The sequence below is a fragment of the Phyllobates terribilis genome, unplaced genomic scaffold (genome assembly GCF_046119375.1).
Source record: "Phyllobates terribilis strain yellow unplaced genomic scaffold, ASM4611937v1 Scaffold_2__4_contigs__length_985480577, whole genome shotgun sequence".
Classification (NCBI taxonomy): Eukaryota; Metazoa; Chordata; class Amphibia; order Anura; family Dendrobatidae; genus Phyllobates; species Phyllobates terribilis.
The window spans coordinates 653,507,858-653,652,036 of record NW_027362762.1 but is presented as its reverse complement, the minus strand read 5'-3'; the positions used below and the strand labels follow the sequence as shown (position 1 = coordinate 653,652,036).

At 45.9% G+C, this 144,179-nt stretch overlaps 1 long non-coding RNA gene across 2 annotated transcripts; it reads left to right on the top strand.

Moving 5' to 3' along the window:
* Positions 1-23,448: 23,448 nt before the first annotated feature.
* Positions 23,449-109,080, top strand: LOC141252919 (uncharacterized). Of its 2 annotated transcripts, XR_012314152.1 has the most exons (5): positions 23,478-23,572; positions 42,627-42,720; positions 84,830-84,940; positions 85,255-85,439; positions 108,597-109,080. It is a non-coding gene; the product is annotated as an uncharacterized lncRNA (long non-coding RNA). The 2 variants fall into 2 exon arrangements; XR_012314151.1 differs by lacking the exon at positions 42,627-42,720 and having other exon boundaries at positions 23,449-23,572.
* The last annotated feature ends 35,099 nt before the right edge of the window (positions 109,081-144,179 follow it).

Genomic DNA, 144,179 nt, shown 5'->3' with positions numbered 1-144,179 from the left:
AGGTCAGGGGAGCATGGGGGTCACACCATAAGTTTGTCCCCTTTTATGCCCATATCAGCCAGAGATGCAGATGTTTTATGTGCAGCATGAGATGGTGCATTATCATGCAGAAAAATGATCTTGCTGTGAAATACACGGTTTTTCTTCTTGAACCATGGCAGGAAGTGCTGTTTGAGAAAATCCACATACATTATGGAGTTCATCTTTAGCGCCTTCAGGGATCCTAAAGGGGCCGACAATCTCTCTCCCCATGATTCCAGCCCAAAACATTACTCCACCTCCTCCTTGTTGGCGCTGTAGCCGTGTTTGCGTGGGGTGTCCATCAACCAGCCATCCTCCACTCCATCCATCTGGACCATCGAGCGCTGCACGGCACTCATCCGTGAACAAAACAGTTTTGAAATCAGTCTTCATGTAATGTTTGGCCCACTGGAGCCGTTTCTGCTTGTGTGAAGTGGATAGAGGAGGTCGACAGGATGGCGCATGCACAGCTGCAAACCTCTGAAGGACCCTGCATCTTGTTGTTCGGGGGACGTTGGAGGCACAAGCAGCTTCAAAAACTTGTCTGCTGCTATGACAAGGCTTTTTTGCCGCTGCTCTTTCAACCTGACGTAATTGCCTGTAGGAAAGAGTCCTCAATTTGCCCTTATCAGCACGCACACGTGTGTACTGTGAATCAGCTAGATACTTCTTGATTGCCAGGACACTTCATCCTGATCATCGCACAATGTTGATTGTAGTCATGCCTTGACCTAAACACTCCACAATTTGTTGCTTCTCAGCAGCCGACACATCCTTTTTCTTTCCCATTTTGGCAGAAAATGTAGGCTGCTTAATAATGTGAGAGAGCCTTCTTAAGTAGTCTTGCCTTTCATTGGACACACCTGCCAAACTAATTAGCACAGGTGTCTGCAATTGCTTACAGTGATATAAAGAGCCCTGACACACATCACCATCAATGAGTTTAACTGACAAACAAACAAATTCTTCCCTTATCACTCCTAAACACTTTTTGTATAATAATTTGGAACGCAGTGTACATGTGCTTTTCCACAAAACACCAGTGGTTCACGTAGTGAATCTTACAGTTCTAACTTGCCAACCGTGGTCTGTATGGAGTTGTTCAATAAAGGGCCCAAAATTAAGATAACATAGATGGGAGAGGTCTCTATGAATAGGAATTCCTAAGTATTTGATACCCTGTGAGGGCCAGGCAAAGGGAAAGTTGGACTGGATGGAATCCTATATGGATTTGGGGAGGGAGACATCGAGGGCCTCAGACTTCGCTGCATTGATTTTAAAATTTTACCATGTAACAAAGTGATCTATTTCAGCCATAACAGCATGGATGGATATATGTGATTGAGTGATATATACTAGGACATCATCAGCAAATAGAGAGCACTTGTACTCGGTGCCTCCCACCTCAATCCACCTAATATTGGGGTTATGGCGAATTGATGAGAGCAGGTGCTCCGTCACTAGGATGTATAAGAGAGGGGACAGAGGACATCACTGCCTTGTCCCATTGGTGATTGTGAAAGGTGATGAAAATGTTCTGACGCACCCCCTGGGCCTTGGGACACCCGGAGCCGGACCCTTTTTGGTGGATGCTGGTGGTTGTAGTCTTCGTGGCGGCGACCCAGTTCCGTGGCTCAGGGCGGTCAAACCAGTGGCGGAACTATTTATGTGGTTTTCATGTTTAAATGTCCGACTACGCCACCCGTGGATTGCGGTCAGAGTGAACCGCCGCTACAGGGCAGACCACTGAGGCTGGTGTTGTGGGTGCAGCAGAGCGTAGTATAACTCCCCACGGGAGGAGTATAGCCTCAGGGCAGTGTATGCGGAGGATGGGGGTGATGGTGCAGGGCAGCAGCAGTAACGACACGGAGTCAGTGATGCAGTTCAGGGCCTCTACTCACAGTTCTTATTATCCAGACCACGTCTGCAGGTAACGGCTGCCCACGTCGTACTGTGCTCACCAGGTGAGGGGCTCAGACAACTCCCAGATAACTTTGGAGCACTTCACAGGACCCCCTTTGTGTGTCCTTTGTCTGGCCTTTCTTACCAACACTTCTGTCCGGCTGCCTCGGGCCTCCTCTTGGTAAACTTGGCGCCAGTTTCCCTGACCCTATGTGGTGCCTTCCTAGCGGGTGTAGCGAGGGGCTGCGCCACATAAAATGTCAGAGCCTCCGGTTTCTAGCTGAGGGTCGTTTCCTGCCTCCACTAGTTCGGGGACCGGTCTCCCCCTTTGGCCTGACCCCTCCACGCAGGTGGATTCGGGCGTGCGTGGCGACTCGCCCGTCCGCACCCCTGGGATCCCTTCATTCCTCGTTCCTGGAGCCTTCTCCGCTCCTCTTCCTTCCTTCTCCCTCTTCCAGGCCTGGGCCTCTGTTACTAGGCCCGCCTCCGGAGCAGAGCTCATGCAGAGCCCCTGCTCCCTGCCACTTCTGCTCAGACTTCTCTGCACTGAACTAAGATGGTGCCCACCTTTTATACTCCCTTCTCAATGCACCCAGGAACTGCTTCCTCCCTGCTCCTGCACTACAGGGTTCCCCTTCCTCAGTGTTCCCTCCCCCCACTCCAGCCAGGGACAGGGACTGTCGTGCCCATCTCAGGGGCATATTGGTCGCCCTGCCCCACGGCAATGTGGTGTAATGCATGCAGGTGTCGGGTCCTGATCCACACTCCATCCTTACCTGAGAGTGAGATATCACACCTCTGGGTGAGGTGCAATACGTCTTTAGCAACCGAGCCCTCAGGGTGCTACAGTTCCATTTATCTTCAGCCTAGGTGACGTATTGCGATACAGGGCCGTGATTTTGGCTATAAAAGGGTCCCCTAGACCCCTACCCCAAGCTTTTTAAGAGAATCATATATGGCGTGCCAGGAGACTCTATGGAATGCTTTCTCAGCATCCAACGAGAGTATCTAATTACAAATTTTTAACTGCATCTAGCCCAGGAAATACTTTGTGCCTAGTAGCAGTGTCTGCTAGTAAGCGGATTATCCCGGCTGTTAAGCAAGCTGCACCACCTGTAGTTTAGACACTTAATTTTTTCAAAGGAAATGCTTCGGGACCATGGGATACTTAGTGAAGAGCATCAGGAGGCACCCCAAGGCATAGGGGCTGGGACTGGCAGTAGGATGCCTTGCGGTGGACAGCCGAGCTCGATCCTTATAAAAGCTTTTTAACTGCAGCAGCTTTAGTGGATGCTACTGGAGCTGGAATTACCGCGGCTGCTGGCATGAGACTTGCCCTCCAATAGATCCTTGTAAATGGATTTAAAGTGTATTCATTCAAATTAGAGAGACAATTTAAATTAAAAAGCTTAGAGCTGCCTCCACCACAGGGGGGCTCGCTCGACCCACCAGCGGACAGGCACCAGTATTGGGAGAGGGGGGCTGGCCGTCAGGGTTCACCGCGGCTCTGGCACAAACCCGGCGACACGGAGGTGGCACGGGCAGGAGCGGACTGGCCGTGTCGGCTTCTCACTTTTTGGATTTTAGAAGGGCATGACATGCCTATATCTGTGTCTCCCCCTCCTTTTACTCCTCCACCTCTTTTATTTTCGCATGACTATATGTACTTGTCACTTTTCCATGTGTTAGTTATGTCTTCTGAGCAGTTTGTCAGCTTTTGGACACCTTTGAAGGTGTTTTCTATGTGTTTCTATGTGTTTTTGTTTGCCTGCCATTGGTTTTAATGGTGTTCGAAGGTGTTCGACGAACAGTTCGACGAACAGTTCGGCGAACACACGGGTGTTCGACGAACCGAACCGAACTCGAACACTACTTGGGTGGCTCAACACTATTCACCACCTCCATTAGTATACTGCAAAAAAACTGCAAAAAGCACCTCCGAACAGAATAAAGCAAGTGTGAACAGGTGCAAGCTGCTATGTCTACATAATACACAAACAAAAGAATACAGTATCTCTCTATAAGATCTATCTATCTATCTATGTATCTACAGCGGGGAAAATAAGTACAAGTGCTTCTCATAAAATTAGAATATCATCAAAAAGTTAATTTATTTTAGTTCTTCAATACAAAAAGTGAAATTCGTATATTATATGGAGTCATACAGAGTGATCTATTTCAAGTATTTTATTTCTGTTAATGTTGATGATTATGGCTTACAGCCAATGAAAACACAAAAGCCATTATCTCAGTAAATTAGAATACTTTATAACAACAGCTTGAAAAATGTTTTTAAAATCCGAAATGTTGGCCTACTGAAATGTATGTTCAGTAAATGCACTCAATACTTGGTCGGGGCACCTTTTGCATCAATTACTGCATCAATGCGGCGTGGCTTGGAGGCGATAAGCCTGTGGCACTGCTTAGGTGTTATGGAAGCCCAGGTTGCTTTGATAGCAGCCTTCAACTCGTCTGCATTGTTGGGTCTGGTGTCTCACATCTTCCTCTTGACAATACCCCATAGATCTCTATGGGGTTAAGGCCAGGCGAGTTTGCTGGCCAATCAAGCTCAGTAATACTGTTGGTTTTCAACCAGGTATTGGTACTTTTGGCAGTGTGGACATGTGCCAAGTCCTGCTGGAGAATGAAATTTCCATCTCCAAAAGGCTTGTCGGCAGAGGGAAGCATGAAGTGCTCTAAAATTTCCTGGTAGACGGCTGCGCTGACTTTTGTCTTGAAAAAAATTCAGTGGACCTATATCAGCAGATGACATGACTCCTGAAACCATCACTGATTGTGGAAACTTCACACTAGACCTCAAGCAGCTTGGATTCTGTGCCTCTCCACTCTTCCTCCAGACTCTGGGACCTTGATTTCCAAATGAAATGCAAAATTTACTTTCATCTGAAAACACCACCTTGGACCACTAAGCAACAGTCCAGGTCTTTTTCTCTTTGGCCCAGTTAAGACGCTTCTGGCATTGTCCATTGGTTATGAGTGGCTTAACACAAGGAATGCGACACTTATAACCCATGTCCTGGATACGTCTGTGTGTGGTAGCTCTTGAAGCAATGACTCCAGCAGCAGTCCACTCCTTGTGATTCTCCCCCAAATTTTTGAATGGCCTTTTTTTAACAATCCTTCCAAGGCTGCGGTTATCCCGGTTGCTTGTGCATTTTTTTCTACCACACTTTTTCCTTCCACTCAACTATCCATTAATATGCTTGGATACCACACTCTGTGAACAGCCAGGTTTTTTAGCAATGACCTTTTGTGGCTTGTGGAGTGTGTCAATGACTGCCTTCTGGACATCTGTCAAGTCAGCAGTCTTCCCCCATGATTGTGGAGCCTGTTGAAACAGATTAAGGGACCTTTTTAAATGCATCGGAAGCCTTTGCAGGTGTTTTTTGTTAATTATTGTAATGTACTGAGATAATGACTTATGTTTTCATTGGCTGTAAACCATAATCATCAACATTAACAAAAATAAACACTTGAAATAGATCACTGTTTGTAATGACTCTATATAATATGAGTTTCACTTTTTGTATTGAAGAACTGAAATAAATGAACTTTTTGATGATATTCTAAATTAGTGAGAAGCACTTGTATTTGTTAGAACCCTCCTGTTAGTTTTTTTCTATTTTGTGGTCACGTGACCTGCTGCCTATTTATTCCAGCTCCGCCCTTCAGGCTTTGCTGGACTTCAGTGTTACTTTGACTCTTAATCTAGCCAGGTGCTTTGTACCTATCTCTATAGTTTGCTTGGTCCTTGGACCTCTAAGTAATTTTGTCTTTGTCTTTTTGCTCCGCTACAACTTCTGCTAGGAGGTGTCCAATTTTTGTCCCAGTCCTTAGTACTTTTAGGGACCTCTCCCTTATATCTATAGGTCTGCGTTCAGACTAGCTGAGGACGAAGGCGGGTCTGTTCACAAGGAACAGGTTGCCCGCTGCATCGTAGGGAATCAGCTTAGTCCTATTGTAGGGACAGATTTCCTATCTTTCCTTAGTTCTTGTAGCAGATCATAACAGTAAGTCCAGCCCAAAATCAAAAAAAAAAATCTGGAGATCAGCATGGTGTCTGTTCAGGAATTGGCTCAACGCCTACAGGGATTGTCTCTTGAGGTGGCCGAGCTCCAGCAACACGTGAGTAGCTGTCCTGGAGCGCATTTTGTTGAACCGAAGGTAGGACTGCCTGATTTTTTTATGGTAAACAACAAGATTTTTTTTCCTTTAAAAATGCTTGTTTATTATATTTTTGTTTGAGACCCAGGTCCTCTGGGAATGAATCACAGAGCACTGGGTTTATCATGTCACTTTTGCGCAAGGAACCACAGGGATGGGCCTTTTCTCTCCAACCTAATGATCCGTGTTTTAGATCAGTGGAAGATTTTTTTTCTGCTATGGGGTTGTTGTATGACAATCCTGATCGAGTCTCTTCTGCTGAGACACAACTGAGACGTTTAAAGCAGGGGTCAGGTGATGTTGAAAATTATTGTACACACTTTAGAAGGTGGTCTTCTGAAGTGAGATGGAATGATTTGGCGTTAAAATGTTTGTTTCTTGCTGGTCTAAGTGAAAGGGTTAAGGATCTGCTGATTGCTTTCTCTGCACCTGGAAACTTGCAAGAAGCCATGCAATTAGCTATACGGGTGGACAGGAGACTGCGTGCCACGGTTAATGAGGAGAAAATTCCTGCTATGGCAGCTCCTAGTCATCAGAGGGTCTGCTCGGACGATGGAGAACCGATGGAGATTGGGGCGATGTCACTCCGCTCTCAGTAAAAAGACCGCAGGTTTTCCAAGGGATTGTGTTTTTATTGTGTTAAATCTGACCATTTTGTTAAGAACTGTGAGCTTCTGTTAAACAAAGAGAAAAAAAAAAGGTCAGTTACGCCCGTATTGCTTGTTTAAACTCTAAGGGAGTATTTCTTTTCAGGGAGTACCTCATTGCAGGAGGAGTTGAATTTTCAGGTTTTTGTGGATTGTGGTTCTACACTGAATGTGATTGATAAGGTATTTTTGGAAAAACTTAAATTGGAACCTAAACCTTTGTCATCTCCTATTTCTGTGGCTGCTGTTGATAACCCTCCTTTGAAATGTGTTACTCACAAGGTTTTTGAATTTCCCCTCACTATTAATGGTATTCACCAAGAGAATTTGGATTTAGTGGTATTAAATAATTTACCTTCTCCAGTAGTGTTAGGTTTGCCTTGGTTAAAACTGCACAATCCTTTACTGGACTGGTCTACTAATGAGATTAAATCTTGGACTCCTAAGTGTTATGATAAATGTTGTAACGGTCGCATTGCTGCTGTGGAAAGAGGGCAATTACCTGTACCTATTCAGGATTTTTGGAAGTTTTTTTCAGAGGAGGAGTCGCAAAATCTACCTCCTCATAGGGACTATGATTGCACCATTGAGTTTGTTCCTGGAGCTACTCTTCCCAAGAGTCGCTTATTTAATCTTACTATCCCTGAAAGGAAAGCCTTGGAGGAATACATACAGACGAGCTTGGCTGCTGGTCACATTAGACCTTCTAAGTCACCTGTGGCTGTTGGATTTTTTTTTTTTTTTTAAAAAAGGCGGCGGTTTACGTCCATGTCTGGACTTTCGTGAAATTAATAAAATTACCGTACGCAATTCCTACCCACTGCCGTTAATTCCTGACTTGTTTAACCAGTTAGTGGGGGCCAGTGGTTCTCTAAAATTGATCTCCAGGGGGCATACAATTTGTTGCGAATGAAGGAGGGTGATGAATGGAAGACTGCTTTTAACACTCCGGTGGGTCATTTTGAGAATCTGGTTATGCCTTTTTGGTCTTACCAATGCACCAGCGTTTTTTCAGAACCTTATTAATGACATCCTGAGACCTTTGATTGGTAAGAATGTGGTGGTGTATTTGGATGACATTTTGATTTATTCACCAGATCTGGAGTGTCATTGGCAGAGCGTACGTGAGGTATTGCAGTTATTAAGTGACAATTCACTTTTTGCTAAGCTGGAGAAATGCGAGTTCGCTGTGCAGAGAATTAGTTTTTTGGGCTACATTATCTCCAGCGAGGGCTTTAAGATGGACCCGGTGAAGGTTCAGGCTGTGCAGGAATGGCCTAGGCCTATTGGTTTAAAATCAATACAGAGATTTTTGGGTTTCGCCAATTATTACAGATAATTCATTAAGAATTTTTCTATAATTGTTAAGCCGCTGACCGATCTCACCAGGAAAGGTGCGAATACGGTCCAGTGGACTACTGAGGCCATTGAAGCTTTTGTGTATCTCAAGGAGAGGTTCAGTTCTGCCCCCATCCTTATGCAGCCTGATGAGACCAAGCCTTTTTTGGTCGAGGTTGATGCTTCTTCGGTGGGGGTCGGTGCGGTTTTGTCTCAGGAGAACAAGGATGGGGTTCATCCCTGTGCTTTTTTTTCGAAAAAAAATTCTGAAACCGAACTTAATTACGATGTTGGTAATCGGGAATTGCTGGCTATCAAACTCGCATTTGAACATTGGCGTCATTTCTTGGAAGGTGCTAAATTTCCCATTCAGGTTTTCACTGATCATAAGAATCTGATCTATCTTGATGCTGCCAAGCGCTTGAATGCCTGTCAGGCTAGGTGGGCACTTTTTTTTCGCGGTTTAATTTTTCTGTTACTTACATCCCGGGTACTAAGAATGTTAAAGCTGATGCTTTATCTTGCTGGTTTTCTCCCATGGTTGGTATCGAGGAGGAGGAGAGCATTTTACAGGAAGGAGTTATGATAGCAGCATTGGACTCCGTTTTGGAAAATGGGATTCTGAAAGCCCTGGAGGATGCCCCATCTAACACTCCCCATTGGAGGTTGTTTGTACCTAGAACCTTTAGGAGAGAGTTGTTTGTGGAGTATCATGAGTCTCGGTTGGCAGGTCATCCAGGAATTTCTGAGACTAAGAGACTGATAGGTCGCAGTTTTTGGTGACCTGGGTGGCAGAAGGAAATCATTAAATGGGTGCGTCAATGTACGGTGTGTGCTATATCAAAGGCTTCACATGCTCCTGCTGCGGGGTTGCTTTGCCCTCTGGAGGTTCCTAGTGCACCTTGGACGCATCTTGCAATGGATTTTATTACTGACCTTCCTGTGTCCGAGGGTTTCACTGTCATCTGGGTGGTCGTGGACCGTTTTAGCAAGATGTGTCACTTGGTTCCTTTCATTAAACTACCCTGCGCTAAGACACTCGCTAAGGCTTTTGTCAAGGAAATTGTCAGACTCCATGGTGTTCCTACCGACATTGTTTCTGATAGGGGACCTCAGTTTGTGGCTCGTTTTTGGCGTGCCTTTTGTGACAGGTTGGGAGTCCATTTGTCATTTTCATCTGGGTATCATCCTGAGTCTAATGGACAGACAGAAAGAAAGAACCAGGATGTTGAGCAGTTTTTGCTTTTTGTGGCAGACAATCAAGAGGGGTGGTCTGAGTTTCTGCCACTTGCTGAATTTGCTCTTAACAACCATACATCCTCTTCTGCTGGATGTTCTCCGTTTTTTTGTTGTACTGGGAGACATCCATTGTTTGGTTCGCTCTCCAAATTGGTGTCGGCTGTGCCGGAGGAGGAGAATTTTTCTGGTGATTTGGAGAGAGTTTGGACGGATGTACGTTGTAACCTGCAAGAGGCTAACAAAAAGTCTAAGAAGTATTTTAACAGGAAATGTCAAGAGGTTTTGTTTACGGTTGGTGACATGGTTTGGTTGTCCTCAAAGAATCTCCGGTTGAGGATTCCTTCTAAGAAATTGGGTCCGAAGTTTGTGGGACCATTTAAGGTGCTTCAGGTGGTTAACCAGTCTGCTGTTAGGTTGGAGGTTCCCTCCTCCTGGAAGATTAATCCGGTGTTTCATGTTTCCTTGTTGAAAAAAGCTGATGTATCGGATAGTGATGCCACTGTCACAGTTCCTCCGGTGGTGGAAGACGGTCAATATGAAATTTCTCATATCCTGAATTTCAGAAGGCATAGAGGGAGATTGCAGTATCTCGTCGCTTGGAAAGGTTTCGGTCCTGAAGGTAACTCCTGGGTAAGGGCAGATAATGTCTCTGCTCCTAGACTTATCAGAGCGTTTCACAGGAGGTTTCCTGATAGGCCTGGGCCTGGAGGATCCGGAGGATCCTCATAGAAGAGGGTGTACTGTTAGAAAAAAACTAACAGGAGGGTTCTATTTTGTGGTCACGTGACCTGCTGCCTATTTATTCCAGCTCCGCCCTTCTGGCTTTGCTGGACTTCAGTGTTACTTTGACTCTTAATCTAGCCAGGTGCTTTGTACCTATCTCTATAGTTTGCTTGGTCCTTGGACCTCTAAGTAATTTTGTCTGTTTGTCTTTTTGCTCCGCTACAACTTCTGCTAGGAGGTGTCCAATTTTTGTCCCAGTCCTTAGTACTTTTAGGGACCCCTCCCTTGTATCTATAGGTCTGCGTTCAGACTAGCTGAGGACGAAGGCGGGTCTGTTCACAAGGAACAGGTTGCTACTGCATCGTAGGGAATCAGCTTAGTCCTATTGTAGGGACAGATTTACTATCTTTCCTTAGTTCTTGTAGCAGATCATAACAGTATTTGATACACTGCCGATTTTGCAAGTTTTCCCACCTACAAAGAATGTAGAGGTCTGTAATTTTTAGCATAGCTACACTTCAACTGTGAGAGACAGAATCTTCAAAAAAAATCCAGAAAATCACCTTGTATGATTTCTACATAATTAATTTGCATTTTATTGCGTGAAATACGTATTTGATACAATAGAAAAACAGAACTTAATGCTTGGTACAGAAACCATGTTTTTTTTGCAATTACAGAGGTCAGGCTTTTCCTGTAGTTTTTGACCAAGTTTGCATACACTGCAGCAGGGATTTTGGCTCTATCCTCCATATAGATCTTCTCCAGATCTTTCAGGTTTCGTGGCTGTCGCTGGGCATTATTAAGTTTCAGCCCTCTCCAAAGATTTTCTATTGGGTTTAGGTCTGGAGACTGGCTGGGCCACCCCAGAACATTAAAATGCTTTTTATGGAGCCACTCCTTTGTTGCCCTGACTGTGTGTTTTGGGTCATTGTCATGCTGAAAGACTCAGCCACGACCCATCTTCAATGCTTTTTCTAAGGGAAGGAGGTTGTTGGCCAAAATCTTGCAATACATGACCCCATCCAACCTCCTTTCAATATGGTGCAGTCATCCTATTCCCTTTGCAGAAAATAGCATGTTTCCCCCACCATGCTTCACGGTTGGGACGGAGTTCTTAGGGTTGTACTCATCCTTTTTCCTCCAAATACCCCTATGGAGTTCATACCAAAAAGTTATATTTTGGCCCCATCTGACCACATGACCTTCTCCCATACCTCCTCTGGAACATCCAGATCGTCACTGGCAAACTTCAAACAGGCCTGGACATGTGCTGGCGTGAGCTGGGGGACCTTGCATGCCCTGCAGGATTTTAGTCCATGACGGTGTAATGTGTTCCTAATGGTAAAGTTTGAGATTGTGGTCTCAGTTCTCTTCAGGTCATTTATCAGGTCCTCCCGTGTAGTTCTGGGCTGATTCCTGACCTTTCTAAGAATCATCCTTACCCCACAAAGGGAGATCTTGCATGCAACCCCAGACTGAGGAAGACTGACAACCGTCTTGTGTTTCTTCCATTTGCTAATAATTGTGCCAACAGTTGTTGCCTTCTCACTAAGCTGCTTGCCTAATTCTCTATACAATGTAACCCATGTTTACCTCCCACTCTGTGATACCAATGTTTTATCTATTCATGAATTGCAATATGATAAGTACTTTTTCCTGCACAAGCACTTTTGTTTTTGGATTTGAATTTAGGTAGTCAGCCAGTACATCTATACTATGTGAACCCTTGGAAAAAGCACTTGCGAAACGGCGTCGTTGGGGTCTTCATTCCACATGCAGATCAGCCTTTAATCGTAACCTCTTTTAAGCTAATACTATCTAGACTAATACCTTTGCTCTTTGCACTATGCATGTTATAATAGGTTTTCCTCAGGTTGTATTATTTGTGCTTGAATAATATAGATAGGCTTACACAACTGGACCTCATCTATCAAAGTTATAACAGATTGTGTGTATTCATATTAGCACTATGCACTTTATGCTTTGAGGATATGTGTTACTTTACCCCTGTAAATTTACTTTAGCACTATGCACTTTGTATCTTGATGGTATAATTTACCTTATTTTGGCAATGATCATGCTGAAACTAAAAATATGATTCAGCTTATTTCGAGATCTGAACTGATTTAGCTATTCTGCTGGTGGAGTGTTTTTGATGGCATCTTCCCTGCTATATTATGGTTGTCTGATATTTTTTTTAAAACATTTTTTTTCTAAATAAAGATGTGATGTTTTATTAAGCATAGTTCTCTTCACTGTCTCTAGCTGTATCCTGAGCTAGAGTTGTGAGTGTATATGTATACTATGTGGTAGTTGAATAGGTTATTTTTTGATTACTTAAAGGGGTATTCCCATCTCCAAGATTCTATCCCAATATTTAGTAGGTGTAGTAATAATAATAATATTAGCAAATACCTCCCATTAGAAATGTAGTATAGTATTTTTGATTCGCTATGCCACTTACCTCATGTGCAGGCAATACAGGACCTTAGGTATCCACGGTTACGACCACTAGCAGCTAGCTAACTGTCACTTTGTCAGTGGACGTAACCATGGTCCTGCAATGCCTGCACATGAGGAAAGAGACATAACAAATCAAAATACTATACTACATTTCTAATTGTAGGTATTTGCTAATATTATTATTATTACACCTACTACATATTGGGATAGGATCTTGGAGATGGGAATACCCCTTTAATTATACTCTTAATTTGATATTTCGCATGACCACTTGTCCCCTTTATTGTACTTTATTGATGTGACATTTTGGTAATCATTTTTGGGTTATGCTGTAGAACTGTCTCTCATTACTTGATACCTATTTTGATACTGGCTACTACTTTTAGGATTGTCCTTTCTGAATATGATAAATTCATAAAAAAAGTAAATAGATAATTATTAGTGTTGAGCGAGCATGCTCGACACTGCTCGGTACTCGCCCGAGCATCACCCTACACCGGATGTTTGGCGAGCACCCAGCATTTCTGGGTTACTCGGGCGGGAGGTCGGGTCTCCGCCCTGCATGTTTGGCGCTCTTTACAGAGCCAATGAACATGCAGGGATTGCCAGCCAGTCACTGTAATGCCGCAGCCATGTTGTTTGTGGGCATTACAGTGATTGGCTGGCCGCACAGCGTCACCTCGAGTATTTAAAACCGGCCGCCGCCATCTTGGACACAGTCACTCCGGATTAGACAGTGTAGGGACAGCGCTGCTGATTTAGGGAGAGATATATCCTGCAAAATAGTTAGTGTAGGGTCTGTAAAGGCTGCCAGATCAAACAAACAGTCCTTCTCAGGACTAATATCCATCCCAGATATCAGGCAGGCAGGCAGGCTGTATAGGAGACGCATATATATCTGTTGAAAATAGTCTGGTGTAGGCCAGAGAAATAGAAGTGTGGTTTTACAGTTCCATGGGCCATTTGTATTTAAAAAAAACAGTTTGTGTGTCACTCACTGTTCAGCCGCAAATATATATATATTTAAAAAAGTCTGGTATACACCAGTAAATTTTAACTGTGGTTTTGCTGTTCCACGGTAAAAAATCTCTATTATCCTGCTTTTGGCATTTTTTGCCATAAAAAATACAGTAAATAGTGTCTCCTGATTTTTCAGACACAAATATATCTGTTGAAAATAGTCTGGTGTAGGCCCTAGAAATACAAGTGTGGTTTTGCAGTTCCACGGGTCAAATCTCTGTATTATCCTGCTTTAAGCAATTTTTGGCCATAAAAAATAAATAATAGTGTCTCCTGATTGTTCAGACACAAATATATCTGTTGAAAATAGTCTGGTGTAGTTCCAAGAGATACAAGTGTGGTTTTGCAGTTCCACAGTTCAAACCTCTGTATTATCCACTTTTGGGCCATTTGTATCTAAAAAAAACAGTTTGAGTGTGTCGCTAACTGTTCAGCCGCAAATATATATATATTTAAAAAATTCTGGTATACATACACCAGTAAATTATAACTGTGGTTTTGCTGTTCCACGGTAAGAAATCTCTATTATTCAGCTTTTGTTATTTTTTCCATAAAGAAAAACAGTAATATTTTCTCCCTGATTGTTCAGATTATTTAAAAGAGTCGGGTGTAGGCCAGACAAATAGAACTGTGGTTTTCCTCTTCCACGGTTCTAATCTACTTTTTATTATCCTTTTTCCATTGATAGTGTGAGTGTAAGCTGTTTTACTTACTTTACAATGGGCAAGGTGCGTGGCAAGGGACGTGGAAGTGGATGTTCTGGTGATGGTGCGTGCAGAGGACGGGGCCGTAGCCAAGGTCAAAATGTGCCACAACCAACAGCCACATCTTCTCGCTCCCACTTCTTGACCGAATTACTAGGAAAGCACAGAACAACACCAGTATTGCGAACTGATCAGTGTGAACAGGTTATTAATTGGATAGCAGATAATACTTCCAGTTACCTGGGCACCACCACCTCCGGCCTGTCTTCCACACGGTCGACTCTTAGTAGCCGTGAGTCTCGACCGCATACTCCTCCTCACCCTGATGCTCCTTCCTCCCACCATGCCGAGTGTCGTCAGACAGCAAGTGATCCCACACTTGGACACTCTGAAGAGCTGTTCACTGGTCCATTTCGAGATTTGTGCCCCTCGCCTGCTCCGTTTGAAGTGGTGGAAGAGGAGATTACATGTAGCGATGCCCCAATATTTGAACAGCCACGGCCACAGGAAGTCGACGCTGGCAATTTGTCACAAGAGGTGGACGATGACGAGACACAATTGCCAGGAAGTGAGGAGGAGGATCGTGGTGCGCAAGTGGAAGAGGAGGAGGTGGTGGATGATCTAGTAACTGACCCAACGTGGCAGGAGAACATGCATAGTGAGGCCAGCAGCACACAGGGGGAGGGAGGCAAAGTATCCCAACAGGCAGGAAGAAGAAGTGTGGTGGCCGCACACAGAAGGCGGGCAACCGTTTCCTGTAACCCCAACACGAGGGACGTTGCCAGTACAACCGGTAGGTCTTCCAGAGTCTGGAATTTTTTTAAAGACTCTGCTGATAACCCCAAAAAGGCCATTTGTACCACCTGCCATGCCAGCATCAGCAGGTGTGCCAAAACTACCAGCCTGACCACCACCAGCATGATCAGGCACATGGCAGCAAAGCACCCGACTTTGTGGGGCGAACCCCAGGATCCACGATAAGTGTCAGCGGGTGTCACCACTGCTTCTTCCACTGTTGTGCATGCAATAGAACCCCCTGTTGTGTGTGCAAGGCAATCCCCTGTCCATACTGCATGCAAAGATGCCCCCTCCTCTCAGTCTTCACTTGTTATGGCAGTTTCTCAAGAAACAGCATCAACGTCCACGTCCACGTCCCACCGCAGCGTTCAATTGTCCATATCCCAGACCTTTGAACGAAAGCGGAAATTCGCAGCTAATGCCCCACAGGCCACAGTCCTAAATTCGCACATTTCACGACTGCTTGCGTTGGAAATGCTGCCTTTTAGGCTGGTGAAGACGGAATCCTTCCACAACCTTATGCCGGTGGCCGTCCCTCGGTACTCAGTCCCCAGCCGACACTATTTTGCCCGGTGTGCCATCCCCGCACTACACAAGCACGTGTCCCAAATCATCTGCCATGCCCTCAACAACGCAGTTACTGGGAGAGTCCACCTGACAACGGACAAGTGGACAAGTGCTTGTGGCCAGGGACGGTACATCTCCCTGACGGCACTCTGGGTAAACATAGTGGAAGCCAGGACCCAGTCAGACCTTGGGACGGAACACATCCTCCCCACACCGAGGATTGCGGGCCCTATGTCAGTCAGAGTTGCCCCCACAGTGTACAGCTCCTGCACATCATCCTCCTCCTCCTCCTCATGTTCAGCCTCCATCTCAGATATCACCACATCAGTTACAAGCAGGAAGCACTGCAGTACTGCCTCTGCCAAGCGGCAACAGGCTGTGCTGAAACTCCTAAGCTTAGATGAGAAACCTCACACTGCTTGTGAGTTGTGGACAGCTGTGAAAGAGCAGGCAGATCTGTGGCTGAGACCGCTGAACCTACATCCAGGCATGGTCGTGTGTGACAGTGGCCATAACCTGGTGGCGGCTCTGAGGCGAGGCGAGATCACACACGTACAATGCCTGGCTCATGTGCTTAACCTCGTGGTTCAGCGGTTTCTTAAATCGTACCCTGAGTTGCCAGATCTGCTCGTCAAAGTACGCCGCCTGTCAGCTCATTTTCGCAAGTCGGCTACAGCTTCGGCCGCCCTTGCTGTGTTACAGCAGCGTTTGCAGCTTCCGTCACACCAGTTATTGTGTGATGTCCCCACATGATGCAACTCTACCCTCCACATTTTGCAAAGGATTTGTGAGCAGAAGAGAGCAGTTGTGGAGTACCAGCTGCAACAAGGCTATTGATATTCATTTCAGACTCCACACATAAGACCTCAGGAGTGGACCTGGATGTCTGACATCTGTACCATCTTGACAAACTTTGAGGAGTACACCCAGATGGTGAGTGGCGATGACGCCATCATTAGAGTTAGCATTCCACTTGTCTGTATTTTGCAACGCTCTCTGCAGAGAATTAAAGAGGAGGCATTGCAGGCAGAGTATGATGAGATGGATCAAGAAGCCGTAGCGGTCGATTACACACAGCCCAGCCTCATCTCATCCCAATGTGCATTGGAGGACAATGAGGGAGAGGAGGAGGAAGAACAGGAGCTTGTATCATGCGCTGTAGACGGTAGTACCTGTACAACTGTCATACCGTCGGTTCAGCGTGGGTGGCCAGAGGACAGGGGGAAGGAGTAGGAGGAGGAGGAGGAGGAGAGCATGGTCAGTTGTCATCTTGGTGAGGACACGGAAGTCTTGCCCGTTACCAGTCTGGCACGCATGGCTGACTTTATGTTACGCTGCCTTAACCGTGACCCTCGCGTTGTCAAAATGTTGGGTGACAGTCATTACTGGTTGGTGACACTTTTAGACCCCCGCTACAAGGAGAACTTTCACTCTCTTATTCCTGAGGTGGATAGGTCTACAAAAATGGGGCAGTACCAGAAGGCCCTTGCTGCAGAACTGTTAAAAAAGTTCCCATCTGAACATTCTAGTGGCAGAGGTCACAGTTCGTTGACCAACCAAGGCATACAAGTGAGAGAGAGGCACCTCCAATCCACCAGAGGCAGGGGAACACTGTCAACGTTCTGGGACAGTTTTCTGAGACCCGCCCAGCTTACAGGCCCTGAGGCGCGGGGTACTCTCACAAGGAGTGGAAAGTTTCAAAAGATGGTGAGGGAGTACCTTGCCGACCGTACCAGCATCCTCCGTGATTCCTCTGTGCCTTTTAATTATTGGGTATCCGAGCTGGACACTTGGAATGAACTTACTCTGTACGCCTTGGAGGTCCTGGCCTGCCCTGCTGCTAGCGTGTTATCGGAGCGTGTTTTTAGTGCCGCTGGGGGAATTATAACTGATAAGCGCACTCTCCTGTCAACTGACAATGTTGACAAGCTGACCCTTATCAAAATGAACAAGGGCTGGATTGGGCCAGACTTCTCATCACCACCAAATGACAGCAGAGTAACATAAAGTCAAATGCACTGTGTTTTTTCGTGAGGTGTATTCACATGCACCGCTTCACACCCACACATGGGTATACGCTTCCTCATTTCGGCTGTTTTTTGTTCTTCTCCTTATCCTCAGCCTCCACCACCACTATACCACCAGGGTGACCATGGTCCGTGTTGCCATTTTTGAAAGTTCCTCCGTCCTTATTTTTGTCAACTTTTGCTTGGAAGGCATAAGCAAAGACTATGGGAGACCCACTCCCCAATCATGGGAATAATGTTTGTAACATGATGTACTGCATGGCTCTTGTAAGGGGCATTGCAAGTTCCTCCGTCCTAATTTTTGGCAGCTTTTGCTTTGAAGGCATAAGCAAATACTATGAGAGACACACTCCCCAATAATGGGAATAATGTTTTTAAGATGCTGTACTGTATGGCTCTTGTAAGGGGCATTAAAAGTGTCTTGTTAAGCTACTGGGACCTCTACGTCTCTTCTGAGGGGCATTAAAAGCGTCTTGTTAAGCTACTGTGACCTCCACCACTTTTCCGAGGGGCATTAAAAGCGTCTTGTTAAGCTACTTGGACCTCCACGTCTCTTCTGAGGGGCATTAAAAGCATCTTGTTAAGCTACTGGGACCTCTATCACTTTTCCGAGGGACATAAAAGCTGTCTTGTTAAGCTACTGGGACCTCCACGTCTCTTCCTAGGGGCATTAAAAGCATCTTGTTAAGCTACTGGGACCTCCACCACTTTTCCGAGGGGCATTAAAACCGTCTTGTTAAGCTACTGGGACCTCCACGTCTCTTCTGAGGGGCATTAAAAGCATTTTGTTAAGCTACTGGGACCTCCACGTCTCTTCTGAGGGGCATTAAAAGCGTCTTGTTAAGCTACTGTGACCTCCACCACTTTTCCGAGGGGCATTAAAAGCATCTTGTTAAGCTACTGGGACCTCCACATCTCTTCTGAGGGGCATTAAAAGCATCTTGTTAAGCTACTGGGACCTCCACCACTTTTTCGAGGGACATTAAAACCGTCTTGTTAAGCTACTGGGACCTCCACCACTTTTCCGGGGGGGCATTAAAAGCATCTTGTTAAGCTACTGGGACCTCCACCACTTTTCCGAGGGGCATTAAAAGTGTCTTGTTAAGCTACTAGGACCTCCACGTCTCTTCTGAGGGGCATTAAATGCATCTTGTTAAGCTACTGGGACCTCCACCACTTTTCCAAGGGGCATTAAAAGCGTCTTGTTAAGCTACTGGGACCTCCACGTCTCTTCCAAGGGGCATTCAGACCGTCTTGTTAAGCTAATGGGACCTCCACATCTCTTCTGAGGGGCATTAAAAGCGTCTTGTTAAGTTACTGCGACCTCCACTACTTTTCTGAGGGGCATTAAAAGCGTCTTGTTAAGCTACTGTGACCTCCACCACTTTTCCGAGGGGCATTAAAAGCATCTTGTTAAGCTACTGGGACCTCCACGTCTCTTCTGAGGGGCATTAAAAGCGTCTTGTTAAGCTACCGGGACCTCCACCACTTTTCCGAGGGGCATTAAAAGCGTCTTGTTAAGCTACTGGGACCTCCACGGCTCTTCTGAGGGGCATTAAAAGCGTCTTCTTAAGCCACTCTGAACTCCACAGCTCTTCTAAGGGGCATTGAAATGTTGTTTTTAATTATCTCTAACCTCCACGACTCTTCCAACGAGCATTGCATTTCCTCCTAATTTTAATCAGCTTTTGCTTTTCAATGAAAAGGCGAAAACTAAGGGAGACCCACTCCCCAATAATGGGTAGAAGGTTTTTAGTACGCTGTAATCCACGTTTGTTTCAAGGGGCATTGCAGTTCCTCAAAATTTTTGGTAGGCATTGCACTCACTGTATGCCCTATAACTGTGTAGCCGAACCGCTCATTTTGTTACAGAAACATATCCTACGAGACATATGTGGTTTAATGGCCTGATATTGATGTGAATGGTCCCTGTTCCTCCTGCTCTTTCTCCTTTGCCACTACCTCATCCATCATTTATCACCTGAAGCTTTGTTTTAACGGGAGTCATAGAACTGGGATAGTAGCAGGAAAACATCCAGCAATCCTAGGAGGAGGTAGGATATGCGCCAAAACGCTGACTACCTCAGGCCTAGCCGCTACTACATACATGCGCTTGCATTCCAAGAAAACAAAGCAGATGCTAACTTCTATCATCATCATCATGCTCCTCACCTTAGCACTCTCAACTCCCCTGATGGAGAAGCCAGAGCCCACTGGAGGAGTCTGGTTCTCTGGTGGGCTCGTCCAATGCTGCCCTAAAGCAGGCTGGGCTAAGAAAAGTGTTTAGGGGGATGTTCCAAGGAGAAATAGGGGCGGCAGGGGACTGTTTATGGACACCCGGCTGCCCCCAGGCTGCTGGGGACCGTGTGTGGACACCCGGCCGCGGGCGACTGGGGACTTAATATGGATTCTAGGCCACCAACGAAGCCATGGCATGGTGACCAGATTCCGCCTCCACATGCCTAAAAGGCCCAATTTCAAGTGCAAGCAAGCAGTATGGTATTGCAGCCTGGGGGTGGGTGGGTGGTTGGCTGCATATTTGCGCTTGCATTGCAAGGAATGGGGGAGGTACAATTGAACACTGCCCTGGGACAAGAACTTGCATGGGGATAGTTGCAAGTCTGCATCTTCTGATGCGGCAAGTATGACTTCTGATGGGCACACTTTTAGGCAGTGACCTGGGTGTCAGAGATGCTTCCAGAGGTCTTCCCCATGCTGTTCCCATGTCTTTTCAGCATTGTATGCTTGTGTCACACAGCACATGGCCAGATAAGGTTGTAAAATGTTAAAATGACATTTCCCGGTGAATGCATTTGTCACGGTTGAAAGCAATACAAAAGTGCATAAAAAATGCTACTTGTGAACATAGCCCAAGGTGTGGAAGAGTATTTTTTTTTTTGGTTATTTATTTTACCTTATACACAAGTCTTTACCCTGGAAAGGAAGTTCCTTAACATATTTCACAGGAAAGCAGGTTCAGTTTTGTTTTTGAACGTTTTATTGTGAGCCCGTAAAAGTGGATTAATACCTCTGACCACGTTGTTGACAGCAGTGACCTGGGGGTCAGAAATGCTTCCTGGGGCGATCCCCATGCTGTCCCCATGTCATTTGAGCACTGTCACTATCGTTTTGGGCACTTGTTAGGCTTTTAAAAGACTGCCGTGGGTGCCACCTCAAAAATGCTCGGGTCTCCCATAGACTAACATTGGGCTTGTTGCTCGGGTCGAGCACCCGAGTATCACGGCGAGCTCGGCTCGAGCTTCGACCACCCGAGCATTTTATTGCTTGCTCAACACTAATAATTATCATTTTGGAGTGTTATATTAAACCATTCTCCCCTTGTCATAGTCTGTAGTACTACTAGTGAGTGTAGTTATCTCTGCATGTTTTCCCTCTCTTTTTAAAAATTTGTTGATGTCATTTTTGTGTACTAATAAAGGTATAAAATTGTTGATTTGATATGGCTCTAACTTCCCGTTCTTGTTAGGTTACATTGCCTATTTTCCTGTAGCCCGTCACAGCCTTGTGCAGGTCTACAATTTTGTCTTTAGACAGCTCTTTGGTTTTGGTCCTGGTGGAAAGGTTGAAGTGTGAATGACTATGTGGACAGGTGTCTTTTATACAGTTAATGAGTTCAAACAGGTGCAATTAATATAGGTAATGAGTACAGAGTAGGAGGGCTTCTTAAAAAAACTAACAGGTCTGTGAGAGCCAGAATTCTTGCTGGTTGGTAGAGGATCAAATACTTATTTCATGCAATAAAATGCTATTTAATTATTTAAAAATCATACAATGTGATTTTCTGTTTTTTATTTTTAGATTCTGTCTCTCAGAGTTGAAGTGTACCTATGATAAAAAATACAGACCTCCATTTTTTGTAGGTGGGAAAACTTGCAAAATCGGCAGTGTATCAAATACTTATTTTCCCCACTGTATCTATCTATTTTATCTATATTTAATCTATCTTTCATCGATTGCTTAACTATCTATTTATATATCCCATATCTACCTGTTCATCTGTTTATGTACAGTTGCAATCAGTTATTCAACCACACTGTAAACTACATTTATTAGCAGAATTTACAAACTTTCTACAGTTTCAAACAAACTAATCAAATTAAAAAAGCTCCACATAGCTAATTGACCGATTTTTTTTTTTTCCAAATTCAAATCAAAATGCCACTTTTAATAATTACTACAGTTTCAGAAATGTTCAACCCTATTAGAGAATACCTCTGTGATTTGCTTCTATAAGGAATATGCAATGATTTTCCTTTACTGATAGGTACTGTATGAGTTTAAAGACTTTGGTCTCCTTAAGAGATGATTTAATCTTTCGAAATTTGAATTAATCAGGTTTAACAAAGTTTTTTATATAGAAAAAAAATAATTTTCAGTGAATCGATTCACACAAATTACAATATTGCATAGCCTTTAGTTGTCTGAATAAGACACGTTGTGCAACACTCTGAAGTCTCCTATGCCGGAATTCAGCGGCTGTTAGAGACTGATGCCGGTTATCGGTTATTTAGTATAGCTGTCATCAGCCGCATGTAAAGGAAGCTCAGTCCATGTGCTCCTTCCACATATGATCACACCAACGCAGACGTACACATATGCCCATGTGTGTCAAGGAGTTAATGACACAGCCTTGAACATATGGTCACGGTGACCTCAACATATTTGGCTATAGGTAAATGGATGGTAACTGGTGGTAACTAACATCACACTCCACTGACAGATTTTTTAGGCTTCTTAAATTGTAAAAATTTACCAAAAATTATCCCTTTTTGGAGGCAGATGCCTGTCTTACTGTTGCTTATACACAGGTGGGGTGCAAATTGAAGAATCCGTGTCTTTTACACAAGAGGTGGTACAAAGCTAAGAAAAATAGATTGCTATCAGTACAAAATAATAATCTTGCAGATATGATACCTTTTTATGGATAACAAAAGTTAAATAATTGTTGTTTGAAAGCAACCTTTTGAGGCTACTTAAGTCAAAAAAGACACACACAAATATATATATATTGAATGGATTGCATGTTGAATTTTATATAGCAGGCATCACCTGAGGAGTATGTTCAGACTTGACAGTATATGAAATTTGGAGTATTATGTATACCTATTGTATTTTAATATATTTATATATGGATTTTTTTTGGTTTCTTGCAGATTGATCACTCTCACATTGGTGGTTTGTGGAGGCGACTCGATCTGCAGCAAAATGCGTATAAAGAGAGAGAGACTTCCTCTGAAAATGTACTTTTTCTTAAAAAATCGCTTTTCTATATATATATAAGAATTGAGAGTATTCAAGCCTCTATCTAATGAAGCTATATAATAAAAAAATATATATATATTTGTACACTATAAAATAATATTCCTATTTGTGGAGGGAATTGGATTGTAATGTACTCCCAATTAAACACCTGAGATTGGGGAGGAGGTGGGGACCTGTTGAAGGTTTCTCTGACCCAGTAATCTCATTCCATGGATGAACCTAGGAATAGGGAATTCCATGGAAGGGTGTTTGGGTTATGTAATATATTATCCCTCAGTTCATTTATGGACACAGGAATTACTATTGAATATTTGTTATCGCAATACAAATTGTTAACAAGATATTATCCCTGATAGTGAGAAATTGTGTGTTCTATTATAAATGGGGAATAATAATAGTGATTAGAGCATATATGGTGTTCAAATTTGAGGAAAAACGTTTGATGGGGCTTGCCAACTTACAAGATGGCGATTGTAACATTAGAGATGCACTGAGCATGTCCGAACGCGTCATGAAGTGGGCGGACCAGGCTTGTCCTGATCATGTGATGAGATAATGGGGATTTCCTGGGAGACATGCTCAGTTGAGATTTTGAGACGCTGAGGGCAGCGTGGAGGAAATAGGAAACGTGGTTATGCATGATTGCTGCAGGGTGAGTCGCTACCTCAAACATATTATGATTTATAATGTACACCTGGCACTGATAGATATCAATTAAAGCACTTATCACTTTATGAGAGTCATGGATACTGTAATTGATGATAATAATATATTTGTAAAAGACTTTTTATCACTATGTATATAACTGGATGATATTTTGAGATATGCACTATTGCACTTTTTTATATAATCATGTTTTTGTATGAATTGATTATAATTATGGCATCACTGTTTGCAACCATATATATATTGCACTATATGCACTTGAACTCTGCTTGAGAAAGGTTCTGTGAACCGAAACGTCGCCTTTGGGCTCATTAAAGTCCATTTTTTTCAAAAATTTCTTGGAGTGCTGCCTCTTTATATTTTTCTATATATATATGTATATATGTACATAAAACAAAATACCAAAACAAAACGGAATGAGCTTTGACTAAAATAATTTACAGGCATTTATATGTATTTCATCAGATATCGTACTTTGTTATACGATGAACAGACCTAAGTAATCGGAACGCTTTCTTTGTAACATTATTTATTTTATTTTTGTTAGATATTAAAAGGTACCTCATCTAGAATATTTTATTTTGTTTCTTTTACTGAGAGTAATCTTTTTTCATTTGGCTAACAAAGTACCAAAACTTTCTTCTCGTTTGACAAAATGAAAAAGGAATAATTTACCAACAAGTCTTGAAAAAAACATGCTGTGCACCCCGAAGAGGGTATGCTTCCAAGCAGCTCTACAGTATAGATGGACAAGCGCAGGAGATGTGTGTGGGTATCTATTATTAATATTATTTACTTATATAGCACCATTGATTCCATGTTGCTGTACATGAGAAGGGGTTACATACCAAATATAGATATTACTTACAGTAAATGAACTAACAATGATAGACTAGAGGGAAGAGGTCCCTGCCCTTGCGGGCTTACATTCTACAGAATGATAGGGAATGAGACAGTAGGTTGGGAGGTAGCAGTAGCAGCAACCGCAAAGTATAGCATTTGATAGGTCAGGCAAGGTTATGTCTGGCTGTTTAGGACCAGCAATGGCAGATTTGGTAGCAGGAGAAAGCACTATAGAATACACTCAGTGCAACCAGGTGAGATTTGTGGCTGGGCAGCTAGGAGATGTGTGGCTGTGCAAAGGCAGTCGCAGACGCCCCAGGGTAGGTCTAGTAATAGCAACCATGGCAGCATCAGTACAGTATAGACATGGTAGACAAGGAGTAGATGCCCAACTGAGCATACGTCATCAGCACTGGCGGCAGCAGAATTGTGTAAAAGTCAGCATTCAGACAAACAGATGCTACAGCTGATCTAGTAATTAGCTTCAGATGTAAGTGAATGAAAGTCAGCGCTAATCCATGCCTGATTCATTTTGACAAATATAAGATTTTTAACTCTTATGGAAGATAACCTGATATACTAAGGTGTAACCCACACCCCTGTTTCTCTGTTGCATAATAAAGTCCTTCACTGGGCTGCTTGTCCAGATGCTCCAGCATATGCAACGTAGAATCTAGGGGGGGTGAAATATTGTAAGGCTGTGTGCCCACGTTGCATTTATGAAGCAGAAAATTTCTGCTTCATTTCTGCAAGTCCTCTCCCGGAAAAACGCATGCGGAATTCCGCACGCGTTTATCGCGCATTTTTCGTGCGTTTATCACGCGTTTTCCACATGCGGAATTGCCTTGCGTTTTTTATGCATTGGACAAAGGCAATTCTGCATGCGGAAACGCAAAATTAAATGACATGCTGCGGATTTTTGAACGCAGCATAAACGCTGCGGAAAAATCCGCAGCATGTGCATAGAACTTGCGGAATCCCATTGGGGACCATGGGGTGCGGGTTACCAAGCGTTTTACAAGCGTTTCTGCTGCGGAAATTCCGCATCAAAAACGCTTGAAAAACGCTACGTGGGCACACAGCCTTAATCTGCACACTGGTAAACCATTTTGTTTTTCCAAAGCCTGAAAAGTGTGCTGTGCTAAATAAAAATGCATAAAATGAGCAGACACTTTCCTAGCATTTGCCCCAACTTCCTCTAGCAGATATATTTCTTAAAGCAATGTTTCACAGTTAAAATCAGTACATGTGCCATGCCAAGAGTGTACTTTGCCCAAACGTGAAGCAGACAGAATGTTCTGGGTGTTGTTGTTCACTGCAATTCCTACCTGAATGAGATTTGCTGTGTGATGCTCAGGAGCAACTCGTCCGCTGTATGTCTTTTGTTCTTAATGCTTTCAAGCTGTTTAACCACTTGGTAATGCTTTACCTTACATGAATGAAAAGAATAAGTGTGTGGAATCAATGCTGTGCCCTGTTGCCGTTGGGGATGTGATAATGTCAATTGGAAAGGTGGAGGAGTTGTAGCAGGAAACAGAAAGTTGCCACCACCCGTCTGCGGAAATAAATGTAGCTACCAGTTGTGGAGGTTTCACAATCAGAGACGATTGAATCAATTTCCGGAAATTCACTTATCACCAGAAATTCGGACAGTTTGTGATTCTATTTACAGTGGGGGAAATAAGTGTTTGATCCCTTGCTGTTTTTGTAAGCTTGCCCACTAACAAAGACAAGAACAGTCTATAATTTCAGATGGGCCTGCATATGCCTTCTTGAGCAGGGGGACCTTATTGGCACTGCAGGATTTTAAACCTTTAAGGTGTAATGTGTTACCAATGGTTTTCTTGGTGACTGTGGTCCCAGCTGCCTTGAGATCATTAGCAAGTTCCCCCCGTGCAATTTTAGGCTGATCTCTCACCTTCCTCATGATCAATGATACCCCACGAGGTGAGATTTTGCATGGTGTCTCAGATCGATGTCAATTGAAAGTCATTTTGTATTTCTTCCATTTTCTTACTATTGCACCAACAGTTGTCTCCTTCTCACTCAGCGTCTTACTTATGGTTTTGTAGCCCATTCCAGCTTTGTGCAGGTCTATGATCTTGTCCCTGACATCCTTAGAAAGCTCTTTGGTCTTGCCCATGTTGTAGAGGTTAGAGTCTGACTGATTAATTGAGTCTGTGGTCAGGAGTCTTTTATACAGGTGACTATGTAAAACAGCTGTGTTCAATGCAGGTAACAAGTTGATTAGGAGCGTCTAACTGGTCTGTAGGAGCCAGAACTCATAATGGTTTGTAGAGGATCGAATACTTATTTCTCACTGCAAAATGCAAATCAATTTATCTAATTTATACAATGTGATTTTCTTGATTTTTTTGGGGGATATTCTATCTCTCAATGTTAAAATTAACTAGACTGTTCATGTCTTTGTCAGTTTGCAAACTTACAAAAACAGCAAGGGATCAAATACTTATTTCCCCCACTGTTCATGGATTGGCCAAAAAAAAGAGTAATTTTCTGAAGACACAGAGAGTAGGCTAATAGTATCGGGCATGGTCAGGCAGGCTTCCCCATAATGCCTTTCAGCAAGATCACATACATGATCTGGGCTCAGCCAAGTCATTATTTCATTGTTTTGAAACATACAGTTGTTAACCCCTTACCGCCGAAACCTGTTTTCACCTTCGAGACCAGGCCAAATTTTTCAATTCTGACCAGTGTCACTTTATGAATTGGTGACTCAGGAATGCTTCAACATTTCCCAGTAATTGAGTTTGTTTTTTCGTGACACATTGTACTTCATATTTGTGGTAAATCTAGGTTGATATGATTTGCGTTTATTTATAAAAAAAATTGGAAATTTTATACATTTTGAAAAATTCACTATTTTTGAACTTTGAATTTTTATGCCCTTACAACAGATAGCCATACTGTTATGATCTGCAACATAAACTAAGGAAAGAATGGGAAAAGCTGTCCCTACAGTAAGATTAAGCTGAATCCCTACGATGTAGCGGGCAGCCTGTTCCTTGTGAACAGACCTGCCTTTGTCCTCGGCTAGTCTGAACGGAGACCTATAGAATAAAGGGAGGGGTCCCTAAACGAACTAAGGACTGGGACAAAAATTGGACACCTCCTAACAGAAGTTGTTGCAGAGCAAAAAGACAAACTGACAAAAAGTACTAGAGGTCCCAGAGGACCAAGCAAACTAGACAGAGATAGGCACTGAAGCACCTGGCTGGAGAGACAGGCAAAAAACACTGAAGTCCAGCAAAGCCAGAAGGGCGGAGCTGGAATATATAGGCAGCTGGTCACGTGACCGCAAAACACAAGATAGCAAAAACTAACAGGAGGGTTCTAACAGTACCCCCTCTTCTATGAGGATCCTCCGTATCCTCCAGGCCCAGGCCTATCAGGAAACCTCCTGTGGAAAGCTTTAACAAGCCTAGGAGCAGAGACATCATCCGTCCTTACCCAGGAGTTGTCTTTGGGACCGAAACCCTTTCAGGAGACAAGATACTGTAATCTCCCTCTATGCCATCTTGAATTCAAAATACGAGAAATTTCATATTCACCGTCTTCCACCACAGGAGGAACTGTGACCGTAGCATCCCTATTAGAAACGTCAGCCTTTTTCAACAAGGAAACATGAAACACAGAATTAATCTTCCAGGAAGTAGGGACATCCAACCTAACAGCAGACTGGTTAACAACCTGAAGCACTTTAAATGGACCCACAAACTTAGGACCCAGTTTTTTAGAGGGAATCCTCAACCGCAAGTTCTTCGAGGACAGCCAAACCATGTCACCCACAGTAAACAAAACCTCTTTACGTTTCCTGTCTAAATACTTCTTGGACTTCTTGTTAGCCTCTTGCAGGTTACAACGTACATTAGTCCAAACTCTCTCCAAATCACCAGAAAAATTCTCCCGCTCCGGCACCGCCGACCCCAATTTGGAGAACGAACCAAAAGACGGATGTCTCCCAGTGCAACAAAAAAAAGGAGAACACCCAGCAGAGGAGGATGTATGATTGTTAAGAGCAAATTCTGCGAGAGGAAGAAACTCAGACCACACCTCTTGATTGTCCGCCACAAAACAACGCAAAAACTGTTCAACATCCTGGTTCTTTCTTTCAGTTTGTCCATTAGACTCAGGATGATAACCAGACGAAAATGACAAATGAACTCCCTACCTGTCACAAAAAGCACGCCAAAAGTGAGCCACAAACTGAGGTCCTCTATCAGAAACAATATCCGTGGGAACACCATGGAGCTTGACAATCTCCTTAACAAATGACTTAGCGAGTGTCTTGGCGCAGGGCAACTTAATGAATGGAACCAAATGACACATCTTACTAAAACGGTCTACGACCACCCAGATGACAGTAAAACCCTCAGACACAGGAAGATCAGTAATAAAATCCAAAAAGAGATGCGTCCAAGGCACATTAGGAACCTCCAGAGGGCAAAGCAACCCCGCAGCAGGAGTATGTGAAGCCTTTGACCTAGCACACACAGTACACTGACGCACCCACTTGATGACTTCCTTCTGCCATCCAGGCCACCAAATACTGTGACTGATAAGTCTCTTAGTTTCCGAAACTCCTGGATGACCTGCCAACCGAAACTCATGACACTCCACAAAAAAATCTCTCCTAAAGGCTCTAGGCACGAACAATCTCCCATGGGGAGTGTTAGATGGAGCATCATCTTGAGCATTCAGAATCCCATTCTCCAAATCGGAGTCCAATGCCGCCACCACAACTCCTCTCTGCAAAATGATCTCCTCCTCCTCGGCACCGACCGTAGGAGAAAAGCTGCGAGATAAAGCATCGGCTTTAACATTCTTAGTACCAGGGATATAGGTAACAGAAAAATGAAACCGAGAAAAAAAGTGCCCACCTAGCTTGACAGGCATTCAAGCGATTGGCAGCATCCAGATAGATCAAATTCTTATGATCTGTGAAAACCTGAATAGGAAATCTAGCGCCTTCCAAAAAATGACGCCAATGTTCAAACGCAAGTTTAATAGCCAGCAACTCCTGATTTCCAACATCATAATTCAGTTCGGTTTCCGAAATTTTTTTCGAAAAGAAGGCACAAGGATGTACTCCACCCTTGTTCTCCTGAGACAAAACTGCTCCGACCCCCACCGATGAAGCATCAACCTCGACCAAAAAAGGTTTGGTCTCATCAGGCTGCATAAGGATAGGGGCAGAACTGAACCTCTCTTTGAGATACTCAAACGCTTCAATGGCTTCAGTAGTCCACTGGGTCGTATTCGCACCTTTCCTGGTGAGATCGGTTAGAGGTTTAACAATTACAGAAAAATTCTTCATGAATTTCCTGTAATAATTGGCAAAACCCAAAAACCTCTGTATAGATTTCAAACCAATAGGCCTAGGCCATTCCTGCACAGCCTGAACCTTCACAGAGTCCATCTCAAAGCCCTTGCTGGAGACAATGTAGCCCAAAAAACTAATTTTATGCACAGCAAACTCACATTTCTCCAGCTTAGCAAAGAGTGAATTATCACTCAATAACTGCAAAACTTCACGTATACTCTGCCAATGGGACTCTAAATCTGGTGGATAAATCAAAATGCCATCCAAATACACAACCACATTCTTACCAATCAAAGGTCTCAGGATGTCATTAATAAGGTTCTGAAAAAATGCAGGTGCATTGGTAAGACCGAAGGGCATCACCAGATTCTCAAAATGACCTAACGGAGTGTTAAAAGCAGTTTTCCATTCATCACCCTCCTTCACACGTAACAAATTGTATGCCCCTCGGAGATCAATTTTTGAGAACCACTTGGCTCCCACTAACTGGTTAAACAAGTCAGGAATTAACGGCAATGGGTAGGAATTGTGTATGGTAATCTTATTAATTTCACGAAAATCCAGACATGGACGTAAACCGTCGTCCTTTTTTTTAACAAAGAAGAATCCGACTGCCACAGGCGACTTAGAAGGTCTAATGTGACCAGCTGCCAGGCTAGTCTCTATGTACTCCTCCAAGGCCTTTCTTTCGGGGATAGTAAGATTAAACAAGCAACTTTTGGGAAGAGTAGCACCTGGAACAAACTCAATGGCGCAATCATAATCTCTATGAGGAGGTAAAACTTGCGACTCCTCCTCCGAAAACACCCTCCAAAAATCTTGAATAGGTACTGGTAATTCCCCTTTTTCCACAGCCGCAATGCGACCATTACAACATTTATCATAGCACTTCGGACTCCAAGACTTAATCACATTAGTAGACCAGTCCAACAAAGGATTGTGCAGTTTTAACCAAGGCAATACTAGAACAACTGGAGAGGGCAAATTATCCAAAACAACCAAGTCCAAAATTTCTTGGTGAACACCATTGATAGTGAGAGGAAATGCAGCAGTCTTGTGAGTAATACATTTCAAAGGAGTGTTATCAATTGCAACCACAGAAATAGGAGATGACAAAGATTTGGATTTCAATTTAAGTTTTTCCAAAAACCCTTTATCAATCACATTAAGTGTTGAACCACAATTCACAAATACCTGAAATTCAATCAAATCTCCCTGCGGAGTAGGACACCCAGAAAGGAACACTCCTGCAGAGCGTAAACAAGCTATACGGGCGTAACTGATCTTTTTTTTTTCTTTACTTAAACGACGCTCACAATACTTAATCAAATGATCATCTTTACCACAATAAAGACACAAACCTTCAGCGAATCTCCAATCTCTTTCTTGAGAGCGGAGTGACATCGCCCCAACCTCCATTGGTTCTCCGCTGTCAGAGCAGATTTTCTGGAAACTAGGACCTGAAGTTACAGGAGTTTTTACATGATTGACCCTGGACCTTATTCTCCTGTCCACATGAAAAGCTAACTGCATAGCTTCCTGCAGAGTCTCAGGTGCAGGGAATGCAATTAGCAAATCCTTAACCCTTTCACTCAGACCAGCAAGAAATAAACTTTTCAGCGCCGAATCATTCCGCTTAACTTCTGAAGCTCCTGAATGTGTGCAATAAATTTCAACATCATCTGACCCCTGATTCAAACGTCTAAGTTCTGATTCAGCAGATGAGATTCGATCAGGATCATCCTATAATAGCCCCATAGCAGAAAAAAATTCCTCAACAGAACTTAAACACGGATCATTAGGTTGGAGAGAAAAGGCCCACCCCTGTGGTTCTTTGCGCAAAAGTGACATAATAAAACCAATGCGCTGTGATTCATTCCCAGAGGACCTCGGTCTCAAATGAAAATATAACAAACAAGCATTTTTAAAGGAAAAAATTCTTGCTGTTTGCCATAAAAAATATCAGGCAGTCCTACCTTCGGTTCCGCAAAATGTGCTCCAGGACAGCTACTCAAGTGTTGCTGAAGCTCGGCCACCTCCAGAGACAATCCCTGCAGGCGTTGAGCCAACTCCTGGATGGAAACCATATTGATTCCCAAATTTCTTTCCTTTTAGTTTTTTTTGGGCTGGACTTACTGTTATGATCTGCAACATAAACTAAGGAAAGAATGGGAAAAGCTGTCCCTACAGTAAGACTAAGCTGAATCCCTACGATGTAGCGGGCAGCCTGTTCCTTGTGAACAGACCCGCCTTCATCCTCGGCTAGTCTGAACGGAGACCTATAGAATAAAGGGAGGGGTCCCTAAAAGAACTAAGGACTGGGACAAAAATTGGACACCTCCTAACAGAAGTTGTTGCAGGGCAAAAAGACAAACTGACAAAAAGTACTAGAGGTCCCAGAGGACCAAGCAAACTAGACAGAGATAGGCACCGAAGCACCTGGCTGGAGAGACAGGCAAAAAACACTGAAGTCCAGCAGAGCCAGAAGGGCGGAGCTGGAATATATAGGCAGCTGGTCACGTGACCGCAAAACACAAGATAGCAAAAACTAACAGGAGGGTTCTAACACATACAACTAAAATGGTTAATAACTAATATTTGCCACACGTCTACTTTACATTGGCATAATTTTTTAAATATATATTTTTTTGTAATATTGAAATATAGAAGAGTTAAAAGTTTAGCAGCAATTTTTCATTTTTCCTATATGACAAAATAAGCTTAAACGTGATCCCATTTAAAAAACTGAAACTTTCAAGGTATTCAAAATCACATTAAGGAAGTTTGTTAACACTTCAGGTGCTTCACAGAAATTAAAGTGAAAACAAAAAATAAACAAATTAGTCATTTTCCACAAAAATGTTGATTTAGCCCCAAAATTTTCATTTTCCGGTTTCACGTGTCTGTATATTTCCGGTACCAGAAAAACCGGCACCAGAGATATCCGTGTTCTGTGTGTCCGTGTGTAGCAACCGTGTGCTGTATCAGGAGCACCCATACAGGTGCCTGGGAAGCGCCGGTTGCTGAATGCTGCCCTCATCATGGTTCCCTGCTGGCACTGCAATCAGCACCAGCAGGGACAATGATCAGGGTAGTAGTTTCTGCTCCACCTGTAAAAATAAGAATAAAATAAAAAATCCTTATACTCACCTGTCCTAAGTGTCCCTGCTGTAAACCATGCGACTGATCATGCCAAGGAGCCAGGGAGAATGAGCCTCTACAGCGAACGGGCCCCGGAGCTGTTGTCATGACAGGTGTGGGGAAGACTTAGTGCAACATAGAGGGAAAAGGGAAAGGGAGCCCAAACACTAGGGAAAGGAGGGAAGTGGAGACCTCCTAGTCTGGTCTTGCGTCACCCTGTCTCAACTTTCGTCCCTATATTACCTCCTCAGCAATCGCCGCACGCGTACCTTGCCCTACTCTCCCTGGCGTATGGCTACGGCTAGGGATGGAATGAGATGAGCCCTAGTCAACCTGCACTAAACTCAAAGGACAACAAGAGTGGACAAAACAGGGGAAATGGCTTAGCTTTAGATGAACTCCAAATAAGCACACGGCCTCAAGCTCCAGAGAGGACGAAGTACTGCTCCTGCTAAGCTTCACAAGTAGAAATGGATATAGCCGGCGACTCCCTCTCAGACACACCAGGTATATATACACCCAGGCCAGAGAGCTAATTAGCTAATTAGCCGCTCGGTCCTAAAGACAGCCTCTTATCTAAGAAACTGTCTGCAATGTCAAATGTACAGATCTCCTGCAACCCACTGCAGGGTGACTGTCTGTCACCTCTGACACACCCGTGACAGTACCCCCCCTCTACGAGTGGCCTCCGGACACTCAGGACCTGGTTTCTCAGGAAAAGAGGTGTGGAATGAGCGAAACAATCTGGGAGTGTTCACCTCTGACTCTGAAACCCACGTCCTCTCCTCTGGACCATAGCCTTTCCAGTGCACCAAGTATTGTAGAGAATGATGTTGGAGATGAGAATCTACAATCCTTGAAAACTGGAACTCCAGGTTACCATCAACCATTACTGGGGGCGGTGGTAGAGGTGAGGGCTCAAGAAGTTCCACATACCTTTTGAGTAAGGACCTGGGGAACACATTGTGGACCTTATGGGCTTGAGGAAGTTCAAGACGAAACGCTGCTGGGTTAATGGCAGCCGTTATTTTATAGGGTCTAATAAACCTAGGTCCCAGCTTCCAAGAAGGAACTTTCAATCTTATATTCCTGGTAGACAACCACACAAAGTCATTCACATTCAGGTCCTGACCTGGCAAGCGTTTTCTGTCAGCCATACGTTTATACCGGTCTCCCATGATTTTAAAATTACTCAGCACACCCTGCCATACTGAGGAGCATGAAGAAGCAAATCGTTCCTCCTCAGGAACTCCTGAAGCTCCTCCCCCACTAAAGGAACCAAACTGTGGATGATAACCGTATGCACCAAAGAACGGTGACCTGCCAGTGTATTCCTGACGATGATTATTGATGGCAAATTCTGCCAGCGGTGAGTAGGATGCCCAATCCTTCTGATTTTCGGAGACGAAACACCGGAGGTATGTCTCCAAATTCTGATTGACAGGCTCGGTATGACCATTCGACTGAGGGTGGAAGGCAGAGGAAAAGGACAGCTGCAGCCCCAGTAGAGAATAGAGTGCCTTTCAGAACTTGGAAACAAACTGGGTCCCTCGATCAGACACCACATCGGAGGGAACCCCGTGAAGTTTCACAATCTCATTTATGAACACCTGAGCAAGTTATTTGGCACTGGGAAGTGTAGGTAATGCGGCGAAGTTAACCATTTTACTGAACCTATCTACAACCACAAAACCACCGTTTTGCCTGCAGAAACCAGTAGGTCAGTATTAAATTCCATGGACAAGTGTGTCCATGGCCTACTAGGGATAGGCAGCGGAAGAAGTGAACCAGATGGATGGGTATGCGAAACCTTAGAATGCGCGCAAATACTACAAGCAGCTACATGTTCAATTACATCCTGATGCAACCCCGGCCACCTGGATGCCCAGCAAGCACAGAGTTATGATGTTCCTTGATTACTTTGCAGCGCAGATTAGATGGTACAAATAACTTTACTGAAGTGCAGGAGGCAGGGGCATCCCCTGGAGCCTCCAACACCTCACCCTCCAGTTCAGGATAAAGAGCCAAAATGACTACCCCTTTCTGTAATATCGAGGAAGGGTTCTCATTATCAACACCACCAGGGAAGCTCCAAGACAAAGCATCAGCCTTGACATTTTTGACCCCTGGACGAAAAGTGACAACAAAATTGAACCTAGTAAAAAATGGGGACCATCTGGCTTGCCTAGGGTTGAGACGTTTAGCTGACTGGAGATAAGACAAGTTCTTATGGTCAGTAATAACAGTAATAGGATGGACAGCCCCCTCCAACCAATGTCACCATTCCTCGAACACCAATTTGATCGCCAAAAGTTCCCTATTACCTCCGTCATAATTTCTCTCAGCCGAAGACAATTTTTTTAGAAAAGAAGGCACATGTACGCCATTTACCAGGGGACGAACCGTGAGACAACACAGCCCCAACCCCAACATCCGAAGCATCGACCTCCACAATAAAGGGTTTGGAAATATCAGGTTGACTGAGTATAGGTGCAGTGGCAAAATGATTTTTTAAGGAAGAAAAAGCCTGGAGGGAAGCATCCGACCATTTGGAAAAATGAAACCCCTTCTTAGTCATGTCAGTAAGGGGTTTCACTATAACAGAGTAATTTTTGATGAATTTCCTGTAAAAATTAGTAAAGCCTATAATACGTTGTAGAGCCTTTTAGGTTCTCGGGACATTCCCAGTCAAGGACTGCACGGATCTTCTCCAGATCGATCCGACAACCTGAAGATGACAACAAGTACCCCAAAAACTGTACCTCCTGAACAGCGAAAATAAATTTTCTAGTTTGGCATAAAGTTTGTTATCCCTTAATATCTGGAGCACCTGCTTAACATGCCCCTGATGAGTCTCAAAATCAGGTGAATAAACCAAAGTATCATCCAGATAGACCACCACAAGCCTCCGCACCAAATGATGGAAAATATAATTTATGAAATGCTGGAATACCGTAGGTGCATTGGTCAAATCAAAAGGCATAACCAGACTCTTGAAATGTCCTTCTGGGGTATTGAACGCTGTCTTCCATTCGTCCCCTTTTCTGATTCTAACCAGATTGTAGGCTCCCCTTAAATCCAACTTTGAGAATACCTTAGCTACCAGAACCTTGCTGAACAAATCAGTAATCAGAGGAAGAGGATATGGATCATAGATGGTAATTTGATTTAATTCCCTGAAATCTAAACAGGGACGTAGACCACCATCTTTTTTCTTCACAAAAAAGAACCCTGTCGCCATGGGCGAAGATGAGGGTCTGATATGTCCCTTCTCCAGACTTTCCGCAATGAAATCCTTCATGGTTTGTCTATCAGGGCCAGAAAGTTCAGACAGTCTGGACTTCGGTAGTTTAGCTACGGGGGTCAGGTTAATAGGACATTCATAAGCATGATGAGGAGGCAAATCCTGACACCCCTTTTCAGAAAAAAACGTCCTCACATCCAGACAGAAAAGCAGGTAATATTTCAGAGACAGTAGCAATGGAAATATCTAGACAGTTTTCATGGCAGTATTCTCCCCATTCATTAATCTCCCCGTTTTGCCAATCCACCAACGGATTATGTTTAACAAGCCAAGGTATACCCAAGACAATCGGAGTAATAAGATTGTCAAGAACATAGCAAGGGAAGATTTCACAATGAACTGACCCCACCCTCAGTTTTACATTATATACAATCTGAGTAAATGCTGTATGTGCAAGTGGCTCCTAGTCAATGGCAAAGATGGGAATAGGTTCAGCTAAAGCATAGCAAGCAAGACCGTGAGTTTTCACAAACTCAGCATCAACCATGCTCACTCCAGCTCCACTGTCAACAAACACAATTTTTTTTTCGCTTTTGCTCTCTAGCACCACCTCTGCTGTCAGGACAAAGCGGGAACTGCAGTTTGGCCACAAATGCACCCCTTGTTTGTCCAACTCCAGACTACTGACAGTTAATCGAATCTCCTTTTGTTTAGGAATTGAAGGACAGTTCCCAACAAAGTGTCCCCTTTTTCCACAAAAATAAGAAACACATTTTTTCTTACGAATCTCCGGGGAGATGTATGATGTAGAGACAAAAGGAAAAAAAACAGCTCACCCTCCACAGTTTCTGATGACTCCAGGGGCTCGTAATCAGCACTCTGCTGGTGCTCAGTAAAAATGTTGAACCAGGAATTGATCCAGCTCACCGGACATGAGAGATAAGTAAAATGCAAAGGTTTATTGTATCCAAACGTTAAAACCAAGTCATGTCAGTGCATACATTAGTCATTCCGACAATGCAGACTACATAATGAGTGGGTACAGGGGGTAATTTAGTAGTTTACCAGATGCGTTTCGAACAGAGGTTCTTAAACTTGGTATAGACCTGATAGCATTTTCAGTTGACAGGCGGATGCACCTATTAGTAATAATTCGCCCGGCGGCGCTAAAACCCTGCTCTGATTAAACGTTAGCGGCAGCGCTGGCCAGGACCTCCAAGGTGTAGAGAGCCAGTTCATGCCACGTGTCCAGCTTGGATACCCAATAATTATAAGGCACAGAGGAATCACAGAGGACGTTGGTACGGTCAGCAACGTACTCCTTCAGCATTTTCACAAAATTATCCCTCCTTGTAAAAGTATCCCGCACATCAGGGCCTGTGTAGTGGGAGGGTCTGAGAAAACTCTCCCAGACCTTTAACAGTGTTCCCTTCCCTGCCTCTGCTGGATCGTATTTGTATCTCTCTCACTCGTAGTCCTTGGTTGTCCAACGAACCTCTGCATCCATCGTTTTCAGACAGGAATTTTTTTAATAATTTCGCAACAAGGGCCTTCTGGTACTGCAACATTTTAGTAGACCTGTCCGCCACGGGAATGAGAGATAGAAAGTTCTCTTGTAGCCTGGATCTAGAAGTGTCACCAACCAGTAATGACTGTCACCCAAAATTTGGACAATGCGAGGGTCACGGGAAAGGCAGCGTAATGTAAACTCAGCCATGTGTGCCGGACTTCCAACAGGCAAGACTTCCATGTCCTTACCAAGACCTCATCCTCCTCCTTTCTCTCCTCAGGCCATCCATGCTGAACATACGATATGACAGTTGTGTTGGTAGAAACTAGCTCCTGGTCCTCCTCCTCCTCTTCGTCATTGTCACCCAATCCACGTTGGGATGAGATGAGGCTGGGCTGTGTGGAATCACCCTGTATAGTTCCTTGCTCCATCTCATCGTGCTCTGCCTGCAATGCCTCTTCTTTAATTGTGAGCAGCGATCATTTCAGAGGACAGAGAAGCGGGATGGTGACTCTAATTATGGCATCATTGCCACTAACCATCTTGGTGGAGGCTTCAAAGTATTGGAGGACGGCACAGATGTCTTACATTCATGCTCACTCCTGAGCTCTTATATGCAGAGGTTGACCTGAATACCGATGGGCACTTTGAAGCTGCTACTCAACAACTACCCTGTGCTGCTCACAAATCCTTCCCAACATATGCAACATTGAGTTCCAATGCATGGGGACATTGCACACCAGTCAGTGAGCTGGAAACTGCAAATGCTGCTGAAGCACAGCAAGCAGTAGCTTACTTTATAAAATGGGCACACATGAGGCATACTTTGAAAAGCAGATGTGGCAGATCTGAGTAGGTTTCAAGAGACCACTGAACCACGAGGTTGAGCACATGGGCTAGGCATGGTACGTGTGTGAGCTCGCCTTGCTTCAGAGCCGCCACCAGGTTCTGGCCATTGTCACACATGACCATGCCTGGCTGTAGGTTCAGCAGTAACCGCCACAGATTTGCCTGCTATTTCAGAGCTGTCCACAACTAATTAGCGGTGTGTGGTTTGTCACCTAAGCATATTAGCTTCAGCACAGCCCCTTGTCTCTTGGCTGAGGCAGTGCTGCAGTGTTTCCAGTTTCTGACTGATGTGGTCATTTCGGAGATGGATGCTGAAGAGGAGGAGGAGGTGCAGGAGCTGTACAATGTGGGGTCAACCCTGATTGACCCAGTGCCTTTAATCCTCAGCGTTGGAAGGACGTGTTCTGTCTCAAGGTCCGACTGGGTCCCGGCTTCCACTATATTAACCCAGTGTGACGTCAATGAGATGTTCCGTCCCTGCCCAAAAGCCCTTGTCTGCGTGTCTGTGGCTAGTTGGACCTTCCCTGTAACTGCGTTGTTGAGAGCACGGCTAATGTTCTGGGATACGTGCCTGTGTAATGCGGGGACAGCACACTGGGAGAAATAGTGGCGGCTGGGGACCGAGTACCGAGGGACGGCCACTGCCCTCAGGTTGCGGAAAGCTTCCGTCTCTACGATCCTAAAAGGCAACATTACGAGCACAAGAATTCGCAAAATGTGTGAGTCTAGTAGTGTAGCCTGTGGAGAGTTGGCTGTGTATTTGTGCTTGCGTTCCAAGGAATGAGGTAAGAACAACTGAACGCTGCGCTGGGACACAGAATTAGTCCTTACGTGGACGTGGTTGCTGATGGGAGTAGTTGCGAGTGTGCCATGACCGGTGTAGGGCGGGAGGCATCTTCGCATGTGCCATGGACAGGGGATTGGCATGCACGCACAACAGAGGAACAAGCAGTGGTGTCACCCACAGACACTGTTTCTGGACCCTGGGGTTCGGCCCACCTAGTCGGGTGCTTTGCTGTCATGTCCTTGAGCATTCTTGTGGTGGTCAGCCTGCTAGTTTTGCTACCCCTGCTGATGCTGGCCTGGTAGATGGTGCGAATGGCCTCTTTGGGGTTATCTGCAGAGTCTTTAAAAAACAACCAGACTGGGTAAGACCTAACAGTTGTACTGGCTACTTTTGTCGTGTTGGTGTTCCGGGGAACGATTGCCTGCCTTTTCTCTGTGACCACCACACTGCTTGCTCCTGCCTGTTGTGGTGCTACACCTCCTTCCTCCTGTGTGCTGCTGTCCTCGCTCTGCATGTCACCTTGCCAGGTTGGGTCAGTGAATTCATCGTCCACCACCTCATCTTCCACTTCTGCAACCTGGTCTTCCTCCTGACTTTCTGGCAATTGTGTCTCATGATCATATTCTACCTCTTTTGACAGTAATTGCACTTTCCCAATGTTACCTTCATGTGATTGTGGCTGCTCAAATATTTGGGCATCGCTACACGCATTCTCCTCTTGCTCCACTTGAAGCTGGCCGGGTGAGATGCCTGAATCTATAAATGGAAAAGTGAACAGCTCTTCAGAGTGTCCAAGTGTGGGATCAGTTGTCTCTGGGCACTCGGCAAGGAGGATCAGGGTGAGTAATATGCGGTCCAGACTCATGGCTACTGAGACTTGACCGTGTGGAAGACAGGGTGGTGGTGCTGGTGGCAAAGTGACTGGAAGCATTATCTGCTATCCAACGAACAACCTTTTGACACTGGCCTGGGTTCAATAGTGGTGTGCTGTGGTCCCCTAGTAATTGGGACAAGTAGGTCAGGCGACAAGATGTGGGTGTTTGTTGTGGTACAATTTCAGCTTGCCCACGGCCTCGACCTCTGACTGCACCATCACCATCATGTCCACTTCCCCATCCCTTGCCACGAGCCTTGCCCAATTTAAATGGAAGATAATATTTTGCACGGTCCTACAAACGGCTGGATTTGTACCGCAGTTATATGGGATACTTCTGAAGGAAGCCCACAGTTTTATATAGCGGGCTTGTAGTTTCCTATTATTGCCAGGGACCACGTGTGAATAGCTTCACTGACACACTGCTTCCAAACTGTAAATGGAGGACAATATTTTGCACGGTCTCTGCAAATGGCTGGATTTATACCGCAGTTATATGTGATACGTCTGACGGACGCCCACAGTTTTATATAGCGGGCTTGTAGTTTCCTATTATTGCTGCCAGAAACCTTGTGTGAATAGCTTCACTTACACACTGCTACCAAACTGTAAATGGAGGACAATGATTTGCATGGTCACTACAAATGGCTGGATTTATACCGCAGTTATATGGGATACAGTTAACGGACGTTCACGGTTTTAAATAGCGGGCTTGTAGTTTCCTATTATTGCAGTGACCACGTGTGGATAGCTTCACTTACACACTGCTGCCAAACTGTAAATGGAGAACAATATTTTGCACGGTCGCTACAAATGGCTGGATTTCTACTGCAATTATATGGGATATGTCTGACGGATGCCCACGGTTTTAAATAGCGGACTTGTAGTTTCCTATTATTGCCAGTGACCACGTGTGGATAGCTTCACTGACACACTGATGCCAAACTGTAAATGAAGGACAATATTTTGCACAGTCCCCCATCTCACTCAGCCCCCCATCTGACCTATCCATCGAAATCAATGGCTGTCCACTTTCCCCAGTCACACAAGCTCGCTGCCTTGGGTTAACCCTGGACTCTAATCTCTCCTTCAAACCACATATCGAAGCCCTTTCCACTTACTGCCGACTACAACTCAAAAACATCGCCCGGATCAGCACATTCTTCAACCACAAATCTGAAAAAACACTAGTGCACGTCCTCATCATCTCCCGCCTCAACTACTGCAACCTCCTGCTCTGTGGCCTCCCCTTTAACACTCTTGCACCCCTCCAATCTATCCCAAACTCTGCTGCCCGACTAATCCACCTGCCCCCCTGCTATTCCCCGGCCTATCCTCTCTGGGCAATGAGGAGCCAGTGAAGCATTTGACAGAGACTCCAGTTCAAAACCCTAACCTTGGCATACAAAGCCATCCACAACCTGTCTCCTCCATACATCTGTGACCTAGTCTCCCGGTACATACCTGCACGCAACCTATTATCCTCACAAGATCTCCTTCTCTACTCCCTTCTTATCTCCTCTTCCCACAATCGCAAACAAGATTTCTCCCGTGCATCCCCCCTACTCTGGAACTCTCTACCTCAAATCATCAGGCTCTCGCCTACCATGGAAACCTTCAAAAGGAGCCTGAAGACCCACCTCTTCAGACAAGCCTACAACCTGCAGTAACCATCGCTCCACCACACCGCTGCACCACACCGCTGCACGATCAGCTCTACCCTTACCTACTGTATCCTCACTCATCCCTTCTGGATGTGAGCCCTCGCGGGCTGGGTCCTTTCTCCTCCTGTACTCGTTTGCCGCCACGTTTTTGTTCAAGATTTTTGTAATTGTTTCTGCTATGTATACCCCCTTTTTCACATGTAAAGCGCCATGGAATAAATGGCACTATAATAATAAATAATTAATAAGTAGTTTCTTTTAAGCCTAATGATTGTGTATCAATGTACTATACATATAAAAATTATGATCATTATCATCTGTTTGGTTTAATTGGTTACTCATAGACCTAACTATAGTACTACAAAATCCCTGACTTTGTGAAAGTGTACCTAAAAAACTTGATGCTGCATTGAAGGCATGTTCATAACACCAAATATTGATTTGATTTAGATTTCACTTTTGTTAATTTACTTAGCATTTTGTTAATTGATAAAAATAAACTATTAACACATCTATTTTTTACAACATTCTTACTTTGTAGCATGTTTTTCATATCTGCTTAACACTTTTGCACAGTACTATGATCTGCTGAGACTTGTCTCACTTTACAACACTGGCAATCCCTTACACCCTTTGCTTTCCAACATCACCGCATCAAGAGAGGAGGAAAGCTGCACTGTGTGGTATATTGTGAGCAACATTTGTCCCATACAAAGCTGATGAGACTTTTATAATTTTATCATTCTGACTACTCTTTATTCCCATCACTTTCTGTCATTAGAGTGCTGGCAGAGAAGGAGGGCTGCAGCATGCAAGCATCTTGTGAGCAGCATTTGTCATATACAGTACTCTGAAACTACTATAGGCTTCATCTTGTGAGTAGTTTTTATCACATATAGTACTCTAAAAACTATTATAGCCATCATCTTGTGAGTAGCGTTCGTTGCATGCAATGCTTTTCAAAAACAAAACAATCTGCCAGAGCACCGCCTGGTTTGTGATGCTGCATCCCGTTGGAATTCAATGCTCTATATGTTGTTCTACATGTACAAGAAGCATAAAGCGATAACGGACTACATCATGTAGCAGGCAAGCTGAAGCATGAGTTACTTTGATATCTGATATTGGCATCTGATGAGGGACTCATGAGTTGCCTAGTGAAGCTCTTCAAAGAGGCAACAAAATTTGTCTGTATGGACATGAGTGGAATCAACAATGGTATCCCCTTCACATTTATCCTGGAAAAAACACTCACCAGAATTCCAGAGGAGATGACTGAAGAACAGCAACCTGTTAATTGCTGCATGGTGTCTTTTGGGGACCCTTAATGTCTATGTTGCATGTTGCAGGATTTGGAGGTGGAGGAGCAGCAGCTGCAGCAGTTGTATGTGGATGGGAACATAGACTTGGCACACTCAATGGAAGAGTCAAACACAGTGAAAATGTTAATAATGGCAATGGCGAAGCCATGACAACCAACTGTCACAGCGGGGTGATGAAAAATAACCAATGTGACCCTCGATCATGTTAACAAACATGACAAGCTGTATGCTGGAATATTGATGGGATGATAGGTTAACATTAAGCAAAAGAATGACAAGTCACACTTTTAGACCCTTACTATAAAAGCAAAATGAGGGGATTTTTTTTGACTCTCAAAAGGGAGTCTAAATTTGCTTATTATAAAGATAAGCTGTGTTACCTGCTCTGTGAGTGGGTGTATGCCTTTCACTAGCTATGCTGAACAGCAGACGCCTCTGCGATACACACAGAAAAAATGATCTCTCGCCAGTGCCAGAATTAGAGCTACAATAAGTAGCCAGACAGCAGCAAGAGCTACAGTATATTTGACATGATGGACCAGATGTTTGATCTGCCACTGCAACAATCAGATGCACTTCAGCAAACAGAGATGCCCAGGCTGAGCAGCTTGGTTCAGTCTTACCTAGACTGTGTCCTTTCTCAGGCAGTTACTCTGTACCCTGAACCCCTGGACATATGAGTGAAATGATTAACGCAGTAGCAAGAACTGGTCCAGTTTGCTATGGGCATATTGCCCTGTCCAGCCTCAAGTGTAATGTCAGAGAGGAATTTCAGCATGCTGGAGGCTTGTCACACCTATGCAGACCAGAGTATCCAACACAAGTGTGGAAAACCTAATATTTGTCAAAAAGAATCAGGACTTTCATTCACCTATGTCTCATGCCAATGTTTAAACAGGCCATACAATCTGCCTGCCTGTCTATTGTGTGTCTCCTAAACCATTCTGCCAGTGCCTATATTTCAAGGTCAGCCTTGCATCTACTCCTTGTTCATCATGTCATCTATACTGTATTACTGATGCTGCCCGGGCTGCTGATGCTGGCTCTAAACTGCCACACATCTCCTTGCCTACCCCATTTAGCAAGCAGCTCCTGCCTCTGCCATTGCCACAGCACAGCTACGCCAGTCACACATCTCCTGACTGCTTGTCCACTGTGTTTTATAGGGATAGAGAGCTTTGCTGTTGTAAAACATACTTTTTTGAGAGTACACAAACGTCAAACAGCTCTCAAAATAGGGATAATTTTTTGAAAGGCTTGGAGACAGGGCACTGCTTTTTCATTTTGCCCTCTAAAAAAAGGGATCATTTTTGCATGACTTTATAAAAAGCTTTTATAATGGCTTACTAATTTTGTAAATTGAAAACCTGTTGTGGTTCCCAAAAAAGGATAATTGTTTTTACTCATAAATAAAAAGTCATTTTTTTCTTCATATTCAAATAATACACCTGTTTTGTCTGCCTATATATAGGGATAATTTTGGGACAGCTTGTCAAAAAGCTATTTCTACTGAATTTAGCAAAGAGTAAAGCTCTTGATATGCTCCAACAGATAATTTTTGCACTCCCTATGTGAAAAAACAAGGCTTCTGCCGTTTGCATCACCTGTGTATACACACCAGCAAGGCAGGCACCTGCCTCTAAAAGGGAATTATTTTTGGACATTTGTACAATTTAACTAGACTACAATGTCTGAAAACACACTGTGGAGGTAAATAGGCTGCTGGTTACCATTACTTGTTATATGTTTTCCCCTAGCTAGATAGGTTAAAGTCACTTGGATGTAAGTAAAGCTGGGTTTGTATTAGAGTTCAAAACAAGTCCTAAGAACGCTAATAGTGCTATACATGTATTTTCCAATCAATTAGTGGTTTTTCAAAATTGCAATTTGTGGCAAATTTATTTGCCTCAAATCTAATATTTTTGAAAAACTCAGTGAAAGTCTGCAAATTCTAATTTTAAATTACCCACTCATCTTTACACTGTGTGCAAAAATATTAAGCAATTTGTATTTTTGAATAATTTTATTATTGAGTTCCTACAGTGCTTTCAGTTAATCCAAAAGGTTACTGAAATATTTAAAAGGTATCTGTCAGTAGGATCAACCCTCTTAAGCCATCTACATGGGCATGCAGGTCATAGAAAGTTGAGTAAAATGATACCTTGATATCTGCGATCCAATGTCTCAATCCAGAGAAATCCATGTTTTTCTTATATGCAAATGAGCTTTTAAGAACTATGGGCTGGACATTGATCTGGATAAAAATCTGACTCCAATGCTTATTTTAAATAAAAGAAGGCATTACAAATGTGAGACATGTAATTAACAGTCATAAGCCTTAAAGTTGGTCAGTTTCTTAGTCTTTTGACAATCAACTTTTTGGGCAGCACTAACCACAGACTGCCAGACACAATTTTCAGAGAGGTGTACTGTTTTCCTTCACCGTTAATCTCTCATTTAAGAAGGGCACACAAGTTCTCAATGGGGTTTACGTCAGGTTAGGAAGGGGGCCATATCATTATTTTTTCACCTTTAAGGCGTTTACTGGCTAGCCAATCAGTACAGGACTTTGATACATGTGATGAAGCATTGTCCTGCATAAAAATCATGGTTTTCTTGAAAAATGCAGACCTTTCCCTGTACCACTGCTTGAAGAAAGTTTCTTCTAAAAACTGGCAGTAGTTTTGGGAGTTGATTTTGAGTTCATCTATAACCCGAAAGGTCCAACTAGCACACCTTTAATCATTCCTGCCCATAGCAGTACCCCACTTAAATCTTACTTGTGTCTGAGTCAAAGTGTAGGTCTGTGCTTGCTGCTGATCCAGTCATGGACCCATCCATCTGTTCCATCAAGAATCACTCTCATCTCATCAGTTCATAACACCTCTGAAAATTCTGTCTTCAGATATTTCTTGGCCTAAGTCTTGACATTTTAACTTGTGTCTTGTTGAGTGGTGGTCAGGTTTCAGCCTTCCTTACCTGGGCCATGTCTCTGAGCATTGAACATCTTGCACTTCTGGACTCTCCAGGGAGGTTACAGTTCTGAAATATGACAGCACTGGAGACTAATGGGTTCCTGATTGCTTCATGTTTGATTCTAGTCTGAGGCATCTCCAAACAGGCTGGTTATACTAACAGACAATAATACTGGTGAATGTTATTCAGCACTCTGCTGAAGTCACATAGCGTTACTTGTAGACCTTTGTCCCAAGCCTTTAAGTGTATCATTTTTCTACTATAACATGTCTGTGTTCTGTGTTCAAGAAATGGTTCTTGTAAACTAATGACCATTTATATTTTGGTTTGGGTATGCGCAAAAGTCTCATAGCAGTGTGCCAGAATATAGACTTAAATATTGCATCCTTTGGGGAGCAAGCCAATTTTCTATTACTATGGTGCTTTGGCTACATATTTCTTGTATCTCTTATCCTTATCTATCTCTTTTTAATTGTAACTATTATTCTAAATACATTTCTTTATTATTCAAATCTCCAATGAAGAGCACATCTTTGCTGGGATTGCAAATTTCCATATCACAGCGATCATTCTGCCTTTATCATTTATGTCAGCCAGTGTAAAGATACTGGTAAACAAGTGTCAAACAACTTGAATATAGTTGATTGGCGCTCAGTTAATGATCTGAAATCGGCTCATGTAAATACATCATAAATGTCTGTGTGATGGTGCAATATGTTAGCATTTGGTACCCTACTTATAATTTTACCGAGGGTCAAACTTTGTCTAAAACCGGCCCTATCTATGGAGATTGTATGGCTGTGTACTTGTTTGCAATAGGTCTGGATAAAGTGCTTAAACTTAATAATTAGTAAGAGCATCCAGATACTTTTGGCAATACATATTCTAATTTCAACACTACTATAGTTAAAATAAACACCTAATTGAAGAATTTGATGTTAAACTGCACATTGTGTATGTATGCCATACAATACATATGATAAAAGGAATAAAATTAATTGCCAACAATCAATGTGGCAGCATTTATCATTTAAAAGTATTGCTGTTCAAGAATTGCATATTGGATAGTGGATCCCAATTTATGCTGGACCTTGTAGACCAGAATTACACTAGTGTATTTCCTGGTTCGTATACGGACCGCAATGCCTAGACTGAGTACGGGTTTCCCGACCCGAACTTACATCCTTATAAACACTTATGAGACTGTAAGTTCAGGTGAGAAGGACCGGCTGTCAGACCATGCCTTCCAATCTGTATATGCACCGTGAAATATGCTTGTGTAATCCTGGTCTGAGAAAGACATAAATTTGACATTTTATATATTTATTCTCAATTTGTCTTAAAGGCGTTTATTTTGCTAATTATATGTTTAACGTTTTTCATCCTTTATATATTTATATAATTATACATTTATATTATATATTTAAAGTCTATTTAATTACTTTTGCATCTTCATGTACAATACTTTCATCTTCATATTACATAAAAACCTTGGCCCCTTAACTCTATTTTGCTTCTGTTTTAATAAAAACCTAAAGAAACACCTAAATATTTTTTATGCTATTAATTGTAAATTTCCTTTTAAATGACTGTCCTCAGCTTTCTAACAAACACACTTTTACAGCCATCATTTAAATGTGATTTAGAAAAGATTTTAATTCATTGGATGGGATGTCATCTTTTTATTTTGTGGAGCCCACAAAGGAAAGGTCGTTTTCATGTCAAGTGGGGTGTGGAGACCAGCTGAGAAACTGCATAGATGAATTGTGCCAATTTTTCCATCCAATACCCGTTAAAATTCTTATATGGGTAGGAAAGAGACGACATATGGTGCCTCACTCAAGAGGCTTCCATTCAGAGAAAAAGGCATGATGACCCCATTGTCACCTTCTGCTTTCCACTCTGAAAGACATCCTCTGCACTTAGGGATGAAGCTATGGAGATGCTCTGTGGTTCGCACCTTCATTGAAACATAGATCATCTCAATGTTTCTTGTAAACTACACATCCACTGCTGACTAATTGTCTCATTGAACTATGACACTGACTATGCATAGATCAATGTACTGCTCTTCTGACAAATCATAATGTTGTAAAAAGTAAAATATGCTAAATTAATCCCCACATGCCACAGAAAACTGAACAAACAAAGGCATATAGTGAAATATGCTAACTAACATGGCTACATTATATCTGTATTAGTCCATATTCTCACTAAAATGTACATTTTTTCATACATATATTAATTGTGCAATGCGATCCCACAAATTGTGAAGCTTTGATTGAAATTAATCTATTTGGAGTCAGTGATTTATATTGTATGTAATCCAAGGATTAAAGCCTATGTATTTTTGACGAGTAATAATACTGAGACAAAATTCACATAGATCACTGTTCTACATGTTTTTTTCTTTGCTTTTTTTGATGTAAAAATACAGTGAAATGTAAAACAAATCCTTGCGTAAAATCTATCTTTTCCCATTAATTAAAAGTGCATTTTTGAACATTTTTAGGACATTTTAGGACATTTTTAATTACAGTATGCAGGGACACAAATATAGGAGATATAGTGGTATGTTGCTGCTGGCTTAGGTCGAGGAAAGCATAAACTAAATTAACCCATCATACCTTGCTTGCAACTGATACTTGAGTCCCAAATTCAACAATATAGTTGTGGGAGATTGTATAGTAAAAGATAAAATGCTGAATGTATAGATTTACTTTTAGTACTTTACTTTTAATTTTACTAACATAAAAACCATCATGGCTGTACTAAGTGGACAATGTAGATGTTATCCTCTGAAGATGCCAAAAACCAACGGAATGCATAGGGCAAGCTCATAGTTGAAACCCACCATTTCAAAGTCAAAAAACAATCTTATCCTCAAAAGTGAAATGAAGACAATGATAGAACGATGTAATGCAAACAATTCAACTTTACTGAACACAATGCTTAAAGGGGTTGTCCACTACTCCAACAATCACTTCTTAATCACTATATTTCACTGATGTAAAATAATAAGAACTATATTAACCTCCTTTCCAGCAATGTTAACGCCTGCTCTCCTGGGGCTTGCATGACATCGGCTACATGGTTTCTGTGACATAACAATCAGTGGCCACTTCCCTTGGACAAAAGTGACACCTGAAAAAAGTTAGCGCATGCTGCTCCTCTCTGACTTCCTCCGTATGTCAGTTATGTCCAAAGGAGGCGAAAGTGAAAAGGCTGCTGATTGGCTACAGGACTCTTGTGACATAACAATGTCACGTGAACCCCAGGAGAACAGATGTAGACATTGCTGGGACAGTGCTCACACCAGAGGTGAGTATAGCTATTATTATTTTACATGAGGGAAACATAGTAATTGAGAAGGGGTTAACTGAGTAGTGGGCAACCTCTTTAATGGATTCAGATTACATAATAATTATATTGCTGAATTAAAGGTGTTGTCTAGGTTTGTCTCTCTTTTTTTCCTGTTTTTTTTTCTCCTTTTGTATCTTTCACTATTCAATCCCTATCTCTTTCTTGCTCTTCTTTTGCTGAACTATGGTGTTTGGCTTTATGATCTCTATTATACTGACAGATGATGACCTATCTGGATAAATGCCTACTATATACGGTATTTATGTTGATGTGTTTAAAGTGTTGATATCAATAAAAGTTGGTTATGTGAAAAATTTGAAAATTGTGATGTATTAAAAAATTGGACATTAAAGTAACTGAAAAAAAAATAAACAAAAATATTTTTTCCAACATGCACAGTTTGTGAGGTAGACAGTTGTGTTTAAATTTCCTGATTATAGAGATTTTTCTTTAGGCTCTAAAGGGAACATAACAGCTGATAAATGCAGCTCCATCCACTAGAAACGTGTATCGGGCAGCGGTTGCATGCGGTGGCATTTCAGGGAAAAACATACTTTAGGAGCCAGCTGGGAACCAATCCTCACGGGACATTAGTTGGACAGCCAGATCCTTGGTGGCTTCTCCACACCCGCTGTCAGTGACTGACAGGTTTCAACATATCCACACATGCAGCGAGAGACATGTCAATCAATGAAACTAGGCAGAGAGAAGCCACCAGGAACTGACCTGTCTGAAAAAGCTCTGGTGCGGCTTGGTCTCTAAACAGATTTTACAGTATGTTTTTCTTTGAAATGCCAGAGCTTTTCTGAGTCAAACATACATGGCTCAAATCGTGCAATTTCTGATACATGCAGTACATTAATCAGAAAGCATATATCCACTGGCAGGTTTCATGTAAAGGAAAAAAATGATGTCTTGCCAGTCTCACACTGCAAGAAGCACACTTTTTATGGCACACAAGCCTTGGATTAAGAATTTTTGTTTAGCAAAAAAAAAAATTTGCACTTAGGGGTTTACTGCCCTCTCTGTTTGCAGTGTGGGAAGAATAAAAAAGGCTGCTATTAGGGTGCTGTTACTGCAGTATATCTCAGATTAATCAATTCACAGTCACACTGAATGACTATACATCTGTCCTTCTGTCCCTATGCTGAAAAAGCCTAAAATGCTGCTGCTTGCCCGGCCCCCATCTTTTATTATGTGGTAGCGGTGGGACAGTATGGGCAATCCTTTATGAGCATGCCTGATGTCATCAGCTTGTTTTCAGAATCTTTAGCATTGTGTGAAATGCCAACGGGAATTTTTTTTTCTATGAATCTTGCAATTGGAATCATAAAGTGATTGAATTTGCTGGGACCTGTGATTTCAGGAAATTTGACTCAAAGACAGTCCTCTGGGGATAAAACCATGCATCTGACGCGCCCCCTGGGACATATTCCTTTTTGAGGGGAATACCCGGCACCGGATCAGATGGGGGGTTGTAGTCTCCGAGCGGCTGTGACCCGGTCCCGTGCCCAGGGCGTCAAGCTCAGGGTTATGTGGCAGTCTTTACTGATGTTATTAAAGTTCGTTGTGTCGACTACGCCACCCGTTGTGATGCGGTCACTGTGGCCGCCGCTGCAGCAGGGTCCGCTGAGGCTGATGGTGGATGCGCAGCTTGGTGGGATAACCCCCAACGGGAGGGGTATAGCCTCAGAGGGGACAGGCGCAGAGGATGGGGGTTGTGGTGGTGCGGTGCAGCCGGTAATGATGACAGACTCGGGTAGTGCAGTTAAGGGTCTTTACTTACTGCAGATGTTCCTGGTCACTCTAGCTCCAAGTGACCTCCCGAGCCGTGCTGCGTCCACCAGGTCCTGGATCCGGCCAACCCCCAAACAAGTCCGGAGCGTGGCCCTGAGCTCTCCCTCTGTCCTTACTTCAGCCGTCCCCACCAGTGATTCACCTAAGTCCAGCTCCCTCGGGCCTTCTGTTGGGCAACCTTTGGCCTTAGGTTCCCTGACCCTTCCTGTGGTGTGCCTTCAGGGTGAATGTAGTGGGTGACCGTGACAGACACTGCCCACGGTCTCCGGTCTCTGGCTGGGGAATGTCTTTGCCCCCACCAGCTTGGGTTCCGGTACCCTCTTGCTGACTCCTCACCCGGTGTTCTTATTTGGGTTCTTGGGTCCCTTCTTTGTCCCCCTCTGGGTCTTTCTTCACTCCACTCTCTCTCTCTCCAGGGCTGCTGTTTCCTGCTCTCTGCATCTGACTTGTCCTCTGCAGCTGACTGACTGACCCTGATTCTAAGTTGGTGCCCTCCTTATATATCCCTCTATGTGTGAGCTCAGGTGACCAGCACCCAATGAGCTCCTACCACTACCCAGACTGCTCCCCCTATCTGCCCCTACACTACATGGGATGTTCCTCCCCCCTCCCACTCCAGCCAGGAACAGGCTCGGTCGCACCTGCACATTTCTAAGTGGGAGTGCCGTCGGCCTGCTCCTCTGGAATGGGATGTATGTAGTGCATGCAGTCTATCTGAGCTCAGTTCCACACTCCATCCTTACCCGGGAGTGGAATATCACACCTCTGGGTTGAGGTGCAATACTCCTGTAGCAGCCGAATCCTCAGGGTGCTACATTCCCCCCTGGTAAACCACAGCACGTCCTCGGGCTGCAAAGACAAAAACACCAAAACATACAAATTTTTATAAACATATAAAACATATAAAATATTATATATATATAACTTTTTCATATAGACATCATTATAACATTCTCGTCGTCTCTTTCTTTCTTCCTCCTCTGGTCACCGTGCAACTCGTGACCAGGTAAAGTGCGACAGTCTTTTGATAAGCAGTTTCTCATAAAACCAGTAGGGGGCGCCTTAGGAAGCGCAACTATGTACAGGGAAGTTTTGGCCGTTCTCAGTCCCCGGCCAAGTAAAGGGAATGGGATGGCTGCTCACAGTCCTCAGCCTGGTTTGGGTAGGGGACACACGGGTTAAACTGTTCACTGGTCCCAACGGGGACTAAACTTTAAAGCAGCCACGGTTACTTGGGTACCCCGACAGGTAACTATTTACATCTCCTTTGTACTATTTCAGTCATAGTACCTTCTAGCCTTGAACCCGTCCGGGTCTTCTGGCTCCTCCTCCCTACACCACAACTCCTCCTCTGTCAGGCGATGCACGTGGAGGGCGTAAGGTCCCTTGGCACACTTGTGCCGGGTGAACGTTACCTCGTCACCGACGTAGAGGTCACGGCCTTTGTGACCCTCTGGCAGGTGAGACTCGACATCCCGTCGGGTAACGAAGACGTCACCCATGGTGTTCCGGTCCTTTATGAAGCCCCACCCATGCTGCGCATTAAACTTTATTACCGTCCCGATGGTACGGGGACGATCTGCTGCACGGGGGTCCCTTCTGGTCCGACTCTTTTGCTCCGCGCTGCGGGTCCGGGCCCATTGCTCTCTGGCCCGCCTCTCCTCCCGCTCTCTCTTGAACTCTGCCAGCTGTTGACGGCAACACTCGGTACGCTCTGCTGCAGCTGCCCGAGTCTCTCCGGTGAACCCCATCAAATCTTCTCCCGTGGGGTCCCACACGAACTGGGCTTCCTCGAGTGGAGGCGAGACCCGAGTCACGGGCTTTGGAGCCGGGATCAGGGGCTCACACAGGGGACCTAACTTCTTTTGTCGCTCCAGTTCCAAGAATTCTTTGGGCCAGATGAAGGGCCGCCCGTCCGGCCACGTTAGCTGGCTGAAGGGGTCCTCTCCCAGATTTGGCACCCTTGATGTTACGGGTGCGGGCGCGATGGTGGGGGCGCCCAGGTTGCCCAGGCCTTGCGGCCAGGCCGGGGGCATCTGGAAGGTAAATGGAACTGTTAACACGGCGGCACCCTGGGCCACCTGGCCTTGCGACCAGGCCGGAGGCTCCGCGGAGGTAGATGGCTCTGCTGGGGATGCGGCGCCCGGAAACGCTAGGCCTTGCGACCAGGCCGGAGGCTTCCCTTCCTTCGCCACGCTCCGGGTCACGACGCGTGACGTCACTGGGGTCGCGACGGCGGCTTCCGGTCGGGGCCTAGTCGGTGGCGGTGTCATGGCGGTCTCGGGTACGGCAGGGGGACTTTCGGGCTCTGCGACGGGGAGCTGGGGCAGGTAAGTGGTCTTCCGGTATGGGGTATAGGCGTCCCCCTTACCTGCTGCCATACGTCTCGCTCCCTCTTCTGCGCCGTCTCCGGCCTTGGGTCCTCCCGCGTCATCCGCAGAGGTAGTCGATGTCTTCTTCCAAGGGAGCGGGTTCCGTGGACGGATTCCAGCTTGCTGGGCCATCTCCCGGCCCCACTCCGCCAGGATCTCCCTCTGCACTCGGGCCATCCTTCCCGCGAGGCCCTCCAGGGCACTCCGCGCGCACTCCCGATCTCGGGGAAGCTGCGCCAGGATCTCCGCTAAGCCTAGCGGGGTTGTTGACTCCAGCAGGCTCCTGACCATCGGGTCGGTGCTGCTCTGCTCTGCTTCCGGCAGGCTCCTGGCCAGCGGGCCGGTGCTGCTCTGCTCTCCTCCTTCTTCCTTTTGCAGGCTCCTGGCCAGCGGGCCGGTGCTGCTCTGCTGCCGCTCCATTCCCGGGTCTACTCTTTCTCTCCTCGACTCCGGGTGCTCTTGCTCTGGACACCTCGCCTCCGGGTGCGCTCGTTCTAGACTGCTCCAAGCGACACCCATCTTTGCTCTTTTCTTTCGTCTCCTCCCACTTCGAGGGCGGTCCCGGGGCAACTCGGTGACTGTCAGCTCCAGGGGTAGTTCTTTCACGCTGACAGACACCTCCAGCATCACAGTCTCTGTTGGTGGGGGCGGTTTCCACTTTTGGCGCCATTTTCTGTCCTGGCCCACGATGGGAGGTGGCCTCTTGCCCTCCTTTGGTACGCCCATAATGGCGTCCACTGCTCTTCCAAGGCGGGAAATCTACGGTTTTGGCGGGAAGCGTCGCCCAGTGGCGGGAAACTCTGCAGATGGCGGGAACAAGTTGGAAATGGCGGACAATCGGCGGGAAACGACTGGTGATGGAGTCCGATGGCGTGGACCCTCCGGAACCGGCGGGAGACTTCTTTCTGAGGTAAACTTGCACTTTTCTTCAGGCACGCAGTACCCGGGTGTTGCGGGCACGTAATCCTGCCGACTACGCCAAAGTTGACGCGCCCCCTGGGACATATTCCTTTTTGAGGGGAATACCCGGCACCGGATCAGATGGGGGGTTGTAGTCTCCGAGCGGCTGTGACCCGGTCCCGTGCCCAGGGCGTCAAGCTCAGGGTTATGTGGCAGTCTTTACTGATGTTATTAAAGTTCGTTGTGTCGACTACGCCACCCGTTGTGATGCGGTCACTGTGGCCGCCGCTGCAGCAGGGTCCGCTGAGGCTGATGGTGGATGCGCAGCTTGGTGGGATAACCCCCAACGGGAGGGGTATAGCCTCAGAGGGGACAGGCGCAGAGGATGGGGGTTGTGGTGGTGCGGTGCAGCCGGTAATGATGACAGACTCGGGTAGTGCAGTTAAGGGTCTTTACTTACTGCAGATGTTCCTGGTCACTCTAGCTCCAAGTGACCTCCCGAGCCGTGCTGCGTCCACCAGGTCCTGGATCCGGCCAACCCCCAAACAAGTCCGGAGCGTGGCCCTGAGCTCTCCCTCTGTCCTTACTTCAGCCGTCCCCACCAGTGATTCACCTAAGTCCAGCTCCCTCGGGCCTTCTGTTGGGCAACCTTTGGCCTTAGGTTCCCTGACCCTTCCTGTGGTGTGCCTTCAGGGTGAATGTAGTGGGTGACCGTGACAGACACTGCCCACGGTCTCCGGTCTCTGGCTGGGGAATGTCTTTGCCCCCACCAGCTTGGGTTCCGGTACCCTCTTGCTGACTCCTCACCCGGTGTTCTTATTTGGGTTCTTGGGTCCCTTCTTTGTCCCCCTCTGGGTCTTTCTTCACTCCACTCTCTCTCTCTCCAGGGCTGCTGTTTCCTGCTCTCTGCATCTGACTTGTCCTCTGCAGCTGACTGACTGACCCTGATTCTAAGTTGGTGCCCTCCTTATATATCCCTCTATGTGTGAGCTCAGGTGACCAGCACCCAATGAGCTCCTACCACTACCCAGACTGCTCCCCCTATCTGCCCCTACACTACATGGGATGTTCCTCCCCCCTCCCACTCCAGCCAGGAACAGGCTCGGTCGCACCTGCACATTTCTAAGTGGGAGTGCCGTCGGCCTGCTCCTCTGGAATGGGATGTATGTAGTGCATGCAGTCTATCTGAGCTCAGTTCCACACTCCATCCTTACCCGGGAGTGGAATATCACACCTCTGGGTTGAGGTGCAATACTCCTGTAGCAGCCGAATCCTCAGGGTGCTACACATCCTTATTAGGGCCATTAAGATTTTTCTTCTTATAAACTCTGTAAATTGCAGACTAAGTTTGCACATTTGGCAAGAATATTCTTTTCATTTTGTCCCTTGTCAATAAATCAGGCATCAGGTTATGACTTAAAAAATAACTAAACCTTTGATAAAATGTTTTATATATATTTTTTTATCCTCTTAAAGGTGTTTTTACCTTTCAGATAATTTTACCATGGTAACTGTTTGCTAAAAAATACTAAACTGTGCTATTACCTTCCCCAGGTCCTCTGTTGAGTCTCCGCCTCTGATTCCGATCTTTGGCATTAGCTGTAGCACTGACATCATGATGACAGAACAGCAGCCAATCAGTAAACTTAGTGACTCTAAAGGGGCGTTTTGTCTACATTGGCAGTGCTTATAAGGGCCCTTATTTGCTGACATGCTCTTAATGTTATGTCAGTGTTGGAGCTTTATCAACAAAAGGAGACATAATTATGGTGTAAATTGCATGAAAAAAACTGCTCTCTCATTTGATGGCCACTTGTACAGTTGTGTGCTTGTAGGGTTAATTCTCTGAACACTGCATTTAATAGAGTGATCAAAATTAATATAGTTCAAGTGCACAGTCCATAAACTTTGATAGTGTCTCTTTAAGAGTACTACTTTAACTTGGAAAATTTGCAGCAACTTTACAAGTTAGAGTTTTTATTTTTAGTGTCTCCAGCACTGTATTTCACTTGCAGGAGGGATATAGCTAAAGATAACAATACAGAGAAAAACAAGAGAGCACTCACCGGTGTAAAAAATCCTCCTTTACTTCATCCGTTAAAAATCCATAGCAGGGGGGTCGGTGGTACACATTAAAGTCTTTTAATGTGTACCACTGACCCCCCTGCTATGGATTTTTAATGGATGAAATAACGGAGGATTTTTTAGACCGGTGAGTGCTCTCTTGTTTTTCTCTGTATTGTTACTTGTTGCACTCACTTCTTGCATTTGGAGTAGCACCTGGTCTCCACAGGGCGAGGTGCCTCAGCTTACCTTAAATAAATAGGAACTCATTACAGACCATAACAGTACTTGGTGCTGGCTTTCTCTTCTTCCCAATTTGGATATAGCTAAAGATGCTGATCACTTAACAGTTAGTAATTGTATCTAGGGGTAATATTTCTTCTTGCAGAGAGTGACGTGTTGAGCACGTCAGATGAGGAGACTTTTAAAGCCGCAATAATCCTCTGGGAAATATGCAAATTGTCTCTTCAGGGAGGAAGAAGACTAGAACTCTAGTGCCACCTACAGGAAGTAGCAATCCTAAAAGTCAATAGTGACCCTTTAACAAGCCTTATCACATGACTTAGTATAAAAGCCAAGACCAGAAACTCAATTTGCAGACACTGTGTTTCAGGGTACTGCCCCTCATCAGTGCAAAGTGTGAGTTCTGGCTTGGCTGGATGAAAGGCGTCAGACCGGTATCTAGGGGTAATATTGTTGTCAGAGGTATTACTCCACTTTTACGGACTCACAATAAAACATACAAAAACAAAACCAAAATGGATTTTCCTGGGCAATATGTTAAGGAACATCCTTTCCAGGGTAATGACTTGTACATAAGGCAAAATAAATAACCAAAAACAAAAATGCTCCTTGGGCTATGTTCACACGTTTTTGATGTGTTTTTGTACTTTATACTTTTGCAATACTTTCAACCGTGACAAATGCATTCACTGGGAAATGTCATTTTAACATTTTACAACCTTATCTGGCTATGTGGTGTGTGAAACTTTATCAGACACATCCTGGTTCATTTATGAAGGAGGGATTGTGAAAGTCACAAACACTATTTTTACAGCCTTACTATTCTTAAAGGGCCATCAGTCGGCTATACTTTGTTGTTGCCATGATTAAAGAATGGTTCTCCTATACTGTTATTGCGTATGCAGTGACTGCAAGGGCTGCCAAAAACTTGGACAGACCCCAATACCCCTTCGAAGAGACATAGAGGAGGGTCTCAGAAATTTTTTTTCCCATTATAAAGGAGTGGGTCTCCTATAGTGGTAATGCAGTGACTATAAGGGCTGCCAAAATTTGGGAAAAAGCCCACTAACAATTTAAAGTCACATAGAGCTGGGTCACAGTAATGACATGTTCCCATTAGAAAGGAGAGGGTCTGCTATACAGTTATAGGATATTCAGTGAGTCCAACGGCTGCCAAAATTTAAGAAAAAACGCCGCTAACAATTTAAAGACACATAGAGCTGGGCCACAGTAACGACATGTTCCTATTAGAAAGGAGAAGGTCTGATATCCAGTTACAGGGTATGCAATGAGTCCAACGGCTGCCAAAAATTTGGAAAAACCCCACTAACAATTTAAAGATGCATAGAGCTGGGCCACAGTAAAACATGTTCCCATTGGAAAGGAGAGGGTCTGCTATACAGTTATAGGGTACGCAGTGAGTTCAACGGCTGCCAAAATTTAGGAAAAACCCTACTAACAATTTAATGACACATGGAGCAGGGCTACAGTAACGAGTACGACATGTTCCCATTAAAAAGCAGTGGGCCTTCCATTCTGTTTGCCTAAGGCTGCCAAAAATGTGGAGGAATGCAAGTGTCCATTGCAAGAGACGTAGAGGTCGGAGGGCCTCCTGAAAACAATGTTCCCATTATTAGGAAGTGGGTCTCCCATACTGTTTGCCTATGCAGTGAATGCAACGGCTGTCAAAAATTTGGAGACACTCCAATGCCCCTTGACACACTGATAGCAACACCGCAGAAGAAATGCTAGCACAGGCTTCCAGCATCCATTGTTTCAGATGCTGCATATCTCGTATCTTCACAGCATAGACAATTGCATTCAGATGACCCCACTATCTTTGTACCCCATATACCACACCATACCATCAAGATACAAGATGTGCAGCATCTAACACAATGGATACTGGAAGCCTGTGCTAGCATTTCTTCTGCGGTGTTGATATCAGTGTGTCAAGAGGTTTGCATTGACAATCCAACACAATGGGCAGCACTTTGAACACATTTTATAAGTGGTCATAAACTTGTAAAAAACTCATAAAAGAATAAAGTTACGTTAAAACCAAGCACACCATTGTTTTTCTTATGAAATTCTCAATAAGTTTGATGTGTCACATGACCCTCTTCCCATTGAAAAAAATAAAGTTGGATCCAAAATGGCCAGCTTCAAAATGGCCACCATGTTCACCACCCATCTGGAAAACTTTTCCCCCTCCCATATACTAATGTGCCACAAACAGGAAGTTGATATCACCAACTATTCCCATTTAATTTAGGTGTATCCATATAAATGGCCCACCTTGTACATGGGGGTGTGTGAATAGATGTTACGAGGGTCCTGATTTGGAAGGAAATTTTGTATGTGGAGGGAAAAAAAAAGAAAAAAGGGGTAGTTAGATAAGTGAGGTGAGGCAATAGACCAGTCTAAAGAAATATGTTTTTGGGCACGCTTAAAACTGTGGGTATTGGGGATTTCCATCAACCAACTGCGAAGATTCGTTTTCATTGCATTATTATCCTTATTTTCACTCTGTCAGCCTTTTCCCAGCTTATACCAACACTATGTCCCCCTCCGCCTGCTGCTGCTCATTCATCTCCAAGTCCTCATGCATGTAATATAGACCTTGCTGGTCCTCAACAGACACAGGCTATGAACACGTGCAAGTTACTGTTCTTCTATCATCTTGTCTTGTATGCTGGTAAGTGCAGGTTAAATATGAGGGGCTTACATAATTAATTCAATACTATTCCCTACAGACAAACTTGATTGCCGCTTCAAAGTGATTGAGTAGGCGATACATATCCCTCATCAACTGCCAATAGCAGATCTCTAAGTCACCCATGTTCCAGTTCGACTGTTGCATGATATAGTCATTGATTTACAATGCACATATGGGTGCTCAAAAATGCACCGTCGAATTTTAGAGAAGTCTTGGAAATGAGAATAAAGAAAAGGACGTCTTGTAGGGTAATGTATAGAGAGGTACATAAGGATGTATAATAGGGCCAGGATGTAAACGACTTTGTATGTCATTATGAGAAGCTTAGAACATATTCATATGACTGGGCCATGAAGTTTGCTTGAGAGTAAGTTATGGAGAAGGTTTTTGCTGTAGGATAAGTCATTTAGGAGAGGGAGTTACAAGTATAGGTTGACTTTTTACATGTGAAAGCAGCTGATTAGAGGTAGCAGAATGTGCTATAGGATGCACATGCCAGTCTTAATAAAGGGCTTGCTGGAGTATGATGCGCCTCACCAGTAATACTATTCCAGTCAAGGACTGGAGTATCATTTTTGGTATAAGAAACAACAACATTTTTTATTAAATGGAGTGAACAGCCTGAAAGTGGGCAAATTTTAGAATTAAAAAACGCTATCAAATATTTGTTAAAGAAAAGAATGAGAATATAGTGGAATAAAGCCTTATTAGAAAGTTATCTAGCCAAGGATTTAATCCCTAGAGGTCTACATGTCAAAATTATTGCATAATTTCCGGTAGAAGATATTACTTTTAGGTCCAGGTGGGAAGAAGCATGCAATGTATGCTCCAACTCATTCATTGAATTGCTTATTGTTAACAATAAGAAGAGTTTAGAAATCTTGGAAGAAGAGATTGAAACAACCCGAAGAAAATTGCTCTCATCTACCATTATGGAACAGTTTAAAATGGATGTGGTCAAGTTGTTACTCATGAGGGAGAAAGAGGTGCAAGAAGGCAAGGCAAAAAAGTTCCAGTGGGACTTACATGACTTTCAAAGCTATACTGTCTATAGATGGCAACGAGGACAGACCAGAGAACATTCCATACATAGGCCCTCCTCCATGTCCTCCCTATTTAGGGAAGATGGATCTGAGCCACAGAATGACAGATGGACTTATATCCTAAGAAAGGGTAAGAGCAAGGGTGATAACTAGTGATGAGCGAGCTTGCTCACCACTGCTCGGTACTCGTCCGAGCATCTCAGTACTTGAGATGCTCGGAGCTCGCCGAGTACTTTCGAGATGCTCGGGCGGGAGCTCGGGTCCCCGTCCTGCATATTTGGCGCTATTTAAAGCACCAATCATGCAGGGATTGTCTGCCACTCACTGTAATGTCACAGCCATGGTGGTTGTGGCATTACAGTGGTTGCCCAAATCGATGGGAACAGTGCTCACAGTGAAACATGAAAAGCCGGCAATTCAGCAGCGGCATACACCAGTACCCGACAATTTAGAACAGAAAGAATAGAGCATCACACATAGATTAGATAGATAGAAACATGTCAGTCACATATATAAGAAGTACAGTGACAGTGTTGGTTACTGTGCTTGTCATTTAGTGTTAAAGGATTTATTTAAAAAAATAATAGTGTTTTCATGCATCATCACTTTAAAAAAGCCGGCCGGCAATTCAGCAACGGTACCCGACAATTTAGAACAGAAGGAATAGAGCATCACACATAGATTAGATAGATAGATAGAACATGTCAGTCACATATATAATAAGTACAGTGACAGTGTTGTCATTTTTTTTTTGGCTCCCCCATTTTAATAGCTAGTAAAGGCTAGGTATTCAGCTGGGGGCTGATATTAGTAGCCTGGGAAGCTCCGTGGGTATTACCCCCATCCCAGGCTTCAAACATCTGCCCCAGCCGTCTGCTTAACCTCCGCTAGAGACTAAAATTATGGGGAACCCCACGCCAATTTTTTTTTAAATAAATTCTTTATTTTAACACTAAATGACAAGTACAGTAATCAACACTATCACTGTACTTATTATATATGTAAAAAGAGAGAACCACCGAATGACAGATCCAATTAGACAAAGGAATTAAATAAATAGCCTTTATTGGTGTTATGGTAAAAAGTGGCACTACATGCAGAAGGAGGGCCGCACTGTAGTAACCAGACTAGTGTTGAGCCACCCCCTTAGTATTCGAGCTCGGTTTGGTTCGTCAAACACCCGTATGTTCACCGAACTGTTCGTCGAACTGTTCGTCAAACACCTTTGAACACCGTTAAAACCAATGGCAGGCAAACAAAAACACATAGAAACACATAGAAAACACCTTCAAAGGTGTCCAAAAGCTGACAAACTGCTCAGAAGACACAACTAACACATGGAAAAGTGGCAAGTACATATAGTCATGCAAAAAGAAAAGAGGAGGAGGAGTAAAAGGAGGGGGAGACACAGATATAGGCATGTCATGCCCTTCTAAAACCAAAAAAGTGCGAAGCCGACACGGCCAGTCCGTTCCTGCCCGTGCGACCTCCATGTCGCCGGGTTTGTGCCAGAGCTGCGGTGGACCCTGACGGCCAGCCCCCCTCTCCCAATACTGGTTCCTGTCCGCTGGTGGGTCGAGCGAGCCCCCCTGCGGTGGAGGCAGGTCTAAGCTTTTTAATTTAAATTATCTCTCTAATTTGAATGAATACACTTTAAATCCTTTACAAGGATCTATTGGAGGGCAAGTCTCATGCCAGCAGCCGCGTAATTCCAGCTCCAGTAGCGTCCACTAAAGCTGCCGCAGTTAAAAAGCTTTTATAAGGATCGAGCTCGGCGGTCCACCGCAAGGCGTCCTACCGCCAGTCCCAGCCCCTATGCCTTGGGGTGCCTCCCCGATGCTCTTCACTGAGTGTCTCGGGGGCCCGAACCATTTCCTTTGAAAAAATTAAGTGTCCAAACTACAGGTGGTGTAGCTTGCTTAACAGCTGGGATAATCCGCTGACTAGCAGACACTGCTACTAGGCACAAAGTATTTCCTGGGCTAGATGTAGTTAAAAATTTGTAATTAGATACTCTTGTTGGATGCTGAGAAAGCACTCCATAGAGTCTCCTGGCACGCCATATATTATTCCCGTTAAAAAGCTTGGGGAAGGGGTCTAGGGGACCCTTTTATAGGCAAAATTATGGCCCTGTATCGCAATACGTCACCTAGGCTGAAGATAAATGGAACATTTTCATCACCTTTCATAATCACCAATGGGACAAGGCAGGGATGTCCTCTGTCCCCTCTCTTATACATCCTAGTGACGGAGCACCTGCTCTCATCAATTCGCCATAACCCCAATATTAGGTGGATTGAGGTGGGAGGCACCGAGTACAAGTGATCTGCATTTGCTGATGATGTCCTAGTATATATCACTCAATCACATATATCCATCTCTGCTGTTATGGCTGAAATAGATCACTTTGTTACATGGTCAAATTTTAAAATCAATGCAGCGAAGTCTGAGGCCCTCGATGTCTCCCTCCCCAAATCCATACAGGATTCCATCCAGCCCAACTTTCCCTTTGCCTGGCCCTCACAGGGTATCAAATACTTAGGAATTCCTATTCATAGAGACCTCTCCCGTCTATGTTATCTTAATTTTGGGCCCTTTATTGAATAACTCCATACAGACCACGGTTGGCAAGTTAGAACTGTAAGATTCACTACGTGAACCACTGGTGTTTTGTGGAAAAGCACATGTACACTGTGTTCCAAATTATCATGCAAAAAGTGTTTAGGAGTGATAAGGGAAGAATTTTTTTGTATGTCAGTTAAAGTCATTGATGGTGATGTGTGTCAGGGCTCTTTATATCACTGTAAGCAATTGCAGACACCTGTGCTAATTAGTTTGGCAGGTGTGTCCAATGAAAGGCAAGACTACTGAAGAAGGCTGTCCCACATTATTAAGCAGCCTACATTTTCTGCCAAAATGGGAAAGAAAAAGGATGTGTCGGCTGCTGAGAAGCAACAAATTGTGGAGTGTTTAGGTCAAGGCATGACTACAATCAACATTGCCAAGACACTTCATCCTGATCATCGCACAATCAAGAAGTATGTAGCTGATTCACAGTACACATGTGTGCGTGCTGATAAGGGCAAATTGAGGACTCTTTCCTACAGGCAATTACGTCAGGTTAAAAGAGCAGCGGCAAAAAAGCCTTGTCATAGCAGCAGACAAGTTTTTGAAGCTGCTGGTGCCTCCAACGTCCCCCGAACAACAAGATGCAAAGTCCTTCAGAGGTTTGCAGCTGTGCGCAAGCCATCCTGTCGACCTCCTCTATCCACTGCACACAAGCAGAAACGGCTCCAGTGGGCCAAACAATACATGAAGACTGACTTCAAAACTGTTTTGTTCACCGATGAGTGCCGTGCAACGCTCGATGGTCCAGATGGATGGAGTGGAGGATGGCTGGTTGATGGACACCCCACGCAAACACGTCTACGGCGCCAACAAGGAGGAGGTGGAGTAATGTTTTGGGCTGGAATCATGGGGAGAGAGATTGTCGGCCCTTTTAGGATCCCTGAAGGGGTAAAGATGAACTCCACAATGTATGTGGAGTTTCTCAAACAGCACTTCCTGCCATGGTTCAAGAAGAAGAACCGTGTATTTCACAGCAAGATCATTTTTCTGCATGATAATGCACCATCTCATGCTGCACATAAAACATCTGCATCTCTGGCTGATATGGGCATAAAAGGGGACAAGCTTATGGTGTGACCCCCATGCTCCCCTGACCTCTACCCCATTCAGAACCTCTGGAGCATCATCAAAAGGAGTGTCTATGATGGCGGGAGGCAGTTCACATCTAAGCAACAGCTCTTGGAGGGTATTCTGTCCTCATGCAAAACAATTGAAGCAGAAACCATCCAAAACCTGACAAATTCAATGGACGAGGGAGTTGAGAAGCTCCTTTCGAACAAGGGGTCCTATGTGCAAATGTAACATCACCTAGAATAAAGTTTTGAGCTGAAAACTGTTTGATTTCAGTTTCTAATAACCTGCTAATGCTTATAATTTCAAAAATGACCATTTTTTTGTTCTTTATTAAAATGAAAAGGTTGATCGAAGAGTGTGGGGGATCTAAGAGTGTGGCAACCCAGTAGTCAGGATTACTTCGAATTCTGACAATGTGAGGGTCATGTTGCAGGTAGTGCAGCAAGAAGGCACTCATGTGTCTTGCGCATCTAGGAGCCCCAAAATTATTTTCTAGGCTAGATGCAGCTAAAAATTATTATTAATTTGAAAGCTGGTGGAGCTTAGTATAGATGGCCTAATAGAATCAGTACTGCAAACTGCTACAAAGCCCAAATTATTTTCCAGCCAAGATACAGATAAACATGATTAGTAGTTTTAAATCTGGTGGATTTTAGTATAGATGGCCTAATAGAATCAGTACTGCACACTGCTACAAGGCCCAAATTATTTTCCAGCCAAGATACAGATAAACATGATTAGTAATTTTAAAGCTTAAAACGGTTGGTGAGGTGATTTTAACAAATCATCAAGCTTTAACTCTCCCCAGGATGACACAGGGGTAGAAAAGTCGTTTCGGATCCATGATTTGTTCATCTTTATGAACGTGAGTCTGTCTACATTATCAGTGGAGAGCCGCGTGCGCTTACCTGTCAGCACACCACCAGAAGCGCTGAACACACGTTCAGACAGAATGCTGGCTGCGGGGCATGACAAGATCTCCAAGGCGTAAGTGGCGAGCTCCGGCCATTTATCCAGATTGGAAGCCCTAAAAGAGCAAGGGTCCAGTGACACAGTCATGGCTTCAATGTTTACTTGGAGATACTCCTGTACCATCGTCTCTAGGCGTTGACTATGTGTCAGACTTCTTGTTTCCTGTGGCCTTGCAAAGGATGGGCTAAAAAAGTGGTGAAATGATTCCGCAAAATTGATGTTACCAGCAGATACTGTGTTTCTGTTACATTTTGAGAGCTTAACACTCGACGGTCCCACGGTTGGCAAGTTGGAACTGTGAGATTCACTACGTGCACCACTAGTGTTTTGGGAAAAGCACATGTAAGATTCTGCAACAGTCTCTGCTGATACTCCTGCATGCGTGCATCCCTTTCTATGGCAGGAATAATTTCTGCAAATTTACTTTTGTACCTTTGTTCTAACAGTGTGGCAACTCAGTAGTCAGGATTATTTCTAATTCTCACAATTCGAGGGTCATGTTGCAGGTAGTGCAGCAAGAAGGCACTCATGTGTCTTGCGCATCCAGGATCACCAAGTCCCTGTTGTGTTGGTGGCGAGGTAACAATCATGCTTCCTTTCTCTGCCCTCTCCCCCCAACCTCGCACAACAGAAATGTGATCAAGGTCTCCCTCATCTGATGAGTCTTCCATCAGTTCGTCCTCCACTTCTTCCTGGGCTCCTGCACCTTCCTCGCTAGTGGGCTGCTACCATGCGCCCTGGTAAAACCATCTCCCCCACCCTCACATGCCTGCCGCCTTGGTGCTGCCGACCGTCTGGACCTTGCAGATGTTAGCCCTTCCGCATACAACTCCTCCTCCTCTACTTCCTCCACCTCCTCTTGTGCCACCACCTGACTCTGAATTCTGTTTAACATGTGCTCCAGCATGTAAATCACCGGAATAGTCATGCTGATTATGGCATCGTCAGCACTGAACATCTTCGTCGCCATTTCAAAACTGTGCAGAAGGGTGCATAGGTCCCTGATCTGAGACCACTCCTCCAGCGTGATTTGCCCCACCTCTGGTTCTCGTTGGCCCAGGCTATACGTCACAACGTATTGCACCAGGGCTTGTCGGTGCTGCCACAGTCGCTGCAACATGTGCAGAGTTGAATTCCACCAGGTAGGTACATCACATTTTAGCCGGTGAAGTGGCAGGCCCAACGACTTCTGTAGAGATGTAAGTCGCTGAGCTGCGGGATGCGAACGGCGGAAGTGAGCACACAGCGACCGTGCCCTCTGCAGAAGGCCATCTAGTCTGGGATAGTGTGCTAAAAATTGCTGGACAACCAGGTTCAACACGTGAGCCATACAAGGCACGTGTGTGACATTGCCCCGACGAAGGGCCGCACCCATGTTTGCAGCATTGTCGCACACGGCCTTCCCTGGTTTCAGGTCCAGTGGAGACAACGATTCATGAAACTGGTTCTCCAGAGCTGACCACAACTCCTCAGCTGTGTGACTCACATTTCCCAGACATTTCAAAGTAAAAATCGCCTTATGACGTTGAGCCCTGCTGCCAGCATAGTAAGGAGGTGTGCAACATCCCTTCTGCGCAGTTATAAAGCTTGTGGCATGACCAGACAGACTTTGGGTGCAGGTGGAGGAGCGATAGGAGGTTGAGGAGGCAGAAGCAGTGGAGGAATTTTGAGATAAAGAGGGTTGACGCACAACTCGTGGGGACGGCAAGACTTGGACAGCAGCCCCTTGACTTGCTGTCACCATAGTTACCCAGTGCCCAGTCAGTAACATGTAACGTCCCTGTCCATGCCTACTCGTCCAAGTGTCTGTGGTGAAATGCACCTTGTCACACACAGAGTTTCTCAAAGAAGCGGTGATGTTGTGTGCGACCTGCTGGTGGAGCGCAGGCACACCTTTCTTTGAGAAGTAGTGCCAACTGGGCATCTGGTACTGGGGCACTGTGACGGACATAAGGTCTCGAAAATCCTCTGTGTCCACCAGGCGGAAAGGAAGCATTTCTGTAGCCAAGAGCTTGCAGATGGTGAAATTCAACCTCTTAGCTTTCTCATGGCTAGGAGGAAATGGTCTTTTACTTGTCCACATCTGAGGGACCGAGGGCTGGCTGTTGTGCTTAGACAGGGTTGAGAAGGGTGTCCCCGGCAAACTGCCGGTCTGTGAGGAAGATGCAGGCGGACATGTTAGGTTGCCTTGATCCAAAGGTGGTGCTATCGATGTCGGACAGCTCTGAACACCAGCTGGTGTTTCCACCTCCAAAGAAAATGATGACCTGCCAATCACGCTGGCTGTTGCGGGTAAAGAGGTGGCAGGTCTGCGTTCCAAAACAGGTGTGACTGCTGTCCCCCCAGTCACGGAGGATGAAGAGGCCGCGGATGCACTAGATGTGGTAGACGGTGGTTGGCCCGGCCGGCTAGGCTGCATTGTAGCACAGTGAGCTTCCCACTGCAACTTATGCTTCATATCCATGTGCCGGTTCATGCATGAAGTACTCAAACTATGTATTTTTTGGCCTCTACTTAGCTTTTGCTGACAAATGTTACAGATAACACGAGTTGGGTCATCTTTATTGATCTGAAAAAAGGCCCAGGCTATGCAAGGCTTAGCACCCATGCTACCTGAAGAGCCACCACGACTTGTGATCAGAGCCAGAGTTGTGTATGAGGATGCAGTTGTTGACGTGCTTCCAGTACTACGTCTCTGTTCAGGAAGGCGCAACCTGACCTCGTCGTCACTAGCATCCTCCTCCACCTCCTCTGCTGACCTCATCTCTTGGCTGACTGTGTGTTGACAGTAAGTGGGATCTCCAACCTCGTCATCATCACCCTGTGTGTTATCACACCCGTCGTCCTCAGAGCCAACCTCTTCCTGCCCTGACAAAAAACTAAAGTTGTCGCTCCAATCAGGTATTTGAGTCTCATCATCGTCTTCCTCATTGTCTCCACCAGCAGGAGTTACAGTTTGGGAACGAGGGTCTACATTATGGTCAGAAACTTCTGCGTCTGGTCCTGGATCTGACTCATAAAGATTCTGGGCATCAGTGCAGAACATTTCCTCGTCTGGATTCACAGAAGCTCTGGAGCCGACCTCTCATTCCCAGGCTATAATGTGAGTAAACAGCTCTGCAGACTCAACCATCTGTTCTACCCCATACTCAGACGGGCAGCTGGAGATTTGGGAGCTGTGAGGAAGCAAGTGCGATTGGGGTGACACCTCTGAGGACTGGAGTATTTGTGATGTTGGAGTTGATGTGGAGGAGAGCCCACTTAAAGGAGCACTTGATATCCGTTGAAGCACCTGCTGTTTTTGTGCCTCATCTGGAATTTGTAGCGACTGGCGTGGCCGTAAGAAATGGATCTTATCACATTGTCCGCTAAAAGAAGTAGACATCTTAGTTTGGCTGAAGGATGGTCTTTCTTCTGCAGATGTTACTGTTGCTTTAACACCTACCCCACGGACACAACCTTTTTTTCCCTTCCCAACACGCCTATTCCCCTTTCACCAGCAGCAGGCCTTTTTCCACTCATTTTGGTGGTTAACTAATTCACTCTGCAGTTGTTTTCACAAAAAACAATGGATGGGAACCGAGCAGAGCTGAGTGGCCAAACTGTGGTATTATTCCAAAAGTATTGGCTGGGTTAGATGCAGATAAAAATTATTTTGAATTTGCAATCTGCTGGAGGTTAGTATAGATGGACTAATAGAGCAAGTCCCACACACTGCTAGAAGCCGAAATATTTTTTCAGAGCTAGATGCAGAAAAAAATTATATTGAATTTGCAACCTGATGGAGGTTAGTATAGATGGCCTAATAGAACAAGTCCCACACACTGCTACAAGCCAAAATATTTTTTTCAGAGCTAGATGCAGAAAAAAAATAGATTGAATTTGCAACCTGATGTAGGTTAGTATAGATGGACTAATAGAACAAGTGCCACACACTGCTAGAAGCCAAAATATTTTTTCAGAGCTAAATGCAGAAAAAAATTATATTGAATTTGCAACCTGATGGAGCTTAGTATAGATGGACTAATAGAACAAGTCCCACACACTGCTCAAAGCCGAAATATTTTTTCAGAGCTTGATGCAGAAAAAAATTATATTGAATTTGCAACCTGCTGGAGGTTAGTATAGATGGACTAATAGAACAAGTCCCAAACACTGCTAGAAGCCGAAATATTTTTTCAGAGCTAGATGCAGAAAAAAATTATATTGAAATTGCAACCTGACGGAGGTCAATATAGATGGACTAATAGAACAAATCCCACACACTGCTAGTAGCCGAAATATTTTTTCAGAGCTAGATGCAGAAAAAAATTATATTGAATTTGCAACCTGATGGAGGTTAGTATAGATGGACTAATAGAACAAGTCTGACGCACTGCTAGAAGCCAAAATAGTTTTTCAGAGCTAGATGCAGAAAAAAAATTATATTGAATTTGCAACCTGATGGAGGTTAGTATACATGTACTAATAGAATGATGCTATGCCCCAAAGGTTTTACTTCACTAGGTGCAGTAAAAAAAATTGTATTCTATACACAGGTGGTGTAGCTTGCAACACAGATAGGCTTCTCCACTGACTAACACACACTGCAAGAGGACACAAAGGATTTGCTTTGCTAGATTTAGCCAAATGCTGTGAAAAAAACTTGCACAGCACTGGCACAGACCTGCCTTGCAAAAAGTGATAGGAACTGATGTAACCTAGCCCTGAAAAGGACTGCAATTACAATTAGTCTTTACTCCCAACCTATCTATTTAAGAGCACAGACCTGCCTGATAAAAGTGATAGGAACTGATGTAACCTAGCCCTGAAAAGGACTGCAATTTCAATTAGTCTTTACTCCCAACCTATTTAAGAGCACAGACCTGCCTGATAAAAGTCGTAAGAAATGATGTAACCTAGTCCTTAAAAGGACTGCAATCACAACTATTCCCTACTCCCAAGCTATCTGTAGATTTGTGCGAAAATTGGCTTGAAATTAACAAAGTATAGCGCACACAGCAACAGCGGTGCCGTCTAACACGCAGCTCCAGCAGTGAGAAATTGGTGGCGACGGGGAAAATGGTTGGGTCTTATAGGGCAAGGACATGTGACATACACTGCCAATGACACATGCCCTTGCTTGTGTGAAAAAAGCAGTTCGCTCCGTGTGTGCACTGCTGATAGGCTGACAGATTGCACCTCCCCACTGTAAATGCGGGAAAGAGAAAAAAAATGGAGATCTTCATTATTTCTGCAGAGATCCATCCCCTGCCCCTCCCCCCGCCCCGCTGTGCACTCAAACTGCGTATTAACATTAATTTTCATCATTACTGAGAAAAAATCCAGTTATGATTTTGGTGCACGAACAGTTATCGAACATAACCTTGAACAGCCGAATTTTTTTCAAATCGTGCGTGTTCGCCGAACGGCTCGAACACTGCTCAAAACAGCTCGAATTTGAGATTGGCGAACAGTTCGAGTCGAACACCTCTCATCTCTAAACCAGATACAATAATATACAACATCATAGTAGTTACATTTTATGCTGCACTGTGAAATGTGTTAGAAAATAAAAAGACAGGCATATACACCTAACAGCATTACTGAATATATATCTTATTGTGAGGGTCACCTGAAGGTCCAGTATAGATGGCGGGTGAATGGCCAGCTAATATAAATAAGTATAAAGAGGAAAATACCATGTACACAATGATTATGACCATTCATATGCCAAGTATATCTGGACTACTGGTGCTACATGCCAAGATTGACAACAAACAATCAATCGATAGACAGATTGCATACCTGTACACTAAGCAGCATAAGTGAGTGGCATCACGCGGCCTACCCCGACGCGCGTTACGGACACACGTCCTTCGTCAGGGTATACCGTCCATATGAACCACCTCGTATATAAATGCTGATGTGACCAATCAGTTTGACCGGGGCGTGCATAATGACCATGTCCCCCAACCACAATACAGCCGGGACAAGTACGCACAGTTATATATCAGCCGATGTATCCAGGCATCGTTTGGTGCGCGCGCATGCACCGTCAGGAGGAACCGGAAGCTGCGGGCGCTGCGTCATGCATTAGCCGACATCGGGTCCACATGACCCGAGTCACCTGACACATAGAGACGCGTGCGCCGCAGCCCCCGGAACACAGACAGGGCATGCGCGCAACGCCAGCCAGGTAACCATGGGCAACCGATGTGCCCTGTGTGGGAAACGCTAGTTGTCGGCAGCTAAATGCCTGGAGGCAAAGGGAAGAGGTTGCGTAAAGGAGATATGGAAAAAATTGATTGAACCTGGGGATCTGCAGGTACGTAATGTGGGATGTCACAAAATGTGAAATATAGTGCATAGTGAGACATGTGTATGTGAATAATGTAATATAGATGTATGTAAAGTGAGGTAAAAGAGAGCAAAATATGAAATATAATAATGTGTGTGAAAAAAAATAAATGAGACAACATAGTGATGATAGGATGTGCTGGGCATGTGAAAAAAGTGATAATTAAACCTTATGTGAATAAAATATGAGTAACTGACAGTGTGTGTATAGGTGTAAAACCATAATATAAGATGCAAGTGCTTGTGATAGTTATAGAAAAGAGAAAATAAGGTCTGATGAGTAGAATAATAAATAATGAAACAATAAACAAAAATTTGCATAAAACTAATAATCATGGTAATACTAATGACCATCAATCTAAAAGTGAAACTAATAATAGTATACAAAAAGGAGAAGAAAAGAGAGAGAGAAAAAGAAAAAAGAGAGAAGAGAGAAAAAAAGGGGGAGAGGGGAGGGGGGGGTAGAATGTTGGAATGCAATGGTATACCTTACTCATGTGACACCCCAGGGGTCTGGTTGCCACAGTAATAGAGATATTATGTCTGAGAGCAAGTGGGAGGTTTCTCTGGTCAGGAGCCCTAAGCATGTAACACTGCCCACCCAGACCTGGGAGGGGAGGAATCTGCCCTTATAAACTGGGTCTGGGGCGGGATTAGAGAGTGAAGCTGCAGACACAGGAAAAGATACATCAGGAGCTCTGTAGGAGCAGCAGCAGAAGGCCAGGGGCTGTGAGCAGAGATATAGCTCGCCCTGGCTGAGGACACTAAAACCGGACACAGGAGTCCGAGGCTGTGGGGACTGATCTATACCCAGCAGCAGAAACCAGCCGGCAGGGGATTCCAGGTCCTCTGGCCATAGAAGCCCGGAGGCTCAGTCACAAAGAAGGGACCAGCGCCGCCATCCAGGAGCGGAGGCTAACAGAAGGCCCCAAGTCACCAGCCATACGGGTGAGCACCACACGGTATACTCAGGGACGTGGGCTACTTGTAACCGCTGACAGCAAGGTAGCCAGGAAGAGTGCAGATAAACGGGGAGGCCTACAAATCCACCTGGCCAGGGGAACTCCTGCTTGCTCGCAGACTGACCAGGCCCCTTATACTAGCCAGTACTCCCGGGAGGGTCTGCCTTGTACCATCAGTAAAGACCCTGAACTGCACCTCACGTCTCTGTGATTCCTTGCCGCACCAGCACCATTAGCACTGGGACCCTCACACCATCACTCCCATCATCTCTCACATTAGCTGCCCTGAGGCAATACTTCTCCCGTGGGGAGTTATCCCATACTCGGCTGCGCAAACAACATCAGCCTCAGCGGTCGGCAGCGCAGCGGCGGTCCCCACTGACCGCAATCCACGGGTGGCGTAGTCGGACATTTGCTATACATTAAGACTGCCACTGGTTTGACCACCCTGGGCACGGACCGGGTCACCGCCACACGGAGACTACAACCCCCAGCATTCTACAACAGGCCCGGTTCCGGGTTCCCCTGCACAACACAGGCCCAGGGGGTGCGTCAACTTTGGCGTAGTCGGCAGGATTTTGTGCCCGCAACCACCGGGTACTGCGTGCCTGAAAAAGAGACTTTTATACTTACCTGTGGTGAAGTTTCCCGCCGTCCGGAGTCGTTTCCCGCCATCCGGATCCGATTCCCGCCATCAGACGCCATCTTGGACCGTTTCCCGTCGTCTTCTGCCTTCTTCCCGCCATCCGCAGCAGCTTCCCGCCTTCGGACGCCATCTTCGGGACGCCGCACGGGAAGAAGAGGGGCGTGGACGCCGAAAGCGCGCGAGATCCGAAGCTCCGCCCCACGCTCTGACGCTGCGCAAGGTCCTGGAAGGGAGGAAGAGCGACGCTGACGTCATCGGAGCGCGACGCCAGGTCCTCAACCCCGACGATCGACTGCGGAGCCGCGGCCTACGGAAGAAGAGCATCGCAAGGTAGGCCACGGTCCACTAGGGGGGAGGAGGATGCCGGATACCGAGGGGAGCTCCACTGCCACAGCCACCGCCAGCGCAACCGCTGCAGCAGTCATGCCATTCACCATGCCCTATATCCCGGGGGCAACCTGGCTACCCCAGTACTCAGGGGAGTCACATACTCTAAATGACTTTAGAGAAAGACTGGATAGCCTCTTCCAGGTGTACCCTCTCACAGAAGAGCAAAAAGTGAGCATCCTGGTGGCCCAATTAATCGGGGCAGCCCAAAGGGAGGTAAAGTCCTGGCCACCTGGGAGGAAGAGGACTGTCAGAGAAATACTAGCCCGGCTGAAAGACACATTTGATACCCGCACCTCAGCCGAAATAAAGCTCAGATTTTACGGGTGTAAACAGTGGGCACATGAGAGTATAAGAGACTATGCTCTAAACCTACAAGAGGCCCTGAGAGCCATTAAGCAGGCAGACCCTGACAGCGTGGGAAATGAAGATAAGCTGTTGACTGAACAATTTATTGAGGGTCTACTGTGCAATGCCCACCGAACCCAGTTGCGGGCAATGGCCTTACAGGACCCTGACCTGGACTTTGCACAGTTCAAGGACAGAGCCATCCGGGTGCTCCGAGAACCGGCACCAGGTGGCGCTGCGACCCACAGGCGCCCTGCTATCACTTACCACCAGGAGACGGCGCCCTTGTCTGCAGGGCCTGTGGGAGCTGATGCGCAGGCTTTAAACAGTGACCCGGCTACAGACCTGCACCATCAGGTCCAAGAGCTGACTAAGAGCGTTGCCGCGCTAACCAGAACTGTGCAGTCTTTACAGGTCTCTTCTCCAGAAAAGATCCAGCTGGCATCCGGACCGGAGGACGTCCCGTGGCGCCGACTGAGGAGGACCCCACCGGCCAGAGGAAGACCCAGCGACAGATACAACGAGGACGGACGACCCATCTGCCGCCGCTGCAATCAACCCGGACATGTGCAAGGTACTGTCATTTAAACGGGCACAACCTGGGGTAGAGGGCCAACCCCCAGGCATAAGACCATCAGGCCCATCAAACTGGCGTGATAAATACGTAGGGGGACGTCCAATCTTGCCTGTGGTACTGGATGGCATTCCTATGAGTGCCCTACTAGACACTGGGTCACAGGTGACCACCGTCCCGTACGTGCTCTTTAAACAGTACTGGAATGACTCGGACATAACCCGCTACCCAGATGACGACCTGAGTATCATCGCCAGCAATGGTCAGCCCGTGCCGCAGGTGGGATTCAAAGAGGTGACCATTAAGATCGGTAAAGTCGAACTGGCGGCACAAGGACTGATTATAGTGGACATAGACCGTTATGAGAGTCACCCTAGAATAACCTTGGGAACTAATGTGATTGAAAATTGTCTTGCAGAGGTGATTCTCATTTTACAGCAGGTTGCCAAGAACGCCAGTTCCGGCCAGCAGCGTGTGCTCCAAAAAGAGATCCGGGCACTGATGAAGCGGCAACAGGTGGAACTATCTGGTGGTGAGATAGGTAGCGTGAGAATGTGTGACCCATTCCCTATTGCCATGCCCCCAAAAAGTGAGATGATGATTTGGTGCCGGGCAGCTATTGGTCTAAGAGGTAGAGACTACCAAGCAATGGTAGAACCCGTCTACTCAGACAGTAGGCCCACCATTTTGACAGCACGGGGGGTGGTCGATGTACGCCATGGGAGGGTGCCCGTTCGCATCATAAATATCGGGGAGAGAGAAGTACACCTGCCCCGGTATGCCACGCTAGCCAAATTGTTCACCATCAACCAGAACTCTGTACAGGCCGTGGAACCCTTGCCTCCATCTCAACCAGAGGAAGGTAACGGCTCTAAGAAACCAATGGAGGACTGGTGTCAGCAACTGCATTTGGGTACTGACTCCACTCCCTCACACCAGAAACAGGGAGTCTATCGGGTGGTTCGAGAGTACGAGAGAGTGTTTAGTAAACACCCGCTAGACTTCGGGCGAGTAAAGGGGGTAGAACACCACATCCCCACGGGAGACCATCCTCCCATAAAGGAGAGATACCGACCTGTACCCCCGGCACACTACCAACACGCCAAGGGGATGCTTAGAGACATGAAGGAGGCTGGGGTAATCAGGGACAGCTGTAGCCCCTGGGCAGCTCCACTAGTCTTAGTGAAAAAGAAAGACAACACCATGAGAATGTGTGTAGACTACAGGAAGGTCAACCGTATCACACACAAAGATGCGTACCCATTACCAAGGATAGAAGAGTCCTTAGCTGCATTAAAATCTGCTAACTTCTTCTCTACTTTGGATCTCACTAGCGGGTACTGGCAGGTTCCTGTAGCAGAGGCGGACCGGGAGAAGACCGCATTCACCACCCCGATGGGTCTCAGCGAATTTAACTGTATGCCGTTCGAGCTCTGCAACGCACCAGGAACCTTCCAACGGTTGATGGAATGCTGTCTGGGACACCAGAACTTCGAGACGGTCCTGTTATACCTGGACGATGTCATCGTCTATTCCAAGACCAACGAGGACCACCTGAAACACCTGGCAGAAGTGTTTGAAGCTCTGGCAAACTACGGCCTAAAGGTGAAACCCTCCAAGTGTCACCTCCTGAAACCAAAGGTGCAATACCTGGGACACGTGGTGAGTGCTGACGGAGTGGCTCCTGACCCTGATAAGATCACCGTGATTAAGGACTGGCCAAGACCCTCCAGCATAAAGGAAGTGCGGCAGTTCCTCGGGTTGGTAGGCTACTACCGAAGATTCATTCCTGGTTTCACCAAAATGGCAGCCCCTATGCAGGACCTCCTGATAGGTCAATCTCGGAAAGCCAAAAACCAGAAGCCTCCCTTTAGGTGGGAAAAGCTGGAAGAGGAGTCCTTCTGCCAGCTGAAGATGGCCCTCACGGGGGATGGAATCCTGGCATATCCAGACTACAGCCAGCCCTTTATCCTCCACACGGACGCAAGCAACATCGGGCTAGGAGCCGTACTGTCCCAGATCCAGCAAGGGAAAGAACGGGTAATCGCTTACGCCAGCCGAAAGCTACGGCCCACGGAGAGGAACCCTGAGAATTATAGCTCATTCAAGCTGGAGTTCCTGGCAGTAGTGTGGGCAGTGACCGAACGTTTCAAGCATTACCTTGCCTCCTCCAAATTCACCGTGTACACGGATAACAACCCGTTGACACACCTGGACACTGCAAGGCTCAGTGCCCTGGAACAGAGATGGATGGCCCGCCTGTCCAACTTTGAATTCACCATCAAATACCGGGCAGGACGCTCAAATGCCAACGCGGATGCCCTGTCTAGAATGCCGAACTTACCGGACGTAGGGGAAGATCCAGAAGATCTGGAAGAAGTTGAGCTCCCTGCGTTCCACCGTCATGGGATTACCCTGTATTCCCACCGTGTGAAGGACAGGCGCTCTGTCACGTTCAATCCCTTGCCCCACTACAACTGGGCGGAGACGCAAGACAGTGATCCCGCAGTCCATTTGGTGAAGAAATGCTGACCCAGGCCGATGCCCGTCTTGACCCAGATGCTCCGGAGGAGACCAAGCAACTGTGGAAGGAGAAAAGTAAGCTGTTCCTCTACAGGGAGAAGCTGTGCCGGAGAATGGTTAACTCTCGAACACATGAGTTGACCTGGCAGGTAGTGGTCCCAAGACGAGACGCGGCTATGGTTCTGGAGGCATACCACAACGGAGCAGGGCATTTCGGATGGAAGAAGCTGGAGTTCTTGTTGCGTGAACGGTTCTACTGGGTAGGCATGAGAGGAGCCATCGAGAGGTGGTGCAGAGACTGTGGCCCGTGCCACCTGAGAAGAAAAGACCGAGCCAGCCAGAAGACTCCCCTGCAGCCCATCATCACCAGACAGCCACTGGAACTGGTAGCCCTGGACCATGTGAAACTGGCTCCAAGCAGATCTGGGTATGTCTACGCCCTCACAATCGTAGATCATTACTCCCGGTTCCTGGTGGTGCTCCCGGTCAAGGACTTAACGGCTCAAACAGCAGCTAGAGCCTTCCAGCAGCACTTCTGCCGTCCACACGGGTACCCGGACCAAGTGTTGACAGACCAAGGACCAGCCTTCGAAGCGGAGGTCTTCCAGGAGTTCTGCAACCTGTATGGCTGCAAGAAGATAAGAACAACGCCCTATCACCCTAAAACCAATGGACTCTGCGAGAAGATGAACCAGGTGGTGATAGATCTGCTAAAAACATTGCCCCTGGAAGAACGCAGTCTGTGGCCTGAGAAACTGCCCGATCTGGTGGACCTGTATAACCACATCCCTGTAGGTTCCACCAACTGTACCCCGGCTTACCTAATGAGAGCAAGACCTGGTAAGCTGCCTATTGACCTGGATATGGGAGTCCTGACACCTGAGGACACCTCGCCAGAGGCAGACTGGGATACAGAACGGCAGCAGCAGTATCGGAAAGTACAGGAGAGCGTCGAGCGAAGTCTGTCTCAAGCTAGAGAAAGGCAAGAGAAGGCTTATAACCAGTATGCTCCCGCTGTTCCCCTGGTACCTGGAGAGCAGGTCTTGAAGAGGAAGAGGCGGCTCCACAAGTTGGACGACCAGTGGGAGAAGGACCTACACCGTACTGCCATCAAGCCATGAGAACCCAAAAATCTGCGTAATCAGTAAGGATGGAGGAGAAACCACAGCCATTGTCTCCAGAGACCACCTGAAGAAGTGTCCCGAGCAGCTGCAAAGCCCTGAAGAAGATCAAGGAAACCCTCAACCCGCAGAGGAAAGGGAAGAAATGATCAGTACCGTACTCGGAGACTTCCCCCGGTCTTGGACACAAGTAAACGGCGCTGTCGTGGTACCCGTCCTCACCTTTCTCCAGCCAGCCCCGCAAGTGCCTACAGAGGAACCAGTAGAGCTGGAAGAGCAGCCGGCCCAAGAGGCAGAAGAGTCCACACCAGCAGTACAGGAGGATCAACCCTCTGCTAGTAGTGAGCCTGCCGTGCTCCTAGTAAGCCAAAGAGTACGCAGACAGCTGCCCAGCTTATCCATAACACCTCCTACACCCTGTAGTGCAGAACCAGTTAGTGAGCTCCGTAGGTCCACTAGAGTCACTAGAGGTCAGATGCCCGCTCGCTGGAGAATCTAAACTAATGCACTGTGAATTTAACTGTTAACTGTTTATGGTTTATGTTTGTTGCCTGTTATTAATTATGTTTCTGAGTTACCCTGCAGATTTTTATGGACTAACAGGTTATGGACGCTGGATAACCGGAACAGTTTTGTAGATAGTTGCACCTTGGTGCCTCTTGCGAAGACGGCCGCAGAAGAGAAAACCTGTCTGGCGTGGCCTCCTTGCGGCCCAAAGTAGTTAGTCTACCCCTGCAGCCACGCCCAAGGCCAACGCGAGGGGTTTGCTTTGGACAGGTCCCCTACTTTGCTTAAAGTTTCACCTTGGGTGACATGGACACCCTCTTGTTTCAAAAACTTCACCTTGGGTGATATGGACACCCGGTTGCGGACACGCCGTGACCTTTAAAGAACTAAAGCTTCTTGTAAATATGTTATTGTGTTATTGTTATACCCTGTTATTATGTTTTAAAAATGTGTTTAGTCCCGGAGTACTAAAATTCACTAGGGGGGAATGTGACACCCCAGGGATCTGGTTGCCACAGTAATAGAGATATTATGTCTGAGAGCAAGTGGGAGGTTTCTCTGGTCAGGAGCCCTAAGCATGCAACACTGCCCACCCAGACCTGGGAGGGGAGGAATCTGCCCTTATAAACTGGGTCTGGGGCGGGATTAGAGAGTGAAGCTGCAGACACAGGAAAAGATACATCAGGAGCTCTGTAGGAGCAGCAGCAGAAGGCCAGGGGCTGTGAGCAGAGATATAGCTCGCCCTGGCTGAGGACACTAAAACGGGACAAAGGAGTCCGAGGCTGTGGGGACTGATCTATACCCAGCAGCAGAAACCAGCCGGCAGGGGATTCCAGGTCCTCTGGCCATAGAAGCCCGGAGGCTCAGTCACAAAGAAGGGACCAGCGCCGCCATCCAGGAGCGGAGGCTAACAGAAGGCCCCAAGTCACCAGCCATACGGGTGAGCACCACACGGTATACTCAGGGACGTGGGCTACTTGTAACCGCTGACAGCAAGGTAGCCAGGAAGAGTGCAGATAAACGGGGAGGCCTACAACTCCACCTGGCCAGGGGAACTCCTGCTTGCTCGCAGACTGACCAGGCCCCTTATACTAGCCAGTACTCCCGGGAGGGTCTGCCTTGTACCATCAGTAAAGACCCTGAACTGCACCTCACGTCTCTGTGATTCCTTGCCGCACCAGCACCATTAGCACTGGGACCCTCACACCATCACTCCCATCATCTCTCACATTAGCTGCCCTGAGGCAATACTTCTCCCGTGGGGAGTTATCCCATACTCGGCTGCGCAAACAACATCAGCCTCAGCGGTCGGCAGCGCAGCGGCGGTCCCCACTGACCGCAATCCACGGGTGGCGTAGTCGGACATTTGCTATACATTAAGACTGCCACTGGTTTGACCACCCTGGGCACGGACCGGGTCACCGCCACACGGAGACTACAACCCCCAGCATTCTACAACAGGTCCGGTTCCGGGTTCCCCTGCACAACACAGGCCCAGGGGGTGCGTCACTCACACCACCCTACACTGTCATGTTATTCCTGTACATGTTATGTACCTTGTAGATATGGGTAATAGCAGTAGGGAGGGACGAGTGAGCAATATTTTATTCTTTTGCCTTTATTCTTCTAACAGTCATTTTGCTGACATGTGTACTTATCTATATTTTTATCATATTTTATCAGTATGTCATCATTTATTATCATGTTGATTTATATATTTATCATATTTCATCAATATGTCATAATATATTATCATGTCACATGTATATAATATTTATTTATATATTGATCATATTTTATTAATATGTCATATTTTATTATTATGTCACATCTATATTACATTGTTCCTCTTTGAACGTGTGTTCATTTTTTGTAGTACACATGTTTACTATTTTATTGATACGTATATCCTTGACTGTACAGTGGTGGCCAAAAGTATTGGCACCCCTGCAATTCTGTCAGATAATACTCAGTTTCTTCCTGAAAATGATTGCAATCACAAATTCTTTGGTCTTATTATCTTCATTTAATTTGTCTTCAATGAAAAAACACAAAAAGAATTGTCCTAAAGCCAAATTGGATATAATTCCACACCAAACCTAAAAAAGGGGGTGGACAAAAGTATTGGCACTGTTTGAAAAATCATGTGATGCTTCTCTAATTCGTGTAATTAACAGCACCTGTAACTTACCTGTGGCACCTAACAGGTGTTGGCAATAACTAAATCACACTTGCAGACAGTTAACATGGATTAAAGTTGACTCAACCTCTGTCCTGTGTCCTTGTGTGTACCATGGAGAAAAGAAAGAAGACCAAAGAACTGTCTGAGGACTTGAGAAACCAAATTGTGAGGAAGCATGAGCAATCTCAAGGCTACAAGTCCATCTCCAAAGACCTGAATGTTCCTGTGTCTTCCGTGCGCAGTGTCATCAAGAAGTTTAAAGCCCATGGCACTGTGGCTAACCTCCCTAGATGTGGACGGAAAAGAAAAATTGACGAGAGATTTCAATGCAAGATTGTGCGGATGGTGGATAAAGAACCTCGACTAACATCCAAACAAGTTCAAGCTGCCCTGCAGTCCGAGGGTACAACAGTGTCAACCCGTACTATCCGTCGGTGTCTGAATGAAAAGGGACTGTATGGTAGGATACCCAGGAAGACCCCACTTCTTACCCCGAGACATATAAAAGCCACGCTGGAGTTTGCCAAAACTTACCTGAGAGAGCCTAAAACGTTTTGGAAGAATGTCCTCTGGTCAGATGAGACAAAAGTAGAGCTTTTTGGGAAAAAGCATCAACATAGAGTGTACAGGAAAAAAAAAGAGGCATTCAAAGAAAAGAACACGGTCCCTACAGTCAAACATGGCGGAGGTTCCCTGATGTTTTGGGGTTGCTTTGCTGCCTCTGGCACTGGACTGCTTGACCGTGTGCATGGCATTATGAAGTCTGAAGACTACCAACAAATTTTGCAGCATAATGTAGGGCCCAGTGTGAGAAAGCTGGGTCTCACTCAGAGGTCATGGGTCTTCCAGCAGGACAATGACCCAAAACACACTTCCAAAAGCACTATAAAATGGTTTGAGAGAAAGCACTGGAGACTTCTAAGGTGGCCAGCATTGAGTCCAGACCTGAATCCCATAGAACACCTGTGGAGAGATCTCAAAATGGCAGTTTGTAGAAGGCACCCTTCAAATATCAGGGACCTGGAGCAGTTTGCCAAAGAAGAATGGTCTACAATTCCAGCAGAGCATTGTAAGAAACTCATTGATGGTTACCGGAAGCGGTTGTTCGCAGTTATTTTGGCTAAAGGTTGTGCAACCAAGTATTAGGCTGAGGGTGCCAATACTTTTGTCTGGCCCATTTTTGGAGTTTTGTGTGAAATGATCAATGATTTGATTTTTGCTTCATTCTCTTTTGTGTTTTTCCTTGCAAGCAAATTAAATGAAGATAATAAGACCAAAGAATTTGTGATTGCAATCATTTTCAGGAGGAAACTGAGTATTATCTGACAGAATTGCAGGGGTGCCAATACTTTTGGCTCCACTGTATGTATTGCTCTGCTGTATTTGTATACATAGATTTAAGTTCACTTGTCACATCCTGTTTTATTGTTACCTTTCTTCCTTACATGAACAGGTCATGACAGTGTAGGGTGGTGTGAGTAAGGTATACCATTGCATTCCAACATCCCCCCCTCCCCTCTCCCCCTTTCTTTCTCTCTTCTCTCTTTTTTCTTTTTCTCTCTCTCTCTTCTTCTCCTTTTTGTATACTATTATTAGTTTCACCTTTAGATTGATGGTCATTAGTATTACCATGATTATTAGTTTTATGCATATTTTTGTTTATTGTTTCATTATTTATTATTCTACTCATCAGTCCTTATTTTCTCTTCACTATAACTATCACAAGCACTTGCATCTTATATTATGGTTTTACACCTATACACACACTGTCCCTCTTATTTTATTCACATAAGGTTTAATTATCACTTTTTTCACATGCCCAGCACATCCTATCATCACTATGTTGTCTCATTTGTTTTTTTTCACACACATTATTATATTTCATATTTTGCTCTCTTTTACCTCACTTTACATACATCTATATTACATTATTCACATACACATGTCTCACTATGCACTATATTTCACATTTTGTGACATCCCACATTACGTACCTGCAGATCCCCAGGTTCAATCAATTTTTTCCATGTCTCCTTTATGCAACCTCTTCCCTTTGCCTCCAGGCATTTAGCTGCCGACAACTAGCGTTTCCCACACAGGGCACATCGGTTGCCCATGGTTACCTGGCTGGCGTTGCGCGCATGCCCTGTCTGTGTTCCGGGGGCTGCGGCACACGCGTCTCTATGTGTCAGGTGACTCGGGTCATGTGGACCCGATGTCGGCTGATGCATGACGCAGCGCCCCCAGCTTCCGGTTCCTTCTGACGATGCATGTGCGCGCACCAAACGCTGCCTGGATACATCGGCTGATATACAGCTGTGCGTACTTGTCCCAGCTGTATTGTGGTTGGGGGACATGTTGATTATGCACGCCCCGGTCAAACTGATTGGTCACATCAGCATTTATATACGAGGTGGTTCATATGGACGGTACCCCCTGACGAAGGACGTGTGTCCGAAACGTGCGTCGGGGTAGGCCACGTGGTGCCACTCACTTATGCTGCTTAGTGTACAGGTATGCAATCCGTCTGTCGATTGATTGTTTGTTGTCAGTCTTGGCATGTAGCACCAGTAGTCCAGATATACTTGGCATATGAATGGTCATAATCATTGTGTACATGGTATTTTCTTCTTTATACATATTTATATTAGCTGGCCATTCACCCGCCATCTATACTGGACCTTCAGGTGACCTCACCATATGATATATATTCAGTAATGCTGTTAGGTGTATGTACCTGTCTTTTTATTTTCTAACACATTTCACAGTGCAGCATAAAATGTAACTACTATGATGTTGTATATTATTGTGTCTGGTTACTACAGTGCGGCCCTCCTTCTGCATGTAGTGCCACTTTTTACCATAACACCAATAAAGGCTATTTATTCAATTCCTTTGTCTAATTGGACCAATCATTCGGTGGTTCTCTTTTTTTTCGTGTGTTTTACCGAATGGTCTGCCATTCATTGGTTCATACAGTAAGCACTCGGTATTGTGAAGACCTGGCAATTTTGCGGGGTTAACTATGGTCTGTGACCTGTGCTACTATGTTCAGTGTTTTTTGTATCTTATATATGTGACTGACATGTTTCTATCTATCTAATCTATGCGTGATGCTCTATTCTTTCTGTTCTAAATTGTCTGGTACCGGTGTATGCTGCTGATGAATTGACGGCCGGCTTTTTTATAGAGACACAAACACTATTATTTTTTTTAATAAATCCTTTATTTTAACACTAAATAACAAGTACAGTAACCAACACTGTCACTGTTCTTATTATATATGTGACTGACATGTTTCTATCTATCTAATCTATGTGTGATGCTCTATTCTTTCTGTTCTAAATTGTCGGGTACCGGTGTATGCCGCTGATGAATTGCCGGCCGGCTTTTTTAAAGAGACGGGTGCATGAAAATCGGAGGACACTAGTGTGTTCCAAGTGCCTTGCTATGTTTTTCATGCACCCTTCTATACACCCTGCCTGCCTGTCTGCCTATATATTCTGCCTGCCTGACGTTTAATTGAGCACCGTTACCATCGATTTGGGCAATTTTTGACCCTCTGCAGACCGCCGAGGGGGACCACCAGAAAAATGCTCGAGTTTCCCATAGACTTACATTGGGCTTGTTGCTCGGGTCGAGCACCCGAGTGTTCCAATGTGCTCGACCCGAGCATCGAGCACCCGAGCATTTTAGTGCTCGCTCATCACTAGAGATAACTAATTCAGAAACATCGGAAGGAATAAAAAGCCTCTCCTATCTACTCCCGAACCATCGAGATTACAGGTTATTAACTTATCTGAATCTGTTTTGACTAAGGCACAAATTGATGTTCTGAGTCTGAGCCTGACTTTTTCTCCAACCTCTCATTTCAATGTATTCACAGCTGTAAAAAAATTTCACCTTTTTGCCCTCAAACTAGTTTTGAAGAAGTTACATAAGAAACAGCCTGAAGAACAGGAGTGGACCGAACGTCGAGCTATTAGAATCTTAGAGGAGTTAGGAAAAGAACAAGAGACCTCCTACAGCAAAGGTATGACTTTCCTCTCTAAACTGAAAAAGTTTTTCTCTTTGAACATCTATCCCAATATCGAACTGTTTGCTAGACTTGTGACCAATGAGTTCCGTAAAATACCTGGTGGTATATCCAATGACAATCTGTCATTTGAACAGAGAAAGGCTCTCCAAGAACTCAAAAAGATGAAGAATATGGTCATAAAATTGGCCAACAAAGACGACAATATTGTAGTATGGCCAACTAAACTTAATAAGAAGGAGGCCTTCCGCCAACTTTGATATGCTGATTGCTACGAAAGACTAACTTTCAACCCTACTTCAACTTTTCAGGACCTATTAAGAGATATTTTAGGAGAGGTCTTCCAAGGTGGAATTATGTCTAAGGATGTTAGAGACAATCTTCTTCCAGAATTACCTCATATTCCATGCCTATACCTATTACCAAAAGTACACAAGAATATGTCATCACCACCATCCCATTGTATCCGGAAACAGAAGTCTATGTGAATCCATAAGTAAGTATCTTGATCATTTCCTCAAACCTGTTGTAAAAACATTACCCTCTTATTTGAGGGATACGGGTGATGTCCTCAATAAGGTTGAGAATATTTTCATGGATATGACATGTTGTTCGTCACTCTGGATGTTGAGTCCTTATATGCTTCTATTAGGCACCAAGATGGTATAGAAGCAGTCAGGATTTTTCTATCCATCACCAATTTGGACAACATTTCTCCTTTTCTGGATTTCGCTCTCAAACACAATGTTTTCCTTTTCAAGGATACTCCTTACCTGCAGCTCCAAGGGACAGCTATTGGGGCTTCTTTCGCACCCTCATATGCCAACATCTTCCTGGAGTGGTGGGAAAGGATAATCTTTTTTACTGATCCTGTGCCATGAATTGACAGAGTTTTGTTCTGGGCAAGATATATTGATGGCACCCTACTAATTTGGCAGGGTATGGAAGATGAGTTGTTGATATTTACACAAATCCTTAACCATAAAAATTTGAATATCAAAATAATATGGAACAACACGTCCATTCTGAACTGTCCTCCCACTTCTCCTCCTGCTCCCTCTTCGACCGCCTACAATCTGGTTTCCGACCACACCATTCTACTGAAACTGCACTGACTAAAGTCACCAACGACCTATTTAACCGCAAAATCCAAGCGACACTACTCTGTCCTCCTCCTCCTGGACCCGTCATCTGCCTTCGACACAGTGGACCATTCCCTCTTACTCCAGACTCTCTCATCTCTCGGCATCACAGACTTGGCCCTATCCTGGATCTCCTCATACCTAACAGACCGGACATTCAGTGTCTCCCACTAACACACCACCTTCTCATCTCACCCCCTATCTGTCGGTGCCCCCCAAGGTTCAGTTCTAGGACCCCTACTCTTCTCCATCAACACCATAGGCCTGGGCCTGCTCATAGAGTCTCATGGTTTTCATTATCACCTCTATGCTGACGACACACAGATCTACCTCTCTGGACCCGATATCTCCTATTTCATCCTTCTTCTCTGCTAGATTTCTAAAACTTAACATAGACAAAAAGAATTCATCATCTTTCCGCCATCTCATTCAACCCCTCCAACTGACCTAACTATCAACGTCAATGGCTGTCCACTCTCCCCAGTCCCTCAAGCTCGCTGCCTTGGGGTAACCCTGGACTCTGAACTCTCCTTCAAACAACATATCCAAGTCCTTTCCACTTCCTGCTGACTCCAACTTAAATATATCTCCTGGATCCGCACATTCCTCAACCATGAATCTGCAAAAACACTAGTGCATGCCCTCATCATCTCCCTCCTCAACTACTGCAACCTCCTGCTCTGTGGCCTCCCTTCCAAAACTCTTGCACCCTTCCAATCTATCCTAAACTCTGCTGCCCGACTAATCCACCTGTCCCCCCGCTATTCCCCGGCCTCTCCTCTCTGTCAATCTCTTCACTGGCTCCCCATTGCCCAGAGACTCCAGTTCAAAACCCTAACCATGGCATACAAAGCCATTCACAACCTGTCTCCTCCATATATCTCTGACATAGTCTCCCGGTACATTCAAGGAAAGAGGATATTCCCAGAGGAGCATCAAGAAAAGTTTGAAGAGAGCATCCAACACTAGGAGAGTCGATCTACTCAAACTGAAGAAATCTCTTTCTGGACAACAGATAAGATTGATCTCTCCTATAACGGGAAATGGCGTCAAATGAGAAATGCCCTCCAAAGAAATTCACTCATCCTTAGAAATGACTAGTGTTGAGCCACCCCCGTAGTGTTCGAGTTCGGTTTGGTTCGTCGAGCACCCGCATGTTCGCCGAACTGTTCGTCGAACTGTTCGTCGAACAATTTCGAACAGCGTTAAAACCAATGGCAGGCAAACAAAAACACATAGAAACACATAGAAAACACATAGAAAACACTTCAAAGGTGTCCAAAAGCTGAAAAACTGCTCAGAAGACACAACTAACACATGGAAAAGTGACAAGTACATATAGTCACGCGAAAAGAAGAGGTGGAGGAGTAAAAGGAGGGGGAGACACAGATATAGGCATGTCATGTCCTTCTAAAATCAAGAAAGGCTGGAGTAAAAATCTAAAATCAGCCTACCAACACCCAGAAGTCGTGACAAGAAAATTAAAAAAAGAAATATCTTTAGGTAGAATGGCGGTTCCATTCAGAACACTTTCCTTACAAGACGTAGTGGTATCCCCTTTGTGAGTTGTGCCAAAAACGGAACCCAATACATTCGGACTAATCCACCATTTATCATATCCAAGGGGCAGGTCCGTAAACGACAACATCGACGCGGAACCAAGTACAGTAGTATATACTGTACATCCTTTGACAAGGCAATCAGGCGGATCAAGAAATTGGGAAGGGTCACCCTAATGGCCAAAACAGACATTGATGCGGCATTCCGGTTACTTACTACCATTGCCTCCGAATAGTGTCCACCTATTGGGCTGCTTCTGGGAAGGAGCATACTATATAGATCGCTGTTTGCCCATGGGGTGCTCCAGATTCTGCTCACTATTTGAGGCGTTTAGTTGCTTCTTCGAATGGGTTGTAATGGACGTTTCTAAGGGGGCACATATTATCCATTCCCTCGACAACTTCTTATGCCTGGGCCCAAAAGATTCGCCACAGTGTGAATACACGCGGTAGTCCACCTGTGAGAAGGAGAGAGCTGGAGGGAGAGCAGACACCACAGAGCCGAGGGGTTAGATGGAGAACAGAAGAAGGAAAGAGGGCGAGGGAGGTAACGGAGAACAGTGGAAGGCCAACCTGAGCTCCCCCACGTTCCTTCTGGGCGGGGAACAGCCCTGGGAGAGAAAAGCCGCTTGTGCATCCCTTTGAAGTCACGGGCGCGAGCGGGCAGAGGGACTATGCTGGAGTGCGAAGCCGACACGGCCAGTCCGTTCCTGCCCGTGCGACCTCCGTGTCGCTGGGTTTGTGCCAGAGCTGCGGTGGACCCTGACGGCCATTCCCCCTCTCCCAATACTGGTGCCTGTCCGCTGGTGGATCGAGCCCCCCCCCCGCGGTGGGGGGGAGTAACATCTGCAGAAGAAAGACCATCTTCCAGCCAAACTAAGATGTCTACTTCTTTTCGTGGACAATGTGATACAATCCCTTTCTTATGGACACGCCCATCGCTACAAATTCCAGATGAGGCACAAAAACAGCAGGTTCTTCAATGGATATCAAGTGCTCCTTCAAGTGGGCTCTCCTCCACCTCAACTTCAACATCACAAATACTCCAGTCCTCAGAGGAGTCACCCCAATCGCACTTGCTTCCTCACATCTCCCAAGTCTCCAGCTGCCCGTCTGAGTATGGGGTAACACAGATGGTTGAGTCTGCACAGCTGTTTACTCATACTATAGCCTGGGAAATGGAGGTCTGCTCCAGAGCTTCTGTTAATCCAGACGAGGAAATGATCTGCACTGATGCCCAGAATCTTTATGAGTCGGATCCAGGACCAGATGAAGAAGGTTCTGAGCATAATGTAGACCCTCTTTCCCAAACTGTATCTCCTGTTGGTGGAGACAATGATGAAGACGATGATGAGACTCAAATACCTGATTGGAGCGACAACTTGACTTTTCGGTCAGGGTAGGAAGAGGTTGGCTCTGAGGACGACGGGTGTGAGAACACACAGGGTGATGATGACGAGGTTGGAGATCCCACTTACTGTCAACCCACAGTCAGCCAGTCGATGAGGTCAGCAGAGGAGGTGGAGGAGGATGTGACTAGCCCAGGGGATGGGGATGACTCGGTACCTGGGCCTTTGCCTGGTCTTGGGGATGTCACGGTGGTCGGCTCCCGGGCCCGTACCCTGGGGTCACTCTTTAAAAGGGTGGATAATTGTTAATTTTATAAGAGTTCATGACGCCACCTGTGGTATCTGGCAAGAAGCACCAGCGCTGCAGCAGTCCACTGAGGCTGGTGATAAGGCAGCTCGATGGTATAGCTCCCGACAGGTGGAGCTAGGCCTCAGGGCAGCGTATGCAGGGGGAATGCAGGACAGGCGAGACCCAGCTGGGTCAGAGCAAGAACGGGAATGGACACGGTAATCACTTCAGTACCTTTTACTGGTGGAAATTCAGGCACATCTCGGAGCACTGTAGGGTGAAGGGTGCATATCAGGATCCTCCCCAATGAGTGGGTGTAGGGTCTCCTGTTTCTTGCCTCTGCGTAGTAAGTTTCTGACCTGCCTGGAGCTAGGCCTAACTTTGTCTCTGTCCTGTGCTGGCTGACCTTGGGATAGGGCCTTGTCTTGGAGTTCACGCTCCCAGTATGCGAGGCCTATGCGTCTCCTGGCTCTGTTAAGTATCAGCACCTTAGCTTTCATGGGACTTGTAGTTATCCAGGGATTCCGGTTATGCCTTACTGGGTCATAGAGATCCCGGTAAGCTCGGATCCGGTGTCCGGTAAATGCTTTCGGGTGAGCTGGTTAAGCTCCTCTGCCTCCTATGTACTAACTCTCCACTCGCCTTCGGCCTACTTGGGCCCTCACTAGGCTATACACACTAACGGCATCTTGCCGTGCTTCACCGATCTTATGGCGCCGGCACACCTTAAGCTCTTACTGGGCTCCCTGAATCTAGCTAGCAGGAGCCTCATGCTCCACTGCTGAACTATTAACTGAGTTCTCTAGACTAGACTGAGCTCCACTGCAGACTGACCTCTCTTAGGCTTCTCTACTGCAGGATCTCTTCAGAGGAACTGAACTGCCTAGCTCCACCTTCCCTATTTATATCCCTAACGGGCTCCCTCTGCTGGTCTGAGGTGGAAGGTGGAGATGTGTGAATGTTTATGGGTGCCTCTTGTGGAGGATTCCATCAATGCACTCTTCTAGGATCTGTGATACCAAGCACAGCTGGGCGTCACAGATGCTATTAAGACAAGGTTAGTTTGCGCCTTCCTGGACAGAGACGGAGTACTGGAAGCACGTCAACAACTGCATCCTCAAACACAACTCTGCCTCTGACCACAAGTCGCAGTGGCTCTTCAGGTCGCATGGGCTCTAAGCCTTGCATAGCCTGGGCATTTTTTCAGATCGATAAGGATGACCCAACTCGTGTTATCTGTAATATTTGTCACCAAAAGCTAAGTAGAGGCCAAAAAATCCATAATTTGAGTACTTCATGCATGAACCGTCACATGGATATGAAGCATAAGTTGCAGTGGGAAGCTCACTGTGCTACAATGTGGCCTAGCGGGCCGGGCCATCCACCGTCTGCCCCATCTTGTGCATCCGCGGCCTCTTCATCCTCTGTGACTAGGGGGACAGCAATCACACATGTTTTTGGACGCAGACCTGCCACCTTTTTACCCGCAACAGCCAGTGTGATTGGCAGGTCATCATTTCATTTGGAAGTGGAAACACCAGCTGGTGTTGAGCGCTCTCCAACATCGAGAGCACCACCTTTGGATCAAGGCAACCTAACTTTTCCGCCTGCATCTTCCTCACAGACCGGCAGTTTGCCGGGGACACCCTACTCGACCCCATCTAAGCACAACAGCTAGCCCTCGGTCCCTCAGATGTGGACAAGTAAAAGACCATTTCCTCCTAGCCAAGACAAAGCTAAGAGATTGAATTTCACCATCTGCAAGCTGTTGGCTACAGAAATGCTGCCTTTCCGCCTGGTGGACACAGAGGATTTTTGAGACCTTATGTCCGTCGCAGTGCCCCAGTACCAGATGCCCAGTTGGCACTACTTCTCAAAGAAAGGTGTGCCTGTGCTACACCAGCATGTCGTACACAACATCACCGCTTCTTTGAGAAACTCTGTGTGTGACAGGGTGCATTTCACCACAGACACTTGAACGAGTAGGCATGGACAGGGGCGTTACATGTCGCTGACTGGGCACTGGGTAACTATGGTGACAGCAGGACAAGGGGCTGCTGTCCAAGTCTTGCCATCCCCACGAGTTGTACATCAATCCTCTTTATCTATAAGTTCCTCCACTGCTTCTGCCTCCTCAACCTCCTCTCGGTCCTCCACCTGCACCCAAAGCAGGTCTGGTAATGCCACCCGCTTTCTAACTGCGCAGAAGGAATCCTGCACACCTCCTTACTATGCTGGCAGCAGGGCTCAATGGCATCAGGCGGTGTTTACTTTGAAATGTCTGGGAAATGTGAGTCACACAGCTGAGGAGTTGTGGTCAGCTCTGGAGACCCAGTTTCATGAATGGCTGTCTGCACTGGACATGCAACCAGGGAAGGCCGTGTGCGACAATGCTGCAAACCTGGGTGCAGCCCTTTGCCGGGGCAATGTCACACATGTGTGTTGTATGGCTCACATGTTGAACCTGGTAGTCCAGCAATTTTTAGCCCACTATCCCGGACTAGATGGCCTTCTGCAGAGGGCACTGTCGCTGTGTGCTCACTTCCGTTGTTCGCATCCCGCAGCTCAACGACTTACATCTGTACAGAAGTCGTTGGGTCTGCCAGTTCACCGGCTGAAATGCGATGTGCCGACACGGTGGAATTCAAATCTGCACATGTTGCAGCGATTGTGGCAGCACCGACAAGCCCTGGTGCAATACGTTGTGACGTATAGCCTGGGCCAACGGGATCCAGAGGTGGGGCAAATCACGCTGCAGGAGTGGTCTCAGATCAGGGACCTATGAAGTTGATGTGCCCCCTTGGCCGTGGGGTACCCGGAGCCGGGTCGGTAGACGCTGGGGGTTGTAGTCACTGTGGCGGTGACCCGGTCCGTGACCCAAGGCGGTCAATCCAAGGGTAATTTGTATATATGGGTTTTATAATGTCCGACTACGCCACCTGTGGAGTGTGGCCAAAGGGGCCGCCGCTGCGTAACAGTCCTCTGAAGCTGGTGGTTTTGCAGCAATGGTATTATTACTCCCCACAGGAAGAGTGTAGCTTCAGGGCAGTGTGGGTGGATGATGGTGGTTGTAGTGCAGGGAGTGAGTAATGATCACAGAGTCCGTGTGATGCAGTCCCAAGATCTTTACTCACAGTTGTTGCAGTCCAGATTACAGGTACCAGAGCAATCTCCCCCGTCTTGCTGTGCATACTCAGTGAGGGGCTCAGTCCACCACCAGATAGCTCCGGAGTACTTAGCAGGACCCCCTTCTGTGTGTCCTTTCTCTGGCCTTCTCCCTGCACCTCACACCCAGTGACACTTCTATCCGGTATCCTCGGGCCTTGGCGGGCGACGTGTGTTCTTTTCCCTGGGTCCTATGTGGCTACATTCTTAGTGAGACTGGTGTGGACTTTGGCCTGCAGTACATGAAATGTTGCAGCCTCCGGTTTCTAGTTGAGCCTTGCTATTTCTCCGCTAGTTGAGGGATCAGTTCCCCTTATCTGGCCTGACCCCTCTACCTCCTGGTAGCAGCGGGCGTACGGGTGGCCTTCTGCACGGCCTGTACTCCTAGGATCCCTTCGGTTCCTGGAGCCTTACTGCTCCCACTCCTCTCTTCTCTCCTTCAGTCCTGGGCCTCACAGGCTAGGCCCGCCTCCGGAGCAGAGCTCATGCAGAGCCTCTGCTCCTTTCACTTCTTCTCCTCAGACTGGCTTGCTCTTTCTAAAATGGCTTCCTATTTATACTCTCCCTGTCATGTGCTCCCCTAAGCTGCTTTCTCCACCCACACCCACTACATAGGACCCTCCCGCCAGCTAGGGACCTGGGACTGTGCTCTCCCTTAGGAGCAATCTCGCCCTACCCCCACTGCGGGTATGTGTTGGATGCAGGTGTTAGGGTCCCGAGCCATACTCCTTCCTTACCTGAGGGTGAGATACCACACCTCTGGGTGAGATGCAGTACCTCTGTGGCGACTTAACCCTCAGTGGCACCACATACCCTTCTGCACAGTTTTGAAATAGCGACGAAGATGTTTAGTGCTTACGATGCCATTATCACATGACTATTCCGGTGATTTACATGCTGGAGCACACGTTAAACAGAATTCAGAGTCAGGTGGTGGGACAAGAGGAGGTGGAGGAAGTAGAGGAGGAGTTGTATGCGGAAGGGATAACATCTCCAAGGTCCAGACGGTCGGCAGCACCAAGGCGGCAGGCATGGGAGGGTGGGGGAGAGGGATTAACCAGGGCGCATGGTAGCAGCCAAACTGTTGAGGAAGGTGCATTAGCCGAGGAAGAAGTGGAGGACGAACTGGCGATGGGCATGTAAGACTCATCAGATGAGGGAGACCTTGATCACATTTCTGTTGTGTGAGGTTGGGGGGAGAGGGCAGAGGAAGGAAGCATGATTCTTACCTCGCTACCAACACAACAAGGACTTGGTCCTCCTGGATGCACAAGACACATGAGTGCCTTCTTGCTGCACTACCTGCAACATGACCCTTGGATTGTCAGAATTCGAAGTAATCCTGACTACTGGATTGCCACACTCTTAGATTCCCGGTACAAGCGTAAATTTGCCGAAATAATTCCTGCCATAGAAAGGGATTCACGCATGCAGGAGTATCAGCAGAGGCTGTTGCAAAATCTTACATGTGCTTTTCCACAAAACACCAGTGGTGCACGTAGTGAATCTCACAGTTCTAACTTGCAAACCGTGGGACTGTCGAGTCTTCATCACTCAAACCGTAACAGTAACACAGTATCTGCTGGTAACAGCAATTTTGTGGAATCTTTTCACCACTTTTTTAGACCATCCTTTGCAAGGCCACAGGGGACAAGAAGTCTGACACATAGTCAACGCCTAGAGAGGATGGTACAGGAGTATCTCCAAGTGAACATCGAAGCCATGACTGTGTCACTGGACCCTTGCTCATTTTTGGATTCCAATGTGGAAAAATGTCCAGAGCTCGCCACTCACGCCTTGGAAATCGTGTCATGCCCTGCAGCCAGCGTTCTCTCTGAATGTGTGTTCAGCGCTGCTGGTGATGTGCTGACAGATAAGCGCATGCGGCTGTCCACTGATAATGTAGACAGACTCACATTCATAAAGATGAACAAATCATGGATCCGCAAGGACTTTTCTACCCCTGTGTCATCCTGGGGAGACTAAAAGTTTGAGGATTTGGTAAAATCACCTCACCAACCATTTTAAGCAACTCTGGGGCAATTGATGCCACTTAAGTGGTGTCTGTGCCACAATTTTTGGAAAAAATGGAGACTCTTTTTGGAGTCCCCTTGCTGTGTTTTACGTGACGTTGGCATCGTCAATTCCAGGTGGGTTGGGTCGCTCCACACCCCCTTTTAACTGTAAGAAACTACATACACTATGGCTTGGGGTAACACAGATGGTTGAGTCTGAAGAGCTGTTTACTCAGAGGTCTGCTCCAAAGCTTCAGTGTCTGCTAGTCAGCGTAGAATTTTTAACTGCATCTAGCCTAGGCAATACTTTGGGCGTAGTAGCCCAGCTGCGAAGCAAGCTGCACCGCCTGTGTATCTAATAAGAATTTTTAAATGCATCTAGCCTAGGCAGACTGTGGGGACCCCCAACCAAACCCAGACGCTCAGCCCCCCTACCGCCCCCCTTTCCTTGACAATACAATAATGTAACTCTTACAACTGGATGGGTGAGGATCGGTCACAGCTTTATTATCTCTTTATACTCATTCCATTAGAAAGGCATTTTATTTCTAAAATAATTCAGCTTGTTGCAGCATGCCCTGGGTCTCCACACCGGCAAGTTGGCCAACAAGTGTAACTCTCCAACATGTCCTTTCTATTTCCAGGCCACGGAGGATCCTGCATACTCGTATGCAGGACTCTGACCCCCATCCATCACTCTTAACGCTTGTTCCACTCCGTCCTGGAGTCCTGACAGGAATATGTCCAGTCCAATATCCATTAAGTGAACACCGTCGGGCCGTATGAGGCCTGCTTTATCTCCTTCCAGTTGTCGATGTTGTATCACTACACCGCCTCTGTTTCTTCTAAATTTTGCCATCCGAATATTTATTACCCGCCTTGTCCATTCGATGGCCGTGATGTTTCGCGCACCTTGCCATACCGCTATCGGCACAATCTCTGACCTTACTATAGTTAGTTTTGTGAAAAATTCTCTGAAGCGCTCAGTGTCTTGTTTCATTATTGCCATTAGTTATGCGCTCTTGTGATGACCTAGGTCGTTTCCCTCGGCCTGTAAAACTAAGATGACCGGACCTCTTGCCTCTCTCCCTACCTTGATTACCTCCAATAGTACCTGTGGCCATAGCAGGCCTCTAATACCTCTCCAGTTGAAATATGTGTTATGAAACTCCAATTTCCTCCCGCCTGGGTGGACTTTCGCCCTTTTTTCTGCCCAATATATATACGAGTGGCCTATCACCCACACTGTTGGCTTAGCGTCACCTGTAAAAGAAACAAACCATGTTAGGATAACAAGTCCGGTCTTATGTATCTCGCCAAACACGTGGATCGTCATCTCACTATCCTCTGAACATCCGTTTCTGACAGTCCTGCTCTTGCTGCTTCCGTGGCCGCGCCTATGCGGAATGAGTGTGTCCCATAATCTTTGGGGTGGTTTCCTGCCGATGTTATGCATTTATTAAATAGAGCTTGTAACTGGTATCTTGATAATGGCATTCCATCAATGTGTGATAGGAAGAAATTACTTTGTGATCTGATGGTTATATATCTTTTTACTATTGTTACCCGACTCAGTGTACCGTTTGTGGGTTGTAGAAGTACCCAAGTGCCCCTGCCCGCTGGAACCGTTTTAGATTGGCGTATGCGTAGACGTAATGCATTATTGGCTATGACTACGTCCTGGTGTAATAAGCCTCCACTGGTGGTAATTTTGGATTGAGGGACTAATTCGCTTATGCATAGCGCGCCGAAGAAGGCGATCGCAAATGCAGTAGACAGTAGTGTTGCTTCAAATTGTGTCATGTTAATGGTGTTAGGGATATGATGGGAGAAATCAGTTTTAGTGACACGGGACCGGACGTCTACACTCCTGACTTGGCTGACCCCTTTTCCACCCTTTTATGGATTGTCTGATGATGAATCTCTTTGTCACATCTCCCCAATTCAGTAGTTGGAAGTGAAATGCTACTCCGGTCAGACACCGCTGCGCTGATGCCCCTGATATGCCCCTCATCATTAGCTGGTGGAGAAATTCTATGGTGACTTGTAATCTGGCTTGTTCACATTGGTCAACCCGTCTGCCTGCTACTGGTCATGTACACTCTTCCCATGCCTTACCGTATGCTTGCAACGTTGACGGGGCAACTGACGCTCTGATTAATGGCATCAACTATTCGCCACTAGATCCCATAGGGAGGGTGGGCAACTGTTGCCCGATGGGTAGGCGTTGGGGAGGAGCTCTGTGAAAATCTGCCAATTGAATTGTGATAAAGCGTTAGCAGCAGCTTTAGACCCCTCAGCATCATGGCTAGTGCGGACCCATACATTGTGTTTTAGGCACAGGAATGCTAGCCAGCATAGTAGGCCTAGCACTGGGAGAGACGATGATGCCATCTTATTAATGCAGTGCGCTAGGCTGGTGTTTTTAGTTATGAAGCATATATTTTTGTTAGCCAGTCGCGCGCCCCATATTTCTATTGCTACCACTATTGGGAAGAAAAATTATTTTCCGGGCTAGATGCAGCTAAAAATTATTATTAATTTCAAAGCTGGTGGAGCTTGGTATAGATGGCCTAATACAATGAGTACCACACACTACTACTATGCCCAAAATTATTTTACAGGCAAGATGCAGCTGAAAATTATTATTAATTTCAAAGCTGGTAGAGCTTGGTATAGCTGGCCTAATACAATGAGTACCACACACTGCTACTATGCCCAAAATTATTTTCCAGGCAAGATGCAGCTAAAAATGATTAGTAATTTGAAAGATGGTGGAGCTTAGTATAGATGGCCTAATAGAATGAGTACCACACACTGCTAATATGCCCAAAATTATTTTACAGGCAAGATGCAGCTAAAAATTATTATTAATTTCAAAACTGGTGGAGCTTGGTATAGATGGCCTAATAGATTGAGTACCACACACTGCTACAGGCCCAAAAGGTTTTACTTGGCTAGCTGCTGTAAAAAATTTGCATTACCTACATAGGTGGTGTAGCTTGCAACACATATAGGCTACTCCACTTACTAACACACACTGCAAGAGGCCCAAAAGGATTTGCTTAGCTAGATTTAGCCAAATGCTGTGAAAAAGACTTGCACAGCACTAAAACAGACCTGCCTGGCAAAAAGTGATAGGAACTGATGTAACCTAGCCCTCAAAAGGGCTGGAATTACAACTAGTCACTACTCCCAACCTATCTGTTGATTTAAGAGCACAGACCTGCCTGCTAACAGTGCTAGGAATTGCTGTAACCTAGCCCTCAAAAGGGCTGCAATTACAAACGAGTCCCTACTCCCTAAACCTTTCTGTCTATTTAAGAGAAAATTCGCTTGCAATTCAGTTACACAATATAGCGCTAACAGCAGCAGCAGTGCCGTCTAACACTCAGCTGCAGCAGTGAGAAAATGGTGGCGACGGGGAAAATGGCTGGGTCTTATAGGGCAAGGACATGTGACATACACAGCCAATGACACAAGCCCTTGCTTGTGTGAAAAAAAGCAGCACTTCGCTCCGTGTGTGCGCTGCTGATAGGCTGACAGACTGCACCTCCCCACTGTAAATGCGGGAAAGAGAAAAAAAAATGGAGATCTTCATTATTTCTGCAGAGATCCATCCCATGCCCCTCCCCCCGCCTCGCTGTACACTCAAACTGGGTATTAACATTGATTATCAGCATTACTGTGAAAAAATCCAGTTACGATTTGGGTACACGAACAGTTATCGAACATAACCTCGAACAGCCGGATTTTTTTCAAATCGTTCGGGTTCGTCGAACGGCTCGAACACCGCCCAAAACAGCTCGAATTTGAGATTGGCGAACAGTTCAATTCGAACACCGCTCATCTCTAGAAATAACTGTACTTTGGCCAGCTGTATTCTGGAACATCTTTCTACTACTTGCAGAAGATCATATAACCTCAAGGATCGTTTTGTCGATAGTAACTATGAAGGACCTAAATTGGAAAGGGCTTTTGGTCCCAAAGGGCCTAAATGAGCGCGTGCTCTAGTGTTTTAGTAGATTTGTAGTTGAGGAATGTGCGGATTCGGGAGATTTTTTTTTACTTGGAGTCGGCATCTTCCTCACCTGATCCTTCTTTCTCACACCATTCCAAGTGCCCTGAGACAACTGATCCCACACTTGGACACTTCGAAGAGCTGTTTTGTTCATCTTTCCATTTATAGATTCTGGCCTCTCGATCGGTCCAATTGGAAGTGAAAAGAGCTTGAATATGTGGTTTAAAGGAGAGATTAGAGTCCAGGGTTACCCCAAGAGCTGTTCACTTTTCCATTGATAAATTTGGGCATCTTGACTGGCCAGCTTCGAGCACGGCAACAGAAAATCACATGTAGCGATTTGAGGAGCCATGGTCACCCGAAGGTGATGGTGGGAAAGTGCAAATACTGTTGCAAGAGGTGGATAATGATGAGATACAATGAACAGAAAGCCAGGAGGAAGACAAGAGTGTGGAAGTGGAAAACAAAGCGGTGGATGATGAAGTCATTAACCCAACCTGGCAAAGGCACATGTAGAGAGAGGACAGCAGCACACAGGGGGAGGGAGGCGTAGCACCACAACAGGCAGAACAAGCAGTGTGGTGGCCACAGACACAAGGTGGTCAACCGCTCCCCGGGACACCAACACGATGGAAGTTGCCAGTACAACTGTTAGGTCTTCCCAAGTCTGGTTCTTTTTTAATGAATGTTTAGATAACCCCAGAAAGGCCATTCGCAAGATCTGCCAGGCCAGCATCAGCAAGAGCACGAAAACTACAAGCCTGACCAACACCAGCATGCTCAGGCACATGACAGCAAAGCACCTGACAATCTGGGCCAAACACCAAGGTCCAGAAACAGTGTCTGCGAGTGACACCACTGCCTCTACCGCTGTTTTGCATGCACGCCTATACCCTATCCATGGCGCATGCGAAGATGCCTCCCACCTTGCACCTGTCATTGCAGACTTGCAACCATCACCGTCCACATCCTTGTCCCTTTGTAGCATTCAGTTGTCCCTACCACAGTTCTTGGAATGCAAGCGCAAGTATGCAGCCAGCCACCCCCTCATCCACAGGCCGCAATACTAAACTGCCACATTTCTGGACTGCTTGCACTTGAAATGTTGCTGTTTAAGCTTGTGGAGGCAGAATCTTTCCACAACCTCATGGCGGCGGTGGCGGCCGGGTGTCCATACTTGGTCCCCAGCCGCCACTATTTCTCCCGGTATCGTCTCCACCTTCCATAAGCACGAGTCCCAGAACATTACCCGTGCCCACCCCAGTGCACTTAAGTGGGAAGGACCGCCTAACCACAAACATGTGGACAAGTGAATGTGGCCAAGGGTGGTTTATCTCACTGACGCATTCCACTGGGTTAATATTGTGGAAGCCGTTACCCAGTGGGACACAGTGGGACCCTGGGACGGAACACATCCTCCTGACACAGAGGATTGTGGGCCCTGGGTCAATAAGGGTTACCCATACATTCTACAGCTCCTCAACCACCTCCTCCTCTTCAGCCTCCATCTCCATCACTTGATTCATTTTTTCAGGACATATTCCAGATTATTTACTTAAACTTTGTGTGTGGCAATAACAATGAGCAGGACTATATGCTTAGGCGACAAACCCACACCATTGCAGAGTTGTTGAAAGCTGTATCAGAGAACCTGGTGTCAGCTCTGAAGCTAGGCAATCTCGCACATGTACCATGCGTGGCCCATGTGCTCAACTTAGTGGTTCTGTAGTTTCTCAAAATCTGTCAGATCTGCTTGTGAAAGTACGCCGCGTGTGTGCCCATTTCAGAAAGTCAGCTACAGCTTCCGCCGCCCTGGCAGGGCTTCAGCAGCATTTGCAGCTTCCAGCTCACTGACTGGTGTGCGATGTGACTAAGCGTTGGAAATCAACGTTGCAGATGTTCGGAATGATTTTGAGCAACAGAGAGTAGTTGTTGAGTACCAGCTTCAACGCGTCCGTCGGCATTCAGGTCAGCCTCCGCACATAAGAGCTGATGAGTTGGCATGGATGTCTGACATCTGTGCCCTCCTCCAAAACTTTGAGGACTCCACCAAGATGGTGAGCGGCGATGATGCCATAATTAGCTTCACCATTGCGCTTCTCTGTCTACTAAAACGCTCGCTGCTCACAATTAAAGAGGAGGCATTTCTGGTGGAGCAAGGAACTGTACAAGGTGATGCTACCCAGCCCAGCCTCATCTCAGCGCGGATTGAATGATAATGAGGAGGAGGAGGAAGAGAACATAGACAGTAATACTCTTGGTGAGAACAGGGAAGTCTTGGCTCTTGGCAGTCTGGAACACAAGGCTGATTTTATGTTCCCCTGCCTTTACTGTGGCCATCGCATTGTACGCATTTTGGGCACTACAGAAAACTGGCACCGCACGAGAGAATTCTTGGAGATGGAGGTGTGAGGTTCTGTTTTAGGAGGATGTCTGTCTTAGATCAGTTGCAGAACGGAGGGCACAGGAGGGGTGATACTCAGAAATGAGGGAAGAGATATAGGCCAGTGCAGAACTGTGGACAGCTTGGTGAGTGAGAGAGATGAGTTTGTATTGTATTCTGTCGTGATTGTTTAACCTAACCCGTGCAATGACTGGCACAGGGTATAAGCGTCAGTGAAGCGGCTTGATAGAAATATGACCCTGGCTGTTGCATTCAGAAGGGATTGGAGAGGAGACAGTTTGCTTAGAGGGAGACCAATTAGAAGAGAGTTGCACTATTGAATAAGAGTGACAGTAAGAGTTTTTGCAGTATCAAAGGTGAGAAAAGGTCGACTTCTAGAGAAGTTTTTAAGGTGCAGGTGATATGAGTGAGTGAGTGATTTTCCACGTTGAATAAAGGAAAGTTGCATGTCAAATATGACTCCAAGATAGCAAGCTTGCTGAGTGGGAGTTATGGTGGCAGCACCTAAAGGAAATTGCAAAGTCAGGTATAGGAAGGTTAGTAGAGGGAGGAAACCGAAGGAGTTCATTTTGGGAGATATTAAGATCAGGCTTTTGTTGAAGAATTATAACAAAAAAAAAATTCCCATCTGACAACACTGTCGGCAGAGATCACAGTCAGACAGTTCATTGGACAACCAAGGAGTACAAGCGAGGAAGACAAACCAGATACGGCAAAGGCAGGAGAACGCTGTCAAAGGTCTGGGACAGTTTTCTCAGACCCTCCCAGCACCCAGGCCCTGATACACGGGGTACTCTGTCAAGGAGGGATAAGTTTTGGAAGATGCAAGCTGGACACATGGCATGAACTGTCTTTCTACGCCTTGGAGGTCCTGGCCACTAGCGTTTTGTCAGAGATAGTTTTTAGTGACGCCGGAGGTGAGACGCCCTCCCTGAGCAAATGGGGGATACTCGGAGCCGGGCCTTGCGGATGTTGGGGGGGATGCAGTCGTGGCCTAGACCTGTTCCGTGCCCAGGGCTGTCACATAAAAAATGGACTTCTGGATGAGTGGTTGTTCGACTACGCCACCTGTGGTTTCTGGTGAAGGCCACCAGCGCTGCGGCAGTCCTCTGAGGCTGATGTTCTGGCAGCTTGGTTGGTACTACTCCCCACAGGCGGAGTAGGCCTCAGGGCAGTGGTTGATGAACTGTATTTAGGAATGGTGGGTGCAGTGCCGCGCTGGAATAAGCAAGCGGAAGTGGTGAATGAAGTCATCCGGGTCTTTACTCACTTTAGATGAACTTTCAGCCGCAAAGCTTCTCTCTGCTATTCACGGCGTACTGCGGCCACCAGGAAGGGGTTCAGCGCTCCCCAGGTAGATCAGGAGCACCTGTCAAGACCCCATTGGTGTGTTCCTCTCCTTTGTAAGAACTCCCACTGAGTCTTCTCCTGACTGTGTGTGTTATGAACCTCGTGTAAGGCCGGGTGCCGCTGGATAAACCCAGGTTTGAGAGATACAGGTGGCGACTCCGCTCCGTCCGCATCCCCCTGGGATACACTAAGCCTCCGGGATTTTCTGACTGAGACATGAAGTGACAAAGTCAGATATCGGGGCCGGTTACCCCTCTTGCAGCAGGAATCCCTCTGGCTAGGCCAGAGTGAAGAATACAGGTGGCGACTCCGCTCCGTCCGTATTCCCCTGGGATCCTTTTGCCTGTGGAGCCTATCTCCTCTGCTCCCCTCCAAGGCCTTCTTAGAATAGGACCCTGACCGGGCAGAGACACTGGTTAACTCTGTCCCGCTCCTCGTCTCAAGGCCATAGAACGAGGACCGTGTATCTTCAGCCAGCTGCAGACTCTTGCTGGACCCTGACAGAAGACCACAATCAAAAGACCTTGAACTTAAGATGGCCATATATATTATATATGATACTGTATGTGCTTCCTGTAAGTGTTTCCTCCACCCTCACCCACTACTTGGTTCCCCCTATCTTTGGTTCCCCCCATCTCCTCTATCCCGGGCCCGGGCAGCACCCTGGTGCATTTAGGCCCCCTACAGGACAGGAGTGGTTTCACACATGCGGTCCATACATATAACAAAAAAATATAGTAATACTCCCAATATCAATTTACACACAGAACTTTTACACAGTGCACGATAGTCACCACGCAAGAAAATGGAAGTAACAAAAATGTGTTAAAATAAATATTTTATTTTAAACATGATAAAAATAATTAAAATAGGAAAAGGTACCAACGTAAAGGAAGACAAAATGGAGCCTTTTTATCGTGCACTGTGTAAAAGGACAGGAGTGGTGTGGTGTTGAGTGTGAAGTGGGGTCCTGTGAGATGCTCCATCCTTACCTGGAAGAGGAGATACCACACCTCTATCTGAGGTGCAGTACCCCTGTGGCGACTGAACCCTCAGGGGCGCCACAGAGGCATTATAACTGATAAAACTGATAGGTGCATCCGCATGTCAACTGAAAATGCTGGCAGGCTGACTCTTATAATAAAAATGAACAAGGGCTGAATTGAGCCAGACTTCTCAACACCACCAGATGATAGCATCAAACATAAACTCAAATCCAGTGGTTATTTTTTGCGGGGTCTATTCCCTTTGCACCCCTTCACACCCAGACATGGGTATACCCTTCAGAAATTGTTCTATTTTATGTCGCTCTCCTTCTTCTACTAATCCTCCACCACCATACTGTATCACCAGGGAGACCATGATGCAACACCCACATAATTTTTTAAGGGTATTTCTGATTAGAGACGAGCAAATATTTCAATATTCGTTTCGGATTATAATTGCCGTTTTTGCAATATTCGCCAATGTAATTGTCGAATATTCGCCGAACATTGCCAAACGCCATTGGTTTCAATGGGTGCCAAAACCAAACCTATACATAACACCTTCAAATGGGACCAAAAGCTGCAAAAACACATCAATTTAGGGGCAGTCACCAGGAAAGTGCCATCAATTGACCCAGAGTACAAGTAGTATAATTATTATTATTCATTATTATAGCACCACTTATTCCATTGCGCTTAATATGTGAAAAGAAGTCACTGACTGGTATAAGAGCAGAGATGACCCTGCCCATGAGGGCGCACAAACAGTTTATAAGGAATGGGTGAGGATACAGTAAGTGAGGGTACTGCCAGTTGTGCAGCGGTATGGTGGAGCAAGGATTACTGTAGGTTGTAGGCTTGTTGGAAGAGGTGGGTCTTCAGCTTCCTTTTAAAGGTTTCAACAGTAGACGAGAGTCTGATATGTTGGGGTACACAATTCAAGAGTAGAAGGGATGCACAGGAAAAATCTTGTATGCGATTGTGGGAAGAGGAGAGAAGACGGGAGTAGTGAAGGAGATCTTGTGAGGATCAGAAGTTGCGTGCTGGTATGTACTGGAAGACTAGGTCACAGATATATGGAGCAGACAGATTGTGGATGGCTTTGTATGTCATGGTTACGGTTTTGAACTGAAGTCTCAGGCCAGTGGGGAGCCAGTAAAGGGATCATAGATTGCCAGTCTACAGTAAAGAAGCAGCCATAGAGTGTCCAGGAACCTTCCCACACACTTTTCTTAGCCAGGCCTGCTGCTCAGCAGGGTTTTAGGGGCCCACCGGAGAATCCTCGGGTGGGCCTTGGCTTCTCCATCAGGAGAGTTCATGATAGTGCAAACTTTGCAGCTACTATGGGGCTCTTGAGCGGGGGAGAAAGGTGGGCTCTCAAAATCAAATCCTCTGGTGGGCCCAATGTTTTTTACTGACACTGCTTCGGTGAGAGTTGTATTTCACCACAGCCATATTCTTTAGCTCAGTGAAAGGACTGTCATAGAGGTAAACCGTATCTACTCCAGCTGTCATTTCTCTGCCACCAGGTTCCGCCCATTGTCACACACGACCATGCCTGGCTGTATGTTTAGCGGTGAGAGCCACAGATCAGGCTGCTGTATTACAGCTTTCAACAACTTTGCAGCGGTGGGCTGTTTGTCGCCTAAGCATTAAGCATATTATCTTCAGCAGAGCCTGTTGCCGCTTGGCCAAGGCAGTGCTGCAGTGCTTCCAGCTTGTGACTGATGTGGTCATTTTGGAGATGTAGGCCGAACCGGAGGAGGAGGTGCAGGAGCTGAACAATGTGATTACATTGAGGTTTCATTGGCGAGTCTGGTTTTTATACAAAAGAAAGATCCTACTGTGGTTTTATTTATTTTTTTATGTCTCTTCAAATGTGTATTGGAGTGTGTCCTAATTTTTGGCAGCCCTTGAAATTGTTGCATATGCAATAACAGTATAGGAGACACACTCCTTAATAATGGGAAGAACAATTCAAATAGATTCTATGTTCTAGAATATTAACTGTCTTATCTGAAATTCTTTTTCGGGTGAGGTATCGCAGTATGGATAATGAATTACACCTATCCAGCCAGGTATTATTGCCTTATACTTCTGCTGGTACTGCCCAAATAAATGTAAAATCTATTCTATTGCCTGGTACCATGAGTGTTCATTCTGGTCGCATAAATGTCTTCCACAGTCCATAACTTTATTTTTTTTATTTCTTTGGCCTTATATACATGTTATTACCCTGGAAAGAATGTTTCTTAACATTTTTTCCATTTTAGCTTGTTTTTTTATATTTATTTTTGTCAGTCTACAAAAGTGGCGTAATACTCTGACAACATTGTTCACAGATATGCTGTTTGTCAGCGGCCAACTGAGAATAGGTTTGAACCCTCAACTGCATTACTTTAAATGGCGTGTACTATTTGACACGCTCACAATAATTGCTGGATTATTAGGGCAGTCATATAGGATAATGTCTGATGGCCATGATTTCAGGCAGTTGCCTAATAGTATGGTATTTGTCAGTGACCAGGTGTCAATTGGTTCAACAAAACACAGGTGGCTGACTTTAAAAGGAGTGGAATATTTGGCACGCTCCACAAAATTTCTGCATTATTATGGCAGTCATATGGATCACGTGGGTCTGATCATTAAAAAAAGTTCCTCTGCTTCCACAATACAGTAATATGAATAAAATGAAAAAAATCTGGCTGTATTCTGCGAACAAGCAAATGGAGCTGTAAAAAGGTGTACACTGACACACTGCTACATCTATAAATGGAGGACAATATTTTCCACGTTCACTACAAATGGCTGGATTTGAACTGCCGTTATATGTGATACATCTGACAGAGAACCACAGTTTTAAAAAGCAGGCCTGTAATTTGCTAATGATATCCTTCACAGACACCTAGTGTGAATAGCTTGACAGACGCACTGCAACGGAATGAAAATGGAAAAAATGTCTGAATTTGGGACACTCTTATAGGTGATAGATGTCTGACAGAGAAACATGGTTTTAAATAGCAAGCCTGTTATTTTCTAATACTATCCTTCACAGACACCTAGTGTGAATAGCTTGACCAACACACTGCAACGGAATGAAAATAGAAGAAATGTCTGATTTTGGAACACTCTTATAGGTGTTATGTTTGACAGAGAACCTTGGTTTTAAATAGAAGGCCTGTTATTTGCTAATACTATCCTTCACTAGTGTGAATTGCTTGACCGACACACTGCAACAGAATGGAAAAGGAGGCCAATATTTTCCACGTTCAGTTTAATTTTCTGGATTTTTATCACTGAAATATGGAACAGATCTGGCTTTATTCTGCAGTGAGAACAAGCAAATGGAGGAGAAAAATGGTGTACTCTGGATTGCTTTTTAAGCAAATAACCAGTACTAAGATAAAAAAAAATTTCCCTGGCCCCTGATATCTGGGGATATGTCTACAAATATCTGTAAGAACAGCAGCAGCAGGAACGTTCAATGGACCCTCTTGCATTATATGCACTGCTGTCTGCCACATACACTGTCTACCTGACTAATTCCTGCTATTACCACTGAATATATGCAGCTGGATTAGTCCTCAGAAGGACTGTTAGTTCAGATGGATATATATATATATATACAGTACAGACCAAAAGTTTGGACACACCTTCTCATTTAAAGATTTTTCTGTATTTTCATGACTATCAGAATTGTACATTCACACTGAAGGCATCAAAACTATGAATTAACACATGTGGAATTATATACTTAACAAAAAGGTGTGAAACAACTGAAAATATGATTTATATTCTAGGTTCTTCAAAGTAGCCATCTTTTGCTTTGATGACTGCTTTGCAGAATCTTGGCATTCTCTTGATGAGCTTCAAGAGGTAGTCACCAGAAATGATTTTCACCTCACAGGTATACCCTGCCAGGTTTCATGAGTGGGATTTCTTGCCTTATAAATGGGGTTGGGACCATCAGTTGTGTTGTGCAGAAGTCTGGAGGATACACAGCTGATAGTCCTACTGAATAGACTTTAAGAATTTGTATTATGGCAAGAAAAAAGCAGCTAAGTAAAGAAAAACGAGTGGCCATCATTACTTTAAGAAATGAAGGTCAGTCAGTGCGAAATTGGGAAAACTTTGAAAGCGTCCCCAAGTGCAGTTGCAAAAACCATCAAGCGCTACAAAGAAACTGGCTCACATGAGGACCGCCCCAGGAAAGAAACACCAAGAGTCAACTCTGCTTCTGAGGATAAGTTTATCCGAGTCACCAGCCTCAGAAATCGCAGGTTAACAGCAGCTCAGATTAGAGACCAGGTCAATGCCACACAGAGTTCTAGCAGCAGACACATCTCTTCAACAACTGTTAAGAGGAGACTTTGTGCAACAGGCCTTCATGGTAAAATAGCTGCTAGGAAACCACTGCTAAGGACAGGCAACAAGCAGAAGAGACTTGTTTGGGCTAAAGAACACAAGCAATGGACATTAGACCAGTGGAAATCTGTGCTTTGGTCTGATGAGTCCAAATTTGAGATCTTTGGTTCCAACCACCGTGTCTTTGTGCGATGCAGAAAAGGTGAATGGATGGACTCTACATGCCTGGTTCCCACCGTGAAGCATGGAGGAGGAGGTGTGATGGTATGGGGGTGCTTTACTGGTGACACTGTTGGGGATTTAGTCAAAATTGAAGGCATACTGAACCAGCATGGCTGCCACAGCATCTTGCAGCGGCATGCTATTCCATCCGGTTTAGGTGGACCATCATTTATGTTTCAACAGGACAATGACCCCAAACACACCTCCAGGCTGTGTAAGGGCTATTTGACCAAGAAGGAGAGTGATGGGGTGCTACGCCAGATGGCCTGGCCTCCAAAGTCACCAGACCTGAACCCAATCGAGATGGTTTGGGGTGAGCTGGACTGCAGAGTGAAGGCAAAAGGGCCAACAAGTGCTAAGAATCTCCGGGAACTCCTTCAAGATTGTTGGAAGACCATTTCCGGTGACTACCTCTTGAAGCTCATCAAGAGAATGGCAAGAGTGTGCAAAGCAGTCATCAAAGCTAAAGGTGGCTACTTTGAAGAACCTAGAATATAAGACATATTTTCAGTTGTTTTTTATGTATGGGCAGCAATATTATCTTCAATCTAGAGGAGTTTCCATGGGAACCAAATATTCTCCCTCTATTGCCAACATGGTCATGTCTTTTTGGGAGTATGAAATGCTGTATGTTGTCTCCAACCCTTGGTCTGGTCACCTTTTCTGGTATGGCAGATACATCGACGACCTGATGTTCATTTGGAGGGGCGATGTGTCTGCCATACCGCAATTTGTGGCATATCTTAATGTTAATGTTACTAACCTCAACATATCTTGCGCTTCCAGGCATTTCATACAGTCCCATAATAGAAATATTTCTTCCCTACAAATATTTGGAATCGAATGCTTGCCACTGAATCCAAGAGGACCGGAGACGCCTTCTGGATCATGAAGCCTTTTGGATGTATTTCCTTGATACGTGTCATCCAGCTGGATTAAATATGTGAAGAGAGCTTCTTTTCCATTACCATGAATAATTGTAATATGCATAATTTCTTTCATTATGTTCTTCTGCATTTGATTACCATCATATGTTTCTTTCTGTATTATTCAACCCTTCATTTCGTTAGGGTTAACACCCCATTGCAGTGTGTGTTTTTAATTGTCACATGATTTGTATATCTTTGGTTTATTGGTCGGGCCACATATATATACTAGGCACTTGCCATATGTATGTAGCTTGGACAAAGAACGCACCATTGGCGTTCAAAACGTGTTGCTCTTATGGGCTTTCTTGGACATGTGCTGTAGCATTTGTATTTTCATTCAATAAAGAAGACTTTTTGGGACTTACCTGTGGCTGGAGCTTTTCCCTTTTTCTTCTCTCTGAATGAAGACAAGCTGGATGGCAGCGCTCAGCTGCGATCCAGCCTGTCATCAGAATGCCATCCCAGCGTGAGAGAATTCTCCTGCGCTCACGGCAAGAGCAGGAGAATTTTCCCATGCTGTCAGTGACATGCATGAGGTGAGCCGAGTTCATTGGACATGACCTCGGCTCTAGTGTTGAGCCACCCCCGTAGTGTTCGGGTTCGGTTCGTCGAACACCGGGATGTTCGTGGAACTGTTCGTCGAACACCTTAGAACACTGTCAAACACCGTCGAACACCGTTAAAACCAATGGCAGGCAAATAAAAACACATAGAAAACACCTTCAAAGGTGTTCAAAAGCTGACAAACTGCTCAGAAGACACTCTCTTTAAAAAAGCCAGCCGGCAATTCAGCATTGGTACCCAACAATTTAGAACAGAAAGAATAGAGCATCACACTAGGATTAGATAGATAGAAACATGTCAGTCACATATATAAGAAGTACAGTGACAGTGTTGGTTACTGTACTTGTCATTTAGTGTTAAAGGATTTATTAAAAAAAAATAATAGTGTTTTCATGCACCGTCTCTTTAAAAAAGCCAGCCGGCAATTCAGCATCGGTACCCGACAATTTAGAACAGAAAGAATAGAGCATCACACATAGATTATGTAACATACCTGGCGGCGTCCTTTCATAGTGGTCCATCTCCCACTGTGCAAGAGCGCGCACTTGATCTCCAGTCCAGACTGCCACTCTGGCTTCTTTCCATGTTGTCTGCTTTGCTTTGCTCTTGCTGCTTAGGGCGACGCCCACTGAACTTCCTGTTTCTTGTAGCTGCTGCTGACACTCCCCTGATGCGTCCTCAGCCTATTGCTGTCTGTCACCTGGTATTTAACCCAGCTCCTCCTTGGAATCCTTGCCTGAGCATCTTGTTCTGTCAGTTGGCTTTTGGTCGCTGACATGCCAGGTCCTGTCTATGTTTCCTGCCTATCGGTATCAGTTCCCGTGTCTGAACTGTGTCCTGTCTGTACACTCTAGCCTGTTGTCTGTCCACTTTCCTGGTGGCTGTATTTCCAGACCAGTTTGAAAACGCTCTTAGCCTGTTCGTCTTGCCCTCTGGGGGCCGCATACCCAGACTCGCTCCTGTATTTGTTGCAGTACAGTTCCTGTCTGAACTGTCTCCTAACCTGCTTCCTGTTTCTTTCTATGTCCGTACCTTCCCTTTCTCCTGCTTTGTCTAAACCAGCACTTGGCTTTGCCTTGGCTCGTTCCTGTATTTTGTTGCAGTTACAGTTCCTGTCTGAACTGTCTCCTTACCTTTTACCTGTTTCGTCTCTATGTCCGTCCCTTCCCTTTTCCTGCGCTGTCTGAACCTGCACCTAACTCCTTCTCGTTGTCGCTGTACTTCCGTTTGTGAGTTGGAGTCCTCTCGCTACTTCTTTGCAAGTATCTAGCGTGTATCTGGTTCTGCCTTTCTTTCTGTTCCGTGTGAACAGAGCCCTATCCCCTTTGCTTTGTCTTTGTTTACCCCTTCTGCTATTTATCTCAGCCCTGTCCACCGCGTCTGCGGTTTCGCTCTGCTCAGCCTTGTCCACCGCGTCTGCGGTTTCGCTCTGCTCAGCCCTGTCCACCGAGTCTGCGGTTTCGCTCTGCTCAGCCTTGTCCACCGCGTCTGCGGTTTCGCTCTGGTAAGCCTTGTCCACCGCGTCTGCGGTTTCGCTCTGCTCAGCCTTGTCCACCGCGTCTGCGTGTTTCGCTTTGCTTAGCCCTGTCCACCGCATCTGCGGTTTCGCTTTGCTCAGCCTTGTCCACCGCGTCTGCGGTTTCGCTCTGCTCAGCTTTGTCTACCGCGTCTGCGGCTTCGCTCTGCTCAGCCTTGTATACCGCGTCTGCGGTTTCGGTCTGCTCAGCCTTGTCTACCGCGCCTGCGGTTTCGCTCTGCTCAGCCTTGTCTACCGCGTCTGCGGTTTCGCTCTGCTCAGCCTTGTCTACCGCTTCTGCGGTTTCTCTCTGCTCAGCCTTGTCTACCGTGTCTGCGGTTTTGCTCTGCTCAGCCTTGTCTACCGCGTCTGCAGTTTTGCTCTGCTCAGCTTTGTCCACTGCGTCTGCGGTTTCGCTCTGCTCAGCCTTGTCCACCGCGTCTGCGGTTTCGCTTTGCTCAGCCTTGTCCTCCGCGTCTGCAGTTTCGCTTTGCTCAGCCTTGTCCACCGCGTCTGCGGTTTCGCTTTACTCAGCCTTGTCCACCGCGTCTGCGGTTTTGCTTTGCTCCGCCTTGTCCACCGCGTCTGCGGTTTTGCTCTGCTCAGCCTTGTCCACTGCGTCTGCGGTTTTGCTTTGCTCAGCCTTGTCCACCGCGTCTGCGGTTTTGCTCTGCTCAGCCTTGTACACCGCGTTTGGGGTTTCGCTCTGCTCAGCTTTGTCTACCGCGTCTGCAGTTTCGCTCTGCTCAGCCTTGTATACCGCGTCTGCGGTTTCGGTCTGCTCAGTCTTGTCTACCGCGTCTGCGGTTTCGCTCTGCTCAGCCTTGTCTACCGCGTCTGCGGTTTCGCTCTGCTCAGTCTTGTCTACCGCGTCTGCGGTTTCTCTCTGCTCAGCCTTTTTTACCGTGTTTGCTGTTCTGCTCTGCTCAGCCTTGTCTACCGCGTCTGCGGTTTTGCTCTGCTCAGCCTTGTCTACCGCATCTGCGGTTTCGCTCTGCTCAGCCTTGTCCACCACGTCTGCGGTTTCTCTTTGCTCAGCCTTGTCCACCGCGTCTGCGGTTTTGCTCTGCTCAGCCTTGTCCACCGCGTTTTCGGTTTCGCTCTGCTCAGCTTTGTCTACCGCGTCTGTGGTTTCGCTCTGCTCAGCCTTGTATACCGCGTCTGCGGTTTCGGTCTGCTCAGCCTTGTCTACTGCGTCTGTGGTTTCGCTCTGCTCAGCCTTGTCTACCGCGTCTGCGGTTTCTCTCTGCTCACCCTTGTCTGCCATGTTTGCGGTTCTGCTCTGCTCAGCCTTGTCTACCGTGTCTGCTGTTTTGCTCTGCTCAGCCTTGTCTACCGCGTCTGCAGTTCTGCTCTGCTCAGCCTTGTCTACCGCGTCTGCGGTTTTGCTCTGCTCAGCTTTGCCCACCGCGTCTGCGGTTTCGCTCTGCTCAGCCCTGTCTACCGCGTCTGCGGTTTCGCCCTGCTCAGCCTTGTCTACCGCACCTGCGGTTTAGCTTTACTCTGTTTGATTACCGCATCTGCGGCTCTGAACTCGTCTCCCAGTCTGTACTGGACCCTACCCAGCCTGCGCTCTAGCCTGCCTGTTCCTGTATTCCCCGGTGTGGGTCAACAGCCGTGTCCGGAGTCTGACCTGGAGTAGACCCTGGTCCCTCTGCTCGGTTCCTCCCTGGTGCACTGGCGTCGCATGCCGTCGTGCGACCTTGGTTGGATCGAGCAGATACTTAGTTACGCCCCTCTAGGCACTCTCCGGTTCATGGCACAGTGGAACCACTAAACACACACACGCCAGTCAGTCTGGGCGTGTGCATTACAGCATGCTCAGGCCATGGTTCCCGTTGAGCCCCATGGCCTTCGCCCTCTGAGACCTTTTTCAGCGAATACTTGCATCTGGAAGAAATTTATTTATTTATTTATTTTTTGCTACAAGCTGAGTTCCAGGCGAATTACGCACCCGTCCAGATGGAGCTTTCTGCACTCGTTCGTACGGATCCGCCACGGTACTATGGGGATACAAGACTGAGTCGTGCATTTGTGGAGCAATGCATGCTACACTTCAAGTTCTACCCTCTTTGTTTTCCCACTGATCGGGTTAAGGTGGGATTCATGATGTCTTACCTAGCGGGTGATGCCTTGAAGTGGATCACCCCCCTATGGGATGCATAGGATCCTATTGTCCTGGACATAATGGCCTTCCTGGTGGCCTTTCTAATGGTCTTCGATGACCCTAACCCGGAGGCTCCCGCTGAAGCTTCACTTCCCAATATTCCGGAGCAGACCCGATGGGTAATGTGTGTGGGTAGCTCACTAGTCCTCCTGCCCGATGAGACTACTGCCCTCCCAGAATCCACACAGGATGACTACGCTCTCCGGAATACTTCTCCCAACCTCAAGAGGCAGTCTAGACATGTTAGGCATAGAGGTAAGCCGTCACGCGAGGGTCTGTCCTCCCAAAGACCTCCTGACCCCAACCTTGAAGTCCCTGCTGAAGCTTCACTTCCTAGTATCCAGGAGCAGCCCCGACGGGTAATGTGCGTGGGTAGCGCACCAGTTCTCCTGCCCGAAGAGACTTCTGCCCACCCAGAATCCACACAGGAGGACTTCCTGCACCCGGTATCTGATACTTCACCCACTTTAACCGGTGAGCCTGTCCAAGGGTACTCCGAAGCAGTGATTACCTCTGAGTCCTTGCACCTCTACAACCTGGCAGAGGACCCCCTGTTGCCTCCTGAATCCTCCGGGATACCACTTGATGACAAATGGAGAGAGACTTCCCTACACCCGGTACCTGATACCTCGCCCGCTTCGTCCAGTGAGTCCGACCTAGTGTACTCCGCAGCAGAGGTTACCCCCGAGTCTCTACACCCCTCCGACCAGGCGGAGGACCTCCAGTTGTCTCCTGAACCCTTCGGGGTGCTACCTGGTAGCGAATGGACAGAGACTTTCCTATACTCTGCACCTGATACCTCGCCCGCTTCGTCCTGTGAGTCCGACCTAATGTACTCCGAAGCAGAGGTTACCCCCGAGTCTCTACACCCCTCCGACTAGGAGGAGGACCTCCAGTTGTCTCCTGAACCCTTCGGGGTGCTACCTGGAAGCCAATGGACAGAGACTTTCCTATACTCTGCACGTGATACCTCGCCCGCTTCATCCAGTGAGTCCGACCTAGTGTACTCTGAAGCAGAGGTTACCCCCAAGTCTCTACACCCCTCTGACCAGGCGTAGGACCTCCAGTTGTCTCCTGAACCCTTTGGGGTGCTACCTGGTAGCGAATGGACAGAGACTTTCCTATACTCGGTACCTGATGCCTCGCCCGCTTCGTCCAGTGAGTCCGACCTTGTGTACTCCGAAGCAGAGGTTATCCCTGAGTCTCTGCATTCCTCCGACCCGGCGGAAGACCTCCAGTTGTTTCCTGAATCCTCCGGGGTACCACCAGATAACAAAGGGACAGTGACTTTTCTACACCTTGTACCTGATACCTCACCCATTTCACCCTGTGAGCTTGACAAGATGTACCCTGAAGCAGAGGTTACCTCCGAGTCTCTGCACCCCTCCAACCCGGTGGAGGACTTCCAGTTGTCTCCTGAACCCTCTGGGGTGCTACCTGATAATAGGTGGAGAGAGACTTCCTTGTGTACTGTTCCTGGTGCTCCACCTGTTTTGTCTGGTGCTGAGGATGGCTGGATAGGAGGTAGCATCCTAGCTACCCAGATGAGACCAGTTTTTTTTTCTTCCTGTGGACAGTAGAAGTAATCTCCTTGGGTAGAAGGATGGCCCTCAAATTCCCTGCGGAAGATTCTGGCAGGCCTGAAGAAGAGGGGGCGTAAGGGGGGGGTACTGTAACAAACCTGGCGGCGTCCTTGCATAGTGGTCCATCTCCCACTGTGCAAGAGCGCACACTTGATCTCCAGTCCAGACTGCCACTCTGGCTTCTTTCCATGTTGTCTGCTTTGCTTTGCTCTTGCTGCTTAGGGCGACGCCCACTGAACTTCCTGTATCTTGTAGCTGCTGCTGACACTCCCCTGATGCGTCCTCAGCCTATTGCTGTCTGTCACCTGGTATTTAACCCAGCTCCTCCTTGGAATCCTTGCCTGAGCATCTTGTTCTGTCAGTTGGCTTCTGGTCGCTGACATGCCAGGTCCTGTCTATGTTTCCTGCCTATCGGTATCAGTTCCCGTGTCTGAACTGTGTCCTGTCTGTGCACTCTAGCCTGTTGTCTGTCCGCCTTCCTGGAGGCTGTATTTCCAGACCAGATTGAAAACGCTCTTAGCCTGTTCGTCTTGCCCTCTGGGGGCCGCATACCCAGACTCGCTCCTGTATTTGTTGCAGTACAGTTCCTGTCTGGACTGTCTCCTAACCTGCTTCCTGTTTCTTTCTATGTCCGTACCTTCCCTTTCTCCTGCTTTGTCTAAACCAGCACTTGGCTTTGCCTTGGCTCGTTCCTGTATTTTGTTGCAGTTACAGTTCCTGTCTGAACTGTCTCTTTACCTTTTACCTGTTTCGTCTCTATGTCCGCCCCTTCCTTTTCCTGCGTTGTCTGAACCTGCACCTAACTCCTTCTCGTTGTCGCTGTACTTCCGTTTGTGAGTTGGAGTCCTCTCGCTACTTCTTTGCAAGTATCTAGCGTGTATCTGGTTCTGCCTTTCTTTCTGTTCCGTGTGAACAGAGCCCTATCCCCTTTGCGTTGTCTTTGTTTACCCCTTCGGCTATTTATCTCAGCCCTGTCCACCGTGTCTGAGGTTTCGCTCTGCTCATCCTTGTCCACCGCTTCTGCGGTTTCACTCTGCTCAGCCTTGTCCACCGCATCTGCGGTTTCGCTCTGCTCAGCCTTGTCCACCGCGTCTGCGGTTTCTCTCTGCTCAGCCTTGTCCACCGCGTCTGCGGTTTCGCTCTGCTCAGCCTTGTCCACCGCGTCTGCGGTTTCGCTCTGCTCAGCCTTGTCCACCGCGTCTGCGGTTTCGCTCTGCTCAGCCTTGTCCACCGCGTCTGTAGTTTCGCTATGTTCAGCCCTGTCCACCGCGTCTGAGGTTTCGCTTTGCTCAGCCTTGTCCACCGCGTCTGCGGTTTTGCTTTTCTCAGCCTTGTCCACCGCGTCTGCGGTTTTGCTTTGCTCAGCCTTGTCCTCCGCATCTGCGGTTTTGCTCTACTCAGCCTTGTCCACCGAGTCTGTGGTTTCGCTCTGCTCAGCCTTGTCTACCGCGTCTGCGGTTTCGCTCTGCTCAGCCTTGTCTACCGCGTCTGCAGTTCTGCTCTGCTCAGCCTTGTCTATCGCGTCTGCGGCTTTGCTCTGCTCAGCCTTGTCTACCGCGTCTGTGGTTTCGCTCTGCTCAGCTTTGTCCACCGCGTCTGCGGTTTCGCTCTGCTCAGCCCTGTCTACCGCGTCTGCAGTTTCGCTCTGCTCAGCCTTGTCTACCGCACCTGCGGTTTCGCTTTACTCTGTTTGATTACCGCATCTGCGGCTCTGAACTCGTCTCCCAGTCTGTACTGGACCCTACCCATCCTGCGCTCTAGCCTGCCTGTTCCTGTATTCCCCGGTGTGGGTCAACAGCCGTGTCCGGAGTCTGACCTGGAGTAGACCCTGCTCCCTCTGCTCGGTTCCTCCCATGTGCACTGGCGTCGTATGCCGTCGTGCGACCTTGGTCGGATCGAGCAGATACTTAGTTACGCCCCTCCAGGCACTCTCCAGTTCATGGCACAGTGGAACCACTAAACACGCACACGCCAGTCAGTCCGGGAGTGTGCATTACCGATTAGATAGATAGAAACATGTCAGTCACATATATAATAAGTACAGTGATAGTGTTGATTACTGTACTTGTCATTTAGTGTTAAGATAAAGGATTTATTTTAAAAAAATAGGCATGCGGATCCCCGTAATTTTAGTCTCTAGCGGAGGTTAAGCAGACGGCTGGGGCAGATGTTTGAAGCCTGGGAAGGGGGTAATACCCGCAGAGCTTCCCAGGCTACTAATATCAGCTCCCAGCTGAATACCTAGCCTTTACTAGCTATTAAAATGTGGGACCCAGCCAAAAAATTACGTGGGGTCCCCCCTATTTTAATAGCTAGCAAAGGCTAGGCAGACAGCTGGGGGCTGATATTTATAGCCCAGGAAGGGTGCCATGAATATTGGCCCCCTCCCAGGCTAGATACACCAGCCGTCAGCTGCCCCAGAAATGTCGCATCCATAGGATGCGCCAATTCTGGCACTTAGCCTCGCTCTTCCCACTGCCCTGTAGCGGTGGCAGTGGGGTAATAGGGCTGGGGTTGATGTCAGCTTATAATGCCAGCTGACATCAAGCCCAGGTTAGTAATGGAGAGGCGTCTATAAGACACCCCCATTACTAACCCCATAGTCAAAGTTAAAAAAAGCCCACAAACACCCAGAATAAAGTCCTTTAATCGAAATAAACACACAATTCTTTATTGTTATAAATTAAACCATACTTACCATCACGCCCATTCCAGATGAAGCCAATGTCTTCTGGCGCTGTACCCAACTCATCCAGGGCCCTGGTGCGGTGGCTCACTGGGTAATAAAGGGGTTAGGGCCAGCTTGGTATTATCAGCTGGCCCTAAGCCCGAAATTCATGGGGTCATGCCAATATTAGACATGACCGCCATGAATTTCTAGTAAAGTATTTAAAAAAAACACAACACCTAGAATAAAGTCCTTTAATTGAAATAAACACGCAATTTTTTAATGTTCTAAATTAAACCATACTTACCATCATGCCCATTCCAGCTGAAGCCAATGTCTTTTGCAATAAAGGTAAAATAATAAACCAACATCATCCTTACCTTTCCATGGTTCCCAGGACGGCTCCAGCTCTGCTACATTCACATGACAGGCTGGATCGCAGCCGAAAGCTGCCATCCAGCTTGTCTTGCTGCAGACACTGAGAAGCGCAGCCATGCTTCCGCTCCTCAGTGTCTGGTTGTGACGGCACCCAGATGAGCCGAGTGCATGTTCAATGAACTCAGCTCACCTCATGCACGTCACTGACAGCGTGGGAGAAATCTCCTGCGCATGCGGTGACCGTGAGAGAATTCTCCTGCGCTCACAGCAAGCGCAAGCGCAGGAGAATTTTCCCACGCTGTCAGTGACGTGCATGAGGTGAGCTGAGTTCATTGAACATGCACTCGGCTCATCTGGATGCCGTCACAGCCAGACACTGAGGAGCGCAAGCATGGCTGCGCTTCTCAGTGTCTGCGGCATGGCAAGCTGGATGGCAGCTTTCGACTGCGATCCAGCCTGTCATGTGAATGTAGCAGAGTTGGAGCCGTCCTCGGAACCATGGAAAGGTAAGGATGATGTTGGTTTATTATTTTACTTTTATTGCAGGAGATCGTTGGCTTCAGCCGGAATGGTCGTGATGGTAAGTATGGTTTAATTTAGAACAATAAAGAATTGTGTGTTTATTTCAATTAAAGGACTTTATTCTGGGTGTTTTTGTTTTTTTTTAACTTTGACTACGGGGTTAGTAATGGGGGTGTCTTATAGACGCCTCTCCATTACTAACCTGGGCTTGATGTCAGCTGGCATTATAAGCTGATATCAACCCCAGCCCTATTACCCCACTGCCACCGCTACAGGGCAGTGGGAAGAGCGAGGCTAAGTGCCACAATTGGTGCATCCTATGGATGCGCCATTTCTGGGGCGGCTGTTTCTAGCCTGGGAGGGGGCCAATATTCATGGCACCCTTCCTGGGCTATTATTATCAGCCCCCAGCTGTCTGCCTAGCCTTTGCTAGCTATTAAAATAGGGGGGACCCCACGTCATTTTTTTGGGGGGTCCCCCATTTTAATAGATAGTAAAGGCTAGGTATTCAGCTGGGGGCTGATATTAGTAGCCTGGGAAGCTCCGTGGGTATTACCCCCTTCCCAGGCTTCAAACATCTGCCCCAGCCGTCTGCTTAAACTCCGCTAGAGACGAAAATTACGGGGAACCCCACGCCAATTTTTTTTTTTAATAAATCCGTTATTTTAACACTAAATGACAAGTACAGTAATCAACACTATCACTGTACTTATTATATATGTGACTGACATGTTTCTATCTATCTAATCGATGTGTGATGCTCTATTCTTTCTGTTCTAAATTGTCGGGTACCGATGCTGAATTGCCGGCCGGCTTTTTTAAAGAGACGGTGCATGAAAACACAATTATTTTTTTTAATAAATCCTTTAACACTAAATGACAAGTACAGTAAGCAACACTGTCACTGTACTTCTTATATATGTGACTGACATGTTTCTATCTATCTAATCTATGTGTGATGCTCTATTCTTTCTGTTCTAAATTGTCGGGTACCGGTGTATGCCGCTGCTGAATTGCCGGCTTTTCATGTAATACATTCTACATTATTCTTAGTTGTTTTCCTTCATGTAGAATTAACCTACAAGGAAAGAAAGGGTTTATTTTCATTCCAATATTTGTGTCCCATTGACTTGCATTGGTTTCCGGTATCGGAATCGGCGATATCCGATATTTTTTGGGTATCGGTCCGATCCAATCCGATCCGATATTTCCCGATATCGAAAGGTATCGCTCAACACTACTCATGAGTTTTTACAATATATTATTTTTTCACTCATTTTTTGGCTTATCTTGTACTCATTTTTATGTTTTTCATACACAGTGTCCATATTACTACATCCTCTGATTTTTTCCCATCACGTCTCATTGTTTTCTGTTTACACACTCACACGTGTATTTTTTATCCTTTATTTATTCATTTGTGTATGTCTACGTTGCCATCTTAACCTTCTCCGGCATTCTGTGCTCCGGTTTGTCTTCTGTGCGGTGTGCGATCACTTTTGCCACTTGGCGCGGGGTTTTCATGGTGACGCGTCTCCCCGGCTTCTCTCTCCCCACTCCTATCATGGCATGTCTGATTGGGGTGTGGATTGATGACGTCAGATGCTGAACCCCTGGCTTCCGGGATATCAACCTGACCAATGTGAGCGCCGCTTCTGAGCCGTTATCGTTGAGCTCCACCATTAAAAGACCTGGTCTCACCTACAGCTCTCTCTCTTCCTCCCATCCTGAAAGAAACTGTATGTGTGTCATTCATTTTTATAAGACCACATAACATGTAGATCTTCATTTAAGTAACTACTACCATCATCTGCCATCAAACCATCTTGCAGCAATATTTGCCATTAACTACTTACCGTATTTTTCAAACAATAAGAAGCACTTTTTCCCCAAAAAATTTTGGGGGAAAATTGGGGTGCATCTTTTAGACCTGGGGTCTCAAACTCGGCTGGGTATATGGGCCACACACGGAAAAAAATTTAATTTGGGGGGCCGCATTCTTTGCAGGACAAAGTGCCATTTTTAGTGATACCATTATTTTTTATATATACCTTTTGAACATTATTGCTGTTTTATTTTTTATAGCTTTGGTCATTATGGATGTAGCGATAATAAAACATGCACTTTTTTTGTTTACTTTAGTTTAGATATAAAGCAGCATCTTTAGTGGCAAAATATTTTTTCATGCTTTATTTTGAAGCTTTTCTGCCAAAATCTTGTAGTAATGTGCCCCACCCTGGTCTGCATCTTGTAATGTCCCCCATCTTTGTCCCCATCTTCTCACCTGTCCTCCGTTCCCTCGGCGTCCTTTCTGCACCTGTGGCCCGCTGGCACCATAGACCCCGATCGCGGCCCGGTCCAGGAGCTGCCGGCAGCTGCGCTTCAATTCAGTGTATTACCGCGCAGAGACCGGCTCTCTGCACAGCAATACCAGTGGCAGCCACCGGCCTATCAGAGGCCAGCAGCTGACAACTGCGCGTGTCAGTGATGTCATATGCTGCTGCGCTGGGACGCAGATGTCAGCTGCTGGCCTCTGATAGGCCGGCGGCTGGCACTGGTATTGCTGTGCAGAGAGCCGGTCTCTGCCCGGCAATACAATTAACTGAAACGCAGCTGCCGGCACCTCCTGGATCGGGCCGCGATCGGGGTCTATGGTGCCTGTCGGCCGCATGAAGCAGCCCAAAGGGCCGCGTGTTTGAGGCCCCTGTTTTAGACTGAATGTAGCTTACCAGGGACCCGGCGAAAGGAGTCCTGCGCTTAGAGGAGAGGATGTCTGGAGGTGCAATGCTGCGTGTCCCTGGGTGATAAGAGAGGGTGTTTGATGGACCTCGGCGGTGCGGGGGCTCTGCCGACATTTTGTGAAAGTCCAGAGCCTCCCACTTCCATGTTCTCTATGCCGAGGATCGTCAAACACCCCCTCTTACCACTTTGGAACACGCAGCATTGCCCGCAGCATTGCCTGACTCCTGCTGCAGAGCACCGCTGAGCAGCCCCTTCTTCCAGCCTGGAATAGGATTCCCAGAATCCCCCGCAGCGTCGCACCTCCTAACACCTCCTGTGTCCCCGCTCTAGCACCGCTGCCGCCCCTGGGCGGTAAGCTGAATTCGGACTGTAAAACCGACCCCCATTTGACACATTACATTTTTTCCCCTTATTTTCCTCCTCAAAATTTGGGGTACGTCTTATGGTCTGGTGCATCTTAAAGTCTGAAAAATACAGTAACTACATAGTCCTTTTGGGATTTTGGCATTCATGTGACATTTGTCTTGATTATATGCTGGGATACTTGAGCGATGTAGTATCTCCATTTTTTATATATGTTTTTACTCTCTTTGCAATTCAATAAAAGTCATTTGATTTTACTTTTTGGGTGTTATACTTTTCTTTGTAGGTTTTAGCATTTTTTATTAATTTGATGGGCGGACGTGGCTCCAGCTCCTCTTCAGCTCTGTCAATTTCAGTTGAGCTCCTTCAAACTGAAGATGACAAAAATTGCAAATTTTTTTGTGCAACTCTGTGTTGAGCCAAAAATTGTGTCTTTTCAAAGCTTAAACACTAGTTTTCTCTGTCACACCTCTCTCTCCCTGCAAATCCTGGTGGATGTTGTTCCACATTGAAATGCTCACACCGTCTTCTGGCAATGAACACTACTTTGTGGCAGGGAGTTTATGTAAAAAAATAAATGTAGCACAATCAAATTTAGGGTGTGTATCATGCAGCAAGCATGTGTTACTTTGCATTATTGCATGGCAGCCACTATGTTTCTGGCATTGTCGGCTGCTAGGTTGCAGGTTCTAGTTGACTAGGAGGCATCCTATATGACATGTGAGATAATGCTATGCCTTATTGCTGGTGGGGATGGGGTATATCCATTGAAGAGAATGTGAAGGAAGAGTTTAAGCATCACTTGGCAAAATCCTTAAAAGGCTATCAAAAGATTATAAATGAATAAAATACTTATTCTCACCTTTCCGCTCACTTTACCGGACCCTCTGCACTTCACTGTGACCCATCCAGTCCTTGTCGCATTTTCACTTGAGCTGAATCCCCAGCTTGTGCAAAATCATCCCAGGCTTCATTAAAGCTGAAATCCTCGCCCAGTGTGAGAAGGCCATAGCAGCGGTAATAAGATATCTTGGGAACATAGTGGGTGAGAGTGAGGTGCACAAGGGCCGGAGATGCGAGTAAGTTTAAGTATTTTAATTTATTATACTCTAGGGTCTGGAGAGTGTAGCGGTGTTCGAAGAACACCGCAAGGCAGGATTAAAATATGGCACAGCAGACGGGGAGACAGAAACAAAACACCGGCTTTATTGGGTAAAAAGGAGATTTATGCCAGCAGATAAGAATAACAGTTTTTATAATGATAATAATAATAATAACTAGTGATGCGAGAGCACTAAAATGCTCGGGTACTCGTTACTCGGGTCGAGTAAATCGTATTGCTCGTGTGCTCGACCCGAGTAATGAGTACAATGTAAGCCAATGGGAAACTCAAGCATTTTTCTGGCTTTCCCCCCGGAGGTCTAAAAATTGGTTAAATTTGGTTAAATCGATGGGAACAGCATAGGGAAGACCCCTGGAAGCATCTCTGAATCCCAGGTCACTGCTGTTAACAATGTTGTCAGAGTATTACGCCACTTTTACCGACTGACAATAAAACATACAAAAACGAAGCTAAAATAGATTTCCCTGGAAAAAATGTTAAGAAACATTCTATGCATGGTAATGACTTGTATATAAGGCAAAATAAATAACAAAAAAGAAAAATGCTACTCCACACCTTGTGCTATGTTTACACATAGTGTTTTTGATGCATTTTTGCACTTTTGCATTGCTTTCAACTGTGAAAAATACATTCATCAGTAAATGTCATTTTAACATTTCACCACCTTATCTGACAATGTGGTGTGTGAGACATGATCAGACCCATCCTGTTTCATTTATGAAGGAGGGAATCTGAAAGTCACAAAGCCTATTTTTACAGGGCCATCAGGAGGCCCTTACTATTGTTAGAGGGCCATCAGCCAGCTATGCTTTGCATAGCCGTACATTGCTACCGCAATATATCATATCCACCTGAGGTGGTCAAATTTTCTTTTTTGTACATATTTCTAGTTTCATTTCCTATTTTGTACATATATCGGTCAATGAGTGCATGGAAAAAAAAATCAATCTAGTTATGGACTGTTGAAGAGATGTATGTGACCAGAATGAACACTCATTTCCAGCAGATGTTACCACCTAGCATCAGTCACTAGTGTAAATTCAGCTAATAATGGTATCAATATGGAATAGAATAGATTTTATTTACAGCAGCACGCAGTATAAGACAATAATTCCTGGCTGTATCCATGTAATAAGCTATCCATAGCGCGATATCTCACCCGTACACAAATTTCATGTAAGAGAGGTAATATTGTGGAATAAAAAATATATTTTAACCGGCTCCAAAGGTTTTTTTTTTTTGGTACATGGCAGCACCAAACTGTGAACGAACGCAAGCAACTCTGCCTGCTTTGATGAATTTCTAATTACAGATCACTGTTAAAAACTATGAATTGGTTAATGAGAGCATTGAGAGAATCAATCAAGTTATGCCATGTGGAAGACATTTATGTGACTACAATGAACACTCATTTCCAGCTGATGATACCTAGCACCTGTCCCTACTGTAAAATCAGCTAATAGCAGTATCAATAGGGAATAGAAAAGATTTTTTTGCAGCAGAAGGCAATAATCCCTGGCTGGATCTGTGTAATATGCTATCCATACTGTGATAGCTCACCCATACACGAATTTCAGATAAGAGAGGTAATATTGTAGAATAAAAAATAGATTTTAACAGGTTCCGAAGAGTTTTTTTTGGTACCTTGCAGCACCAAACTAGAACAACGCAAGCAACCCTGCCTGCTTTGATGAATTTCTGAGCGCATATTGCATTAAAAAAATGAATCTGTCAATTATTTTTGGATAAAAGCAATCAAGTTATGAACTGTATCAGAGATGTATGCGACCAGAATGATCACTCATTTCCAGCTGATGATACCTAGCACCTGTCCCTATTGTAAAAGCAGCTAGTAGCGGTATCAATAGGGAATAGAATTTTTTGCAGCAGCATGCAGTATAAGGAAATAATCCCTGCCTGTATCTGTGCAATATGCTATCCAGAGTTCAATAGCTGACCTGTACACGAATTTCAGATAAGAGAGGTAATATTGTAGAAGAAAAAATAGATTTTAACCGGCTCCAAAGAGTTCTTTTTTGGTATGTGGCAGCACCTAACTGTGGAGGAACGCAAGCACACCCTGCCTGCTTTGATGATTTTCTGAGTACAGATCATCATTAAAATTATGAGTCAGTCAATGAGTGTATGAAAAAAACAATCTAGTTATGGACTGTGGAAGAGATGTATGCGACTAGAATGAACACTCATTTCCTGCCGATGATACCTAACACCTGTCCCTATTTTAAATGCAGCTAACAGTGGAATCAATAGAGAATATAATTGTTTTTTATTTGCTTGCAGCAGCAAGAGTATAAGGCAATAATCCCTGTCTTGATGCGTGTAATACGCTATCCATAGTGCAATAGCTCAACCGTACTCAAATCCCAGATAAGAGAGGTAATGTGGTAGAATAAAAAATAGATTTCAAACGGCCCCAAAGGTTTTTTTTGGGTACGTGGCAGCACCAAACTAGGGAGGACCGCAAGCAACCCTGCCTGCTTTGATGAATTTCTGAGTGCAGACTATATTAAAAAACATGAATCTGTCAATGATTTTTTGAAAAAGAGCAATCATGTTATTGACTGTGGAAGAGATGCATGTGACCAGAATGAACACTCATTTCCTGCAGATGTTACCACCTAGCACCTGTCCCTATTTTAAATGCAGCTAACAGCGGTATCAATAGGGAATAGAATATAATTTTTTTTGTTTGGTTGTAGCAGCAAGGAGTATAAGGCAATAATCCCTGTCTGGATGTGTGTAATACGCTATCCATGGTGCGATAGCTCATCCGTATACGAATTGCAGATAAGAGAGGTAATATTGTAGAATATAGAATCGATTTCAATTGGCCTTCCCATTATTAAGAAATGGGTCTCCTAGACTGTTATTGCATTTGCAGTAAGTTCAAGGGCTGCCAAAAATTAAGACGTAGTCCAATACCATTTTGAAGAGACATAGTGAAGGGCCTCAGAAAAATTCTATGAAAATTATTAAGGAGTGGGTCTCCTATACTGTTATTGCATAGGCAGTAAGTGCAAGGGGTGCCAAAAATTAGGACGCACTCCAATATCAATTTGAAGAGACAGAGAAAAACCAAAGACAAAAAAATACCCAAATAACTGGAAGCGAATGGGTAGATCGCACAGTGCAAAAATAATACTAAATAATAAAGGGTGTTTAGTTAACATAATTTTGATCAAAATAATGTAAAAGCTATCCCGCCACGTCACGGCAACCCTTATGGGACAGTCCTAACTCTAATATTAAAAACCTTACCATTTGTCAAGTGACATACATATGGACAAGGGCAGAGAGACTGGATCCCTAGTATAAGCATAGACCCGAGGCAGATTAAGCGTGCACCGATTAATATGAAGGCGAAAGGCTTCTAATGACTGCAGGAGTGGGAGGAATCAGACGCTGCAGACTTCTGGCTCCTCTCTGTCATGGTAAACCCGTGACACCTTGAAATCTTCAACACAATGTTCACAAGGTAGACACCAGCGGTGGTCAGTCTCCTAGACAACGAGCTAACTCCTATATGATGTTAGAGGCCACCATCTCCTCAGCTTGCTGCTGCATATTACAGTGATAAAAATCCAGAAATTTTAACTGAATGTGGAAAATATTGGCTTACATTTTCATTTTGTTGCAATGTGTCGGTCAAGCTATTCACACTAAGTCTCTGAGAAGAATAGCATTACTAAACTACAGGCCTGCTATTTAAAACCATGGTTCTCTGTCAGACGTATAACATATAACAGTGTTCCAAAATCAGACATTTATGCCTTCCATTTCATTGCAGTGTGTTAGTCAAGCTACTCACACTAGGTCTTTGTGAAGAATAGCATTAGTAAATTACAGGCCTGCTATTTAAAACCGTGGTTCTCTGTCAGACGTATCTCACATATAACTGTGTCCCAAAATCAGCCATTTCTGCCTTCCATTTCACTGCAGTGTGTCGGTCAAGCTATTCACACTAGGTCTCTGTGAAGAATAGTATTAGTAAATTACAGCCTGCTATTTAAAACCGTGGTTCTCTGTCAGACGTATCACATATAACAGTGTTCAAAAATCAGCCATTTCTGCATTCCATTTTGTTGCAGTGTGTCTGTCAAGCTATTAACACTACGTCTTTGTGAAGAATAGTATTACTAAATTACAGGTCTGCTATTTAAAACCGTGGTTCTCTGTTAGACATAACACATATAACAGTGTTTCAAAATCAGCCATTTCTGACTTCCATTTCGTTTCTGTGTGTTGGTCAAGCTATTAACACTAGGTCTCTGTGAAGAGTAGTTTTACTAAATTACAGGCCTGCTATTTAAAACCATGGTTCTCTGTCAGACGTATCTCACATATAACTGTGTTTGAAAATCAGCCATTTCTGCCTTCTATTTCACTGCAGAGTGTCGGTCAAGCTATTTACAATAGGTATCTGTGAAGAATAGTAAATTACAGGTCTGCTATTTAAAACCGTGGTTCTCAGTCAGACGTATCACATATGTACAGGTGCTTCTCACTAAATTAGAATATCATCAAAAAGGTAATTTATTTCAGTTCCTCAATTCAAAAAGTGAAACTCATATACTATATACAGTCATTACAAACTGAGTGATCTATTTCAAGTGTTTATTTCTGTTAATGTTGATGATTATAGCTTCCAGCCAATGAAAATACAAAAGTCATTATCTTAGTAAATTAGAAAAATTAACAAAAAACACCTCTAAAGGCTTCCAAAGTGTTTAAAAAGGTCCCTTGGTTTCTTTCAGTAGGCTCCGCAATCATGGAGAAGACTGCTAACTTGACAGATGTCCAGAAGGCAATCTTTGACACACTCCACAAGGAGGGTAAGCCATAAAAGGTCATTGCTAAAGAAGCTGGCTGTTCACAGAGTGCTGTATCCAAGCATATTAATGTAAAGTTGAGTGGAAGGAAAAAGTGTGGTAGAAAAAGGTGCACAAGCAACCGGGATAACAGCAGCCTTGAAAGGATTGTTAAGAAAAGGCCATTCAAAAATTTGGGTGAAATTCACAAGGAGTGGGCTGCTGCTGGATTCATTGCTTTAAGAGCTACCATACACAGATGTATCCAGGACATGGACTACAAGTGTCGCATTCCTTGTGTCAAGCCACTCATGACCAATAGACAATGCCAGAAGCGTCTTACCTGGGCCAAGGAAAAAAACACCTGGACTGTTGCTCAGTGGTCCAAGGTGGTGTTTTCAGATGAAAGTAAATTTTGCATTTCATTTGGAAATCAAGGTCCCAGAGTCTGGAGGAAGAGTGGAGAGGCACAGAATCCAAGCTGCTTGAGGTCTAGTGTGAAGTTTCCACAATCAGTGATGGTTTGGGGAGCCATGTCATCTGCTGGTGTAGGCCCACTGTGTTTTATCAAGACCAAAGTCAGCGCAGCCATCTAGCAGGAAATTTTAGATCACTTGATGCTTCCCTCTGCCGACAAGCTTTTTGGAGATGGAAATTTCATTCTCCAGCAGGACTTGGCACCTGTACACACTGCCAAAAGTACCAATACCTGGTTTAAAAACAACAGTATCACTGTGCTTTATTGGCCAGCAAACTCTCCTGCCCTTATCCCCATAGAGAATCTATGGTGTATTGTCAAGAGGAAGATGAGAGACACCAGACCCAACAATGCAGACGAGCTGAAGGCTGCCATCAAAGCAACCTGGGCTTCCATAACACCTCAGCAGTGCCACAGGCTGATCGCCTCCATGCCACGCCGCAATGATGCAGTAATTGATCCAAAAGGAGACCAGACCAAGTATTGAGTGCATTTACTGAACATACATTTCAGTAGGCCAACATTTCGGATTTTAAATACATTTATCAAGCTGGTGTTATAAAGTATTCTAATTTACTGAGATAATGACTTTCATGTTTTCACTGGCTGTAAGCCATAATCATAAACATTAACAGAAGTAAACACTTGAAATAGATCACTCTGTTTGTAATGACTCTATATAATATAGGAGTTTCGCTTTTTGTATTGAACAACTGAAATAAATTAACTTTTTGATGATATTCTAATTTTGTGAGAAGCACCAGTAACTGTGTTCTAAAATCAGCCATTTCTGCCTTCCATTTCGTCTCTTGCAAGGGACATTGGAGTTCCTCCCAATTTTTGGCAGGTGCTGCATTCACTGCATAGGCAAACAGTATGGCAGACCCACTTCCTAATAATGGGAACATTGTTTTCAGGAGGCTCTCCGACCTCTATGTCTCTTGCAAGGGACATTGGAATTCCTCCAAATTTCTGGCAGCTGTTGCATTCACTGAATAGGCAAACAGTATGGGAGTCCCACTTCATAATAATGGCAACATTGTTTTCAAGATGCCCTCCAAGCTCTACGTCTCTTGCAACGGACATTGGAGTTCCTCCAAATTTGTGGCAGATGTTGCATTCACTGCATAGGAAAACAGTATGGGAGATCCACTAACAAATAATGGGAATATTGTTTTCAGCAGGCCCTCCGACCTCTATGTCTCCTGCAAGGGACATTGGAGTTCCCGAAAATGTTTGGCAGCTGTTGCATTCACTGAATAGGCAAACAGTATGTGAGATCCACTTTTTAATAATGGGAACATTGTTTTCAGGAGGCCCTCCGACCTCTACATCTCTTGCAAGGGACATTGGAGTTCCTCAAATTTCTGGCAGCTGTTGCATTCACTGCACAGGCAAACAGTATGGGAGACCCACTTCATAATAATGGGAACATTGTTTTCAGGAGGCCCTCCGACCTCTACATCTCTTGCAAGGGACATTGGAGTTCCTCCAAATTTCTGGCAGCTGTTGCATTCACTGCATAGGCAAAGAGTATGGGAGACCAACTTCCTAACAAAGGGAACATTGTTTAAAGGAGGCCCTCCGACCTCTAAATCTCTTGCAAGGGACATTGGAGTTCCTCCAAATTTCTGGCAGCTGTTGCATTCACTGAATAGGCAAACAGTATGGGAGACTCAATTCCTAATAATGGCAACATTGTTTTCAAGATGCCCTCCAAGCTCTACGTCTCTTGCAAGGGACATTGGAGTTTCTCCAAATTTCTGGCAGCTTTTGCATTCACTGCATAGGAAAACAGTATGGGAGACCCACTACCTAATAATGGGAACATTGTTTTAAGGAGGCCCTCCGACCTCTACATCTCTTGCAAGGGACATTTGAGTTCCTAAAAATGTTTGGCAGCTGTTGCATTCACTGAATAAGCAAACAGTATGTGAGACCCACTTTTTATTAATGGGAACATTGTTTTCAGGAGGCCCTCCGACCTCTACATCTCTTGCAAGGGACATTGGAGTTCCTCCAAATTTCTGGCAGCTGTTGCATTCACTGCATAGGCAAACAGTATGGGAGACCCACTTCCTAATTATGGGAACCTTCATTTCAGGAGGCCCTCCGACCTCTACATCTATTGCAAGGGACAATGGAGTTCCTCCAAATTTCTGGCAGCTGTTGCATTCACTGCATAGGCAAAAAGTATGGGAGACCCACTTCCTAATAATAGGAACATTGTTTTCAGGAGGCCCTCTGACCTCTATGTCTCTTGCAAGGGACATTGGAGTTCCTCCCAATTTTTGGCAGCTGTTGCATTCACTGCATAGGCAAACAGTATGTGAGACCCACTTTTTAATAATGGGAACATTGTTTTCAGGAGGCCCTCCGACCTCTACGTCTCTTGCAAGGGACATTGGAGTTCCTCCAAATGTTTGGCAGCTTTTGCATTCACTGCATAGGCAAACAGTATGGGAGACCCACTTCCTAAAAATGGGAACATTGTTTTCAGGAGGCCCTCCAATCTCTACGTCTCTTGCAAGGGACATTGGAGTTCCTCCAAATTTCAGGCAGCTGTTGCATTCACTGCATAGGCAAACAGTATGGGAGACCCACTTCCTAATAAATGGAACATTGTTTTCAGGAGGCCCTCCGACCTCTACGTCTCTTGCAAGGGACATTGGAGTTCCTCCAAATTTCAGGCAGCTGTTGCATTCACTGAATAAGCAAACAGTATGGGAGACCCACTACCTAATAATGGGAACATTGTTTTAAGGAGGCCCTCCGACTTCTACATCTCTTGCAAGGGACATTTGAGTTCCTAAAAATGTTTGGCAGCTGTTGCATTCACTGAATAAGCAAACAGTATGTGAGACCCACTTTTTAATAATGGGAACATTGTTTTCAGGAGGCCCTCCGACCTCTACATCTCTTGCAAGGGACATTGGAGTTCCTCCAAATTTCTGGCAGCTGTTGCATTCACTGAATAGGCAAACAGAATGTGAGTCCCACTTTTTAATAATGGGAACATTGTTTTCAGGAGGCCCTCCAACCTCTACATCTCTTGTAAGGGACATTGGAGTTCCTCCAAATTTCTGGCAGCTGTTGCATTCACTGCATAGGCAAACAATATGGGAGACCCACTTCCTAATAATGGGAACATTGTTTTCAGGAGGCCCTCCAACCTTTACGTCTCTTGCAAGGGACATTGGAGTTCCTCCCAATTTTTGGCAGCTGTTGCATTCACTGCATAGGCAAACAGTATGTGAGACCCACTTCCTAATAATGGGATCATTGTTTTCAGGAGGCCCTCCGACCTCTACGTCTCTTGCATGGGACATTGGAGTTCTTCCAAATGTTTGGCAGCTGTTGCATTCACTGAATAGGCAAACAGTATGTGAGACCCACTTTTTAATAATGGGAACATTGTTTTCAGGAGGCCCTCCGACCTCTACATCTCTTGCAAGGGACATTGGAGTTCCTTCAAATTTCTGGCAGCTGTTGCATTCACTGCACAGGCAAACAGTATGGGAGACCCACTTCATAATAATGGGAACATTGTTTTCATAAGGCCCTCCGACCTCTACATCTCTTGCAAGGGACATTGGAGTTCCTCCAAATTTCTGGCAGCTGTTGCATTCACTGCATAGGCAAACCGTATGGGAGACCCACTTCCTAATTATGGGAACCATCATTTCAAGAGGCCCTCTGACCTTTACGTCTCTTGCAAGGGACATTGGAGTTCCTCCAAATGTTTGGCAGCTGTTGCATTCACTGCATAGGCAAACAGTATGGGAGACCCACTTCCTAATAATGAGAACATTGTTTTCAGGATGTCCTCCGACCTCTACGTCTCTTGCAAGGGACATTGCAGTTCCTCCAAATTTCTGGCAGCTGTTGCATTCACTGCATAGGCAAAAAGTATGGGAGGCCCACTTCCTAATAATAGGAACATTGTTTTCAGGAGGCCCTCTGACCTCTACGTCTCTTGCAAGGGACATTGGAGTTCCTCCAAATGTTTGGCAGCTGTTGCATTCACTGCATAGTCAAGCAGTATGGGAGACACACTTCCTAATAATGGGAGCATTGTTTTCAGGAGGCCCTCCGACCTCTAAATCTCTTGCAAGGGACATTGGAGTTCCTCCAAATTTTTGGCAGCTGTTGCATTCAGTGCATAGGTAAACAATATAGGAGACCTGCTCCTTTCTAATGGGAACATGTCTCTACTGTGCACAGCTCTATGTGTCTTTAAATTGGTATTGCGTTTTTCCAAAATTTTGGCAACCCTGGCAGTCACTGCATGGGCATTACTACTATAGGAGACCCACTGCTTTATAATGGGAACATTTTTTTTACTGATACCCTTCTCTGTGTCTCTTCAAATGGGTGTTGGGGTGCGTCCAAATTTTTGCCAGCCCTTGCAATCACTGCATATGCAATAACAATATAGGAGACCCACTCTTTAATAATGGGAACACCAAAGCATAGCCGACTGCTGGCTGGTGTGGAGGAGCATTTTTTATTTTTAGTTATTTATTTTGGCTTATATACAAGTCATTACCCTGGAAAGGATGTTCATTAACATTTTTCCCAGGAAAATCCATCTTGGTTTTGTTTTTTATGTTTTATAGTGAGTCCGTAAAAGTGGAGTAATACCTCTGACAACTTTGTTGACAGCAGTGACCTGGGAGTCAGAGATGCTTCCAGGGCTCTTTCTCATGCTGTTCCCATGTCATTTGAGCACTGTTTCCATTGATTTGGGCAATTTTTAGGCCCTCTGCAGACCGCCAGGGAGGGGGTCACTGGAAAATTGCTTGAGTTTCCCGTAGACTTACATTGGGTTCGTTATTCGGACCGAGCACTCAAGAATTCCAATTTATTCGACCCGAGCAACAAGTACCCAAGCATTTTAGTGCTCTCTCATCACTACTCCTCAGCAAAAAAGCAGCCATACAAGGAGTGTTCACAGTTCAAAAAATTAGGGCCTGACACCCCCATTTCCATGGCCAACAGATTGGAGATGGTGAAGCTCAACCTCTTAGCTTTGTCATGTGTAGGAGGAAACAATCTTTTACGTGACCACAACTACGGGACCGAGGGCTTGCAGCTGTGCTGATTGAGGGTGGAGTACGATGAACCGGACAAACTGCTGGACCGTAAATGAGATGCAGGCGGAGATGTTACGATGGGTTGATAAAGTTGTGGTGTGCTCATTTTCTGAGATCGGTCAAAAACAGCAGGCATTTCCACTTCCATTACAGCTGATGGGCTCTAACTCAGCCTGACTGGAGCGGATAAAGAACCGGAGGTTCTGTGGTGGGAGACATGCGTAACAAAACTTGGCATGGTAACAGAGGAGGATTAAGAAGCAGCAGCAGATGCGGTTGATGGGGCACTGATGGTTTTTGAGGTCCGCATTTTTTCACAGTGAGATTTCCAGAGTAAAGCATGTTGATTGAGCATGTGAAGGTTCATGCATGTAGTAGTCAAATTATTGCACTTTTTCCCTCTATTGAGTTTTTTATCTCAAAGTTTACAGATAACGTGAGTTGGTGTTATGATCTGCTACAAGCACTAAAGAAAGACAGGAGATCTGTCCCTACAATAGAACTAAACTGGATCCCTACTATGTAACGGGGAACCTGATCCTGCGATCAGACCCGCTAAAGTCCTCGGCTAGTCTGTACGAAGACCTATAGATGGAAGGGAGGGATCCCTACAAGAACTAGGGACTGGGATAAAGTTGGACACCTCCTAGCAGAAATTGTAGCAGAAAAAGACAAACACACAACATAGAACATAGAGGTCAGAAGACCTAGCAAAACTAACAGAGAAAGGTAACAGAGTACCAAGCTAGCTCAAGAGTAGAAAATACAATGAAATCCAGCAAGGCCAGGAGGGCGGAGCCGGATTAAATAGGCAAAAATGGTCATGTGACCAGCAAACTAGAAAAAACCTAACAGGAGAGTTCTAACAGTTGGCTCATCCTTTGCGGTCTCAAAAAAGGCCCAAGCTAGGCAACCCTTGCCGTCCCTGCGAGCTGCAGACCCGCGACTGCTGCTGGCCACAGCCACAGTAGTGGCTAATGATGCAGTGCTCGTCGCTGTTGCATCACTCCGTGTTGCGCCATAGGACGCAATGTAACCTGCTCATCTTCCTCTTCCTCCACCTCCTCACATGAGCTACTCAGCTGCGTGCCTCTGGGTTCACACCAAGTGGGATCCACAATCTCAACATCAATGTCTTATCCCATTCCTCGCCCTGACAGTCACACTCCTCTTCTTCTTGCCCTGACAGCGCAGAACAGTCCGCGTGACCCTCATGTATCTGAGTCTCTTCAGGATCACCTCCCCCCACTCAAGGGTTAATGTCTGGGGATGATGATTCAGCCTTTTTTTCCCCCTGTATGGAGAACAATATTTGCCCCATAGAAGTTAAAGCTCAGATGTAGTCTGCTTTCTATACCAATTTTGAGTTTATCATGTCTGTGTACCCCTGTGTGGAGAACAATATCTGCACCAAAGAATTAAAAGATGAAATATAGTCTGCTTTATATTCCATGGTAGAAAGAAATCCTATTTCTATTTTATCATGTTCACCCCTGTGAGAACAATATCTACACCAAAGAGTTAATTTCAATGGAGTAAAACTATTATAATGGGGACCAACCCCTATTCTACTATAGCCAACCCAGTAGATGGAAACTCAATCAGGAGTGTTCACATGTCCCTAAATTAGGGCCTAACACCACCAAAGTGGCATCAATTTGCACCACCAGAGTACAGATAGTTTAATGGAGACCAAAACCTCTTCCACTACAGCCAACCTAGCAGATGGATAGACCCAATCTGGATTCTCCACATTTCAAACAATTAGGGCCTAAAACCACCAAAGTGGCATCAATTTCAGTGCAGTAGAAATTATAGAATTAGGAACGACACCTCTTCCACTACAGCCAACCCAATAGATGGAGACCAAATCAGGATTCTCCACATTTCCAAAAATTAGTGGCAGACACCACCGAAGTGGCATCAATTTCAGTAGATTAGAAGCAGTATAATGGGTACAGACACCTCTTCCAGTACAACCAACCCAGTAGATGGTGGCCCAATTAGGATTCTCCACATTTCCAAAAATCTGTGGCAGGCACTAGCAAATTGGCATCAATTTCACTACAGTAGAAATAGTGTAATTAGGACCTACATCTCTTTCAGTACAGCCAACCCAAGAGATGGAGATCTAACCAGGAGTGTTCACATTTCCCTAAATTAGGGCCTAACACCACCAAAGTGGCATCAATTTCACCAGAATAAAATTAGTTTAATGGAGACCAAAACCTCTTCCACTACAGCCAACCCTAGTGGATGGTGCCCCAATCAGGATTCTCCACATTTGAAAAAATTAGGGCCTAAAACCACCAAAGTGGCATCAATAGAAATTATAGAATTAGGACCGACACCTCTTCCACTACAGCCAACCCAATAGATGGAGACCAAATCAGGAGTCTCCACATTTCAAAAAATTAGTGCCAGACACCACTTAAGTGGCATCAATTTCAGTAGATTAGAAGTAGTAATAAGGGGGACAGACACCTGCAAAATGGCATCAATTTCGCTAGAGTAGAAATAGTGTAATTAGGACCTACACCTCTTCCAGGACAGTCAACCCAGGAGATGGAGACCTAATCAGGAGTGCTCACATTTCCCTAAATTAGGGCCTAACACCACCAAAGTGGCATCAATTTCACCAGAGTAGAATTAGTTTAATGGAGACCAAAACCTTTTCCTTTACAGCCAACCTAGCAGATGGAGAGACCAGATCAGTATTCTCTACATTTCAAAAAAGTAGGGCCTAAAACCACCAAAGTGGCATTAATTTAAATACAGTAGAAATTATAGAATTAGGAAAGACACCTCTTCCACTACAGCCAACCCAATAGATGGAGACCGAATCAGGATTCTCCGTATTTCGAAAAATTAGTGGCAAACACCAGCAAAGTGGCATCAATTTTGCTTCAGTTGAAATAGTGTAATTAGGACTGACACCTCTTCCAGTACAGCCAATACAGGAGATGGAGACCTAACCAGGAGTGTTCACATTTCCCTAAATTAGGGCCTAACACCACCGAAGTGGCATCAATTTCACTAGAGTAGAAGTAGTATAATGGAGACCAAAACCTCTTCCACTACAGCAAACCCAGCAGATGGAGAGACCCAATCAGGATTCTCCACATTTCCAAAAATTAGTGGCAGACAGCAGCAAAGTGGTATCAATTTTACTAAAGGAGAAATAGTAGAATTAGGAACAACACCTCTTTCACTACAGCCAACCCAATAGATAGAGACTCAATCAGGAGTGTTCACATTTTAAAAAATTAGGGCCTAAAACCACTAAAGTGGCATCAATTTCACTAGAGTACAAGTAGTATAATGGGGACCGACACCTCTTCCACTACAGCCAACCAGGCAGATGGAGACACAATCAGGAGTGTTCAAATTTAAAAAGATTAAGGCCTAAAATTTGCAGCAGCAGCTAGAGCAGGCACACAAGCCATATCACAGACTGCAATTCCACAAGATCAATGCAGCACACTACAATAAAAACTACAACATCATCTAGTCTGTACAGTCTGCAATTGTGAGGCAAAAGTCCTTGGAGATCCATAACTTGTTCATCTTGATGACAGTTAGGCGGTCTACACTTTCATGGGATAGCCCTCCGCGCTTATATGTCAGGACACCACCAGCAGCGCTGAAGATACGTTCTGAGAGAACGTTGGCTGCCGGGCATGATAAAACCTCCAAGGCGTGACAGGCGAGCTCATGCCCTTCATCCATTTTTGAAGATCAAAATGCAAAAGGGTCCACATCCTCCCTAATGGTATTCATATTGAGCTCTAGATACTCCTGCACCACCCTCTCCAGTCATTCTCCACGTGTCAGACTTATACTCTGTTGTGCTGGTGCATGATCTGGTCTAAGAAATGTGTGAAAGGACTCACAGAAATTGCTTCTGCCATTTACTCTGCTGCTGCTAATGTTTTGGCGTTGATGAACTGACGTGCTGGAGGTTGAAAGACTACAGCGGCGATGCACACTGTGTGTCTCACTGCTATCAGGGGGAAAACCTCTCTTAAGTAGTGTTGAGCCACCCCCGTAGTGTTCGAGTTCGGTTCGGTTCGTCGAACACCCGTGTGTTCGCCGAACTGTTCGTCGAACTGTTCGTCGAACACCTTCGAACACCGTTAAAACCAATGGCAGGCAAACAAAAACACATAGAAACACATAGAAAACACCTTCAAAGGTGTCCAAAAGCTGACAAACTGCTCAGAAGACACAACTAACACATGGAAAAGTGACAAGTACATATAGTCATGCGAAAATAAAAGAGGTGGAGGAGTAAAAGGAGGGGGAGACACAGATATAGGCATGTTATGCCCTTCTAAAATCCAAAAAGTGTGAAGCCGACACGGCCAGTCCGCTCCTGCCCGTGCCACCTCCGTGTCGCCGGGTTTGTGCCAGAGCCGCGGTGAACCCTGATGGCCAGCCCCCCTCTCCCAATACTGGTGCCTGTCCGCTGGTGGGTCGAGCGAGCCCCCCTGTGGTGGAGGCAGCTCTAAGCTTTTTAATTTAAATTGTCTCTCTAATTTGAATGAATACACTTTAAATCCATTTACAAGGATCTATTGGAGGGCAAGTCTCATGCCAGCAGCCGCGTAATTCCAGCTCCAGTAGCGTCCACTAAAGCTGCTGCAGTTAAAAAGCTTTTATAAGGATCGAGCTCGGCTGTCCACCGCAAGGCATCCTACTGCCAGTCCCAGCCCCTATGCCTTGGGGTGCCTCCTGATGCTCTTCACTGAGTATCCCATGGTCCCGAAGCATTTCCTTTGAAAAAATTAAGTGTCTAAACTACAGGTGGTGTAGCTTGCTTAACAGCCGGGATAATCCGCTGACTAGCAGACACTGCTACTAGGCACAAAGTATTTCCTGGGCTAGATGCAGTTAAAAATTTGTAATTAGATACTCTCGTTGGATGCTGAGAAAGCATTCCATAGAGTCTCCTGGCACGCCATATATGATTCTCTTAAAAAGCTTGGGGTAGGGGTCTAGGGGACCCTTTTATAGCCAAAATCACGGCCCTGTATCGCAATACGTCACCTAGGCTGAAGATAAATGGAACTGTAGCACCCTGAGGGCTTGGTTGCTACAGACGTATTGCACCTCACCCAGAGGTGTGATATCTCACTCTCAGGTAAGGATGGAGTGTGGATCAGGACCCGACACCTGCATGCATTACACCACATTGCCGTGGGGCAGGGCGACCAATATGCCCCTGAGATGGACACGACAGTCCCTGTCCCTGTCTGGAGTGGGGGGAGGGAACACTGAGGAAGGGGAACCCTGTAGTGCAGGAGCAGGGAGGAAGCAGTTCCTGGGTGCATTGAGAAGGGAGTATAAAAGGTGGGCACCATCTTAGTTCAGTGCAGAGAAGTCTGAGCAGAAGTGGCAGGGAGCAGGGGCTCTGCATGAGCTCTGCTCCGGAGGCGGGCCTAGTAACAGAGGCCCAGGCCTGGAAGAGGGAGAAGGAAGGAAGAGGAGCAGAGAAGGCTCCAGGAACGAGGAATGAAGGGATCCCAGGGGTGCGGACGGGCGAGTCGCCACCGCACGCCCGAATCCACCTGCGTGGAGGGGTCAGGCCAAAGGGGGAGACTGGTCCCCGAACTAGTGGAGGCAGGAAACGACCCTCAGCTAGAAACCGGAGGCTCTGACATTTTATGTGGCGCAGCCCCTCGCTACACCCGCTAGGAAGGCACCACATAGGGTCAGGGAAACTGGTGCCAAGTTTACCAAGAGGAGGCCCGAGGCAGCCGGACAGAAGTGTTGGTAAGAAAGGCCAGACAAAGGACACACAAAGGGGGTCCTGTGAAGTGCTCCAAAGTTATCTGGGAGTTGTCTGAGCCCCTCACCTGGTGAGCACAGTACGACGTGGGCAGCCGTTACCTGCAGACGTGGTCTGGATAATAAGAACTGTGAGTAAAGGCCCTGGACTGCATCACTGACTCCGTGTCGTTACTGCTGCTGCCCTGCACCATCACCCCCATCCTCTGCATACACTGCCCTGAGGCTATACTCCTCCCGTGGGGAGTTATGCTACGCTCTGCTGCACCCACAACACCAGCCTCAGCGGTCTGCCCTGTAGCGGCGGTTCACTCTGACCGCAATCCACGGGTGGCGTAGTCGGACATTTAAACATCAAAACCACATAAATAGTTCTGCCACTGGTTTGACCGCCCTGAGCCACGGAACCGGGTCGCCGCCACGAAGACTACAACCACCAGCATCCACCAAAAAGGGTCCGGCTCCGGGTGTCCCAAGGCCCAGGGGGTGCGTCAGAACATTTTCATCACCTTTCACAATCACCAATGGGACAAGGCAGGGATGTCCTCTGTCCCCTCTCTTATACATCCTAGTGACGGAGCACCTGCTCTCATCAATTCGCCATAACCCCAATATTAGGTGGATTGAGGTGGGAGGCACCGAGTACAAGTGCTCTCTATTTGCTGATGATGTCCTAGTATATATCACTCAATCACATATATCCATCCATGCTGTTATGGCTGAAATAGATCACTTTGTTACATGGTAAAATTTTAAAATCAATGCAGCGAAGTCTGAGGCCCTCGATGTCTCCCTCCCCAAATCCATATAGGATTCCATCCAGTCCAACTTTCCCTTTGCCTGGCCCTCACAGGGTATCAAATACTTAGGAATTCCTATTCATAGAGACCTCTCCCATCTATGTTATCTTAATTTTGGGCCCTTTATTGAACAATTCCATACAGACCACGGTTGGCAAGTTAGAACTGTAAGATTCACTACGTGAACCGCTGGTGTTTTGTGGAAAAGCACATGTACACCGCGTTCCAAATTATTATGCAAAAAGTGTTTAGGAGTGATAAGGGAAGAATTTGTTTGTTTGTCAGTTAAACTCATTGATGGTGATGTGTGTCAGGGCTCTTTATATCACTGTAAGCAATTGCAGACACCTGTGCTAATTAGTTTGGCAGGTGTGTCCAATGAAAGGCAAGACTACTTAAGAAGGCTCTCTCACATTATTAAGCAGCCTACATTTTCTGCCAAAATGGGAAAGAAAAAGGATGTGTCGGCTGCTGAGAAGCAACAAATTGTGGAGTGTTTAGGTCAAGGCATGACTACAATCAACATTGTGCGATGATCAGGATGAAGTGTCTTGGCAATCAAGAAGTATGTAGCTGATTCACAGTACACACGTGTGCGTGCTGATAAGGGCAAATTGAGGACTCTTTCCTACAGGCAATTACGTCAGGTTGAAAGAGCAGCGGCAAAAAAGCCTTGTCATAGCAGCAGACAAGTTTTTGAAGCTGCTTGTGCCTCCAACGTCCCCCGAACAACAAGATGCAGGGTCCTTCAGAGGTTTGCAGCTGTGCATACGCCATCCTGTCGACCTCCTCTATCCACTTCACACAAGCAGAAACGGCTCCAGTGGGCCAAACATTACATGAAGACTGATTTCAAAACTGTTTTGTTCACGGATGAGTGCCGTGCAGCGCTCGATGGTCCAGATGGATGGAGTGGAGGATGGCTGGTTGATGGACACCCCACGCAAACACGGCTACAGCACCAACAAGGAGGAGGTGGAGTAATGTTTTGGGCTGGAATCATGGGGAGAGAGATTGTCGGCCCCTTTAGGATCCCTGAAGGCGCTAAAGATGAACTCCATAATGTATGTGGATTTTCTCAAACAGCACTTCCTGCCATGGTTCAAGAAGAAGAACCGTGTATTTCACAGCAAGATCATTTTTCTGCATGATAATGCACCATCTCATGCTGCACATAAAACATCTGCATCTCTGGCTGATATGGGCATAAAAGGGGACAAACTTATGGTGTGACCCCCATGCTCCCCTGACCTCTACCCCATTCAGAACCTTTGGAGCATCATTAAAAGGAGTGTCTATGATGGCGGGAGGCAGTTCACATCTAAGCAACAGCTCTGGGAGGGTATTCTGTCCTCATGCAAAACAATTGAAGCAGAAACCATCCAAAACCTGACAAATTCAATGGACGAGAGAGTTCAGAAGCTCCTTTCGAACAAGGGGTCCTATGTGAAAATGTAACATCACCTAGAATAAAGTTTTGAGTTGAAAACTGTTTGATTTCAGTTTCTAACAACCTGCTAATGCTTATAATTTCAAAAATGACCATTTTTTTGGTCTTTATTAAAATGAAAAGGTTGATCGAAAAGTTTGGGGGATCTAAGAGTGTGGCAACCCAGTAGTCATGATTACTTCGAATTCTGACAATATGAGGGTCATGCTGCAGGTAGTGCAGCAAGAAGGCACTTATGTGTCTTGCGCATCTCGGAGCCCCAAAATTATTTTCCGGGCTAGATGCAGCTAAAAATTATTTTTAATTTTAAATCTGGTGGAGCTTATTATAGATGGCCTAATAGGATCAGTGCTGCACACTGCTACAAAGCCCAAATTATTTTCCAGTCAAGATACAGATAAACATGATTAGTAATTTGAAAGCTTAAAACGTTTGGTAGGGTGATTTTAACCAATCATCAAGCTTTTACTCTCCCCAGGATGACACAGGGGTAGAAAAGTCGTTTCGGATCCATGATTTGTTCATCTTTATGAACGTGAGTCTGTCTACATTATCAGTGGAGAGCCGCGTGCGCTTATCTGTCAGCACACCACCAGCAGCGCTGAACACACGTTCAGACAGAACGCTGGCTGCGGGGCATGACAAGATCTCCAAGGCGTAAGTGGCTAGCTCCGGCCATTTATCCAGATTGGAAGCCCAAAAAGAGCAAGGGTCCAGTGACACAGTCGTGGCTTCAATGTTTACATGGAGATACTCCTGTACCATCGTCTCTAGGCTTTGACTATGTGTCAGACTTCTTGTCTCCTGTGGCCTTGCAAAGGATGGGCTAAAAAAGTGGTGAAATGATTCCGCAAAATTGATGTTACCAGCAGATACTGTGGTTCTGTTACGGTTTGAGTGCTGAACACTTGACGGTCCCACGGTTGGCAAGTTGGAACTGTGAGATTCACTACGTGCACCACTGGTATTTTGTGGAAAAGCACATGTAAGATTCTGCAACAGTCTCTGCTGATACTCCTGCATGCGTGCATCCCTTTCTATGGCAGGAATAATTTCTGCAAATTTACTTTTGTACCGGGGATCTAACAGTGTGGCAACCCAGTAGTCAGGATTATTTCTAATTCTCACAATTCGAGGGTCATGTTGCAGGTAGTGCAGCAAGAAGGCACTCATGTGTGTTGCGCATCCAGGAGCACCAAGTCCCTGTTGTGTTGGTGGCGAGGTAACAATCATGCTTCCTTCCTCTGTCCTCTCCCCCCAACCTCGCACAACAGAAATGTGATCAAGGTCTCCCTCATCTGATGAGTCTTCCATCAGTTCGTCCTCCACTTCTTCCTGGGCTCCTGCACCTTCCTCACTAGTTTGGCTGCTACCATGCGCCCTGGTAAAACCATCTCCCCCACCCTCACATGCCTGCCGCCTTGGTGCTGCCGACCTTCTGGACCTTGCAGATGTTAGCCCTTCCGCATACAACTCCTCCTCCTCTACTTCCTCCACCTCCTCTTGTGCCACCACCTGACTCCGAATTCTGTTTAACATGTGCTCCAGCATGTAAATCACCGGAATAGTCATGCTGATAATGGCATCGTCAGCACTAAACATCTTCGTCGCCATTTCAAAACTGTGCAGAAGGGTGCATAGGTCCCTGATCTGAGACCACTCCTCCAGCGTGATTTGCCCCACCTCTGAATCTCGTTGGCCCAGGCTATACGTCAGAACGTATTGCACCAGGGCTTGTCGGTGCTGCCACAGTCGCTGCAACATGTGCAGAGTTGAATTCCACCGGGTAGGCACATCGCATTTTAGCCGGTGAAGTGGCAGGCCCAACGACTTCTGTAGAGATGTAAGTCGCTGAGCTGCGGGATGCGAACGGCGGAAGTGAGCACACAGCGACCGTGCCCTCTGCAGAAGGCCATCTAGTCTGGGATAGTGGGCTAAAAATTGCTGGACAACCAGGTTCAACACGTGAGCCATACAAGGCACGTGTGTGACATTGCCCCGGCGAAGGGCCGCACCCAGGTTTGCAGCATTGTCGCACACGGCCTTCCCTGGTTTCAGGTCCAGTGGAGACAACCATTCATGAAATTGGTTCTCCAGAGCTGACCACAACTCCTCAGCTGTGTGACTCACATTTCCCAGACATTTCAATGTAAAAACCGCCTGATGACGTTGAGCCCTACTGCCAGCATAGTAAGGAGGTGTGCAGGATCCCTTCTGCGCAGTTAGAAAGCTTGTGGCATGACCAGACAGGCTTTGGGTGCAGGTGGAAGACCGAGAGGAGGTTGAGGAGGCAGAAGCAGTGGAGGAACTTTGACATAAAGAGGATTGACGCACAACTCGTGGGGACGGCAAGACTTGGACAGCAGCCCCTTGTCCTGCTGTCACCATAGTTACCCAGTGCCCAGTCAGCGACATGTAACGCCCCTGTCATGCCTACTCGTCCAAGTGTCTGTGGTGAAATGCACCCTGTCACACACAGAGTTTCTCAAAGAAGCGGTGATGTTGTGTGCGACATGCTGGTGGAGCGCAGGCACACCTTTCTTTGAGAAGTAGTGCCGACTGGGCATCTGGTACTGGGGCACTGCGACGGACATAAGGTCTCGAAAATTCTCTGTGTCCACCAGGCGGAAAGGCAGCATTTCTGTAGCCAAGAGCTTGCAGATGGTGAAATTCAACCTCTTAGCTTTCTCATGGCTAGGAGGAAATGGTCTTTTACTTGTCCACATCTGAGGGACCGAGGGCTGGCTATTGTGCTTAGACGGGGTTGATAAGGGTGTCCCCGGCAAACTGCCGGTCTGTGAGGAAGATGCAGGCGGACATGTTAGGTTGCCTTCATCCAAAGGTGGTGCTATCGATGTCGGACAGCGCTCAACACCAGCTGGTGTTACCACCTCCAAAGAAAATGATGACCTGCCAATCACGCTGGCTGTTGCGGGTAAAGAGGTGGCAGGTCTGCGCCCCAAAACAGGTGTGACTGCTGTCCCCCCAGTCACAGAGGATGAAGAGGCCGCGGATGCACAAGATATGGGAGACGGTGGTTGGCCCGGCCGGCTAGGCCGCATTGTAGCACACTGAGCTTCCCACTGCAACTTATGCTTCATGTCCATGTGCCGGTTCATGCATGAAGTACTCAAACTATGTATTTTTTGGCCTCTACTTAGCTTTTGCTGACAAATGTTACAGATAACTCGAGTTGGGTCATCTTTATCGATCTGAAAAAATGCCCAGGCTATGCAAGGCTTAGCACCCATGCGACCTGAAGAGCCACCACGACTTGTGGTGAGAGGCAGAGTTGTGTTTGAGGATGCAGTTGTTGACGTGCTTCCAGTACTACGTCTCTGTCCAGGAAGGCGCAACCTGACCTCGTCGTC